At 47.9% G+C, this 107,573-nt stretch overlaps 2 protein-coding genes and 1 non-coding gene across 3 annotated transcripts; 1 reads left to right on the top strand and 2 right to left on the bottom strand.

Annotated features, from left to right (window-relative positions):
* Positions 1-13,264: 13,264 nt before the first annotated feature.
* Positions 13,265-72,420, bottom strand: LOC145339648 (NACHT, LRR and PYD domains-containing protein 3-like). Its single transcript, XM_080184163.1, has 13 exons — positions 72,372-72,420; positions 65,717-65,883; positions 63,461-63,632; positions 63,292-63,357; positions 60,652-62,389; positions 53,712-53,798; positions 50,141-50,206; positions 39,548-39,565; positions 36,653-36,731; positions 30,020-30,027; positions 27,518-27,688; positions 18,364-18,531; positions 13,265-13,394 (listed from the first exon to the last, which is right to left on the bottom strand). Exons 1-13 carry the CDS (start codon positions 72,418-72,420, stop codon positions 13,265-13,267), a joined length of 2,919 nt encoding a protein of 972 aa, XP_080040289.1.
* On the top strand, positions 43,253-43,414 carry LOC145339649 (U1 spliceosomal RNA). The gene has a single exon (XR_013886048.1). It is a non-coding gene; the product is annotated as a U1 spliceosomal RNA (small nuclear RNA).
* A 26,388-nt stretch (positions 72,421-98,808) lies between the features above and the next one.
* LOC145339647 (protein mono-ADP-ribosyltransferase TIPARP-like) lies at positions 98,809-106,621 on the bottom strand (the record flags this gene model as incomplete). Its single annotated transcript, XM_080184162.1, has 4 exons — positions 98,809-99,268; positions 101,658-101,924; positions 104,434-104,621; positions 106,453-106,621. Coding segments are annotated over 4 exons (1,084 nt in total), but the record flags the coding sequence as incomplete, so codon positions are not given.
* Between the last annotated feature and the right edge of the window lie 952 nt (positions 106,622-107,573).

Genomic DNA, 107,573 nt, shown 5'->3' with positions numbered 1-107,573 from the left:
GGTCCCGGGGGGGCAGTGTTCGCCGGGGCTGGCTCTCAATCCAGAGCCCTCCTTGTGTTTTTGGACAGGGCGCTGGGATTTGTGGGTGCGGAAAGGACGGCTCCCTTGACTGAGACTGTTCAGTGGGTCAAATGCAGTGGTTTTTAACTGCAAAGCTTTGGGAGAAGGCCGGATGACCAGAACACAAACGCAAGCGGGTTTCTAGACACTCGGAGCTCCGTCGGGAATCACAATTCAAAGTTTCAGCTCCAGCCGCGCTCACGCAAGGATGTTTCGGCCCTTGGAGGGAGTGCAGAGGAGGTTTACTAGGCTGATACCGGAGTTGAGGGGGTTGAGCTATGAGGAGAGGCTGAATAAACTGGGCTTGTACTCGTTAGAGTTTAGAAGAATGAGGGGAGATCTCATTGAGACGTATAAGATGATGAATGGGATGGATAGGATAGAGGTGGAGAGACTCTTCCTGCTCAAAAAGGACAGTAGGACTAGGGGGCACAGCCTCAAGATAAAGGGGGGCGGTTTAGAACGGAGTTGAGGGAGGAACTTCTTCACTCAAAGGGTGGTGAATCTCTGGAATTCTCTGCCCGTTGAAGTGGTGGAGGCTGCCTCGCTAAATATTTTTAAGACGTGGGTTGATGGGTTTTGATAAGAGAGGGGATTAAGGGTTATGGGGAGAGGGCGGGAATGTGGAACTGAGCCACGACAGATCAGCCATGATCTTATTGAATGGCGGGGCAGGCTCGAAGGGCTAGATGGCCGACTCCTGCTCCTATTTCTTATGTTAGGAACCATAGAAACCCTACTGTGCAGAAAGAGGCCCTTCGGCCCATCGAGTCCGCACCGAACACAATCCCATCCAGACCCTACCCCCCGCCATATCCCGACATATTATACCCGCTAATCCCTCTAACCCTGGACACTAAGGGGCAATTTGTTTTTTTTTTAGCACGGCCAATCCACCCAACCCGCACATCTCTGGACTGTGGGAAGGGAACCGGAGCACCCGGAGGAAACCCGCGCAGGCACGGGGAGGATGCGCAAACTCCGACACAGACGGTGACCCCCCGAGCCGGGAATCGAACCCGGGACCCTGGAGCTGGAAGCACAGCGCTAACCCACTGTGCTACGCGCCGCCCGTAATCAGCAATTGCAGTCGGGGACACAGGGTTTAATCCGGTCACGATTTAAGAACATAAGAACGTAAGAAATAGGAGCAGGAGTAGGCCATCTGGCCCTTCGAGCCTGCCCCGCCATTCAATAAGATCGTGGCTGATCTGTTGTGGCTCAGTTCCACATTCCCGTCCTCTCCCCATAACCCTTAATCCCCTCTCTTATCAAAAACCCATCAACCCGCGTCTTCAAAATATTTAGTGAGGCAGCCTCCACCACTTCAACGGGCAGAGAATTCCAGAGATTCACCACCCTTTGAGTGAAGAAGTTCCTCCTCAACTCCGTTCTAAACGCCCCCCCCCTTTATCTTGAGGCTGTGCCCCCTAGTCCCTACTGTCCTTTCTGAGCGGGAAGAGTCTCTCCACCTCTATCCTATCCATCCCATTCATCATCTTATACGTCTCAATGAGATCTCCCCTCATTCTTCTAAACTCATACGAGTACAAGCCTAGTTTATTCAGCCTCTCCTCATAGCTCAACCCCCTCAACTCCGGTATCAGCCTAGTAAACCTCCTCTGCACTCCCTCCAGGGCCAAAATATCCTTGCGTAAGTGCGGCGCCCAAAACTGCACACAGTACTCCAGCTGCGGCCTCACCAATGCCCTATACAGCTGCAGCAAAGACCTCCCTACTTTATATTCAATCCCCTCGCTATGAAGGCCAGCATCCCAATTCGCCTTCCTGACCACCTGCTGCACCTGCAGGCTGGGTTTTTGCGACTCATGCACAAGGACCCCGAGGTCCCTCTGCACCGTCACCTGCTGCAGTTTTTCGCCACGTAAGTAATAGTCCTTCCTACCATTATTCCTACCAAGTGGACCACCTCGCACTTGCCAACATTAAATTCCATTTGCCATTTCCTGGCCCATTCGCCCAGCCTATCTAGATCCTTCTGCAGACTCTCCACACCCTCCGCACAATTTGCCTTTCCCCCAATCTTGGTGTCATCAGCAAATTTCGACACCCTGCACTCGGTTCCCTCCTCCAGATCATCTATATAAATGGTAAATAGCTGAGGCCCCAGCACCGACCCCTTTAAAACTCCTTCTGTAACAGTACTGGCATCCCTGTCTTTGAAGTTACCTGTGCGATCGAGGCTATCCCAGTAGGATTCTTCTGTTAAAACGCCGGTATCGTAAACTACCGTTGTGTGTAATGATGTCCAACCAACACAAATAGGTAAGATTCGCAAAGTCTACAAAATAACAGCCACATTAAACTATCTGTCTTTACAAAAATGAGAGTTAAAGCATATAAGACAAGTACAAATCACTTATATTACTGCCAGGAACAGTAGAAGCTAAAGGAGATCAGTCAAGGGTTATTCTAGGTACAAAATCCATCAACCCTTTCCCTACTTCACACTGGGGTGAAAGGGTGGGGGTGGGGGCGATGGGGGGAGAGAGGAACTTGCTCTTTGTATCTGAGGTATAATGCAGCCTTTCTGAATAGGCCTCAATTCAAGGTCTGTGTGACGAGGTCTCAATTCAAGTTGTGTGTGACTAGGCCTCAATTCGAGGCCTGTGTGACTAGGCCTCAATTTGAGGCCTGCGTGACTAGGCCTCAATTCGAGGCCTGCGTGACTAGGCTTCAATTCGAGGCCTGCGTGACTAGGCCTCAATTCGAGGCCTGCGTGACTAGGCTTCAATTCGAGGCCTGCGTGACTAGGCCTCAATTCGAGGCCTGCGTGACTAGGCCTCAATTCGAGGCCTGCGTGACTAGGCCTCAATTCGAGGCCTGCGTGACTAGGCTTCAATTCGAGGCCTGCGTGACTGGGCCTCAGTTTCAAGACCTGCGTGACTGGGCCTCAGTTTCGAGGCCTGCGTGACTGGGCCTCAGTTTCGAGGCCTGCACAACTGGGCCTCAGTTTCGAGGCCTGCGCGACTGGGCCTCAATTTCGAGGCCCGCGCGACTAGGCCTCAATTTCGAGGCCCGCGTGATTAGACCTCAATTTCAAGGCCCGCGTGACTAGGCCTCAATTTCGAGGCCAGCGTGACTAGGCCTCAATTTCAAGGCCCACGTGACTAGGCCTCAAATTCGAGGCCCGCGTGACTAGGCCTCAATTTCGAGGCCTGCGTGACTAGGCCTCAATTTCGAGGCCTGCGTGACTAGGCCTCAATTCAAGGCCCGCGTGACTAGGCCTCAATTTCGAGGCCTGCATGACTAGGCCTCAATTCGAGGCCTGCGTGACTAGGCCTCAATTTCGAGGCCTGCGTGACTGGGGGCACTTTGCATTTGCTTAATTCCCGAACAGGGTTTAAGTGACTGAATCAATAAATCAGTAAAATGTGCAGCGGTCTCTCCAGGGTGGGATTGTGGATTTTCCTGCTCCCTTTTCTCACTGTTCTCATCCTGAGCTTTAAAACACACACAGCCAACGCCACTCAATAGAGAGAGCACTTCTGTCCAGATTCACGCTGAGATCGAGAAACAGAGCAGAGATCAGGACAGATTAGTGAGAGAGAGAGCGCTGCAGAGATTTTGAATAGGTCTAGACTTGGGGGAGAGTGAAAGAGATAGAGAGGGGGAAGTGACTGATAGAAGTTTCATCGCTGAGATTGAATGTATTGGGAGATTCTCAGTGGTTTGTAAAATGAGTCAGAAACATAAAAACATAAGAAATAGGAGCAGGAGTAGGCCATCTAGCCCCTCGAGCCTGCCCCGCCATTCAATAAGATCATGGCTGATCTGATAGTGGATCAGTTCCACATTCCCGCTTTCTCCCCTTAATTCCCCTGTCTATCAGAAACCTATCTACCCGTGACTTAAACATGTTTAACAAGGCAGCCTCCACTGGTCCAACGGGCAGAGAATTCCAGAGATTCACTACCCTCTGAGAGAGGAAGTTCCTCCTCAACTCTGTTCTAAATTAACTACCCTGTGTTTTGAGGCTGTGCCCTCTAGTTCTTGTTTCCATTCTAAGTGGAAATAACCTCGCTGCTTCTACCCTATCCATCCCCTTCATTATCTTATACGTCTCTATAAGATCTCCCCTCAGTCTTCTAAACTCCAACGAGTACAAGCCCAGTCTACTCAATCATAGTCCAACCCCCTGAACTCCGGTATCAGCCTAGTAAACCTCCTCTGCACTCCCTCCAAGGCCAAAATATCCTTGCGCAAGTGCGGCGCCCAAAACTGCACACAGTACTCCAGCTGCGGCCTCACCCAGTACCCTGTACAGTTGCAGCAAGACCTCCCTACTTTTATATTCAATCCCCCTCGCTATGAAGGCCAGCATCCCATTCGCCTTCCTGACCACCTGCTGCACCTGCAGGCTGGGTTTTTGCAACTCATGCACAAGGACGCCCAGGTCCCTCTGCACCGTAGGGGTGTTTTACTTGCAATTTGTGGTGTTTATTTGAATTCTGATTATCCGTGAGAGTTACTATCACCGTTTAAGGCAATGTGTTCTGTGGTCATTTTAGATAATCGCTGTGTTAATTTTATATGAAAATAGAATTTTTATTTGTCCTACCAAAGTCAGCAGATGTGATCATTAATGATATTTTCTGTGTTCATATTAATGGATATGTTGCTGGATTTCTGTTTTAAATAATATATTAGCTCTCAGTTGCTATTGATATTTGCAATGTTCAGTTGCAGAGCTAATTTCTGTCTTAATTTAATTTGTTTTTTTCATTTGGTAGGAATAATGATAGGAAGGATTATTACTTACGTGGCGAAAAACTGCAACAGGCGACGGTGCAGAGGGACCTCGGGGTCCTTGTGCATGAGTCGCAAAAACCCAGCCTGCAGGTGCAGCAGGTGGTCAGGAAGGCGAATGGGATGCTGGCCTTCATAGCGAGGGGGATTGAATATAAAAGTAGGGAGGTCTTGCTGCAGCTGTATAGGGCATTGGTGAGGCCGCAGCTGGAGTACTGTGTGCAGTTTCGGGCGCCGTACTTACGCAAGGATATTTTGGCCTTGGAGGGAGTGCAGAGGAGGTTTACTAGGCTGATACCGGAGTTGAGGGGATTGAGCTATGAGGAGAGGCTGAATAAACTAGGCTTGTACTCGTTAGAGTTTAGAAGAATGAGGGGAGATCTCATTGAGACGTATAAGATGATGAATGGGATGGATAGGATAGAGGTGGAGAGACTCTTCCCACTCAGAAAGGACAGTAGGACTAGGGGGCACAGCCTCAAGATAAAGGGGAGGCGGTTTAGAACGGAGTTGAGGAGGAACTTCTTCACTCAAAGGGTGGTGAATCTCTGGAATTCTCTGCCCGTTGAAGTGGTGGAGGCTGCCTCGCTAAATATTTTTAAGAAGCGGGTTGATGGGTTTTTGATAAGAGAAGGGATTAAGGGTTATGGGGAGAGGGCGGGAAAGTGGAACTGAGCCACGACAGATCAGCCATGATCTTATTGAATGGCGGGGCAGGCTCGAAGGGCTAGATGGCCTACTCCTGCTCCTATTTCTTATGTTTCTTATGTTTCTTAGTCTTCCCTCAATGTGGAATGCCACAAGCAATAGACAAGGGTCATGGGTGGAGAGGGGGGGGACTCGTAATGTTAAAACTGTGGCACGGGCTCGTTGGGCCGGAGGGCCTGTTTCCCGGGCTGTTTTTGTTCTTTGAAACCAGAGCACCCAGAGTAAACTCACGCAGACAAGGGGATAATTCTCTCTGGACCCTCACCAGTGGTGACCACAGCTGTACACGCAATCCTAAGTGTGGTCTACATTTTATATGCCATTTTTTTATATGTGTCTTTATACGCCTGGTTTGTGAACTGAAATCCCATTCACCTGATGAAGGAGCAGCGCTCCGAAAGCTCGTGGCCTTTGCTACCAAATAAACCTGTTGGACTTTAACCTGGTGTATTGAGGCTTCTAGGAATAACAGATGTGTCGAGTATAGGGCTAACGGGAGGACTTTGAATAGAGTGGAGGAGCAGAGGGATCTAGGTGTATGTGTACATAGATCCCTGAAAGTTGGGAATCAAGTAGATAAGGTTGTTAAGAAGGCGTACGGTGTCTTGGCGTTTATTGGTAGGGGGATTGAATTTAGGAGTCGCAGCGTCATGTTGCAACTGTACACAACTCTGGTGCGGCCGCACTTGGAGTATTGTGTGCAGTTCTGGTCCCCACATTACAGGAAGGATGTGGAGGCTTTGGAGAGGGTGCAGAGGAGGTTTACCAGGATGTTGCCTGGTATGGAGGGGAGGTCCTATGAGGAGAGACTGAGGGATTTGGGGTTGTTTTCGCTGGAAAGAAGGCGGCTAAGAGGGGATCTCATTGAAACATATAAGATGATTAGAGGTTTAGATAGGGTGGATGGTGATAGCCTGTTTCCTCGGATGGAGAAATCTAGCACGAGGGGGCATGGCTTTAAATTAAGGGGGGGTAGTTATAGGACGGATGTCAGGGGTAGGTTCTTTACCCAGAGGGTGGTGAGGGATTGGAATGCCCTGCCTGCTGCAGTTGTAAATGCGCCTAGTTTGGGGGCGTTTAAGAGATCTGTGGATAGGTTTATGGACGAAAAGGGATTGGTTTAGATTAGTGGGTCAATGTTTTTTTTTAAAAATAAGACTGGTCGGCGCAACATTGTGGGCCGAAGGGCCTGTTCCGCGCTGTAATGTTCTATGTTCTATGTTCTATGTACTGCGCTCTACACATTAGCCAGCAAAGGATTCCGTCTGCCGGTCGAAACCGCCTTATCGAGCTGTCCTGCTACCTTCAGGAGTGAGTGGACTGTCACTCTAAGATCCCCCCATTCACACACAGGGAGATCACATACCATACTCTGTGTGGAGTTTGCACATTCTCCCCGTGTCTGTGTGGGTTTCCTCCGGGCGCTCCGGTTTCCTCCCGCAGTCCAAAAATGTGCGGGTTAGGTTGATAGACCATGCTAAAAATCGCCCCTTAGAGTCCTGAGATGTGTAGGTTAGAGGGATTAACGGGTAAATGTGTAGGGATATGGGGAGATAGGGCCTGGGTGGGATTGCGGTCAATGCAGACTCGATGCTGAGGGGTTTCGATGATATTACAGAGAGGGGAGGGATTGTTATGGGAGATGAAAAGGCCCTAGTGTGTCGTATGGTCTCAATCTGATGTCTCTCTGCCTCAGAATGATTCAATACTCGGCTCGGAGTGTGGACATCACCAGAATCAAACACACGCCGCTGTTCTTAACATCCAACTCTGTAGCTGGGCCTGGTGTCCCCTTCACCACATCAGGGTGTGGGGGCTGAGTTTGGATCTCTCCATCACATTGGGACTCACCGGCAATGTCCAATTTCAGGAGAACTTTGTTCCAATGATGTTTAACCTTGGACTGCACCCGTTGTTTTAATGTCGACCTGGTCACTGACCATCACTGAGATTGACTTGAACATGTCAGTAAATGTCCCACTGTTTTATAAATAATCACTGGGACATTTGCAGCGTCTCTGCCTCTGGTTTGTGTCTCTGTTGGTTTGTTCACAGTTGGCGATGGGGTCAATGTTAAATGGACAGTTTAATGGGATTGGATAAACATTTGGATTTACAGAAGCGTTGGCCCAGGAGAGACAGCCCTCCGCCATCTTGCCGTTGCCAGGGGAGACGGCCCGCCACCATCTTGCCGTCACCAGGGGAGGCGGCTCCCCGCCATCTTGCCGTCGCCAGGAGAGGCGGCTCCCCGCCATCTTGCCGTCGCCAGGAGAGGCGGCCCCCCGCCATCTTGCCGTCACCAGGGGAGACAGCCCTCCGCCATCTTGCCGTCACCAGGGGAGACAGCCCACCGCCATCTTGCCGTCGCCAGGGGAGGCGACCCCCCGCCATCTTGCCGTCGCCAGGGGAGACAGCCCACCGCCATCTTGCCGTTGCCAGGGGAGGCGACCCCCCCCCCCGCCATCTTGCCGTCACTAGGGGAGGCGGCTCCCCGCCACCTTGCCGTCGCCAGGGGAGACAGCCCACCGCCATCTTGCCGTCACCAGGGGAGGCGACCCCCCCCCCCCGCCATCTTGTCACCAGGGGAGGCGACCCCCCCCCCGCCATCTTGCCGTCACCAGGGGAGGCGACCCCCCCCCCCCCCCCCCCCGCCATCTTGCCGTCACCAGGGGAGGCGACCACCCCCCCGCCATCTTGCCGTCGCCGGGGAGACGGCCCCCCGCCATCTTGCCGTCGCCGTTGCCAGGGGCTTCAGTGCAGCGGCGACGGACCACACGCGGGCCTCTGGGTGAAATCCCCTCCCGGGATGTAGATGTTAAACTTTTTTTTAAATATTGATGGTTTTTATTCCTAATCCGCTCCCAGAAGAGTTTCTGTTCCTGCTCGATTCGGAAACGTCACTTTTTTTTTTAAAAGTTGTGTTTTTTTTAAATCTGAGCCTGCGCGGTGCAGTCTGGGAGAACACAGCGCGCAGGCGCGGTCCCGCCCCGGACTCTGGATATAAATATGGATTGGATTTGATTTTGATTCGGTTCCTGGCGGGGTTTCCCACTCACTTACAAACGGTGGGGAGGGGCTCGCCGTGACGTCACGGCAACACGGCGGCGGCGCCCCCCCCCCCCGCGGGCCCCGGATATTCCGCCAACGAGCAGCGACTGGGCCGGAGGCGGCAAGAGGTGACACTGGGAGAGAGCGTTACAGCGGCCCCTGGTGGCCGGGAGGTGAAACAGCAGCAGCAACACCAGCTCTGCCCAAAGGCTTCCCCAGTTCCGCTGCTCAGAGGCACTGAGAACCTCTTCAAACATAAACTGCAGCTTCTCAAATTCTCCATCCATCCATCTCACCCTCCCTCCTTCTCTCCATCCATCCCTCTTCTACAAGAACCATTAATAGAACATAGAAAGACTACAGCACAAACAGGCCCTTCGGCCCACAAGTTGCACCGATGATATCCCTACCTACTAGGCTTACCTATAACCCTCAATCCTCTTAAAGCCCATATACTCATCAAGAAGTCTCTTAAAAGACCCCAGCGAGTTCGCCTCCACCACCACTGACGGCAGCCGATTCCACTCACTCCCCACCCTCTGAGTGAGAAACTTACCCCTGACATCTCCTCTGTACCCGCTCCCCAGCACCTTAAACCTGTGTCCTCTCGTAGCGACCATTTCAACCCGGCGAAATAGCCTCTGAGAATCCACCCTATCTATTCCTCTCAACATTTTATAAACCTCTATCAGGTCACCTCTCAACCTTCGTCTCTCCAGGGAGAAGAGTCCCAGCTCCCTCAACCTATCTTCATAAGGCATGCCTCCCAATCCAGGCAACATCCTTGTAAATCTCCTCTGCACCCTCTCAATAGCTTCTACATCCTTCCTATAGTGAGGCGACCAGAACTGCGCACAGTACTCCAAGTGGGGTCTGACAAGGGTCTTATAAAGTTGCAGCATTACCTCCCGACTCCTAAACTCAATCCCTCGATTGGTGAAGGCCAGTACACCATACACCTTCTTCACCACATCCTCCAACTGTGAGGCCAATTTAAGAGTCCCATGGACCCGGACCCCAAGATCCTTCTGATCCTCTACACTGTTAAGAGTCTTACCCTTGATAGTGTACTCCTTCATCCCATTGGTCCTGCCAAAATGGACCACTACACATTCATCCGCGTTGAAGTCCATCTGCCACTTCTCCGCCCAGTCCTGCATCCTATCTATGTCTCGCTGTGACTTCTGATATCCCTCCAGACCATCCACAACACCACCGACCTTCACGTCGTCAGCAAACTTACCAACCCATCCCTCCATTTCTTCATCCAGGTCATTTATGAAAATTACAAACAGCAAGGGTCCCAGGACAGATCCCTGTTGAGCACACCCGCTCATTCCCCCAGTCTGTATTCCAGCCTTTACCAAATCCACTCTGCTCCCAGATACTTTACACCATTAGATATTACAATTCAAACATTATCACCTCTCCAATTTAATATCTGTCCAAGGCGATCACAGACAGACTAAGGAAATGCGGCGTGCCTACTACAACACTCAGCAACTTTTACACATGCACCATGGAAAGCACTCTTTCTGGTTGTCTCAGTTTGTTATGACTCCTGCTCTCTGTCTGATGTCGCATTCCAACCGATTCAGGAACAGTTTCTTCCCAGCTGCCATCAAAACTTTTGAATGGACCTACCTTGCAATAGTACACCGTAGTGCGCCCGAGCTGTGACTGTAACATTACATTTTGCACTTTCTCCTTTCCTTCTCTATGAACATCATGCTCTGCGTGTCTTGCACACAAGAAACAATACACTATGTCGTCTGCAGAAGGATCTAGATAGGCTGGGCGAATGGGCCAGGAAATGGCAAATGGAATTTAATGTTGGCAAGTGCGAGGTGGTCCACTTTGGTAGGAAGAATGGTAGGAAGGACTATTACTTACGGGGCGAAAAACTGCAGCAGGCGACGGTGCAGAGGGACCTGGGCGTCCTTGTGCATGAGTCGCAAAAACCCAGCTTGCAGGTGCAGCAGGTGGTCAGGAAGGCGAATGGGATGCTGGCCTTCATAGCGAGGGGGATTGAATATAAAAGTAGGGAGGTCTTGCTGCAGCTGTATAGGGCATTGGTGAGGCCGCAGCTGGAGTACTGTGTGCAGTTTTGGTTGCCGTACTTACGCAAGGATATTTTGGCCTTGGAGGGAGTGCAGAGGAGGTTTACTAGGCTGATACCGGAGTTGAGGGGGTTGAGCTATGAGGAGAGGCTGAATAAACTAGGCTTGTACTCGTTAGAGTTTAGAAGAATGAGGGGAGATCTCATTGAGACGTATAAGATGATGAATGGGATGGATAGGATAGAGGTGGAGAGACTCTTCCCGCTCAGAAAGGACAGTAGGACTAGGGGGCACAGCCTCAAGATAAAGGGGAGGCGGTTTAGAACGGAGTTGAGGAGGAACTTCTTCACTCAAAGGGTGGTGAATCTCTGGAATTCTCTGCCCGTTGAAGTGGTGGAGGCTGCCTCGCTGAATATTTTTAAGACGCGGGTTGATGGGTTCTTGATAAGAGAGGGGATTAAGGGTTATGGGGAGAGGGTGGGAATGTGGAACTGAGCCACGACAGATCAGCCATGATCTTATTGAATGGCGGGGCAGGCTCGAAGGGCTAGATGGCCTACTCCTGCTCCTATTTCTTATGTTCTTATGTTCTTCTGTTCTTAATACACGTGACAATAATAAATCAAAAGATAAATCAAACGCTCACTGTTAACTACAGTATTTATACTAGTCCCCCGCTCTTTATCAGCTTCTGTATGTATTAGTTTCAGCATTCCAATGGTTCCCAATTAGAATGTGACAAACTAACCAACGAACATTTAATTTCAAATACCTACCGTGATACAGATGATAAAATTAGGAATATCCATTACAATTACAAAGCAGCAGCATTAACCCTTTCTCTTTCAAAACTCAATAACACAGATCATGTCACATACTGAGCAGTTAAAACTAACACACTAGACAACACAATAGAAGTTAGAAATAATAGATGATATGAATAGTTTGTTCTGAAGAAATGATACTAATTTGAAAGTGATTCATTCATAGTCTTTGAAGAATTTCCCTGATTCAATGTGATGTTTTTAATGGTATAGAATATCTCTCCACTTTTCAACGCTGACATCTGCAATGGATGAAAAACAACAACCTGACAAACCCCAAGTAATATCTATCACAGTAAAATAAACAGTTTGATAAATAATGGTCATATCTGACATCATGCATCTGTCCTGAGATCTTTGGGATAATCCTTAATAAATCATACATTCAGAAATTAAATAAAGCTGAGGTGAGTGTGCAGGGACAGAGTGAAATTGTGAATTCTAGCTTTCTGTGCTACAGCTCTGCGTCTGCTCAGTGAACACAAGAACATAAGAAATAGGAGCAGGAGCAGGCCAACTAGCCCTTCGAGCCTGCCCCGCCGTTCAATAAGATCATGGCTGATCGAGATATAAGGAACAAGGAAAGAGGAAACTGCATTTCTGAGGCTCCGATCCTGTGCAATGCTGCCCCAGTGTTCATTTATTGCTCTCATTCTGGGGAAGTCGGTTTCAGAGGAAATGTTATTACTTTTGTCCAAATTAAATTTAATTTGGTTACAGGAGAACTCATTAACCACATCGGTTTTGTGATGTGTGTATCTGTGGGTATATAGCTGTGGATTGTGTGTATTTAAGAGATTCTGTGTTTTTCTCTCTAAGTCTCTGTGCATCAGTACATGGGTAAGAATGAGCATGTGTCTGGGTGTGTGTGTTTGCGAGAGTGTGTATTTCTCTGTGCCTGTGGGTATGTGTGTGTTTGCGAGAGTGTGTGTTTCTCTGTGCCTGTGGGTATGTGTGTGTTTGTGAGTGTGTGGGTGTCAGTTTGGGCCTGTGTGTCTGGAAATAGGTGCAGACGTGTTATCTTGGAAACAGGAATTACAGAGTGCAGCACAGTTTACCCACTCCCATTGTGAATGGGATTAGTGTCTAATAACTGCACCAAATGTACACATTACAGTCTGAGATCATCCCCAAATACAATCTCCAGACAATATCTCCCATAGGGAATGAGGGAACAGAGTTCATGTACAGTGTCCGGTGATAAAAGGGTTAATTCACCAGCCGGGGTTCCTGCTGCAAACTCCAATCCCTGTCAATATTGTTCAATATTCACACTGCAGTAACCGGTTCCCAGATGCAGACGTGGGACTGACTGAACTTGTCTGGGGCTCACAAACAGCAGCGCCTGCAGTCGCTGTGAGCCGCCAGCAGATGGTGGCATTGCGTGACTTTAATCCCCAGATAGTGAAAGAGGTTTTGAGGAGAGGCTGGTGGAGCCTTTAATCCATTCACAGAGACAGAGAGGAAACTCTGACAAGATTGACCAATCTGTCCTCTGCTGGGTACTGTCAGAATCACACACACTGTTCCCTCTCTCTGGAGAATGATCTCTGCTGCTCCATTTTGAAAGGAGGGTGAAGACTCTGTTGCTGAGAACACTGACAACACATTGCTGCTTAAACAATGATTTGCAGCAATCTTTCCTTCAATGTGGAGACTAAAACTACAACAGTTTTCCAACTGGGAAACCAGGTAAGCAGGGAAATCACTGCCAGGCCGGAGGGGCTGATGGAATAGGGAGGGAGAGGGGCAGGAATGAAGGGTTTGGAAGGAGCTGTCGAAGATCTTCACAATTCAGGATTTCAGTGAAGCAGCATTGTTCACAGATTGAAGTGTTAGCACTCTCACTGTCAGTCCCCGTCTGGATCCCCGCAGCGACTTCAGCTGTCTCACTCCATTTGGACTGAACTGATTTCCCCACAGCCTGAAACAGATTTAAGATGAAACAGGAAATAAACAGACTGAACAACAGGGTAAATAACAGGAGACTGGAGTTAATGGGACAAATCTCCTGGTCTCTGGGTCACCAGAGACCCAGACACACAACTGAAGATGAGCATCGGGACCCTGTGGATGTCCTGACGCACTGATCTACCTGGGAATTGTCCCAGAGGTAGGAACTACTATTGGGGAAGTCCCCTGCTGCAGTCAGAGTCAGAGACTTGGGACAGATCCACAAAATTGACCTGGATAGTTACTCAGGTAATGTTAGACAGCTCACCACCTGGGCTAATACCTGAATAGCACAACCGGGTCCCCCAATCACTTCCCACTGATCCCCTGTACTACACCTCCCACAATCATAATAAGAACATAAACATAAGAACATAAGAAATAGGAGCAGGAGTCGGCCATCTAGCCCTTCGAGCCTGCCCCGCCATTCAATAAGATCATGGCTGATCTGTCGTGGCTCAGTTCCACATTCCTGCCCTCTCCCCATAACCCTTAATCCCCTCTCTTATCAAAAACCCATCAACCCGCTTCTTAAAAATATTTAGCGAGGCAGCCTCCACCACTTCAACGGGCAGAGAATTCCAGAGATTCACCACCCTTTGAGTGAAGAAGTTCCTCCTCAACTCCGTTCTAAACCGCCCCCCCTTTATCTTGAGGCTGTGCCCCCTAGTCCTACTGTCTTTTTTGAGCGGGAAGAGTCTCTCCACCTCTATCCTATCCAACCCATTCATCATCTTATACGTCTCAATGAGATCTCCCCTCATTCTTCTAAACTCTAACAAGTACAAGCCTAGTTTATTCAGCCTCTCCTCATAGCTCAACCCCCTCAACTCCAGTATCAGCCTAGTGAACCTCCTCTGCACTCCCTCCAAGGCCAAAATATCCTTGTGCAAGTGCAGCGACCAACACTGCACACAGTACTCCAACTGCGGCCTCACCAGTGCCCTATACAGCTGCAGCAAGACCTCCCTACTTTTATATTCAATCCCCCTCGCTATGAAGGCCAGCATCCCATTCGCCTTCCTGACCACCTGCTGCACCTGCAAGCTGGGTTTTTGCGACTCATGCACAAGGACCCCGAGGTCCCTCTGCACCGTCGCCTGCTGCAGTTTTTCGCCCCGTAAGTAATAGTCCTTCCTACCATTATTCCTACCAAAGTGGACAACTTCACACTTGCCAACGCTAAATTCCATTTGCCAGTTCCTCGCCCATTCGCTTAGCCTATCTAGATCCCTCTGCAGACTTTCCACACCTTCCGCACAATTTGCCGTTCCACCAATCTTTGTGTCATCAGCAAATTTCGACACCTTACACTCGGTTCCCTCCTCCAGATCATCTATATAAATGGTAAATAGCTGAGGCCCCAGCACCGACCCCTGGGGCACTCCACTAGTCACCAACCGCCAATCCGAATAGCACCCATTGACACCCACTCTCTGCCTCCTATTTGACAACTAATCCCCTCCCTGTCCACGCTAACACCCTACCCCCAACTCCATGTCCCCTAACCTTCTGTAACAACCTCTTGTGCGGCACCTTATCAAACGCCTTCTGAAAATCAAGAAACACCACATCCACCGGTTCCCCTCTGTCCGCCGCACTAGACACATCCTCATAGAATTCCAATAAATTCGTCAGACACGACTTCCCCTTAACGAAACCGTGCTGTGTCTGCTCTATCAAACAATTCTCCTCAAGATGCCTCGCTATTTTCTCCTTGATTACGGATTCAAGCATTTTACCTACAACAGACGTTAAACTAACCGGCCTATAATTCCCTGCCTTTTGCCTGCTACCCTTTTTAAACAGCGGCGTAACATTAGCCGTTTTCCAATCATCCGGCACTTCCCCGGAATCCAGCGAGGTTTGGAAAATAATCATCAAGGCATCCACTATCACCTCTGCCATTTCTTTCAGAACCCTCGGATGCATTCCATCCGGTCGTGGGGACTTGTCCACCATTGGTCCCTCTAGTCTGTCGAGCACTGCCTCTCTAGTAACAATAATGTCATTCAGGCCCTCCACTCCTACCATCTTTCCATCGTTAACACCCGGCAAACTATTCATGTCCTCCTCCGTGAAGACCGAAGTCAAAAACTTATTTAAGGCCTCAGCCATTTCCTCATCCCCCCACCACTAAATCCCCCCTCTCATCCTCTAAGGGTCCAACATTCACCCTAGCCAGCCTCCTCCTTTTTATATATTTATAAAAACTCTTACTATCCTTTTTTATATTTAGCGCTAGCCCAGCTTCATAGTTTATCCTTCCTTTCTTTGTCAACTTCTTCGTCATTCTTTGTTGATATTTACACCTCTCCCAATCCTCTTCTTGCCCACTACTCTTAGCCACTCTAAATGCATCAGCTTTTAATTGAATACTCTCCTTTATCTCCTTCGTTATCCACGGCTGATTATCTCTCCTCCTACGATCCTTTTTAACCATCGGAATAAATTTCTGCTGAGCACCAAGAAAGATCTCCTTAAAGATCCCCCACTGTTCCTCAGCAGACCTACCTCCCAATCTGCTCCCCCAATCAACATTCGCCAATTCCTCTCTCATCTTATCAGACTCCCCTCTGTTCAAACAAAGGACACAGGTCTGGGATCCTACTTTCTCCTCCTCCAACTGCATCAGAAACTCCACCTTACAATGATCACTCTTCCCAAGAGGATCCTTCACCGCAAGGTCCCTAATTCTACCCGCCTCATTACATAACACCAGATCCAAGCTAGCTCGCTCCCTCGTCGGCTCCAACACACACTGTTCAAGGAAACTATCCCGGCAGCATTCCAAGAACTCTTCCTCGAGCCCACCGCGTCCAACATGGGTCGACCAGTCAATATGTAGATTGAAATCCCCCATAATTATCGCCGTTCCATGCCTGCACGCCGCATTTATTTGCGCGTTAATAGCCCGCCCCATCTCCAGGTCATTATTTGGGGGCCTATAGATGACACCCACCAGTGTCTTCCTCCCCTTGCTGTTCCTAATCTCCACCCACAACAATTCCACATCCTGCTCTTTGGCACCTATATCTTCCCTTACTACCACCCTGATGCTATCCTTAATCAGCAGAGCTACGCACCCCCCTTTTTCCTCCCGCCTATCCTTCCTGAACACTTGATACCCCTGGACATTCAGCTCCCAGCCCCTGTCACCCTGCAGCCACATCTCTGTAATGGCCGCCAGATCATATCCATTTGTGCTGATCTGCGCCACCAGCTCATCCACTTTATTCCGAATGCTTCGTGCATTCAGATACAGTGCTTTCATCCCAGCCTTCACCTGGACCCTATTTGCCAGAACGCCACCAACCATACTCACGCCCCCTACTCCCTTTATTATTGGGACATCCTCGGCCTCTTCTTGTACCTGTACCCTCTCCTTTACTTTAGACCCTGTAATTTCACATACCCTCGCACCCCCCCCCCCAACACCCCACCCCCCACCACACCCACACCCCACCCACCCCCCACCACACCCACACCCCACCACCCCACCCCACCCCACCACACCCACACTTCACCACCACACCCCCCGACTCTGACGGAGCTCCCCGGGGTCACTGTGCTGTAAATACGGTGCGTGCTCTCTCTTCCCCGACTCTGCTCTGACGGAGCTCCCCGGGGTCACTGTGCTGTAAATAGGGTGTGTGCTCTCTCTTCCCCGACTCTGCTCTGACGGAGCTCCCCGGGGTCACTGTGCTGTAAATAGGGTGTGTGCTCTCTCTTCCCCGACTCTGCTCTGACGGAGCTCCCCGGGGTCACTGTGCTGTAAATAGGGTGTGTGCTCTCTCTTCCCCGACTCTGCTCTGATGGAGCTCCCCAGGGTCACTGTGCTGTAAATAGGGTGTGCTCTCTCTCTTCCCCGACTCTGCTCTGATGGAGCTCCCCGGGGTCACTGTGCTGTAAATAGGGTGTGTGCTCTCTCTTCCCCGACTCTGCTCTGATGGAGCTCCCCGGGGTCACTGTGCTGTAAATAGGGTGTGTGCTCTCTCTTCCCTGACTCTGCTCTGATGGAGCTCCCCGGGGTCACTGTGCTGTAAATAGGGTGTGCTCTCTCTCTTCCCCGACTCTGCTCTGATGGAGCTCCCCGGGGTCACTGTGCTGTAAATAGGGTGCGTGCTCTCTCTTCCCCGACTCTGCTCTGATGGAGCTCCCCGGGGTCACTGTGCTGTAAATAGGGTGTGTGCTCTCTCTTCCCCGACTCTGCTCTGACGGAGCTCCCCGGGGTCACTGTGCTGTAAATAGGGTGTGTGCTCTCTCTTCCCCAACTCTGCTCTGATGGAGCTCCCCGGGGTCACTGTGCTGTAAATAGGGTGCGTGCTCTCTCTTCCCCGACTCTGCTCTGACGGAGCTCCCCGGGGTCACTGTGCTGTAAATAGGGTGTGTGCTCTCTCTTCCCCAACTCTGCTCTGATGGAGCTCCCCGGGGTCACTGTGCTGTAAATAGGGTGTGTGCTCTCTCTTCCCCGACTCTGCTCTGATGGAGCTCCCCGGGGTCACTGTGCTGTAAATAGGGTGTGTGCTCTCTCTTCCCCGACTCTGCTCTGATGGAGCTCCCCGGGGTCACTGTGCTGTAAATAGGGTGTGTGCTCTCTCTTCCCCGACTCTGCTCTGATGGAGCTCCCCGGGGTCACTGTGCTGTAAATAGGGTGTGTGCTCTCTCTTCCCCGACTCTGCTCTGATGGAGCTCCCCGGGGTCACTGTGCTGTAAATAGGGTGTGTGCTCTCTCTTCCCCGACTCTGCTCTGACGGAGCTCCCAGTGTTGCAGTGTGATGATTCTGGGAGAAATATGCAGCAGTTTCAGGTTTGGGGGAATTTTCACACATACCGGCAATCTGCTTACCATTGCTGCTGCTTGGAAGATTCAGGCCCATTTATATTTTAAATCCATTTATATTTTAATTGTTACACTTAGAATTAACACAACCACTCACGAGATCCATTCCAAACTCCTGCAGTTCTGTATGAGGCGGCAGAGAGCAGGGACACATTGATCTGTGAAGGAGTTTGAATCCAGGTTCAGAGTCCTCAATGACCGTTTTCTACAGAGAGCGGAGACGAGATCCTCAGCACAAGAATCTGTGAGATCGTTCTTATCCAGACTGGAGACCAGAGAGAGAAATAACAGGAATCAGGCTCAATCCCCAGTGTTTTATATAATACTGTTAATAACAATAATAATGTATTGTAGGAGACATTCCAAAAACACAACTTGAAATACTATGAATGGTGAAAATTAAATATAAATAAACTGGAAATGCTCAGCAGGTTAAGGAAATATTTGTGAAGAGAGAAACAGGGGTAAAGTTTGAGCTTCCATTGGAACTGGCAGTGAATTGACAGGTTTGAAGGGACAGCGGTGGGTGGCTGGGGATGAAACAAAGAAAGGACAAACCGGAATTACAGGAGTGATTAAATGGTAAAAGTGATGATGGGACAGGAGTATAATCACAGGATCCCCATGTCCTTACTCGGAGTGGCTCGGGAGGGACATGGGATGGTCAGTGGTTTGGGAATGCAGTTTGTGGTGAGGGTGAAGATAATGGCTGTGATTTTCCCAGAAGCTCTGAATTCCCAACATGGGGATTGGAAATGGGTGGTGTGTCCGTGTGGGCAGGATAGGCAGAGTTATGAAGGTGATATTGTCAGAGGCGGACAGTTAACGGCTGGCAGGCATCTCTGGAACAGTGAGGGAGCTCTGCTTACTGAATGAGAGAAAGCAAAGCAAGGGTTGTTTCCCAATGACTAATTCCTCCTTGAAGGGGCTCCTCCCGGCTGCTCAGGTTCGGAGGGAGGTCAAGAACAAAGAACAACAGCACGGGAAACAGGCCCTTCGGCCCAACGAGCCCGTGCCGCCATCTTAACAATGTATTTTTCCTACATCTCCCTTGACCCGTGTCTATGCTTATGGTGTCCCTATTGGAAACCAGATTCAGGGGAGAATAATTTAGGAACAATTTGTCCCTGTTCCCTCAGGATGGGAGGAGGTTATTCCATCATTACAAGCCAGTCTGGATGGAGATTGTTGGGAAGTGAGCAGGTTTCAGACACGTGGTTATAGTATGGAAAAGGATCAATGTCATAAGAACATAAGAAATAGGAGCAGGAGTAGGCCATCTAGCCCTTCGAGCCTGCCCCGCCATTCAACAAGATCATGGCTGATCTGTCGTGGCTCAGTTCCACTTTCCCGCCCTCTCCCCATAACCCTTAATCCCCTCGCTTATCAGAAACCTATCAACCCGCGTCTTAAATATATTTAGCGAGGCAGCCTCCACCACTTCAACGGGCAGAGAATTCCAGAGATTCACCACCCTTTGAGTGAAGAAGTTGCTCCTCAACTATGTTCTAAACTGCACCGCCCCCCCCCCCCCCCCCCGCCCCCCGCCACCCCCCATCTTGAGGCTGTGCCCTCTAGTCCTACTGTCCTTTGAGCGGGAAGAACCTCTCCACCTGTATCCTATCCATCCCATTCATCATCTTATACGTCTCAATGAGATCTTCCCTCATTCTTCTAAACTCTAACGAGTACAAGCCTAGTTTATTCAGCCTCTCCTCATAGCTCAACCCCCTCAACTCCAGTATCAGCCTAGTAAACCTCCTCTGCACTCCCTCCAAGGCCAAAATATCCTTGCACAGGTGCGGTGACCAAAACTGCACACGGTACTCCAGCTGCGGCCTCACCAGTGCCCTGTACAGTTGCAGCAAGACCTCCCTACTTTTATATTCAATCCCCCTCGCTATAAAGGCCAGCATCCCATTCGCCTTCCTGACCACCTGCTGCACCTGTAGACTCGGTATTTGCGACTCATGCACAAGGACCCCCAGGTCCCTCTGCACCGTAGCATGCTGCAGCTTTTCGCCCTGTAAGTAGTAGTCCTTCCTACCAAAGTGGATAACCTCACACTTGCCAACATTTTATTCCATCTGCCAGATCCTCACCCACTTGCTCAGCCTATCTAGGCCCCTCTGCAGACTTTCCACACCCTCCGCACAATTTGCTGTTCCACTTATCTTTGTGTCCTCAGCAAATTTCAACACCTTACACTCAGTTCCCTCCTCCAGATCATCTATATAGATGGTAAATAGCTGAGGCCCCAACACTGATCCCTGGGGAACTCCACTAGTCACCAACCGCCAATCCGAATAGCACCCATTGACCCCCACTCTCTGCCTCCTATTTGACAGCCAATCCCCTATCCACGCTAACACCCTACCCCCAACTCCATGCCCACAACCTTCTGTAACAACCTCTTGTGCGGCACCTTATCAAACGCCTTCTGAAAATCAAGAAACACCACATCCACCGGTTCCCCTCTATCCACCGCACTAGACACATCCTCATAGAATTCCAATAAATTCGTCAGACACGACTTCCCCTTAACGAAACCGTGCTGCGTCTGCTCTATCAAACAATTCTTCTCAAGATGCCTCGCTATTTTCTCCTTGATTACGGATTCAAGCATTTTACCTACAACAGACGTTAAACTAACCGGCCTATAATTCCCTGCCTTTTGCCTGCTACCCTTTTTAAACAGCGGCGTAACATTAGCCGTTTTCCAATCATCCGGCACTTCCCCGGAATCCAGCGAGGTTTGGAAAATAATCTCAAAGGCATCCACTATCACCTCCGCCATTTCCTTCAGAACCCTTGGATTCATTCCATCCGGTCGTGGGGACTTGTCCACCATCAGTCCCTCTAGTCTGTCGAGCACTGCCTCTCTATTAACAATGATCTCATTCAGGCCCTCCACTCCTACTATCTTTCCATCGTTAACACCCAGCAAACTATTCACATCCTCTTCCGTGAAGACCGAAGCAAAAAACTTATTCAAGGCCTCAGTCATTTCCTCATCTCCCACCACTAAATCCCCCCTCTCATCCTCTAAGGGTCCAACATTCACCCTAGCCAGCCTCCTTTTTATATATTTATAAAAACTCTTACTATCCTTTTTTATATTTAGTGCTAGCCTAGATTCATAGTTTATCCTTCCTTTCTTTGTCAACTTCTTTGTCATTCTTTGTTGATGTTTAAACCTCTCCCAATCCTCTTCTCGCCCACTACTCTTAGCCACTCTAAACGCATCAGCTTTTAATTTAATACTCTCCTTTATCTCCTTCGTTATCCACGGCTGATTATCTTTCCTCCCACGAACCTTCTTTACCATCGGAATAAATTTCTGCTAAGCACCAAGAAAGATCTCCTTAAAGATCCCCCACTGTTCCTCAGCAGACCTACCTTCCAATCTGCTCCCCCAATCAACATTCGCCAATTCCTCTCTCATCTTATCAGACTCCCCTCTGTTCAAACAAAGGACACAGGTCTGGGATCCTACTTTCTCCTCCTCCAACTGCATCAGAAACTCCACCTTACAATGATCACTCTTCCCAAGAGGATCCTTCACCACAAAGTCCCTAATTCTACCTGCCTCATTACATAGCATAAGAAATAGGAGCAGGAGTAGGCCATCTAGCCCTTCGAGCCTGCCCCACCATTCAATAAGATCATGGCTGATCTGTCGTGGCTCAGTTCCACATTCCCGCCCTCTCCCCATAACCCTTAATCCCCTCTCTTATCAAAAACCCATCAACCCGCGTCTTAAAAATATTTAGCAAGGTAGCCTCCACCACTTCAACGGGCAGAGAATTCCAGAGATTCACCACCCTTTGAGTGAAGAAGTTCCTCCTCAACTCCGTTCTAAACCGCACCCCCCCCCCCCTTTATCTTGAGGCTGTGCCCCCTAGTCCTACTGTCCTTTCTGAGCGGGAAGAGTCTCTCCACCTCTATCCTATCCATCCCATTCATCATAACACCAGATCTAAGACAGCACGCTCCCTCGTCAGCTCCAACACACACTGTTCAAGGAAACTATCCCGTCAGCATTCCAAGAACTCATCCTCAAGCCCACCATGACCAACATGGGTCGACCAATCAATATGTAGATTGAAATCCCCCATAATTATCGCTGTACCATTCCTGCACGCAGCATTTATTTGTGCGTTTATAGCCCGCCCTACCTCCAGGTCATTATTTGGGGGCCTATAGACAACACCCACCAGCGTCTTCCTCCCCTTGCTGTTCCTAATCTCCACCCACAACAATTCCACATTCTGCTCTTTGGCACCTATATCTTCCCTTACTACCACCCTGATACTATCCTTAATCAGCGAGCTACTGCACCGTCTATCCTTCCTAAACACTTGATACCCCTGGACACTCAGCTCCCAGTCCCTGTCACCCTGCAACCACGTCTCTGTAATGGCCACCAGATCATATCCATTGTGCTGACCTGCGCCACCAGCTCATTCACTTTGTTCCGAATGCTTCATGCATTCAGATAAAGTGTCACATGTCCCGATGTGTTCTGACACGGTGAGTGCAGCACAGCCTGATATGTGAATAAGGATGAGAGTGAAATTGTAGAAAGAACATCTCCACCCAGACACTGGCAATGCAAAGGCAGCAGCATTGACTGTCAGAGACATGTCCGTTAGGCTGGTACCAGCACAGGCTTGAGCAGGGTTCACCAACATATTCACTGGGCAAACACATGGCAATGTTTTTCTCACTCAAGGGGCCAATGAGTAAATTTCAGAATGATCAAGTTTGGCACAGCAGAAATTTCAATTAAAAACTAAACTGAGATATGAAAAGAAACAACTTGCTGAGCACAATAATGAGGAATAAATAAAGATGATGATTAGAGTTTAATCCTCATCAATCACAAATTGTTTCTCTCCCACATTTGCTGCAGATTGGCTCAAAAACCAAAAAGAAACGGCCTGTGATTGGAGGATCAACTCCATGCAGATTCTTCCATTCAAACTGAACTGTGTGACTGAGATTCTGGAAACTCGCTCCGGTGGTCCACACTGAGGGGCTTCGAGGGTCACATTCACCCCTTGGTCCACACGTTGGACAGCCCTGGGCTAGAGCATGTGTTTGATGAGTGAGGAACAATTTGTGTGTTTGGAAAGACAACAAACATCATCAAGAAATGAGTGAAGAAGAGTGGAGACATCCAGGTCTTGCCCTCCTTACACCAATGGAAGATGAAGTGCTGGATCAGGAAGGCCTGGGGGCAGAGTGGGTAATTACTGCTGGTGAGATGGGTTGAGTGGGTGGCCTAATGAATGGGCACAGGAGAGAGTCTGGTGAGGACAAAACATAGAGCTTGTGTATCCATCACTGGTCACAGAGAGCAGTCTGAAGGACGTATTGGGATAAGAACAAAATAACTGGGAGCAGCAGAAGGCCATTCAGCCCCTTGAGCGTATTCCATCACAGCTGATCAAACTGTAGTTTCAACTCTTTTCCCTGTCTCTCCCCCGTAACCCTTGATTCACTTTTCAATCCAAAATCATTCTTAACTCAGCTTTGAATACATTCAATGACTCTGCCACCACTGGTCTCCAGGAAAGAGAATTCCACTGACCAACGACCATCAAAAAAATAAATTTCTCCTCATCTCAGTCTTAAGGGACTGACAATTACATTTTAAAATCTATCCCCTTGTTCTGGACAAGAAGAAACATCCTCTCAGCAACCACCCTGTCTCATCCCCTCAATGCGATCACCTTTTAATCTTCTGAACTTTCATAGATATTCCTCCAATCTGCTCATATTTTCTTCATAAAATAAACCTCTCCATCCCAGGAATCAGCCGAGTGAACTTTTTTCTGAACTGGTTCTAATACAATTCTATCCTTTTTTAAGTAAAGAGCTCAGCACTATACACATTACTCTAGTCGTGTTCTAATCAAAGTCATGTAAAACTGCAGCAAAACCTTCTTACTCTTACCCTCCATTCCTATTGCAATAAGAACATTAAGAAACAGGAGCAGGAGTCATCCATTCTGTCCTTCAAACCCACTCCATCATTCAATGTGACCATGGCTGATCCTCTGCTTCAACACCATTTCCAACATTATCCCTGCATTCCTTGATTCACCAGCATTCTAATGGAAAACAAATACCCCTCATCTCAGCCTAAATAACTGCCCCTTATTCTCAGACTGTGTCCCAGGTTTCAGACCCTCCAGCAAGGGGAAAACATCCTTTCTGCATCTGGCCTATTGAACTCCGTCAAGTAGTGTAGGTTTGAATGAGTTCAGCTATCATTCTTCTAAAGGCCTGAGAATAAAGTGATTTTGTTCTTCAAAGAACATAGAAAAACTACAGCACAAACAGGCCCTTCGGCCCACAAGTTGCACCAATGATATCCCTACCTACTAGGCTTACCTATAACCTTCAATTCCATTAAGTTCCACGTACTCATCCAGAAGTCTCTTAAAAGACCCTATCGAATTTGCCTCCACCACCACCGATGACAGCTGATTCCACTCACTCACCGCCCTCTGAGTAAAAAAACTTACCCCTGATATCTCCTCTGTACCTGCTCCCCAGCACCTTAAACCTGTGTCCTCTCATAGCACCATTCCAGCCCTTGGAAAAAGCCTCAGAATCCAACCGATCTATATCTCTCAACATCTTATACACTTCCATCAGGTCACCTCTCAACTTTCGTCTCAATAGGACAACATAGGATAACATTCAGAGGACAACCCATCTGTCCCTGGACCTATTTTAGTGTACCTTTTTTTCATGCCAAGTACATCTTTGCTTTGTCAGAGGACCAAAACTGTCCACAATACTCCAGGTTGGTCTCAGCAAGGCTGCATATAATTATAGGGAGACATCTTTTTCCTCAACTCAAATCATCTTAGAATAACGACTAACATTATATTTGTTATCTTAACTACTCTCATCTTAGCTTTCAGTGCCTCATGAACAAGATATCAAAGTATCTTTGGAGTTGTCTTAATGTCTGTTTATCCTACAAAATTAGATGACCTCACATTTTTCCACCTTGTTGTCCAGCTGGTAAACTTTTGGCTGCTCCCTGAGCCTCTCCACAGCTGCTTGAAACATCTTTGCATCCTCCTCACAATTCAGGTTTCCATATGATTTCTATTATTCACAAATTTGGAAATATTATATTTGATCCCCACATCCATATCATTGATAATAGATTCTGAATAACTGAGATCCAAACACTGATCCGTGTGGTATTCCACTAGTTAGAGGCTGTCAACTCCAGAGTAACCCAAGGCTGGAATTGAACCCGGGCCCATGGCTGTGATACAACAATGCTAACCACTGTGTTACCATGCCAGTCTTTCATAAATCCATGTTGGCCCTGTCTAATCCTGCCATTAATTTCAAAGTGTTCTGTTTTCACTTCCTTTATTATAGGATCTTCCATACTATCAATGTCAGACTAATAGATCTGCAGTTGCCCGGTTTCCCGTAACCCCACGTATTTACGCTGTTAAACTCCCTAACCTACACATCTTGGACATTAACGGGCAATTTAACATGGCCGATCCACCTAACCTGCACATTTTTCAGACTGCGGGAGGTAACTACAGCAGCCAGAGGAAACCTACACAGACACGGGGAGAACATGAAAACTCCACAGACAGTCCCCAAGGCTGGAATGAATCTGGGTCCCTGACGCTGTGAGGCAACAGTGCCAACTCTGGTGCCTCATATTCACTTAATCTAATACAATCCTTGAATTAGTAACAGTTGGAACACTTCTGCTGCTGTTTTTCAAATGAAAGGAACGTATTTTTGTTGGAAACGCCACAAATTTGCACATCATGTGTAACACAGCTTGTTTCGTGATTGGCACTGGAACCTGCTTCTCCAAGAAATTGCTTGAATACATTCTGTGAACTAATCTATTCAACTTTTGACAATCTCAGCAATTTGTACAGTAAATGGAAGAACCCATAGGAACATTAACCTACAGAGGGATCTGTGTGTACAAGTCTACAGATCCCTGAAAGGGGCAACACAGGTGGATGACGTGGTCAAGAAGGCAGATAGCACGCTTGTCTTCATTCACCACAGCATCAAGTATAAAAGTTGGCAAGTTATGTTACAACTCCATGAAACTTCAATCGACCACATTTGAGTATTGCTTGCAGTTCTGTTCGCCACATTACCAGAAGGATGTGGATGCCTTGGAGAGGATGAAAGAAGGTTTGCCAGAACGTTGCCTGGTCAAGGAGGGTTAAGTTATGAGAAGAGTTTGTATAAACATGGACTGTTTTCACTACAAAAGGGCGACTGAGAGGTGACCTGATAGAGGTATACACAATTATGAGAGGAAATGACATGGTGGATAGTCAGAGACTTTTTCCCCAGTGTGGAATGGTCAACTACAAGAAGGCACAGGATGAAGATGTGAGGGGCAAAGTTTAGAGAGATGTGTGGGATAAGTTTTCACACAGAGTGGTGAATGCCTTGAATGCACTGCTCATAGAGGTGGTGGAAGCAGGAACATTACCAATGTTCAAGGTGTATCTTAATAGACACATGAACAAGAGACGAACAGAGGAATAGAAACCGCATATGGACAGGAAGTACTGGATTAGGAGTCAGGCTTGGTGGGCCGAAGGGCTTGTTAATGTGTCGTGTTCTTCTTTGTATATGAAGGTTAAAATCACCCGTGATTATTGCAGTACGTTTTTACAAGGCCCCATTATTTTTCCTGTGTACTGTGTCAGAGATTCTGAATATTGTTAGGGGTGATTAAATGATTCCCACAAGTGATCTTTTAACTTTGCTAATTCTTATCTCTACCCAAACTGATTTTGCATCTCGATCATTGGAACTAAGTTCACCTCTCGCTACCGTACTGTCATCTGTTACTAACAACGAGACTCCACCACCATGTCCTGTCCTCCATTTACTGTCATCTATTCACTCTCCCCACTTTCACAAATCAATGGATGCTGTCCGGGGAGAGCTGTGCACATCTGAGGAGGAGGAGAGAACCTCAGAGGGTGTACCATAACATTATTCCCCGACACCCTCATCATAAGGATCTGTGGGACTGACATCCCATTGCTCAGGGATCAGAGAGAGAAGCAACAGGAGTCAGAGGAAAAGCAATTTTCCTTATTCATAACTGACGCCAATAGTAATGGGCAGTGTTTTTTATACAAATACCAGTGGTGAAAGTATATTGTTGAATATTCAGTTATTATAAACACAATCTCTCTCAGTCTGCTACTTACGACAGTTCCTGTATTTTACAGTTCGGATTCTTCACAGCCACAGACAGCCAGTTCACTCCTGAATCTCCCAGTTTAGTGTAACCCAGATGCAGATATACCAGTGAGCGATTTGTCTCGAGAGCAGAGGCCAGGTCCTTGGCACAAGAATCGGTGAGAACATTATCTTCCAGACTGGAGATCAGAGAGAAAAGTAACAGGAATCAGGGTAAATCCAGTGTTTTTAAGAATAAAATCATTAACAATAATAATGTACAGTGTGGGACATTCAAGAAAAAACAACCTCAGTTCATGCACAAGGCAAAATTATATTGATATTGTAAATCTGAAATATGAATAAATATGTTGGAAACTCTCAACAGGTCAGACAATATCTGTGAAGAAACAGATTTAGTTTCAGTTCAATTAGATAAAATTAGAACTCGGAAATAGCAGTGAATTAAATTGTTTTAAGTGACAGGGAGCTGGGGATGGGCGGGTGACAAGGAAATAACAAACTGGAAGTGCCGGAGTGATTAAATGACAAAAAGGATGATGGTGAAAGGGAAGAGCACAGGATTCCCATGTCCTTACCCTGAGTCATGATGTGGGTATGCCGGCGTTGGACTGGTGTAAACACAGTAAAAAGTCTGACAACACCAGGTTTTAGTCCAACCTATTTATTTGATAATATACTCGCAAGCTTTCGGGTTAGCCCCTTCGTCAGGTGAATGGAGAGTTCTGGCCTCAGACAGAGCATATGCTAACCCAAAAGCTTGCGAGTATATTATCAAATAAATAGGTTGGACTAAAACCTGGTGTTGTCAGACTTTTTACTGTGCTTACCCTGAGTCACAGGGAGGGACATGGGATGGTCAGTGGCTCAGGAATGGAGTGTGTGGTGGGGTTGAAGATGATGAGAGAGAAACCTTTTTCACACTGCCAGTGGTTCGGGTCTGGAATTACAACCAGGAAGTGTGGTGGATGTAGGCTGCATCGAAGCAGTCAAAAAGGAATTAGATGATGATTTGAATAGAAACAATGAGCGAGGATACGAGAAAAAGGCTGGAGAATGACACAAATTCCTAATGCTAATTTGGTGAGCTGGTACAGACAGGATGGACCAGATGTAAGGCTTGTTTTCATGTATTCCAGACAGATGTAAGGCTTGTTTTCATGTGTCCCAGACAGATAAGACAGCAGCTGTCCCTGCTGTTGTACACAAGTTTATGATAGTCCCAGCTAATTGTGTTCAGAAGTGTAGCTGACCCAGCTCGTATCTATGTTTGCGTCTTTAATATTCTGCCCAACATAGTAGAGCTTGCATGCCTTCGTATATATTTGTTATGTATTGTTTGTGTGTTATGTACTGAGATATTATATGCTATACAACCTATGAACATAAAATTGTTATACTGGCCCCGTTAATTTGTTTGCTGTTAACTTGTTGTGCCGGCTTGTATGTTAGCTAATGGCTAATCACACCACAGATGTGGGACAATTGCAGCCTTGGGATCACCGTGAAGAAACAACAAGGCAGCCATGTTCCTATGATGGAGGACAAGCCACAGCCTGAGAACCTGCTGAGAATAAGAAGATACGTACATGCTTCCGGGGGGGGGGGGGGTTTTAAAAAATATGTGCTATTAATGTGTGTGCGGAGAGAAGCCTGGGGAACTGCTGTTAGGTACCAGGTTTATCTCCCAAAAGCTTTTGAAAAACTGCTATACTTTGACTCACAACTGGTCTCAGAAGTATCTTTTACCTACAACAGTCAATGTTAAACTTACAGGCTGATATGTGAATAAGGATGAAAGAGAAATTGTGGAAAGAACATCTCCACTCAGACACTGGCAATGTCCAAACAGCAGCATCAATCTTCAGGAACATGTCAGCCTCTCTGTGAAGGGTTCCGGTCAGTCAGAGATGACTGCTGCACTGCCCACACTGAGTGACCATCCTGGTGGGCCCATGATGGGCAGTCTGGCAGCACCATAGGCTGGTGTGTGTCTTTGATGGGTGAGTAACAATGGAAATTTATGTGCTTGTAGAAGAGGGCACACAGCGTCAGAGAAGGAGCCAAGAGTGACAGTGTCTGGATTGGGTCATCCTTTTGCCAATGGAAGATGAAGTGCTGGAGCTGGGAGACCTGGAGGCTGGGTGGGCAATCGATGGTGAGATGGGTTGTGGATCCAGAGAGAGTGAGTGAGTGAGTGATGGGCACAGGAGAGGCTCTGCTGCTGAGTCCAAAACCTGGTGCTTGTGTGTCCTCCATTGGTCAGATGGAGCTCTGGGTTAGGAACAGTCTCCAGGACATGTTGGAATGTGCATTACCCTCTAACAATCTTCACTCTCTCACAAATCAACAGCTGTGGTGAGGGGAGATGGGTGTGCAGCTCTGAAGATGAGGAGTCATCAGAGGATGGACTGTCATATTATTCCCCATAACATTCGCCAGAGCAGATACTGTCTCACACGATTAGCAAAGGGGTTACAATCTGACAGCACAGGACAGCACACACAAACCCGAGCAGCTGATGGAGGCAGCAATAGCTGAGTTCACTCACACTCTTGAGGGGAGAGGGCAGAGCCAGGTTGTGGAAGGTGAAATGTGACTGGAGTCTTTAACAATGCAGCAGATACTGGAGCTGCAGTGTAAGGTATTTTAACATCCGGTGGAGTTTCCAAAGGCTGCGTGTATCCATACACAAAGGATGGAGGAGTCAATCCAGGCCAGCAGTGTTACCATGTCTCAGGTATGAGCACAAATAACATCCTCCACAGAGAGATTGGTGACCTTCATGGAGAGTCACATCCAGCCTATCACCCACAGCAAATACACATGAGCTGCATGTTCTCACCACCTCCAGGAGCTCTGTGGAACACGGGCTGTGGGAGGGGTGGGAAAATGTGCCTGGAGTCACTGTCAGGACTTCCCAGCTGAGCAGGGAGGGTCCAGTTTGCCCTGAATGGATAGAGGAGTGGCTGCCTGCAGCATTTGGGAGCTCCTCTCAGGATGCCCCTGGGTGTGGGCAGTGGGTCCTCTCCTGCTCCGACTGTGACACAAACACCTCACGAAGCTATGATCATGGAGACAACTCCAGCATTTGTGCAGAGGATTCAGAGTCGGCCGGATTCTTCCAGGACTCAGGAAATCCGAGGACAAAGGCCACGGTCATCGAAATTCCCAGAGCAGAGAGGTAAAGATGCTGCCTGTAGCTCAGTGGAAAGTGTAGGGATGGGGGTGGTTGTCATGGTGAGGTTGCTGCCTTGGGTTTCACAGGGTTATACTTTGTTGTTACTGGTCACTTTGTATCTTCAGTAAATTCAGAGATGGAACACCACTAAATAAATCCTTCACCATATTACTGGGTCTTTAACAGTTCACTGGGAATGTGAGATGGGAAATACAGTACTGAATGAGGTCAATACAATTCCAATGCCTTTGTTTCATGTAGTGATGGCTCCAGGGAAATTATAAAACATTCACACAAACAGTAACAGTGCTGGAGATGGTGGAAGATTTATTACACTGAATGGCTGTGTGAGTTAAGGTTCATGGAAAACATGTCTGTATTACTGAATCTCCATCCTCCCTGACACATATCCCATGTCCCTGGCCTGTGGTCCATGGGGTTCCTCATCATGAAGCATCTGGTCAACATTGTATTGCATCACACTTTGTTCAAAGCTTCTCCACTCTAACTCCAGGTTGTATAGAACACAGAACAACACCAGGGCATTGAGACCCTCGCTGGGTATATTGAAGGGTTCCATCAGATCTATCTTTAGAAACCCTCCGGCCTGCTCAATGGTCACTCCAGTTGCACTGTCGCACTCTAGTTGCACTGTTGTGTTTCTCCTCTGTAACTGAGTTTGGATTATACTCAGGCACAATTACTCAATCCTTCAGTGGGTCGAGCTGGTCTTCATTTTCTCATGGGATGGTGGTGTCATGGGGAATTCCAACACTCGTAGCCCATTCCCAATTACCCTTGAGAAGGGGGTGGTGAGCCATCTTCTTAAATTCTGCAGCCACCTGGTACAATGCCATTCGGAAAGGACATCCAGGATTATGATGCCACAGTAGTGATGCCAACGCATTACTTTCCAAGTCAGAATGTTGTGTGGTTTAGAAGGGAACCTGAAGCTGGTTGGTGTTCTAGTCTTCTGATATCCTTGCCCGTCTAGGTGATAATTAGTACATATTTGAAACAATTTGTCTCAGGAAATTTGGTGAGTTGCTACAGTCCACCTTGTATGTGGTACACACTGCTGGCAGTGTGTGTCAGTGATGGAGAGAGTCAATGTTTAATTTGGTGGATGGCCTGCTGATCCATTCAGCTCCTCTGCCACGGATGAGCTTCTTGAATATTTCTGAAGCTGCACTCATTCCAGTAAGATGAGCAGATTCCATCACACTGCTGACTTGTGCCTTGTTGACGGAGAACAAGCATTTGGGAGACAGGAGGCGAGTTGCTCATCTCTGAATTCCCAGACTGTGATCGACCCTTGGAGCCACAGTGTTTACAGTTCAGTGTCTGTTCAATGGTCCCAGTGCAGCCCCCACCACCCAGATGTTGATAGTCGAGGATTCTGCAATGGTGCTGCCATTCAACATAAACGGAATATGGTTAGATTACATTCTGTTTGAGATCGTCCTTGCCTGGCACACAACATCCTGCATGTGAAGCTTTACTTGCTGTTTATCAGGTTAAGCCTGAATGTTCTTTAGACGCTAGCTCTGTTGAAGAATCATCCAGATTCGAAGCGTTAGCTGCTCTCTCTCCACAGAAGCTGTCGAACACGCTGAGCCTTTCCAGCATTTTCTGTTTTGTTCAGGTCTCGCTGTTTGTTGATATAGGTTGCTTCAGTCTCTGAGGAATTGTGAACAGTACTGAGCATTGTACAAAGAACAAAGAACAAAAACAGCCTGGGAAACAGGCCCTTCAGCCCAACGAGCCCGTGCCGCCATTTTAATATTACCAGCGCCCCCCTCCACCCACAACCCTTATCTATGATTATGGCAATCCACATTGAGGGAAACGAACTTAGGGACAATTTATTACTTCCGATCAGCCTAATAGCACATCTTTGGGGTGTGGGAGGAAACCGGAGCACCCAGAGAAAACCCACACAAGCACGGGGAGAATGCGCAAACTCCCACAGACACCGGCCCAAATCCATGTGTCTGCACAGCAAACAGTGATAGTCACTGAGCTGTCGTCTTGCCCAGCATCTGGTCCAGTTTAAGCACACACTAATGACATGAAGCACTAGGCCAATCTCCAACATTCAAGAGCAGCCCCAAGTACGACCCATTGCGTGTATGCCCCTCGTTGGACAAGGTGGACCGACTTAAAACCTGTGAATTAAAAGAGAAAAAACATTATCATCCCATATCCCTTTCCATTACCAGGGTCGTCCCACTGTTTATGAACTTTATTTAAAACAATCTCCTATATCCTCCCATCTCCAACCCACTCATGTGCCTAAGTTACTCTTAAACAACTCCAGCATGCCTGCCTCCACCACCTTACTTGACAGAGCATTCCATACCCCCACTACCCTCTGTGTGAAAAACCTCCCTCTAATATCTGTGTTATATCTCTCCCCCCTCACCTTAAGCCCGTGGCCCCTCGTACTGTGTGTCGCTAACATAGGAAATAGCTTACCTCTGTTTACTCTAGCTATACCCTTTATAATCTTATATACCTCGATTAGATCCCCCCTCAGTCACCGTCTTTCAAGGGAAAACAGCCCCAATTTGCTCAATCTTGCCTCATAACCCAGTCCTTCCATACCAGGCAACATCCTGGTAAACCTCCTCTACACTCTCTCCAGAGTCTCCACATCCTTCCGGTAGTAAGGCGACCAGAACTGGATGCAGTACTCCAAATGCGGCCTAACCAACATTCTATACAACTGCAACATTAGACTCCAGCTCTTATATTCTATACCCCTTCCTATAAAGGCTAACATACCATACGCTTTCTTCACAACCTTCTCCACTTGTACTGCCACCTTCAAAGACTTGTGCAGTTGCACCCCCAGGTCTCGCTGCGTTTCTATACTCCTTATGGGCTTTCCCTTTATCATACAACTCCCCCCTACATTATTCTGGCCAAAATGCATCACCTCACATTTATCCAGATTAAACTCCATTTGCCATATATCTGCCCAATATACCAGCCTATCGATATCCCGTTGTGTTAGTGAGCATCCTCATTCTGTATAATGGAAGGAAGGACATTGATAAAGCAGTTGAAGGTGGTTGGGCTTCGGACATCACCCTGAGGAACTCCTTCAGTGATGATCATGAGGCACTGGAAGAATTCCACATTTTCTAATGATCAAGAGCAGGCTGATGGAGCAGTAAATCACCAGAATGGATTTGCCCTGCTTTGTTCCACATTGTCTGGTAGATCCAGTGTTGTAACTGTACTGGAACAGCTTGGCTAGAGGAATGGCTAGTTATGGAGCACAGTTTTTCAGTACCATTGCTGGGGTACTGCCAGGCTGACAGATTTTGCAGTACGCAGCACCTTCAGTCATTTCTTTACCTCACATGCAGTGAATCAAATTGATATCTGTAATGCTGGGACCTCAGGAGGAGGCTGAGGTTAATCATTCTACTCATCACTTCTGGCTGAAGATGGCTGCTAATGTTTCAGCCTCATCGTTTGTACTGATGGTCTGGGTTCCCTCATCAGTAACGATGGGATTCTTGTGGCTTGTTTATAGAAATCATAAAATTCCAAGAATGCAGGAGGCCATTTGGCCCATTGAGTCTACACCATTTTTTTGAAAGAATATCTTACCCAGGCCCTGTCTCTCAAACTCCACATATATGGCCCACTGATTCCCCTAACCTACACACCCTGAGAGTGCTAGAGACAACTTAGCATAGCCAATCATCAAACCTGCACATCTTTGGACTGTGGAAAGAAACCGGAGCACCCGGAGGAAACCCACACAGACAAGGGGAGAAGGTACAAACTCCACATGTACAGTCACCCAAAGCTGGAATTGAACCATGGTCCCTGGTGCTGTGAGGCAGCAGTGCTGACCACTGTGTCCCCTAATGCTAGTGGCATGTCCGACATTTGTTCCATGTCTAACACTATTTATGAGTGGATATGGCAGACTGCAGGTCTCTGATCTGATTCAGAGCTCGATCTATCATATGTTGCCTCCACTCTCCGGGCTGCACGTGGCCATGTGCTGGAGCTTCACCAGGTTCACATCTCGTTTTTAGTTACACCCAAGTCTAATTTGTTAATATATGTAAAGACAATTAGCCACAGTAACACTGTACTGATTGCTGGGAAAAGCCACTGTAAGCTTCCTCTAACTGAAAGAATAAAGTTCGCCCACTCCTGTCTGTCTCACAGATAACTTCATATCCATGCTGCCATAGTCTGTTTTATTTCATGGTCTTTAATTTTACTGCCAAGCTGGTTATTTGTCTATTAACAGTGGACAGTGTATCTAACAAATATTGATAGCTATGGTACTTGTAGTATCATTATGTGTTATTAAACACACTGCCCATTATTAATAGGGATATAATTCTGACTATTCTGTACTGTGATTATTACCATTGGCAGCTGAGCTGAGCCTTCAGCTCATTAATTCATGAGTACATAAGATACAGAAGCAGAATTAGGCCATTCAGCCCATCGGATCCGCTCCGCCATTCGATCATGGCTGATATGCTCCTCATCCCCATTTTCCTGCCATCTCCCCATAACCCTTCAACCCATTACCGATTAAAAATCTGTCTAAATCCTTTGTAAATTTACTCATTGTCCCAGCATCCACCGCACTTTGGGGTAGTGAATTCCACAGATTCAGAAGCCTTTGGGAGTAGTTTCCCCTCAACTCTGTTTTAAATTTGCTGCTCCTTATCCAAAGATGAGGACTTCTCATCCTAGAATGTCCCACCAGTGGAAGCTACTTTATCCGTACCTTTTATCAGCTTCTATATTTCAATTTGATCTCCCCTCATTCTTCTAAATCCCAGAGAGTATAAGACTAAACTGTTCAATCTCTCTTCAGACGACAAACCCTCTGGAATCAATCTAGTGAACCTCCTCTGAACTGCCTCCTATTCCACTACGTCCTTCCTCAAATACGGGGCCTAAAACTGTGCACAACACTCCAGATGCGGCCTCACCTTGTATAGTTGCAACAATACTTTCTTACTTTTATATTCTATAAATGCCAACATTCCATTCATTTTCTTTATCACCTGCTGTAGCTACATGCTAGTTTCCTGGGACTCATGAACGAGGACAACTATATTCCTCTGCACCGGAGCACCCTGAAGTCTCTCACCATTTAGATAATAAGTTGCCTTGCCATTTTTCCAACCAAAATGCATGACCTCACACTCATCCATGTTAAAGTCCATCTGCCACATTTTGTCCACTCTCCTAACTTATCTATATCCATTCTTATTTCTGCATTGCAACTTACTGTCCTGCCTCCTGGGGTGTAAGAGTTCCTGGGCTGTAAACTCTGGGAATCCCTTCCTAATCCTCTCCACCTCGATCTCTGCCTTAACTTTTAAAATGATCCTTCAGCTCTGTTTAACACACATTTGAGTGTGGATCCCTCAGGATAGAACTCATCAGATTCCAATGTCATTTGTTAACTGCCTCACTGATATACAGCAGTTTTATACTTTTAATCAAACTGAGAAGCTTACAGACTTAAACATCTACAATCGGAATGACAAATTAACTCGTTTGAACATGTGACCTCCCATCTATGGAATTTCTACGAGCATGTAATTGTCTTGTTTATCTTTTTTATTCTGATGAATGTTTTGAGAATAATTATAAATGAACATTTAAAGCTTTCACTCCTGGATCTCGCTGTTTATTGTAATTCAGGTTCAGACACATCACTGACTGGTTTGTACTGACTGTGGAGGTGAGAATATCTGTAGCTGTTACGCTCTGACCTGGAGATCAGAGAGGGAAAGATTACAGGAACCAGAGTAAATCCGTGGTGTTTAACAATAACACTAATACTGACAGGAATGATGTGTAGTGATTAGTAATGGCACTATTACTGACACTGAATAATTTGCAGTGTCAAACATCCAATTATTATAAACAATCTCACAAAGTTTGGCACTTATCTCAGTGCCTGTATTTTACAGTCTGGATTCCTCAGAGCCGCAGACAGAACCTTCACTCCTGAATCTACCATGTTATTGTGATCCAGGCTAAACACAAAGTGAGAAATACATTAAAATCAGCCGAATTTTCACCAGGAAAAGAACCTGGGCCTATTTTTATATCAGAAACTTAGCACCAGTGGGGAACGGATTCAAGTTACGATACTACACCTTAACCAATTGTCATTTCAGCTGAATGGAAAAGAAAAGTCATCTGTGGAAAATGATGAAAAAAATTGCTCTCACTGGTTTGCCTACTGGTGAAAATCACCTTTACATCTCTCAAAATATATATTTTTGTTCAATTGTTCTTGGATTTGGGTGTCACTGGTTAAACCAGCATTTGTTGCCCACTGCTAATGGCTCCTAGGGGATGTGAGTGTAATCAGAGATGGGTAATGAATGCCAGTCTAGCCAGCAATGTCCACACCCTGTGAACAAGTAATTTTTAAACATATCCCTCATTCTGGTCTCATTTCCTGATCATCAGAATTACTTTCCTGACGTGAGGGCTCGGGTAGTGCACTAGAAAGCTTTAGATTGGCTAGGAGGGAGTTGAAGAGTGAGCTAAGAAGGGCTAAAAGAGGACATGAGAAGACTTTGGCTGATAGGGTTAAGGAGAATCCTAAGGCGTCCTATAGGTATGTCAAGAACAGAAGGTTGGTTAGGGCAAGATTAGGGCCAGTTATAGACAGCAGAGGGAAGTTATGTGTGGAACCGGAGGAGATTGGAGAGGCATTGAACCAATATTTCTCTTCGGTGTTCACGCAGGGGGGACATGGATATAGCTGAGGAGGACACTGGGTTGCAGGGGAGTAGAATTGACAGTATTACAGTTGATAAGGAGGATGTGCTGGGCATTCTGGAGGGTCTGAAAATAGATAAGTCCCCTGGTCCGGATGGGATTTACCCCAGGATTCTCTGGGAGGCAAGAGAAGTGATTGCAGAACCTCTGGCTCTGATCTTCAGGTCGTCGTTGGCCTCTGGTATAGTACTGGAAGATTGGAGGTTAGCGAATGTTGTCCCATTGTTGAAGAAGGGGAACAGAGACTTCCCCAGGAATTATAGACCGGTGAGTCTCACTTCTGTTGTGGGCAAGGTTTTAGAAAAAATTATTAGGGATAGGATTTATAGTTATTTGGAGAATAATAAATTGATTGGAGATAGTCAGCATGGTTTTGTGGCGGGTAGGTCGTGCCTTACTAACCTTATTGAGTTTTTTGAGAAAGTGACCAAAGAGGTGGATGGGGGTAAGGCAGTGGACGTGGTGTATATGGATTTTAGTAAGGCGTTTGATAAGGTTCACCATGGTAGGCTTCTGCAGAAAATGCAGATGTATGGGATTGGGGGTGATCTAGGGAATTGGATCAGGAATTGGCTAGCGGGTAGGAGACAGAGGGTGGTGGTTGATGGTAAATATTCATCATGGAGTTCGGTTACGAGTGGTGTGCCTCAGGGATCTGTTTTGGGGCCACTGCTGTTTGTAATTTTTATTAATGATCTGGATGAGGGTATAGTTGGGTGGATTAGTAAATTTGCTGATGACACCAAAGTCGGAGGTGTGGTAGATAGTGAGGAAGGGTGTCATAGTTTGCAGGAAGACTTAGACAGGTTGCAGAGGTGGCGGATGGAGTTTAATGCGGAGAAGTGTGAGGTAATTCACTTTGGTAGGAATAACAGATGTGTTGAGTATAGGGCTAACGGGATGACTTTGAATAGTGTGGATGAGCAGAGGGATCTAGGTGTACGTGTACACAGATCCCTGAAAGTTGGGAATCAAGTAGATAAGGTTGTTAAGAAGGCATATGGTGTCTTGGCGTTTATTGGTAGGGGGATTGAATTTAGGAGTCGCAGCGTCATGTTGCAACTGTACACAACTCTGGTGCGGCCGCACTTGGAGTACTGTGTGCAGTTCTGGTCCCCACATTACAGGAAGGATGTGGAGGCTTTGGAGAGGGTGCAGAGGTGGTTTACCAGGATGTTGCCTGGTATGGAGGGGAGGTCCTATGAGGAGAGGCTGAGGGATTTGGGGTTGTTTTCGCTGGAAAGAAGGCGGCTAAGAGGGGATCTTATTGAAACATATAAGATGATTAGAGGTTTAGACAAGGTGGATAGTGATAGCCTTTTTCCTCTGATGGAGAAATCTAGCACGAGGGGGCATGGCTTTAAATTAAGGGGGGGTAGTTATAGGACGGATGTCAGGGGTAGGTTCTTTACCCAGAGGGTGGTGAGGGATTGGAATGCCCTGCCTGCTGCAGTTGTAAATGCGCCTAGTTTGGGGGCGCTTAAGAGATCCATGGATAGGTTTATGGATGAAAAGGGATTGGTTTAGGTTAGTGGGTCATTGTTTTTTAACTGGTCGGCGCAACATCGTGGGCCGAAGGGCCTGTTCTGCGCTGTAATGTTCTATGTTCTATGAATCTCTCTGACCCTGCCAAATTTCCAGAAATTCAAATCATTTCTATTGTTACATAAATCCAGGATTTTATGAGAATTGTACAATTTACTGACAGTTACATGATAAAGCTGTGATTCCCTGTACTACTTAACTCTTGACATTAGATTAATCTGTATATCTCAGGGTGAGTTAAATTGTGAAGCTGTGCTAACTTTTGCTGGAAGATACATCCCCTGGATTTTACACAATAAGGAAAGATTATTCTCCCATTGGAAAGCTGAAATATTTCTGCTTGAACAGTTGATGGGGGAAGGACTGTCTCCCACTTTATTCCACATTAAACAGGCTCCACACTTACTGCAGGTACGGCTAGTGTTCTATTTCCGGGAGTTCCCTCTTCCCAGTAGATCCTCACACAGGAAACGGATTATCCGAAAATCCTGTTTCATATCACTGACAGTTTGACTGGAGATTTTCCAGCAGCAAGTTTCCTCATTCGGGAAATTCTGGATTCCTCAGCTCAGATCTAAGCTCTGCAGTCCTGCCACATTGAGCTGTGAATGGTGGTGCACGATGAAACAGAGAAGGAGGAGGCTTCACAAACATCCCATCCTCATGACAGAGACTATCACATCAGTGCAAAAGATATGGCTCAAATATTTGTAACTAACTTCAGTGGTTGAACCATCCAGAGGTCCCCATCATCACAGATATGCCTTCAGCTAATACAATTTGCTCCAAATGGTGTCAAGAAATAGCTGACGGCACAGAATACTGCAAACATCATCGGTCTTGTCAATATTCCAGTAATTATACTGAAGATTACTGCTCCAGAACTTGCTCTGTTCCTAGCCAAGCTGTTCCAATAGAGCTACAACACTGACATTTACCCAAAATAGTAGGAAATTTCCCAGGTATGACCATACACAAAAAAGGAGAGAAGAAATCCAATCTGTCCATTTACCACCCCATCAGTCTACTCTCCATCATCAGCACAGTATGGAAGGCTTCACTGAGATTATCAAATGGCATTGAATTGGCAATGACCTGCTCACTGGCTCTGAGCTTGTGCTTACTCAGGGTCACTCAGTCCTTTACCTCATTACAGCCTTGATGCAAACATGGACAACACAGCTGAACTCAGGATGTGAGATGAGAGTGACTGTCCTTGACGTCAAGGCAGAATATGACCACATGTAGCAAAAAGGAGCCAGTGAAAAACTGAAATCAATGGAAATAAGAGAAAAACCTTTCTGCTAATTGGAGCAACACCAGCACAAAGGAAGATAGTTGTGGTTGTTGGACCATCTACAAGATGCAGTGCAGCAACTCACCATGGCTCATTATACAGCACCGTCCAGTCTTGTGATGATTTTTATCCCTGGAAGGACAAGGGCAGCAGATGAATGGAAACATCTCCACCTGGTTGTTCCCTTCCAAGATACACACCATCCTGACTTAAAAATATATCATTGTTCCTTCACAGTGACTTGATCAAAATCCTGGGATTCTCTTTCTCACAGCACTGTGGTTGCACCTAAACCATAGGAGTCCCTAAATACACTGCCAGAGATGTAATTGTGAACATAGTTGCTTTCCAAGCAGTTGATACAGGTTTAATTCCCAGATATCTCAGTTTGTTGGAGTGGATGAAGAGAGGGCCAGAAGGCAGTAACCCACAATCGAAAAGACTGGGTCAATCCAATTTAGTCAAGTCTGCGGTTCCAGACTGGAACAGTAGTGTTAAACTTAGCTGAGGATCGGACGGTCAACTGATCATTCAGCTACTCTGAGCCGGCCCGTGCTGAGTTCAAAAGGAAAATGGTAAATCTAATATCAACACAGGAAAAGTAAATTCATTGGTTGGTTAAAAAAAAAATGCTGTTTGTGACTGGCTTTATATTGCTGCGAATGGGAGGAAGCAACAGAAAGGGTCAGTGACGGTTCTGCTGTTGATGTTGTGTACACGGATATTCAAAAATCATCTGATGCAGTGACACAACAGACTTGTGGCATAAGCTCATTAAATAAATGGGAAAGTCGCAATGTGGATACAAAATTGGATGAATAAAGAGTAATGGATATTTTCCAGGCTGGAGGATGTCTGTAGTGGAGAACCCTAGCGGTCAGTATTGGGATCCTTGCTTTTCCCTGATATATATCAATGATCTCGGTGTTTACAGTCTTGAGGACAATTTCAAAGTTTGTTGATCACAGAAATCTTTGAAGCATCAGAAACTGAGAGGAGGGGAGCTTGGGACTGAGAAACAGACCATGGTGGAGCATGCAGATAGGAGGCAGATTAAGTTCAATGCAGAGACGTGTGAGGTGAGACTTTCAGGAAACATGAACATGAGGAAGCAATATAAAATAATCGGTAGAATTGTTAACGGATTGCAGGATCAGAGGGACTGGACGTATATTACATCGACCGTTGCCGTTAGCAGGGCAAATGTAGGTAGCAGTTAAAGAATACAGTATCTTGCGCTTTACTGTTATGAAATTGTTTGTGGGCATCAGATAATATTTCATGAGTTTAAGTTTAATTTGTGTTTCTATGCTTGTGAGCTCAGAAAGGGCCAAAACTTTAATTTCACTTCATGTTAAACAAAGCTGCCTGCCTGGTTTCACTGTAAACTGTCCCTGCATTTTAATTTAAGGTTTACGACAGTGTACGAGTTATAGAGGTTAAAAAAAGGTTGCTTATATTCAGAGGCCCACAATGAATGATAGAAACACTGAGTTTCAGTTGCAACCAGTTAACCCAAGAAGCAAGATGGTGTTCACAGAGGCTGCCAGTAAAGGCAGGGCAATGCAGGGATTCAGAAAGCAGAACCCAAAAGATAAATCACCGTCAGAAACCAAGAAGGAAGAGTAACAGGAAGATAGAAGTCAAAGTGACAAAAAACCTGAATCTCTACAAGCTACTGCTCCTGAAGTTAAAGAGACGAGCAGAGAGAGGCTCCCAGTTACAGACAGAGCTGTTAGGTGCAGACACGGTAAAGTTTGCTCACGAGAATCCAGATATCTGATGTAATCCTAAAGTTGGTGACACCTTCATACAGTATATGAGGCACTGGTGTCTGTTGGTATGGCTGAATATGAAGGAATAATGAAAAGAAACGTTGAAATACTGGAGGGAGATCCTTGGCGAAGCCATCTGAGAGGAAGCGTTGTTTGTGAAAAGATTCCAAAGGCTGCTTTGTTTTCTAGAGTGAAACTGAGAGACATTCGTGTGGAAGCAAGAGTCCCAGTCAGACTAGTTTTTTTTCCCCCCCACAGTGTGACAAACATTTGGGGGATTTGAAGAATCCACTGAATTTACTTCGAGTGGCAGTTTCAGAGAGTGGTGTATCTGACCACAGGTGGCTTGTTGGTTTACGTTGACTGTGTACTTACTGAAAACATTAGAGCATAAGATCTATTTTGTAACTTGTGTCATCCTTACAGACCTGTAGACATCTGTGAAGTTAGATAGGGTCCAGTACTGATGCATTGTAGTTATTTTAGCAAAGATTTTAGTGTATTGTTAAAAGTTAATTGACTACCTTGTTATTCTGTTCATCTATATTTCTAAAAAAAGAGTTATGATCTATTCAGCCAGTGTTCTGCTCTTAGACCTGACTGTCCAATAGTCAGCTGGGATCATAACATTGTCAATAGGGGCATAGAGTACAAGAGCAAGGAGGCTGTGCTGAATCTGTAAAATACATTAGTTAGATCTCACTTCAGCATGTCATACTTTAGGAAGGCTTAGAACATTGGAGAGAGTGCTGAAGAGGTTTACAAGATCAGTTACAGAGATGTGAAATTTCAGCCACGAGGTTCAATTGGAGGGGTTTTGGCTGTTCTTCTTGCAGGGAAGAATGTTAAGAGGAGATTCGATAGAAATGTTCGAGATAATAAGGGTGGTAGACAGAAAGGTAGCAAAAAAAAATGTTGCCGCTCGGACAAGGATCAAGAACAAGCTTTAAAGTGATCTGTGAAAGAAGCAAATGTGAAGTGAGGAAAGCCTGTTTGTTTTACACAGTGTCTGGTTCAGATCTGGAATTGAGGTGGAGGTGATATTACGAGGCTGCAGTCAGAACCATGGTGAATAAAAGCACATGTGTTGCTGTAACGTAACAGGGAGGTTTATTTTCACAAGTACTTATGCACACCATAAGGTTTAGTACTTACCCGGCAGGAAGAGTCAATGATCAGGCAGGCTGATCTCCCAGGATAAGGCTATCACAATGCACTCTGGGTGTGCTGACCCCCTGCGATGTCCCAATGCCAGATATTCGACTGCAGAATTTGTGGTAATGGGGGACTGTGTTTGCACTCTGCCCCATTTATTTCAGGCAATGTTGGCACCATCCCCAAAGGCAGCCAGCAGGATTTTCAAACACAGCAGCTCTGGAGGGAGCAGCAAGAGAGCTCTGTTTACTGAATGAGGGGCTGAAATGACAGAAAGCAGGGCAAGGGTTACGCCCCCAATCATTAATTCCTCCTGGAGGGACTCCTCCCGGATGCGCAGGCTCGGAGGGAGGTCCTGTTCCCTCAGGATGGGAGGAGGTTATCCCATCATTACAAGCCAGTCTGGATGGAGATTGCTGCGAGGTGAGGAGGTTTCAGACATGTGGATACAGTGTGGATCAATGTCCCGATGTGTTCTGACACGGTGAGTGCAGCACAGCCTGATATGTGAATAAGGATGAGAGTGAAATTGTAGAAAGAACATCTCCACCCAGACACTGGCAATGCAAAGGCAGCAGCATTGACTGTCAGAGACATGTCCGTTAGGCTGGCACCAGCATAGGCTAGAGCAGGGTTCACCAACATATTCACTGGGCAAACACATAGAACATAGAACATTACAGCGCGGAACAGGCCCTTCGGCCCACAATGTTGCGCCGACCAGTCTTATTTTTAAAAAAAAACATTGACCCACTAATCTAAACCAATCCCTTTTCGTCCATAAACCTATCCACCAATCTCTTAAACGCCCCCAAACTAGGCGCATTTACAACTGCAGCAGGCAGGGCATTCCAGTCCCTCACCACCCTCTGGGTAAAGAACCTGCCCCTGACATCCGTCCTATAACTACCCCCCCTTAATTTAAAGCCATGCCCCCTCGTGCTAGATTTCTCCATCCGAGGAAACAGGCTATCACCATCCACCCTATCTAAACCTCTAATCATCTTATATGTTTCTATAAGATCCCCTCTTAGCCGCCTTCTTTCCAGTGAAAACAACCCCAAATCCCTCAGTCTCTCCTCATAGGACCTCCCCTCCATACCAGGCAACATCCTGGTAAACCTCCTCTGCACCCTCTCCAAAGCCTCCACATCCTTCCTGTAATGTGGGGACCAGAACTGCACACAGTACTCCAAGTGCGGCCGCACCAGAGTTGTGTACAGTTGCAACATGACGCTGCGACTCCTAAATTCAATCCCCCTACCAATAAACACCAAGACACCGTACGCCTTCTTAACAACCTTATCTACTTGATTCCCAACTTTCAGGGATCTATGTACACATACACCTAGATCCCTCTGCTCCTCCACTCTATTCAAAGTCCTCCCGTTAGCCCTATACTCAACACATCTGTTATTCCTACCGAAATGGATTACCTCACACTTCTCCGCATTAAACTCCATCCGCCACCTCGCGGCCCAGCTCTGCAACCTATCCAAGTCACCCTGCAAACTTCGACACCCTTCCTCACAATCTACCACACCTCCGACTTTGGTGTCATCAGCAAACTTACTAATCCACCCAACTATACCTTCATCCAGATCATTAATAAAGATTACAAACAGCAGTGGCCCCAAAACAGATCCCTGAGGCACACCACTCGTAACCGAACTCCATGATGAATAATTACCATGAACCACCACCCTCTGTCTCTATCTGCTAACCAATTCCTGATCCAAGTACCTAAATTACCATGGCAATGTTTTTCTCACTCAAGGGGCCAATGAGTAAATTTCAGAATGATCAAGTTTGGCACAGCAGAAATTTCAATTAAAAACTAAACTGAGATATGAAAAGAAACAACTTGCTGAGCACAATAATGAGGAATAAATAAAGGTGATGATTAGAGTTTAATCCTCATCAATCACAAATTGTTTCTCTCCCACATTTGCTGCAGATTGGCTCAAAAACCAAAAAGAAATGCTCCTTGCAGATTCTTTCATTCAAACTGAACTGTGTGACTGAGATTTTGGAAACTCGCTCCGGGGGCCGCATTGAGGGTCACAGTCACCTCTTGGTCCACACGTTGGACAGCTCTGGGCTACTGCATGTGTTTGATGAGTGAGGAATAATTTATGTGTTTGGAAAGAGAACAAACACCATCAGGGAATGAGTGAAGAAGAGTGGAGACATCCAGGTCTTGCCCTCCTTACACCAATGGAAGATGAAGTGCTGGATCAGGAAGGCCTGGGGGCAGAGTGGGTAATTACTGTTGGTGAGATGGGTTGAGTGGGTGGCCTAATGAATGGGCACAGGAGAGTGTCTGGTGAGGACAAAAAACATAGAACTTGTGCATCCATCACTGGTCACAGAGAGCAGTCTGAAGGACGTATTGGGATAAGAACAAAATAACTGAGTGGCAGAAAGCCATCACGGTGGTTCTAATTGTAGTCACAATTATTTTCCTGCTCGCTCCTCTGTAACCCTTGATACACCTCTCACTGTTCCACTCACTCGCAACCATCAAAGAAATAAATTTCTCCTCATCTCAGTCTTAAGAGACTGACAATTACATTTTAAAATTCATCCCCTTGTTCTAGTCTCGCTGACAAGAAGAAACAGCCTCTCAGCAACCACCCTGTCTCATCCCCTCGGGATATTATTCATCTCAGTGTGATCACCTTTTAATCTTCTGAACTTTATAGACGTGGTTCCAATCTGCTCAAATTTTCCTCGATGAATAAACATCTCTATCAGTCAAGTAGACTTTCTCTGAACTTGTTCTAATACAATTCTATCCTTTCTTCTGTAAAGAGCCTAACACTATACACATTTCTCCAGTTGCGTTCTAACGAAGGCTGTGTAAAACTGCAGCAAAACTTCCCTACTCTTACATTCCATTCCTATTGCAATAAAAAACATGAAGAAACAGGAGCAGAAATCAGCCATTCAGTCCTTCAAAACCCGCACCAACATTCAATGTGATCATGGCTGATCTTTTACTTCAACACCATTTCCAGCATTATCTCTACATTTCTTGACGTTTTTAATCAGTAGAAATATATCCAGCTCAGTCTTGCACAAACTGAATGACTGTTCCCCAAAGCTCTCTGGGGGAAAAAATTCCAAACATTCACCAGCATTCTAATGGGAAACAAATACCCCTCATCTCAGCCTAAGTAACTGCCCCTTATTCTCAGACTGTGTCCCAGGTTTCAGACCCTCCAGCAAGGGGAAACATCCTTTTTGCATCTGGCCTATTGAACCCCGTCAAGTAGTGTAGGTTTGAATAAGTTCAGCTATCATTCTTCTAAAGGCCTGAGAATAAAAGTGTTTTTGTTCCTGAGGACAACCCACCTGTCCCTGGATCCGTTGTAATGAATGTTCTTTACATACCTAGTACATCTTTCTTTCAGTCAGGGGACCAAAACTGTATGAAAAATTCCAGGTGTAGTCTTTCAAAGGCTGCATATAATTGCAGGAAGACATTTTTCCTCAACTCAAATCCTTTTAGAATAATGGCTAAAATACTATTTGTTATCTTAACTGCTCTCGCTTTCAGTGCCTCATGAACAAGATACCAAAATAACTTTGGAGTTGCCTTAATTTCTGTTTTTTTCTGGAAAATTAGATAACCTCACATTTTTACGCACTGTAGTTTACCTGGCAAACTTTTGGCCACTCCCTGAGCCTCTCCACATCCCCTTGAAACATCTTTGCATCCTCCTCAATTCAGATTTCCACCTGGTTTTCCATTCATTGCAAATTTGGAAATATTATAGGTTTGATCCCCACATCCAGATCATTGATATAGATTCTGAATAGCTGAGACCCAAACACTGTACTCCACTAGTTAGGGGCTGTCAACCCAAAAATAACCCATTTATTTCAACTCCTTGTTTCTGTCCACTAACCAGTTCTCAATCCATACTGGTGTATTCCACCCAATCCCACGTGCTCCAATTTTCTTTAATAACCTCTCGTGTGTGAATCATCCAACTATAGAATCCCCAGTGTAGGAAGAGGTCATTCGGCCCATTGAGATAATCTGAGATTATTTTACCAAGGTCCGTTCCCCACAACATCACAAATTTACTAGGGCTAATCCACCTAACCTACACATCTTTGGACACTACGGGCAATTTTACGATGGCCAATCCAGCTATCCAGCACATCTTTAGAGTGTGGGTGGGAACCAGAGAAAAAACAGGCAGACGTGGGAAGAACGTACAAACTCCACACCGACAGACACCCAAGGCTGGAACTGACTCAGGGTCCCTGGCAGTGTGATACAGCTGTGCTGACTGCTGTGTCATATTTTGGCCTTGGAGGGAGTGCAGAGGAGGTTTACTAGGCTGATACCAGAGTTGAGGGGGTTGAGCTTTGAGGAGAGGCTGAATAAACTAGGCTTGTACTCGTTAGAGTTTAGAAGAATGAGGGGAGATCTCATTGAGACATATAAGATGATGAATGGGATGGATAGGATAGAGGTGGAGAGACTCTTCCCGCTCAGAAAGGATAGTAGGACTAGGGGGCACAGCCTCAAGATAAAGGGGGGGGGGGGGCGGTTTAGAACGGAGTTGAGGAGGAACTTCTTCACTCAAAGGGTGGTGAATCTCTGGAATTCTCTGCCTGTTGAAGTGGTGGAGGCTACCTCGCTAAATATTTTTAAGACGCGGGTTGATGGGTTTTTGATAAGAGAGGGGATTAAGGGTTATGGGGAGAGGGCGGGAATGTGGAACTGAGCCACGACAGATCAGCCATGATCTTATTGAATGGCGGGGCAGGCTCGAAGGGCTAGATGGCCTACTCCTGCTCCTATTTCTTATGTTCTTATGTTCTTATGTTCGCCTTTCATAAATCCATGTTGGCCCTGTCTAATCCTACCATTAATTCCTCAGTGTTCTGTTATCGCTTTCTTTACTATAGATCACTGAAGTATCAATGTCAGACTAACAGATCTCCAGCTGCTTGTTTTCCCGTAACCCCACATATTTACGCTGTTAAGCCCCCTAAGCGACACACCTTGGACGCTAAGGGGCAATTTAGCATGGCCAAATCCACCTAACCTGCACATTTTGTGGACTGTGGGAGGAAACAGGAGCACCCAGAGGAAACCCACACAGAAACAAGGAGAACGTGCAAACTCCACACAGACTTCGTCCAAAACTGGAATGAATCCGGGTCCCGATGCTATGCGGCAGCAGTGCTAACCATGGTGCCACATCTTCAATTAATCCAATACAAATTAGCAACAGCTGGAATAGCATTTGCTGCTGTTTTTCAGATGAAATGTATTTTTATTGAAATGCCACACATTTGCACATCACGGTGTCTCAAAACAGCTTGTTTTGTTTTTGGCACTGGAGTGTGCTTCTGCAGGAAGGTTCTTGAATACATTCTATGAACTGATCTTCCATTCAACTTTTGACAATCTAATTCTTGCAAAAGACCTAATTCACAAACGAATTATACAGTAAACGGGAGAACCCATCAGAGCATTGATTTACAGATGGATCTGTGTGTACAAGTGCACAGATCCCTGAAAGGGGCGACACGGGTGGATGAGGTGGTCAAGAAGGCACACAGCATGCTTGTCTTCATCGACCACAGCATCGAGTATACAAGTTGGCAGTTATGTAACAGCCAGATGAAACTTTAATAAGGCCACATTCGTAATATTGCTCGCAGTTCTGTTCACCACACTCTCAGAAGGATGTGGATGTTTTGGAAAGGGTGCAAAGAAGGTTTACCAGAATATTGCCTGATCAAGGAGGGTTAAGGTATGAGAAGAGGCTGGATAATCACAGACTGCTTTCACTACAAGTAGGGAGACTGAGAGGTGACCTGATAGAGATATAGGCAATTTTGAGCAGCATCGACATGGTGGATAGTCAGAGACTTTTTCTCAGTGTGGAATGGTCAACTACAAGAGGGCACAGAATGAAGATGTGAGGGGCAAAGTTTGGGGAGATGTGTGGGATAAGTTTTCACACAGAGGGTATTAGGTGCCTGGAATGCACTGCCAATGGAGGTGGTAGAAGCAGGCACGTTACTAATGTTCAAGGTGTATCTTAATAGACACATGAACAAGAGGCAGAGGAATAGAAACAGCGTATGGGCAATAAGTACTGGGTTCTGAATAAGGATTAGGAGTCAGGCTGCTTGGGCCGAAGGGCCTGTTACTGTGTTGTGTGGTTCTTTGTTCTTCTTTGTATATGAAGATTAAAATCACCCGTGATTACTGTAGTATGTTTTTACAAGACCCCATTATTTTTCCTGTCAGAGATTCTGAATATTGTTAGCGGCGATTAAATGATTCCCACAAGTGACCTTTTAACTTTGCTAATTCCTGTCTCTATCCAAACTGATTTTGCATCTTGATCACTGGAACTAAGTTCACCTCTCGCTACCGTACTGTCATCTGTTACTAACAGCGAGACTCCACCACCATGTCCTGTCCCCCATTTACTGTCATCTATTCACTCTTCCCCCCTTTCACAAATCAATGGATGCCGTGTCCGGGGAGAGCTGTGCACATCTGAGGAGAAGGAGAGAACCTCAGAGGGTGAACCATAACATTATTCCCCTACACCCTCAACATAAGGATCTGTGGGACTGACATCCCATTGCTCAGGGATCAGAGAGAGAAGCAACAAGAGTCAGAGGAAAAGCAATTTTCCTTATTCATAACTGACACCAATAGTAACGGGCAGTGTTTTTATACAAATACCAGCAATCAAATTATATTGCTGAATACTCAGTTATTATAAACACAATCTCTCACAGTCTACTCCTTACACCCATTTCCGCATTTTACAGTCTGGATTCACCCCTGAATCTCCCAGTTTATTGTCACCCAGATTCAGATCTATCCGAGTGGTCTGTACTGAGAGCAGAGGCCAGGTCCTCGGCACAAGAATCTGAGAGATCATTACCATTCAGACTGGAGATCAGACAGAGAAAAATAACAGGCATCAGGATAAATTTCCACTGTTTTTAAGAATAAGATCATTAACAATAATAATGAATGTAGTGCTGTACAAGAAACTCAACTTCAGTTGATACAGAAGGCAAAATACTATTGATGCTGTAAATCTGAAATATGTATAAATACGTTGGAAAGTCTCATCCAGGTCAGGCAATATCTGTGAAGAAACAGATTTAGTTTCAGTTCAATTAGCTAAAATTAGAACTTGGAAATAGCAGTGAATTAAATTGTTTTAAGTGACAGGGAGCTGGGGATGGGCGGGTGACAAGGAAATAACAAAACGGAAGTGCCAGAGTGGTTAAATGACAAAAAGGATGATGGTGAAAGGGCAGAGCACAGGATTCCCATGTCCTTACCCTGAGTCACAGGGAGAGACATGGGATGGTCAGTGGCTCAGGAATGGAGTGTGTGGTGGGATTGGAGATGATGAGAGAGGGACCTTTCTCATGCTGCCAGTGGTTCGGGTCTGGAATTACAGCCGGAAAGTGTGGTGGAGGGAGGCTGCATCGAAGCAGTCAAGAAGGAATTAGATGATTATGTGAATAGAAATGAGCGAGGATACAAGAAAAAGGCTGGAGAATGACACACATTCCTAATGCTAATTCGGTGAGCTGGTGCAGACACGATGGGCCAAATGGCCTCATTGTGCACTGTAACAATTCTGCAAAAATAATGGTTGGAAATGTATCGATATTTCAACTGGAAGTTGGTGATGTTGCAGCGTGGACAGTGTTAGTAGCCAGAGACCTCAATGAAATGTTAATACTGATAGGCAAAGGGATCTGGGTGTAGAGGTACTCAGGGGTTCCTCATCATGAAGCATCTGATCAACACTGTATTGCATCACACTTTGTTCAGAACTTCTCCGCTCTAACCCCAGGTTGTCTAGCGTACAGCACAACACCAGGACATTTGGGACCCTCGCTGAGTATATTGAATAGTTCCATCACACTGCTGACTTGTGCCTTGGAGATGGTGGACAAACATTTGGGAGACGGGAGGTGAGTTCCTCATCTCTGAATTCCCAGGCTGTGATCTATCCTTGGAGCCACAGTGTTTACAGTTCAGTGTCTGTTAAATGGTCCCAGTGTGCCCCCATCACTCAGGATGTTAATGGTTGAGGATTCAGCGATGGTGCTGCCATTCAATGTAAAGGGAATACGGTTAGATTCCCTTCTGTTGGAAATGGTCCTTGCCTGGCATTTGTGCAGTGAAACATTACTTGCCATTTATCAGGTTAAGGTGAACGTTCTTTAGACATTTAGACGCTAGCTCTGCTGAAGAGTCACCCAAATTTGAAGGTTAGCAGTTCTTTCTCCACAGAAGCTGTCAGGCATGCTGGGATTTTCCAGTATTTTCTGTTTTGTTCAGGTCTTGCTGTTTATGGACACGGACTGCTTCAGTCTGAGGAATTGTGAGCAGTACTGAGCATTGCACAATTAGTGGGCATCCTCACTTCTGACCTTATAATGGCAGGAAGGTCATTGATAAAGCAATTGAAGGTGGTTGGGCTTCTGAGGAACTTCTGCAGTGATGTTCATGAAGCACTGGAAGGATGACACTTCTCTGATGATCAAGAGCAGACTGATGGAGTAGTAATTCACCAGAATGGATTTGTCCTGCTTTGTTCCACATTGTCCGGTAGATCCAGTGTTGTAGCTGTACTGGAACAGCTTGGCTACAAGAATGGCTAGTTATGGAGCACAATTCTTCAGTACCATTGCTGGGGTACTGCCAGGCTGACAGATTTTGCAGTACGCAGTGCCTTCAGTCATTTCTTTACCTCACTTGCAGTGAATCAAATTGTCATCTGTAATGCGGAGCCTCATGAGGAGGCCGAGATTAATCATTCTACTCAGCAGCTCTGGCTGAAGGTGGCACTGATGCTCTGGGTTCCCCCATCAGTAATGATGGAATTCTTGTGGCACGTTTATAGAATCATACAATTCCCAGTGTAGGAGGCCCTTTGGCCCATTGAGTCTTCACCAATTCTTTGAAAGAATATCATACCCAGGCTCCATCTCTGGAACTCCACATATATGGCCCACTAATCTCCCTAACCTACATACCCCGTGACACTGAGGGACAACTTAGCATAGCTAATCAACCGAACGTGCACATCTTTGGACTGTGGGAGAAAATTGGAGTACCCAGAGGAAACCCACACAGACATGGAGAATGTGCAAACTGTACACATAAAGGCACCCAAGGCCGGAACTGAACCCTGGTCCTTCGTGCTGTGAGGCAGCAGTGCTATCCACTGTGCCACCGTGACACCTAATGTAACTAGCATGTGTAACATTTGTTCCATGTCTAACACTATTTATGACTGGATATGGCAAGACTGCAGATCTCTGATCTGATCCATTGGTTTTGTATGATTGAGCTCGGTCTATCATATGCTGCATCCGCTCTGTGGTCTGGTGGCTGTGTGCTGGAGCATCACCAGGTTCACATCTCATTTTTAGATAAACCCAAGTCTAATTTGTTAGTGTATGTAAAGAAAATTAGTCGTAGTAACACAGTACTGGTTGCTGGGGAAAGCTACTGTCAGCTTCCTATAAATGAAAAGGTACAGTTCACCTCTCTTGCCTGTTTCCTGTCACTCAGATAACTTCATATCCAGGCTGCCTTTGCCTCCTTTATTTCGTGGTCTCCAAATTTGCTCCCAAGCTTATTGTGCGTTTATTAATAGCGGACAGTGATTTTAATAACACAAATACTGATAGCAATGGTATATTTGGTATCATTATTTATGTTCTTAAAAGCAATGTCCATTATTAATAGGGACATGATTCAGACTATTCTGCACTGTGATTATTGCCATTGCCAGCTGAGCTGTAAGCTCTGGAATTCTCTTCATAACCCTCCCCACCTCCATCTCTGCATTCTCTTTTAATATGCTCCTTAAGCATCTTAATACAAATTTGAGAGTGGATCCCTCGGGACAAAACTCATCAGAATTCCATGTAGTTAGTAATCTGCCTTACCAATATACAGCAGTTTCTATGTTTAATCAAACTGAGAAACAGACATAAACATCTATAATATGAATGACAAATTAAACTAAATTGAACATGTGACCAGCCATATCTGGTAATTCTATAAACATTTAATTGTTTTGACCATCTTTTTTATTCACATGAATGGTTTTGAGAATAATTATAAATGATTAGTTAAATCTTTCACTCCTGAATCTCTCAGTTTATTGTAACTCAGGTTCAGACACATCACTGACTGGTTTGTACTGAGAGCAGAGGTGAGAATATCTGAGGCTCCGAACTGGAGATCAGAGAGAGAAAGATTTCAGGAATCAGAGTGAATCCGTGATGTTTAACACGAATACTGACAGGAATGATGTGGAATGGTTATTAATGACACTATTACTGACACTGATAATAATTTACAGTGTTAGACATCCACTGATTATTAACACAATCTCACACAGTCTGATACTTACTCCAGTTTCTGTATTTTACATTCTGGATTCCTCAGAGCCTCAGACAATAGTTTCACTCCTGAATCTCCCACTTTATTGTCACACAGACTAAATGGAGAAAGTGAGAAACACGTTAAATTCAGGTTAATATTCAGCAGGAAAAATAGCTGGATCTACTTGTGTCAGAAACTTAGCACCAGTGGTGCACTGATTCCAGTTACAATACTATATCTCACCCAAGTTGATCTTTCTTTACACCCTAGCTAAGAATGTAACACTGCATTCTGGACTCTTTCCTTTCCTTCCCTATGTAAAGTAGCTGTGGCACTAATAAATGTGACAATAATAAATCAAATAATATCAAACCCTTTCTGTTGAATGAAAAAGGCAATAAGTCAGCATTGAAAAACGATGAACAATTTACTCTCACTGGTTTGCCTACCGGTGGAAACCACTTTTACACCTCTCAAAATGTATATTTTGTTTAATTGTCCATGGGATATGGGTGTCGCTGGCTAGACCAGCATTTATTTCCCACTGCTAAAGGCCTGGAGGTGGTGATGGCCACATCTCGTGAACAAGTAATTTTTAAACATGTCCCACAATTGGTCTCATGTCCTGATCATTAGGTATACATGGGGAGGTAGTAAATTGGATTAGACACTGGCTCAATGGAAGAAGCCAGAGAGTGGTTGTGGAGGATTGCTTCTGAGTGGAGGCCTGTGACTAGTGGTGTGCAGCAGGGATCGGTGTTGGGTCCATTGTTGTTTGTCATCTATATCAATGATCTGGATGATAATGTGGTAAATTGGATCAGCAAATTTGCTGATGATACAAAGACTGGAGGTGTAGTGGACAGTGAGGAAGGTTTTCAAAGCTTGCAGAAGGATTTGGACCAACTAGAAAAATGGGCTGAAAAATGGCAAATGGAATTTAACGCAGACAAGTGAGGTATTGCACTTTGGAAGGACAAACCAAAGTAGAACATACAGGGTAAATGGTAGGACTCTGAGGAGTGCAGTTGAACAGAGGGATCTGGGAATACAGGTACAGAATTCCCTAAAAATGACGTCACAGGTGGATAGGGTCGTAAAGAGTGCTTTTGGCACATTGGCCTTTATAAATCGGAGTATCGAGTATAAAAGTTGGAGTGTTATGGTGAGGCCGAACTTAGAGTACCGTGTACAGTTTTGGTCACCTAGTTACAGGAAGGATGTAAATAGAAGGTTCACAAGGATGTTGCCGGGACTTGAGAAGCTGAGTTACAGAGAGAGATCGAATAGGTTAGGACTTTAGTCCCTGGAGCGTAGAAGAATGAGGGGAGATTTGTTAGAGGTATGTAAGATTTTGATAGGTATAGACAAGAGTGAATACAAGCAGGCTTTTTCCACTGAGGCTAGAGGAGAAAAAAAACCAGAGGGCATGGATGAAGGGTGAAAGGAGAAAAGTTTAAAGGGAATATTGCGGGGGGGGGGCTTCTTCATGCAGAGAGTGGTGGAAGTGTGGAATGAGCTGCCGGATAAAGTGGTAAATGCGGGGTCACTTTTAACATTTAAGAAAAACCTTGGATGGGTTCATGGATGAGAGGGGTGTGGAGGGATATAGTCCAAGTGCACGTCAGTGGGACTAGGCAAAAAAATGGTTCAGCACAGACAAGAAAGGCCAAAAGGCCTGTTTCTGAGCTGTAATTTTTCTATGGTTCTATCAGAATTACCCTCCTGAATCTCACTGACCCTGCTACATTTCTGCTGTTTACATAAATCCAGGAATTTATGAGAATTATACAATTTACTAGGAGTTAAATGATAGAGCTGTGCGAGTGGATCCCTCGGGATTCCCTGTACTTCTTAACCATTGACATCATATTGTGTGAATAATATCTCAGGGTGAGTTAAAGTGTGAAACTGTGCTAACTGTTGCTTTAAAATCCATCCCCTAGATTTTATACAACAAGGAAAGATTATTCTCCCATTAGGTGTAAAAATTTCTATTTGATTAGTTAGAGGGGAGGGGTGTCTCCCGCTACATTCCACAGTAAACAGGCTCTACATTTTCAGTAGCTATGGTTAGTGTTCTATCTCCAGGAATTACCTGGAGTTCCCTCTTCCCAGTAGATCCTCACACAGGAAAAGGATTATCCGAAAATCCTGTTTCACATCACTGACAGTTTGACTGGAGATTTTCCAGCAGCAGGTTGCCTCACTCAGGAAATTCTGGTTTCCTTGGCTCAGATATAAGCTCTGCAGTCCTGCCACATTTAACTGTGAATGACAGTGTACAATGAAATAGAAGGAGGAGGCTCCACAAATATCCCGTCCTCATGATGGAGACAACTAACATATCAGCGCAAAAGATATGGCTCAAATATTAGTGACCAACTTCAATGGCTGAACCATCCAGAGGTCCCCAGCATCACAGATATGTCATCAGCTAATTCGATTCACTCCACATCAAGAAATAGCTAAAGGTAATGGATACTGCAAAGACCACAGATCCTGACAATATTCCAGTACGGAAGATTACTGCTCCACAAGTTGTTCTGTTCCTAGCCAAGCTGTTCCAGTAAAGCTACAACACTGATGTTTACCCAAAATAGTGGGAAATTGCCTGGGTATGATCATAAAGAAAAAGGAGAGAACAAATCCAATCTGTCCATTTACCATCCCCTCAGTCTATTCTCCATCATCAGCAAAATAATGGAAGGCTAACAATTAGCACTTAATTAGCAATGACCTGCTCGCTGACTGAGCTTGTGCTTACTCAGGGTCACTCAAGCCCCTACCTCATTACAGCCTTGATGCAAACACGGGACAACACAGCTGAACTCAGGATGTGAGATGAGAGTGACTGTCCTTGACATCAAGGCAGAATATAACCACATGTAGCAAAAAGGAGCCAGTGAAAAACTGAAATCAATGGAAATAAGAGAAAAACCTTTCTGCCAATTGGAGCAACATCAGCACAAAGGAAGATAGTTGTGGTTGTTGGACCATCTACAAGATGCAGTGCAACAATTCCCAACGGCCTGTTACACAGCACCTTCCAAACTTGAGGGCGGCATATAAATGGAAACATCACCACCTGGAAAAACACACACATCATCCTGACTTAGAAATATATCGCCGTTCCTTCACAGTGACTGGGTCACATATCCTGGGACTCTCTTTCTCACAGCGCAGTGGGCGCACCTACACCACAGGAGTCCCTAAATGCAATGATGGTGATATAATAATGAGCATAGCTGCTTTCCAAGCAATTGATATGCGTTTAATTCCCAGCTATCTCACTTTGGTGGAGTGGATGAAGAGAGGGCCAGGAGACAGGAAACACAACCTAAAAGAGTGGGTCAACTCATTTTCTTCAAGTCTGTAGCTCCAGACTGGAGTAGTATTAAACTTAGCTGAGGGTTGGAGGGGAGTTGATCATTTAACTACTCTGAGCCGGCCCACGTTTAGTTCAAAAAGGAAATGGTAAATTTAAAAGTGACAGAGGAAAACTAAATTCATTGGTTGGTTAAAAAAAATGCCATCTGCGACTGGATTTATACTGTTGTGAATTGGAAGGTGAAACAGAAATGTCAATGACGGTTCTGTTGATGCAGTGTATACTGATATTCAAAAATTATCTGATGCAATCTGAGTCACACGAGAAAGCAAGATAAAATAATCAGTAGAATTGACAAGAGTGCAGGAGCAAAGGGACTGGACGTAGATGTACATTGATCATTGCCGTTAGCAGGGTAAGGGTAGGTAGCAGTTAATAAAGAATACAGCATCTTGGGCCTTACTATTATGAAATAGTTTATGTTTGTGGGCATTGCACAATAATTCATAAGTTTAATTTGTGTTTCTGTGCTTGTGTGCTCAGAAAGGGCTACAACTTTAATTTCACTTCATGTTAATCAAAGCTGCCTGCCTGGTTTCACTTTAAAGAACAAAGAACAAAGAACAACACAGCACGGGAAACAGGCCCTTCGGCCCAACGAGCCCGCGCCGCCGTCCCACTGTCTCAGTGACCTATTCATGATTTTAGTCTACGCCTAATGTGCGAGGATCAGGGAGGTCCAATATAGGGACAATTTAGTACCCAATCAATCAGCCTAAAAGCACATCTTTGGGATGTGGGAGGAAACCGGAGTACCCGGAGGAAACCCACACAACCACGATGCAAACTCCCACAGACACAGGCCCAAATCCATGTGTCCGCACAGCAACAGAGATAGTCTCTGAGCTGTCATGTTGCCCTCGAGATGGTCCAGTTTAAGCACACTAACGACATGAAGCAATAGGCAACTCCCGAAGCAACGTCCAAGAGCAGCCCACTACAACCTGCCGCATGCATGCCCCTTGCTGGACTTAAATGCCTGTGGAGACAAAAAAATTCATTATTAAACAGGCAAAGACTGTAACATCCCTGAGGCAAAAACGTAATCCCAAGCCTACAATGTTTAGTAAGGCCTGCTATATCCCCCTATATGTAGCCCGCTCATGTGGCTGTCTAAGTGACTCTTAAACAACCCTAGCGTGCCTGCTTCCACCACCTTAGTCGGCAGTGCATTCCACACCCCCACTACCCTTTGCGTGAAAAACTGCCCTCTAATATTTGTCTTATACCTAGCCCCCCTCACCCTAAGCCCGTGGCCCCTCGTTCTATCCATTTCTAATAGCGGAAAAAGCTTACCACCATTTACTCTATCTATCCCCTTCATAATCTTATAAACCTCTATTAGATCCCCCCTCAGCCGACGTCTCTCAAGGGAAAACAGCCCAAGTTCATTCAATCTTTCCTCGTAAGACAGCCCTTCCATACCAGGCAGCATCCTGGTAAATCTCCTCTGCACTCTCTCCAGGATCTCTACATCCTTCCGGTAGTACGGCGACCAGAACTGGACGCAGTACTCCAAGTGAGGCCTAACCAACGTTCTATACAACTGCAACATCAGACTCCTACTCTTATATTCTATACCCCTTCCTATGAAGGCTAACATACCTACGCTTTCCTCATCACATTCTGCACCTGCACCGACACCTTCAGGGACTTGTGCATTTGCACCCCCAGGTCTCTCTGCGTATCTATACTCCGGATCGTTCTACCTTTTATCGTATAACTCCCCTCCACATTATTCCGGCCAAAGTGCATCACCTCGCATTTCTCCGGATTAAATTCCATTTGCCATCTATCTGCCCAATCTACCAGCCTGTCTATGTCCTGTTGCATTGCCAGGCACTGCTCCTCAGTACCCACCAATCCAACCATCTTAGTGTCATCAGCAAATTTGCTGATCACACCACCTACCCCCTCTTCCAAGTCATTAATATATACCACAAATAGAAGAGGTCCTAGTACCGAGCCCTGCGGCACACCACTGGTGACAGACCTCCAATTGGAAAAGGAGCCTTCCACTACTACCCGCTGTCTCCTCCTCCCAAGCCAGTTCTCCACCCATCTACATACCTGGCCTTGTATCCCATGAGCCTTCACCTTTTCTATCAGCCTACCGTGAGGGACCTTGTCAAATGCCTTACTGAAATCCATACAGACGACATCAATGGCTTGTCCTTCGTCAACCGTTTTTGTCACCTCTTCAAAAAATTCCACTAGATTCGTAAGGCACGACCTCCCTGTAACGAAGCCATGCTGCGTATCCCTGATCAGATTGCAGCGCTCCAGATGTTCATACATCCTATCCTTGAGGATCCTCTCCATTAGCTTGCCTATAACTGAAGTCAAGCTCACCGGCCTATAATTCCCTGGGTTATCCCTCTGACCCTTTTTAAACAACGGTACTATATTTGCAATGCGGCAATCCTCTGGGACCTCACCTGTGTCCAAAGAAGAGACAAAGATTTGCGTCAGAGGTCCAGCAATTTCATCCCTCACCTCCCTTAGCAGCCTGGGATAGATGCCATCAGGCCCCGGAGATTTATCCGTCTTTATACTGTCTAAAAGTCCCAACACCTCTTCCCTCGTGATGACTATTTCCCTCAACGGATCCTCAAACTCAAGCACAGCACCAGACATCAGGCCCCTCTCCTGCGTGAATACCGACGCAAAGTATTCATTCAAGATCTCCCCCATTCCCCCAGGCTCCAAGCATAGTTCCCCTCCTCTGTCCCTGAGAGGACCAATCTTCCCTCTAACCATCCTTTTGTTTCTAACATAGGGACATAACCTGTCCCTGCATTTTAATGTTTGACGTTGTAAGAGTTACAGAGGTTAAAAAAATGGTTGTTTATGTTCAGAGGCCCACAATGAATGATACAAGCATTGAGTTTCAGTTGCAACCAGTTAATCCAAGAAGCAAGATGGTGTTCAGAGGCTGCCAGTAGAGGCAGGGCAATGCAAGGATTCAGAAAGTAACCCTGAGGATGTCACCAGTGATCACGTGACTTATAAAGGGACATTGTCCCAATATAACACACACCTACTGTAATACATAACAGAGGTAGAGCTCAGTAAAATAATCCTAATAATAATTAAACACAAACTGTAAGCTGTACCAAACAAGAGAAACTAATTTCTGTACAGCATCGTACATAATCAGATGGTTATTGTTGGGAGAGGGAAAGATCCTTTTTCAGATTTTGGAGGGAGGTCTTTACAGCTCTAATTATTTAAAATTCATCACAATAACGTTTTTATTTATTCAAGAAACGTGGTTTTGTCAACATTTATTGTCCATGCTTATTTGCCCACGAGAATCTGCCTTCTTGAAATGATGTAGTTTTATCAGAGAATCAGATTTATTACAGGTTCAGAATGAGGCCAATCAGCCCATCATGTCTGCAGCTGCTCTGAAATGAGCATTATTACTTTGCGCTATTCTCCTACACTTTCTCTGTGACCACTGAACATTGTTCTAATAAAACAGAGGCATGTTCATTTGAGGAAGTCAAGAGAGAAACAAAGGAAATGGCTTCTCAACAATGAAAATATTCGCTGAGACCAAACAAACAGTTACCTCAACTCCTGACACTTGTGCAGAATGGGTCCCAGCCGCTTGAGCCCTTCACACTGAATGGAGCATTGCCGTAGATCAAGGTGTTTTATTGTATCACAGAGTCCAATGATGTGAGACAGGACTGCACAGTCAATCGGGGTCAGTCCCAATCTGCTAAATGAAAGTGCCTCCGCAGATCCCACTGTGTTCTGAGCCAGTGCTTTATTCTGAGACTCAAACAGGTAGTGGAATGTGTTCAGGAGCTTCCTCTTCCCAGTTTCAGTCTGTGTGCCTCCAATCTGCCCTTCAACCTTCTCCTTCACCCAGTCAATCACTCGGCAGGTTGTTTGATGAAGAAATGGACCCAGAAACTCCTGCAGGGGTCGAGCTGACTGTGGGGAGGAGAGACCAGCAACAAAACGGAGAAATATCTCAAATCGCCCATCTTCCTCGCTGTGGGCTTCACTGAGGAGTTTCCCGATATCCCGGGGATCTGGAGTCAGGAATTGTGTGAGTGCAGATACAAACTCTTGGATGGTGAGATGTGGGAATGTATAAACCACACTCTGGGCAGAATCATCTCTCTCCAAAAGTTCCATCAGGAACCCAGACAGGAACTGGGAAGGTTGTAGATTGTACTCAATCAAATCTCCATTTCTAAACACAATCTTCTTCTTGGAGACTCCTGTGTAGGCCATCTCACCAAGCTTCAGTAACATATCACGGGGGTTTTCAATCTCTCGGCCATGGTTTTTCAGAATGTTGTAAATATAGTAGGAATATAGTTGGGTGATGGTCTTGGGAACTCGGTGCTGTTTCCTGTCTCTTTGTGTAAAGAAGGGACCCAGTGACAGACCGAGGATCCAGCAGTAGGAAGGGTTGTAACACATGGTGTACAGGATCTCGTTCTCCTCCACGTGTTTGAAAACAGCTGCTGCCACCGCCTGATCTTCAAAAAACTTGTTGAAATATTCCTTCCGTTCATCACCAACAAATCCCAGGATTTCAGCCCAGACACTGATCTTAGCCTTTTCTAATAAATGTAAGGCAGTGGGGCGGCTGGTCACTAGCACTGAACATCCTGGGAGCAGCTTGTGCTGTATTAAACTGTACACAATGTCAGACACTTCACACCAGCATTCAGGATCGGTGCACATGAACTGAGGTTCTGTCTTCCTCCGATTGTCGGCAAAATCAATCCTGTCCTTGAATTCATCCAAACCATCAAATATAAACAGCAATCCCTCTGGGTTCTTCCAGAGCGCTCTCAGAATATTCCCAAAGTAAGGATGCTGATCCAATATCAGATTCCTCAGGTTTATTCTACAGTTAATAGTGTTCAAATCCCGGAATTTAAAACTGAAGACAAATTGAAAGTTTGGGTATATTTTCCCAGTGGCCCAGTCATAAACAATCTTTTGTACCATTGTTGTTTTTCCAATTCCTGGGACTCCGCTCACTGCTGCTGAATTCCCAGATTTGGATTTTCTCTGGGAAAAGCTGCTCTGGAACAATTGATCAGTTCGGATTTTTTCCAGTTCTCTCCGGAGATGTTTCTCTCTCCACTCTTCATGGTGTTGGCCTCTTGCCAGTAATTCATGTTCGACAAGTGTCCGATCTCGAACATTGGAAATAACCGTTAGCTCAGTGTATCGATCAACCAGCTGGAAAATCTTAACCTTCTCCTTTATGAGGATAGTGTTCACACTCAGTGTTTCAGTTTGTAGCCGGAGTGTCTCCTTGTGTTTCTGTTGGAGATCTTCAATCAGAACAGAGAGAAAATGTTTTTTATTGTTATTTGCGTTAATAAGTAACTTTGCCGAAAACAGATTTAATTCGTTAAAAAGTTAATGGAAATCTTATTTGAAAGTGAACAAAAGCCAAAAAAATTTTCATATCCTCACTTGATTCTATATTTACTGAATACAGATCTCTACGCAGGTAATATTTTCTCTCTAATTGTGAATACTATCCAAGCTGCCGTGTATTGTAGACAGTACAAATCCCCACGGGATCCTGATTGCACAACAGTGGAGATTCCAGTCGTTCAACGTTTGAATTCTTCAGCGATGTTTCCCCAGCTGAGTTCTGGATATTGTTCGGAGTTGGGGCACAGATAGCATTCAGCCGCTGAGCAATCAAAGAAGATTTTTTACTATTTTTTAACCTGTGATGATGTGCACACTCAGAGCAAGAAAATTGTATGCCTCAGGCAACCATATGGAAATGCACCGCCGCCCCGGGACCCAGCCAGGCGGGCACCGCGCTCCGGTGCATCAGGCTCTGGCCAGGGTTTTAAGTGTATCAGCATCCTGCCAGGTATGTCCAGGGTTTCACAGTGAATCAGGATTCTGCCCGGTGTGTACAGGGTTTTAAACTGTATCAGGGTCCTGCCAAGCGTATATGCAGTTTTGTGAATTTAATGAAGTGAAGCAATATCCCTATAATTACAAGAAATGTCAGAAATCACATGGATTGAATCTTACATCCATGCTGAATTCACAAGAATTGATGAGTTCTAAACAAGTTTTAGCCCTGCTCCTAGATCCTTTCAACTTCTGTATCTCAAATTCTGATAACCTCTAGGCAAAGATGTATTTTCAAACACGCAGATTCTCACAAGTAAAATGAATTGTCCGAAATCTCCATTTCCTCCCTTACCTTTCAGGTGGCTGGGTATTTCCGATAATTCTTGCCCAACTTTCATATAATTAATTGGATCAGGACCTGTCGAAAAGAATTAATTTCCATGAAATCAGGTCTGTGTAATATTACAGTAAAGTTTGCAGTGTTTGGGTCTGAAACTGAATTCAGTGTGATGTTACCATACCACGTTCCTGTATTTCTCTCAGGATTGTGCCCAACTTCCGTAAGCTGTGATGCATTTTCACAAAGGATTTCCACATCACCTTTCGAGCCTGAGATCCTTTTTCCATAACCAGATTGAGGAGAAGTTTGGAGCTGCCCGCCCTGTTTCCCTTCTCCACGAGCTCACTGACTTTCTGTAAAGAATAATAATGAAGAAATTGATGAGTGGTGTGAAAGATAAACACTGTGAAAGAGAAGGAAAGGATTTGCTTAGGGATGGGATTTCCCAGCTGTTTTGAGGAAGGAAGCAGCGACTGGTTTTGGTGCAATGTCATTCTGAATATTGATGAATATTCTCCACACATCTTGATTCCATCATTCCTTCAAATGAACGTGGATAAACTAAATTCAATGACTAGAATACCGCTCTCAAAGTTTGAGCACAGTAATCCCATATTGTAGCCATCTCAGAAATTACCACAGATGAATTGATACATTGTTGATTTCTCCATCAGGAGAATAGACCAAAGGTAACAATTCAATCATTTTCACATCATTAACTGAAATATCTGAAACCATTATTGTGCATGTTTACAGTTAGTGTGAAATGTCACTAACCATGTTCACAAAGTTTTAACATTCATCATCAGTTTACATTCAGAGTTTACAACATACAAAGTGGGGAGAAATCAGACCGTGAATCGAATACAAAGCAGGGTATGCAGAAATGTCTTCAGGAGACGAGGAAAGTCGAGAGGCAGAAGGGACAGTCAGACGTCTGAAGTCTCAGCTGAGAGTGGTGGTCTGAATGAGGTAGTGCACATGGAAAGGTGCATGGCCCGCAAAGGGAAGCTTGAAACAGCTGTCAAAAAGTTTTTTTTTAATTTTTCTATTCTGCAAAGGTTTTCTGAAAAAGTAGCTCAGGCCAATTGTGATGGTACTGAATTAAGGTTAAAAAAAATTCAAATAAGGGAAAGAATTCACTTAATAGAATTGTTATAAATGCTCCTTGGTTCATGGAAGGACCCTGGCAGCAATGACTACCTCTTCCAGCTATGATCAGCGATGGAAGGTGAACCTACTAATTGCTGGGACCTCCCTGGCATGGCTGAACAAAAGGCAATCTGGCCTTGAAGGGAAGCTCAGCATGAAGGTGCCATCTCCTTTTCCCTGCAGTAACAGCAGAGAGCACTTCCAACACTGACATTACTGAGCCTGCAGATCCATTGATTAAGCTATTAGCTCTGGGAGGTGAATCACTGTTCTCAGTTGGATAGGAGTCCGAGCAGTGACTCCTTAATTGGCTGCTGTTAATAAAATGATGCCCAGGGCCCTGTGGTCTACCCAATTAGGGCTGGCTCATGTTTTGACCCCCAGCAGCGAGACATTGTTCGCTTTTAGAAATTTCATTCCAACATCTCATAAGCAAGTGGCCAATTGTACAAGAAGATCCTTTGTAAGACTGTAAGCTTTGATCATGCCAAAGTAAGTTATCTAGATTTATTTCAGATAATAAGATATCAGTAATTTGACCAGCGAATTTTTCAGGATGTTTGGGGGAAGGAAGTTTTTATGGCTGGGATTTTACAGGCTATTTGGAGATGGGCTGCCAGGCGGGACGGTGGCAAAATGGCAGAGGAAGGCATTTGATGGCATTCCAGACGGTGGCCTCAAAATCGATTCTCAGGGAAGGCCTCTTTTTTGGACACTATTTGGCACACGGATGGGCCTATCCCCCAGGGCAATAGATATGCCAAGGCATCGGTGCTGTCTGCCCTCAAAGAAACCCGGTCTTTCTGGGGTCTGGTCTCTCTCTGGGCTCCAGACCTAACTTGTCTGAATTTCAGGGCTCATGGCCATTGGTCTGCACTCACCCGCCAGATGCAGCTGACAGCATTCCGGCTGAGCTACTGACTGTCTGACTGGGCTGACAGCTTTGGGTAGAAGCTGCCACCTTTAATATGGACAGCAGATTCCTGGATCCCACTACCTGCTGAAGCAAAGTTCCTGTCAGTGGGATCTTGCCACTTCCAAAATAATTCTATCCTTTTTATAGTTCCAAAAGCTCTAAAACACCGAAGTTTGTCTCATTCCAAACATGGGACTGCTGTCGACCTACCAATTGGTATGATTAGTCAATAATTCAATTTTCAATACATCATGCAAATAATAAAATGTAAGATGTAGTAGACAGACTGAGGCATTTTTTCCACATTATTTGTTTCTATTCTGTAGGTTTTGGGATGTGTGAAGAGATGGAATTCAATCTACATCTCACCTGATTTTCTTGTCCACTGAGATGGTCCTCGCTGATTAACATGTGAGCCAAACCTTCCACCCCTTCTTCAATCGCCTGTTCCAGTCTATCCTGGTAACATTTGGTTAATTGGAACAACAGGTAATCATCACAATTTGTGAAGAACTCAGTGAGTGTCGAGTTTGGATCTGTGAAAGCAAAGAAATACCAACACATTACCAATTTTCTACCCAGACGGCTACATTGCCTCTCATTCCGAATCCTCCTGTGAACCAGCTTATTAAAGCGGTGTTTATTTGCATTGCTACAACACCTGGGGGAACACGTCCTGCACATGCTCAGATGTCGTATCACAGCCTGTGATATCAGAGTGAGTGACATCCCTGGGAGATCCTGTATCAAACACTTTAATTCCAAGTTAACCTGCAGAATCCCAATGCAGGCACTGTCCCAGCTCAACGCTGCATTAAGAACATAAGAACATAAGAAATAGGAGCAGGAGTAGGCCATCTAGCCCTTCGAGCCTGCCCCGCCATTCAATAAGATCATGGCTGATCTGTCGTGGCTCAGTTCCACTTTCCCGCCCTCTCCCCATAACCCTTAATCCCCTCTCTTATCAAATACCCATCAACCCGCTTCTTAAAAATATTTAGCGAGGCAGCCTCCACCACTTCAACGGGCAGAGAATTCCAGAGATTCACCACCCTTTGAGTGAAGAAGTTCCTCCTCAACTCCATTCTAAACCGCCCCCCCTTTATCTTGAGGCTGTGCCCCCTAGTCCTACTGTCTTTTTTGAGCGGGAAGAGTCTCTCCACCTCTATCCTATCCATCCCATTCATCATCTTATACGTCTCAATGAGATCTCCCCTCATTCTTCTAAACTCTAACGAGTACAAGCCTAGTTTATTCAGCCTCTCCTCATAGCTCAACCCCCTCAACTCCGGTATCAGCCTAGTAAACCTCCTCTGCACTCCCTCCAAGGCCAAAATATCCTTGCGCAGGTGCGGCGCCCAAAACTGCACACAGTACTCCAGCTGCGGCCTCACCAATGCCCTATACAGCTGCAGCAAGACCTCCCTACTTTTATATTCAATCCCCCTGGCTATGAAGGCCAGCATCCCATTCGCCTTCCTGACCACCTGCTGCACCTGCAGGCTGGGTTTTTGCGACTCATGCACAAGGACCCCGATGTCCCTCTGCACCGTCGCCTGCTGCAGTTTTTCGCCACGTAAGTAATAGTCCTTCCTACCATTCTTCCTACCAAAGTGGACCACCTCACACTTGCCAACATTAAATTCAGAACTGGTAATTGGTATACAAGTGAAAAACTAAGAGTTTTATTAGTATTTCCAAATGGTTTCCTGACAGCCGCTTCCCCACTCACCTTTGCACTCTCCCCCCACCCCCTCACTTTAACCACCATCCTGACCATTTCATTCAAACTTTTTCTCACATTTCTCTGCCACTCTCCATGCAGGTCCTTACTGCTGGGTCACTTCCATAGAGGGGAAGAGAGGAGAATGGCAGAACCAGAAGTGTGAAAAGGCAGGTACAACACATGCGCTACTTTCCATCAATCTATATAATCAATTTATTAAAAATGTACAATTTGTCACACAACCTAGCTTCAGTTTATGGGCTGCAGATAGATTTCGATGTTTGTCTTAGCACTGCTGCCTCACAGCGCCGGGTTCAATTCAGGCCTTGGGAAACTATCTGGTGGCATTTGCATGTTCTCCCTGTGTCTGTGTGGGTTTCCTCTGGTTTTCTCCCCCAATCCAAAAGATGTGCAGGTTAGATGATTGGACATGATAAATTATCCCATGGTGTCCAAATATGTATAGATTAGGTGGATTAGCCATGGTAAACGTGCAAGGCAATGGTGGTGTGGGCCTGGGAAAGATGCTCTTTTGGAGAGTCGGTGCAGACTCGATGGGATGAAGGCCTCATTCTGCGCTCTGGGGATTCAGCGGTTTCTACGGTTGTTTAATTTCAGTATTCCTGAAATTTTTTGCTTTTCCGAAAAGGTCAAGGGCTATTTTAATCCTATCCATTTGAAAAGTCGCTGCCCCCGAGTTAACAGATCCGGCTATCCAGGACAGGTGGGGAAACCATCATCTCCAATTAACTGACAGAACTTCCAAATAGTGATATATATCATTGTTTCTTTTGTGCTACAGGGCCACAATCATGTGGTAAATTAGTACTCATTAGTTCCTATTCCAATTGGATGGTTAATGCTGTTTATCATCTCAAATCTGGATATTTCTCATTGTCCAGTCGCATCAGTGGACATCCTTCACACTGTTCTATTCACCTTATGAGTGAGTGAGCTGTTGATGGTAGATTCAGACCATGGTGGCTGTCCCCTCCCTTCTCCCTGACCTCACTTCAACAACTCATGAACACTGGCCTGAATTTTATGTTGAGCATGTGGGAATGTGCCTGACTCAGACGCGTGTGAAATCATGGGAGAAGACATTGGGCACACCTTTCAATATTATTGCAATATTTCAGTGGCAGGCACACCTCTGACTCTCGCCACAAACCAAGCTGTCAATTTAGCCCATTAAGGGGCCAATTAATTGCAATTTTACACAGCTCATCTGCCTTTATATTTACTGGGCAAGCTGGTTGGCCAGGCAGCCATTGTGTTTTGGCTATAACCTGGGTCTAGGGAGGGCTGAACTGTTAGGGCTGAAATAAAATGAACAAAATGTGGCTGGGGATAGAGAGAGGTCTGAGTATGATTGTGCTGCTATTGGGCGTAGATTTGACATTCATATTTATTTTTCACAGGGCAGTAGCTTTCAAGTGAACTGCTAGGACAGGGAAAACATGAATAGGGATTACAGGATGGCTGGTCCCAAGATGAAGAAAAAATCTTCTTTGGAAACCAGGGAATAGAACAAAAGAAAGAAAGTTCCAGGAAGACTGTACTCTCAAAGGAAGAAAGAAACATAGAATTCCTACAGTGCAGGAGATCATTCAGTCCATTGAGTCTGCACACCCCCTCCCCGCAACACTCCCCGTCCGACAGAACATTCAACTACACCCCCACACCCCTGTGTATCCTTAGAGGAAAATTTAGTATGGCCAGTGCACCTAACATGCACATCTGCGGAGTGTGGGAGGATCCGGAGGAAACCCATGCAGACAGGACAGATTGTGCAGTCTCCACACAGATATCCAAGGCTGGAATCGATTCCTTGGTCCTTGACCACTGTGATGCAGTAGTGTTAACTACTGTGCCACTGAACTTTCCTTAACAACACTGAACATGACCTTGTTCAGATTCCAGTGGGAATCTGAACAAGGTCATGTTCAGTGTTGTTGAAGAAAGGAGCAGTGAAAGTCCCAAGAGGTACAAATAACTGCAAGAAGCAGATTTTAAATTCATTTTTTCAAGAAGCCAGACCTCAGATGTAACCAGAAGTCGGTGACCACTTATTGAGGTTATCAGCAATTGTGTTCTGTTGACATGGCTACATGCCACAGAGTCTCCACGACCAGTGAAGCTTGAATCTATGTGGTGATCCAGGGCAGATGGACACAATAAAGAGAGGCTGAAATCCTGGCTGTGTATCCTTGGTGAAGACATTCAATAGGGATTGAATTGGAGAAGATTCCAAAGCATACCCTTCAACAGCAAAGATTAGAATCATTCATATGGAAATCAGCTCCAAATGAGGCAATGGCCCAGTTTTATTATTGCTAGACTATTAATCCAGCTGATATTCCAGGGACTGGGTTCAAATCCCACCATGGTAGCTGGCGAAATTTGAAGTAAAAAAAATCTGGAATTAAGAATCTACAGGTGACCATGGAAACATTGTTGATTGTCAGGAAATGTCCTTTAGGGAAGGAAGTCTGCAGTCTTTACATGGTCTGGCCTACATGTGACTCCAGAGCCATAGCAATGTGGTTGGCTCTCAATTGCCCTCTGAAATGTCTAAGCAACTCACTCAGTAAGGGAAACCAGGAATGAACAATAAATGCTGGCCAGCCAATGATGCCAATGTCTCACGAATGAATAAAAAAAGTTGGCTCAGCGTGATCAGCATTGAGAATGAAGGATTGATAAAAGAAAATCCACAGAGGTTGCTTGGGAGACATCTGTCACTTGGCTACAGAGAGTGGTTGATCTGCCCACAGTTGGCCAACTGATTTACATGTATTGTTAACTTATCAAGAACATTAAAGCATCAAATCGATTTCAGAACATGTTACCTTGTAAATGTTTATATTCCTGGAAAGGTAGTTTATTATAGTTCTTCTTTCCTTATTTAATAAACATTTTATTATATTGTTGAAACTTCATCAGTGAGATCAGACAGCGTGTAGCCCAGGAAGGATGGAGTCAGTGAGATCAGGCAGCATGTAACAGTGTGTGACAGTGTTAGAGGGCACAATCTCAAAATAAGGCGGGGAGGGCACTTTAGAACAGAGTTGAGGAGGAACTTCTTCACTCAAAAGGGTGGTGAATCTCTAGAATTCTCTACCCATCGAAGTGGTGGAGGCTACCTCATTGAATATATTTAAGTCACAGGTAGATAGATTTCTGATCAATACGGAAATTAAGGGTTATGGGGAGAAAGCGGGAAAGTGGGACTGATCCACTTCAGATCAGCCATGATCTTACTGAATGGCGGGGCAGGCTTGGAGGGCTAGATGGCCTACACCTGTTCCCATTTCTTGTGTAACCCGGGGAGGATGGAGTCAGTGAGATCAGACAGCGTGTAACCCGGGGAGAACGGAGTCAGTGAGATCAGACAGCGTGTAATCCGGGGAGGATGGAATCAGTGAGATCAGACAGCCTGTAACCTGGGGAGGATGGATGTATTAGCAAGAGGCAACACGGTTTTGTGAAGGGAAGGTCATGTCTCACTAACTCATCAGGTTTTTTGAGGAAGTGATGAAGATGATTGATGAGGGTAGGGCAGTGGATATTGTTTACGTGGACTTTGTTTAGGTAAGATCTTTGACAAGATTCCTCATGGCAGACTGGTGCAGATGGGGAAGTTGCATGGGATCAGAGGTGAACAGGCAAGGTGGATGCAAAACTGGCTAGGTCAAAGAATACAAAGGGTAGCAGTGGAAATGTATGATTCTGAATGGAGGCCTGTGACAAGTGGCACTCCTTGGAATCAGTGTTTGGAACTTTGCTGTTCATAATATAGATAAATAACTTGGAGGAAAATGTAACGGATTGATTAGTAAAGTTGCTGACACACAAATGTTGATGGATTTGCAGATAGCAATGGGGATCATCAAAGGATGCAGCAGGATATAGATCAGTTGGAGGCTTGGGCAAAGAGATGGCAGATAGAGTTTAATCCGGACATATGTGAGGTAATGCATTTTGGAATGTCTAATACAGATAGGAAATATACAATAAATAACAGAACCCTTAGAAGTATTGAAAGGCAGAGGGATTTGGGTGTGCAGGTACACAAGTCACTGAAAGTGGCAACACAGGTGGAGAAGATAGTCAAGAAGGCGTTTGACATGCTTGCCTTCATCGGCCGGGGCACCGAGTTTAAAAATTAGCAAGTCATGTTGCAGCTTTATAGAATCTTAGTGAGGCCACACTGGGAACATAGCGTTCAATTCTGGTCGCCACACTTCCAGAAGGATGTGGAGGCTTTGGAGAGGATACAGAAAAGATTTAAGAGGATGTTGCCCTGGTATGGAGAATATTAGCTACAAAGAGAGTTTGGAGAAACTTGGTTTGTTCTCACTGGAACGATGGAGGTTGAGGGGCAACCTGATAGAAGTCTACAAGATTATGAGGGGCATGGACAGAAAGGATAGTCAGAAGCGTTCTCCCAGGGTGGAAATGTTAATTAATAGGGGGCATAGGTTTAAGGTGCGAAGAGCAAGATTTAAAGGAGATGTACTAGGCAAGTTTTTTTTTTGCATACAAGGTGGTGGCTGTCTGGAACTCACTGCCGGGTGAAGTAGCCAAAGTAGATACGATAGTGAGTTTTAAGGGGCATTTGGACAAATACATAAATAGGATGGGAATAGAGGGATAGGGTGCCCGGAAGGTCTGGGGATTTTAGTTAAGTCGGGCAGCATGATCAGAACAGGCTTAAAGGATTGAAGGACCTATTCCTGTGCTGTAATTTTCTTTGTTCTTTGATGGAGTCAGTGACATCAGATCATGTGTAACCTGGGGAGGATGGAGTCAGTGGCTCTGTTTAGTCATTGCCATCCAAAGTAAACATCCAAACAGTACATAAATAATAAAAGTTAGGATCAATTAAGTCAGGTACGATCCCGAGATTTGACTCGTCCAGTGGTATCAGCTGGAATCTTAACTCACTGTTTTTCAAACTGCGCTGTAATTTGTCGGGGTGTATTTTACTATCCCACACAGCAGGAGGATCAGAGCAGGCGAGGGGTGGACCATGGAAAGGTCCGTTGATCTTGGGGTTTTGTCACTGTCTGGATTCACCTTATAGCCCCCCATGCCAGCAATCTATTGGACAGTACCAGAACTCATGAGCTCCTGACATCTGTGGCTAGGATGAACCTCCAGATGGTCACTCAATTCCTCTTGCTGCTCTGCCCCTGTTCTGTTTTAACTTTGCATTTGAGCCGTTGATTTTTGCTAAAAATCTGCAACTCTGCCCTGTAAGAAATTACGATTTGTATTATTTTCTGAACCTACCCATATCTATTTTCACTCTTGAAGATGTTGGATCTGATCCTTCAGCCATGGTGCTGTTAGACGATTCCAAATTCTGATTGTCTATAATAAATACAATTTTTCATGTAAAATTACACCGAGAAACTCTTCATAACAGCCATACATTTCACTTGTGATATTTCAGGAAATTTATTTGCGACGTGAAGTCACTGCGAATTCTGTTCAATGCTCGAAATATAAAAAGCAGGTGCTGGAAAATCCCAGCAAGTCTGGCAGCATCTGAAAGAAAGAAAACAGAGTAAACATGTTGAGTCCAAGATGACTCTTGGTTCAAACCCCAATGTTATCTCTGTTTTTCTCTCCCCGATCCTGCCACAGGTACTGAATTTTTCCAGCATTTCCTGTTTTTTTTTCCAGATCCCAGAACCCGGTGTGTTTCATTTTCACTCGACATGTGTATTCTGATTTGAAACGCTTCCAGACAAGCCGAGGCAATCTGCAAATGTTCTTTCTCCTTTGGGCTTGACTTACTTTCAGCAGAATCACAGATAGAGACCGCTGACATTCCCTGTCAGTCCTCAATAACCAGTTATTAATAATTATAATTTAAATTATGCTCAGTTGCAGACAAGATGCTGAGTTGTTTCAGCTCAATGTAGGCAGTTCCCAATACCAGCTATCTATAGGACAATTCCAGTACTCAGGAGCTCCCTCACCTGTGACATGATGTCCCTCCGGATGGTCACTCACTTCCCTCTTTCTACCCAGCCACCAGAAATATTTAACTCAATTCTGTCTTCCTTGTGTCTGCGTTAATGTGTCTCTCTCCAGCTCACTGTTTTTCCTCTTCTCCCTTACCCACCATCTGCCTCAGTGTCAGTTCACCCTGGCCCCTCTCTCCTTTCTGATTAACATATCTGATTGGCAAATTCTGGAGATAGATAGAGGCAATCTTTTACCAGGAGTTTCTGAAAGTCTGGGTCACAGTCACCTTATTCCACATCTTTCTCCTGTCTGAAGTAGTGGCTGTCGTTCGGGAGTCACTGCTCAGGAATCTTCACCAATACCGTTTCAGGTGTCTGGCAGAGAGGAAGGCTGTTGCTGCCAGGTTCCAGGGTCTGGGAAGTGCTGCGTGGTGGCAGAGTGGATGGCATCTCATGAGCTAGCTGAGTATGCAGCAGTGGAGGCTCAGCTCATGACCAATGTCATCTATGACCTTCGGGTCTGGACACAACGGTTCGATGTCACACATGCAGTGGGATCCTGTCTAAGCACACACCTGCTCAGATGGAATTTCACCTTGGCCCTAAGCCCAACCCCACTTCCTGGATCTGGCACCCCATAGTTTGAGCTGCCTTGTGGAAATGCCCTCTGTGCCCTTTACCACAACATGAAGGGTTTCCTGTATAGGCTGCTGCTGCACACCTTCCACCTCTGTGTTCTCACCTCAGACATTCCTTGGGGCGCCTTGCCGCCATCTGGCAGCCGAAGTTCCCAATGGAGGTCCTGCAATGAAGGGATCGTCTTCCAATCCTCTGGGGACCTGGGGTGGAGACTCACGCAGGCAACTGTAAATTGTACCGGTTCACGGGCTCCCAAGTATTCTGCTCTTTTTGCGGTCTTGTGGAATCTGTAGGGCCCGTTTACGTTCACTGTCTTCGGCTGTACTCCCTTCTCGTCCACTTTGGCAGGAATAATGGTAGGAAGGACTATTACTTACGTGGAGAAAAACTGCAGCAGGCGACAGTGCAGAGGGACCTCGGGGTCCTTGTGCATGAGTCGCAAAAACCCAGCCTGCAGGTGCAGCAGGTGGTCAGGAAGGCGAATGGGATGCTGGCCTTCATAGCCAGGGGGATTGAATATAAAAGTAGGGAGGTCTTGCTGCAGCTGTATAGGGCATTGGTGAGGCCGCAGCTGGAGTACTGTGTGCAGTTTTAGGCGCCGTACTTACACAAGGATATTTTGGCCTTGGAGGGAGTGCAGAGGAGGTTTACTAGGCTGATACCGGAGTTGAGGGGGTTGAGCTATGAGGAGAGGCTGAATAAACTGGGCTTGTACTCGTTAGAGTTTAGAACAATGAGGGGAGATCTCATTGAGACGTATAAGATGATGAATGGGATGGATAGGATAGAGGTGGAGAGACTCTTCCCGCTCAGAAAGGACAGTAGGACTAGGGGGCACAGCCTCAACATAAAGGGGGGGGCGGTTTAGAACGGAGTTGAGGAGGAACTTCTTCACTCAAAGGGTGGTGAATCTCTGGAATTCTCTGCCCGTTGAGGTGGTGGAGGCTGCCTCGCTAAATATTTTTAAGACGCGGGTTGATGGGTTTTTGATAAGCGAGGGGATTAAGGGTTATGGGGAGAGGGCGGGAATGTGGAACTGAGCCACGACAGATCAGCCATGATCTTATTGAATGGCGGGGCAGGCTCGAAGGGCTGGATGGCCTACTCCTGCTCCTATTTCTTATGTTCTTATGTTCGTTACCTAAAAAACATTTTATTGATGTTCTGTTTGCACTTCAGTCCCACGCTCCTGATTTACAGACACCTGGTGCAGAACAGTGGGGGTGGGGAAGGCAGAGGACCTCCTTGTGAACCTGCTCCTGGGCCTGGCTAGATTTGATGTAGAGATGCTGGTGTTGGACTGGGGTAAACACAGTAAGAAGTCTCACAACACCAGGTTATAGTCCAGCCAGTTTATTTAATAGTAATCCCACAAACTTTTGGAAATGGTGTTCCTTTGTCAGGTGTGTGGAAAGCTCCGATCAGTGAAGAGCATATAAAGTCACACACAGTTTACAGAATACTGATTAGAACACAAGTCTTTACAGCTAACCTGCTATTCAAGTCTTAAAGATGCAGACAAGCGCAGCGCAGAGTCGCTGAGCAGAGACTGATAGCCAAGCTCCGCACACGAGGACGGTCTCAGCAGGGACCTTGGGTTCATGTCACACTATCTGTAACCCCCATGACTTGCCTGGGCTGGTAAAATCTCACTTACTGTCATGTCTGGAGACAATACACATCTCTTTAACCTATGCTAATGCTATCTCCACTCATTGTCTGCATCTTTAAGACTTGAATAACAGGTTAGCTGTAAAGACTTGCATTCTAATCAGTATTCTGTAAACAGTGTGTGCCTTTATATGCCCTTCACTGATCAGAACCTTCCACACACTTGACGAAGGAACACCGTTTCCGAAAGCTTGCGGGATTAGTATCAAATAAACTGGTTGGACTCTAACCTGGTGTTGTGAAACTTCTACCTGGCTAGATTTGCCATAATTAGGCCCAGACACAAGACAACAAGAGGGTAGTCCCACCCAACTGTCTGTCTCTCTACTGCAGTTATATACACAGCCAGGGAGAGGGAGCATGCGAAGTCCACAGGCATCACTGAAACCCAGCAGGGGCTGGCATCCATTATCAATCCCTTAAAACATCAAATCAAAACGTGATTAAAGTTTTCTTTACACTTTGCTTTATTTTGTTTGGGGCGACTCCCAGCTTTTTAAGGGGCCACTGCTTTTATTTGTTCCTCAGTTTATCCGATTTGTTTGGTTTGCCAATACGATGCCTTCACCTGTGCACTTGTTGGAAGGAAATTGAGAGCACAAATAATTCACCAAATGGTTTCTGTCCCCAGCTGTTACTCAGGGTCACCCAACTGATTTTACACTTTGATCTTCAAGAACTAAGGGTCATCTCACAACACTACTAATGCCCTCTCTAATATACACTAATTGCCCCCACCACTGGCTGCCTGTTTTTTATTGTTGCTGCTTCCCCACTTTGTATCTCAGATTCTATCTTTCCTGTGTCTGCATTAATGTGTCTCTCTCCAGCTCACTGTTTTTCTTCTCCCTTACCACTGCCTGTCTCAGTGTTGGTTCGCCCTGGCCTCTCTCTCCTTTCTGATTAACATATCTGATAGACAGAGGCAATCTCCAGAATCTGCCTCACATGTACTAATCCCCTTCGCCTGGCCCCCACCCAGCCAGTTTCTCGCCATCGGTTGGTGTTCACAACTCTGCCTCTGATGCTGAGATCAGTCAGATTGTTACCCTGGCAACAGAGGAAACCACTCAGCAAAAATAACTGAAAACGGAAATATCAAAACCACCATCGCGCACACACACAGTTCAGTTAAGAGGAAGATTAACCCGGAACAGTCAAACAGTTCTGTTTAACATTGAAACTGCAATTCCAATATTGCATGTTTTACATAGCAAAATGTAACACTGTAGGAGGCTTGTGAAATTCAGGCCTAGTGTTTGAGACACAAACTGCTCCAACTTCATCATACATCACAGCTTTACACTGGATAATTTGTGCTTGGTGCTCGGACTCTCCATATCTCACTCAGCATTTCCCATCTCACATTATAATCTTTTAGTACTTGCTACAGGACCAGAGTGAATGGAACTTCCTCTTACCTTCCTCTCCAGAAAATACTCAGAAGCTCTTTGAATGTGAAGGGTTCTCTCTGGTTGGCACTCACAATACTGTGCTGGTTCACCTCATAGTTCTTCAGGCCACAATCCCTGCTGAATTGCAACTGTGGATTTTCACAATTAATCCAGCGTTTCCCTGGAGATTTGATTTTGCCTGGAGAGAAAGTGAGTCAAATGCTGCCAGTGTCAATCAAAATGACAATTTAGCCCGTATATCCGACATCAAAAGATGCTGAAAGGGAAGCAGAAGTGTTGGAAATGTTTCAGTTACAGTATTACCATTCGACATATTAACGAAGTTCACAAACTATCTGATCTCATAGGCTCCATCCCCCTCGTGTTACATACTGTCTGATCTCACTGACCCCATCCTCCCCGGAATACACGCTGTCTGATCTCACTGACCCCATCCTCCCCGGGTTACACGCTGTCTGATCTCACTGGCTCCGTCTTCCCCAGGTTACACGCTGCCTGATCTCACTGTCTCCATCCTCCCCGGGTTACACACTGTCTGATCGCACTGACTCCATCCTCCCCAGGTGATGCACTGTCTGATCTTAGTTGTAATGAAAGTGGAAATTCCCTATTTTTAAACAAGCTCTTTACAATACAGGCAAAATGCTATTTTCCTTCTTAACTCCTCATAGGATCCCTACTGTGCAGGAGGCCATTTAGCCTATCAAGTCTGCATCAATCACAATCCCACCAGGCCCTCTCCTTGTAACCCCATGTATTTACCCTGCTGATCCCCTGGACACGAAGGGGCAATTTAGCCTGACTAATCAACAGAACCTGCACATCTTTGGAGTGAGGGAAGGAACTGGAGCACTCGGAGGAAACCCATGCAGACCTGAGGAGAAAGTACAAATTCCACACAGACAGTCACACAAGCTGGGAATGGAACCTGGTTCCTTGGTGTTACGAGACAGCAGTGTTATAACCATTGTACCACCAGTATCTGAGGTCATCACTGCAGATTAGAGAGCAGTTTCCTCAATGGTCAACCGATTGAATGCGACTGGGCCGGATGGGGTACCAGACAAGCACTCAGATCCTGCTCAGATCAGCTGGCAGGGGTATTCACAGACATCTTCAACATCTCCTTACAACAATCTGAGGTCCCTATCTGCTTAAAGAAAACGACCATTATCCCAATACCAAAGAAAAGCCAAGCGGCATTCCTTAATGACTATTATCCAGTGGCTCTGACATCCATCATCATGAAGTGTTTCAAAATGCGAGTCATGGCACTAATCAATTCCAGTCTCCCGACTGCGTCGATGACAACAGTTCACCTACCACCACAACCGGTCCAGAGCAAACACCATCTCCCTGGCCCTACACTAGGTAATGAATACACCTATGTCAGACTCCTATTTATTGACTACAGCTTAGTCTCCAACACCATTATTCATAGAAATCACAGAAAACCTACATCATAGAAAGAGGCCATTCAGCCCATCAAGTCCGCACTGACCACAATCCTACCCAGGCACCAACCCTACATATTTTACCCACTAATCCTTCTAACCTACGCACCCCAGGACACTAAAGGAGCAATTTAGCATGGCCAATTAACCTAACGTGCACATCTTTGGACTGTGGAAGGAAACCCGAGCACCCGAGGAAACCCACGCAAACAGGGGGAGAACGTGCAAACTCCACACAGACAGTGACCTGAACTGGGAATCGATTCCAGGTCCCTGGAGCCGTGAAACCGCAGTGCTAACCACTGTGCTACCGTGCCGCACTAAAAAACTCATTTCCAAACTTAGTTGCCTGCGCCTCGGCTCCTCCTGAGGTCCAAGAGACCGCAATCAGTAAGGATAGGCAACAACATCACCTCCACAATCTTCATCAACACCAGTGCCCCAGAAAACCGTGTTCTCAGCCCCCTACTACATTCCTAATACACCTGTGTGGCCAAATTCCCCTCCAACTCGATTTTCAAGTTTGCTGATGACACCACCACAGTGGGTTGGGTCTCAAACAATGACAAGACTGAGTACAGGAATGAGATAGAAAATCTGGTGAACTGGTGCAACAACAATAATCTCTCCCCCAATGTCAACAAAACAAAGGAGATTATCATCGACTTCAGGAAGCATACAGGAGAACGTGCTGCTGTCTACAGCAACCGGGGCAAAGTAGAAAGGATCCTGAGGTTCAATTTTTCAGATGTCCAGATAAGCAACAACCTGTCCTGGTTCCCTTCTGCTGACACTATAGTTAAGAAAGGCCACCAACACCTCGTCAGAAGACAAAAGGAAATTTGACATATCAGCTACAACTCTCAGCAACTTATATAATTGCACCACAGAAAGCATTCTTTCTGGTTGTATTAAAGCTTGGTTTGACTCCTGCTCTGCCTAAGGCCTCAAGAAACATCAAAATGTCATGAATAAAGCTGAATCCATCACGCAAACCAGCCTCCTAACCATTGACTCTGCTTACACTTCCTTCTGTCTCAGCAAAGCAGCCAGCGCAATTATGTACCCCAATGCACCCCGGACATTCTCTCTTCCACTTTCTTCCCTTGGGAAAAAGGTACAAAAGACTGAGATCACGTACCAACTGACTCAAGAACAGCTTCTTCCCTGCTGCCATGACTTTTGAATGGACATTGCATTAAATTGATCTTTCGCTACACCCAAGCTATGCCTGTAACACACCATTCTGCACTCTTTCATTTCCTTCTCTATGAACAGCATGCTTTGTCTGTATGGTGCACAAAAATCAAAACTTTTCACTGTATGCTAATACACGTGACAATAATAAATCAAATCAATGTTACCCCTTGCTGGATATGCCAGCTAACTTTTAGTCATTCATACAATAAAACACCTGGATCTCCCTGTACTGCACTCACCTGCAGTCTGTCTCCTTTTAGAGAACCTACTTGAAGTTCATGACTCACACTTGCCCACATTAAATTCCCCTTGTCAAGTTTTCACCTAGTCCATACACTTCTGTCTGTCCATACACTTCTGCAGCATCACAATATCCTTATCACAACAGGCCCTTCCAGCAAACTTGGTATCATCGGCAAATTTGGAAACCTTACATTCTGTTCCTTGTGCCAGGTCACAATTGTCAGCCAAGAACTGATCCCTTCGGTGCTGCACTAGAAATACCTTTCCAGTCTGAAAAGGAGCCATTTATTACAACTCTGATTTCTGCGTGATAATTTTCAATCCGTGCTAACACACATCCTCCAATTCCACGATCTTTACAGTGATGCACCATCCTGTTATGCATCAGCTTGTCAAATGCTTGTACAGGGCCCAGACTGAAATAGCAGAGAGAGATCTGGTGCTGTGTTTATTCATACAAGCACTTGATTGTAGTCACTTAGATGGTGTAGCACAGTGTTTATACACACAAGATTGTAATAATTGATCTTTCTATGAAATATAGAAATGGGTGGCACGGTAGCACAGTGGGTTAGCACTGCTGCTTCACAGCTCCAGGGACCTAGGTTCGATTCCCGCTCGGGTCACTGTCTGTGAGGAGTTTGCACATTCTCCTTGTGTCTGCGTGGGTTTCCTCCCACAGTCCAAACATGTGCGGGTTAAAGTTGATTGGCCATGCTAAATATTGCACCTTAGGGTCCTGAGCTGTGTAGGTTAGAGGGATTAGTGGGTAAAATATGGAGGGATATAGGGTGGGATTGTGGTCAGTGCAGACTCAATGGGCCAAATGGCCTCTTCCCGCACTGTAAGGTTTCTATAGACTCATCCAAAACTTTTTTTACAAAAAATGTACTTTATTCATAAAAATCTCAAATCATTGCAAATCTAAATGTCTTTGAACTGCAAACAGTGCAGAATTAAACCTTTTTACAGTTCTATACAAATTACAGTCATAACACTTCAAACCTTAAAACTATATACATGCCTCAAAAATTACTGTGTGCCGTTAGTGCTCAGATTGGCACACAGTTGCGCAGGTCGAGGGTATTCTGCAGTTCCCGGGCCCTCAGTCTGCCACCGTTAAAAGGCCTTACAGTGTGGCCTTTCCCGAACCACCATTTTTTGCCCAAAAATATACATTTTACTCATAAAAACCTCAAATTGCAAACCTACATGTCTTTGAATTGCAAACAGCGCAGAATTAAACCTCTTTACAGTTCTATACAAAATTACAGTCACAACATTTCAAAACTATATCACCCAATTGCTTCGGGGCAGGAGGAGGCGGCCATTTGGTAATACCCCAGTATTTACCCTGCTAATCCCCCTGACCCTGAGCAGTAACTGATCCTGCCCAGTGTCCCTATGCTGCTGATGTTTGGAGAGTGTGAGGAAAGGCTCCCCCCGCAGACACGGGGACAATGTACAGACTCCACACAGACTTTTTTTTTAAACCAAAAATATACTTTATTCACAAAAAAAACTCGATTAATCTATTTCAAATATACAGGGCTTTGAATAGCAAACACAACGTGGAATCAAAATTTTTTTTTTTTTTACAGATCTGTACAAACTACAGTGACTACATTACAAAACTTAAAAAACTATATCCATGCCTCAATATTTACAGATTTGTTCTGATTACAATGATTACATTTCAATACCTAAACCTTTCTACATGCCTCAATTAATTACTGTGTGCCGTTAGTGCTCAGATTGGCACACAGCTCCGCAGGTCGAGGGTATTCTGCAGTTCCTGGGCCCTCGGTCTGCCTCCGTTAAAAGGCCTTACAGTGTGGCCTTTCCCCACTGTGCCTTTGCGGCGGCTGCCCCAAGCTTCAGCCCGTCCCTTAGCACGGAGTCCTGGGCCTTGGAATGTGCCAGTGTGCAACACTCGGTCGAGGACAGTTCTTTCTGCTGGAAGGTCAGCAAGATTCGGGCGGACCAAAGTGCGTCCTTCACCGAGTTGATGACCTTCCAGCAGCAGTTGATATTTGTCTCGGTGTGCGTCCCCGGAAACAGCCCGTAGAGCACAGAGTCCTGTGTCACCGAGCTGTTGGGGACAAACCTCGACAAATACCACTGCATCTCGCTCCAGACCTTCTTTGCAAAGGCACATTCCACAAGGAGGTGTGCGACCGTCTCATCCGCCCCGCAGCCACTTCGAGGGCAGCGTGCGGTGATGTTGAGACCTCGAGCGTGCATGAAGGATCTGACAGGGAGTGCCCTTCTCACCACCAGCCAAGCCAGATCTTGGTGCCTGTCAGTCAGTTCTGGTGATGAGGCGTTCTGCCAGATGACACTGACAGTCCGCTCAGGGAACCATCCGACAGGATCCGCCGTCTCCTTTTCTCTCAGGGCCCCAAGGACGTCACGCGCTGACCACTGCTTAATCGCCGTGCGGTCAAAGGAGCGTTTCCGGAAAAAATTCCTCCACGAAGGACAGGTGCTGCGGGATGGTCCAACTACTCGGAGCATTCCGCGGCAGTGTGGCCAGACCCATCCTCCGCAACACTGGGGACAGGTAGAGCCTCAAAACAAAGTGGCACTTGCTGTTAGTGTGCCTAGGATCTACGCACAGCTTGATGCAGCCGCACACAAAGGTAGCCATCAGGATGAGGGCGGCGTCGGGAACGTCTTTCCCTCCGTTCTCTGGAGATTTGTACATCGCTTCCCTCCGGACGCGATCCATCTTTGATCTCCAGATAAACTTGAAGATGGCCCGCGTCACTGCTGCAGCGCAGGATTTGGGGATAGGCCACACCTGCGCCACGTACAATAACCTGGACAGTATCTCGCACCGGATCACCAGGTTTTTCCCTGTTATGGAGAGCGAGCGTTGCTCCCACAAGCCCAGTTTCTGCCTGGCTTTGGCGATGTGCTCCTCCCAGTTTTTGACGCAAGCCCCTGCCGCTCCAAACCATATCCCCAGCACCTTCAGGTAATCTGCCCTGACGGTGAAGGGGACAAAGGATTTGTCGGTCCAGTTCCCAAAGAACATGGCCTCGCTCTTACCCTGGTTGACTTTGGCTCCCGAGGCCAGCTCGAACTGCTCGCAGACCTGGAGGAGCCTGCGGACAGACGAGGGGTCCGAGCAGAAGACAGCCACGTCATCCATGTACAGGGAGGCTTTGACCTGCGTGCCTCCGCTGCCTGGGATTGTCACCCCTTTGATGCCTGGGTCGCCACACTGACTTTTTTTTAACCAAAAATATACTTTATTCATAAAAAAAACTCGATCAATCTATTTCAAATATACAGGGCTTTGAATAGCAAACACAACGTGGAATCAAAACACTTTTACAGATCTGTACAAATTACAAAGACTACATTTCAAAACTTAAAAAACTATATCCATGCCTCAATATTTACAGATTTATTCTGATTACAATGATTACATTTCAATACCTAAACCTTTCTACATGCCTCAATTAATTACTGTGTGCCGTTAGTGCTCAGATTGGCACACAGCTCCGCAGGTTGAGGGTATTCTGCAGTTCCCAGGCCCTCGGTCTGCCTCCGTTAAAAGGCCTTACAGTGTGGCCTTTCCCCACTGTGCCTTTGCGGCGGCTGCCCCAAGCTTCAGCCCGTCCCTTAGCACGGAGTCCTGGGCCTTGGAATGTGCCAGTGTGCAACACTCGGTCGAGGACAGTTCTTTCAGCTGGAAGATCAGCAAGGTTCGGGCGGACCAAAGTGCGTCCTTCACCGAGTTGATGACCTTCCAGCAGCGGTTGATATTTGTCTCGGTGTGCGTCCCCGGAAACAGCCCGTAGAGCACAGAGTCCTGCGTCACCGAGCTGTTGGGGACAAACCTCGACAAATACCACTGCATCTCACTCCAGACCTTCTTTGCAAAGGCACATTCCACAAGGAGGTGTGCAACCGTCTCATCCGCCCCGCAGCCACTTCGAGGGCAGCGTGCGGTGACGTTGAGACCTTGAGCGTGCATGAAGGATCTGACAGGGAGTGCCCTTCTCACCACCAGCCAAGCCAGATCTTGGTGCTTGTTTGTCAGTTCTGGTGATGAGGCGTTCTGCCAGATGACACTGACAGTCCGCTCAGGGAACCTTCCGACAGGATCCGCCGTCTCCTTTTCTCTCAGGGCCCCAAGGACGTCACGCACTGACCACTGCTTAATCGCCGTGCGGTCAAAGGAGTGTTTCCGGAAAAAATTCCTCCACGAAGGACAGGTGCTGCGGTACAGTCCAACTACTCGGAGCGTTCCGCAGCAATGTGGCCAGACCCATCCTCCGCAACACTGGGGACAGGTAGAACCTCAAAACAAAGTGGCACTTGCTGTTAGTGTGCCGAGAATCTACGCACAGCTTGACGCAGCCGCACACAAAGGTAGCCATCAGGATGAGGGCAGCGTTGGGAACGTTTTTCTCCGTTCTCTGCTCCACAGACTCCACACTGACTTTTTTTTAAACCAAAAATATACTTTATTCATAAAAAAAACTCGATTAATCTATTTCAAATATACAGGGCTTTGAGCAGCAAACACAACGTGGAGTCAAAACACTTTTACAGATCTGTACAAACTACAATGTACAAACATTTCAAAACTTAAAAAAGTATATCCATGCCTCAATATTTACAGATTTGTTCTGATTACAATGATTACATTTCAATACCTAAACCTTTCTACATGCCTCAATTAATTACTGTGTGTCATTAGTGCTCATATTGGCACACAGCTCCGCAGGTTGAGGGTATTCTGCAGTTCCCAGGCCCTCGGTCTGCCTCTGTTAAAAGGCCTTACAGTGTGGCCTTTCCCCACTGTGCCTTTGCGGCAGCTGCCCCAAGCTTCAGCGCGTCCCTCAGCACGTAGTCCTGGGCCTTGGAATGTGCCAGTGTGCAACACTCGGTCGAGGACAGTTTTTTCTGCTGGAAGGTCAACAAGATTCGGGCGGACCAAAGTGCGTCCTTCACCAAGTTGACACTGAGCCCAAGGCCGCCAATTGAAGCCAGGGCCTCCCGGACACTATAACAGCGCAGCACCAACCACTGAGACCCCACCGTGCCGCCTCACAGTGTAACTGACCATCCCCCCGGCTCTGTTAATATTATACAGAGACACGCTGTATTTACACAGTAAATCACCATTTTAATCCTGGAGCTGAATATCGAAAGCTGAAACTTTTTCTCGGCCGTTAATTCCTTACCGTTATTCACAAATCGCTGCGCTGACAAACGACACCGCGCCGGCACACAACCCTCTCGGAGTCGACTCCGCGCAGGCGCACTCCGGCCGGTGGCTGACGGCCGCTGCTTTCCTGCTCGCCTATTGGTCAGCTCCCGATCACGTGCGGTGTGTGGGTTGGGGGGGGCGGCGGCCGCGGACGTCAGACACCCCGCGCGCAGACACCGTTTAATGGCCGGCCCACCTGATCGCGAGCCGGTTTCGCTGAGTGGGCGGGACCTCACGGTGTCTCCGGCCGCTTGCTTTCCTGCACGCCGATTGGTCAGCTCCCGATCACGTGCCGTGATGGGGCGGCGTAGACGTCAGACGCCCCGCGCGCGAAAAACCGTTCAACGGCCGCCACCCACCCCCCGACCGCGAGCCGGTTTCGCTGAGTGGGCGGGACCTCACGGCAGCCCCACTCTCCATGGGTGGATTCTGCTGTCCGTCAAGTGACCACAGCCAATAGGAACCCGCTCCAGCAGAGTGATTGACAGGCAGTGTGGGTGGAGCCGGGCAGATTGTGATGAAGCAGCGACTCGCTGTGGATTCACTGCCATTGGGGACACAGTCGCTGAACAGAGACTGATAGCCAAGTTCCGCACATATGAGGACGGTCTCAACAGGGATCTTGGGTTCATGTCGCACTATCTGTAACCGTCGTGACTTGCCTGGGTTTGCAAAACCTCACTTACTGTACTGTCTGGAGACAATACACATCTCTTTAACCTGTGATCAGTGCTCCTTCCACTCACATTGTCCGTCACTTCAGGTCTTGAACAGCAGGTTAGGTGTAAGGATTCGCATTCTAATCAGTAATCTCTAAACTGTCTGTGCTTTATATGCTCTGTCTGAGGCCAGAACTCTCCATTCACCTGACGAAGAGGGTGTCCCTCGAAAGCTTGTGAGTATATTATCAAATAAATAGGTTGGACTAAAACCTGGTGTTGTCAGACTTTTTATTGGGGACAATCCCAGACAGAGTAAAAAGTCTGACAACAACAGGTTTTAGTCCAACCTATTTATTTGATAATAGACTCACAAGCTTTCAAGGCTTCCCTCTTCGTCAGGTGAATGGAGAGTTCTGGCCTCAGACAGAGCATATAAAGCACAGACAGTTTACAGATTACTGATTAGAATGCGAATCCTTACAACTAACCTGCTGTTCAAGACCTGAAGTGACGGACAATGTGAGTGGAAGGAGCACTGATCACAGGTTAAAGAGATGTGTATTGTCTCCAGACAGCACAGTGAGTGAGGTTTTGCAAACCCAGGCAAGTCACAGACCACCTCGCACTTGCCAACATTAAATTCCATTTGCCATTTCCTGGCCCATTCGCCCAGCCTATCTAGATCCTTCTGTAGACTCTCCACACCCTCCGCACAATTTGCCTTTCCACCAATTTTGGTGTCATCAGCAAATTTCGACAACAGTCCACTTACTTTCTCCTCAAAAGCCAAACCCCTCAACTCTGGAATCAACCTTATGAATCTCCTCTGCACCCCCTCCAGTGCCAATATATCCTTTCTTAAGTAAGGAAACCAAACCTGTACACAGTAACTCCAGGCATGGCCTCACCAGCACCTTATACAGCTGCAACATAACCTCGCTGTTTTCAAACTCTATCCATTTATCAATGAAGGACAAAATTCCATTTGCCTTCTTAATTAGCTGCTGCACCTACAAACAAACTCCTTGAGATTCCTGCACAAGGACACCCAGGTCCCTCTGCACAGCAGCATGCTGCAATTTTTTATCATTCAAATAATCATCCATTTTGCTGTTACTCGTACCAAAATGGATGACCTCAGATTTACCAACATTGTACTCCATCTGCCAGACACTCGCCCACTCACAGACTATCAGTATCTCTTTGTAGACTTCAGCGCCCTCTGCACACTTTGCTCTGCTACTCATCTTAGTGTCATCTGCCAATTTTGATACACTACACTTGGTCTCCAATTTCAAACCGTCCGTGTCAATCGTAAACAATCGCAGTCCCTGCACTGATCCCTGAGGCACACCACTAGTCACTGACCACCAATCAGAAAGACACCCATTTACCCCCACTCTTTGCTTTCTGTTAGTTAGAACACCCAGGCACACAGGAACTCTGTACTGAGATACACGCAGTACCGGGTTTCGGCCAGGTGACTATAAGACTTCAGAATTAATAGCAATTAACAGCTGGATTAAGTGAAAAGATGCAATGGTCACACATTTTTGGAAAAAAATGACAGATGATATGATTTGTAATTTGAAGCTGTGTATGGTTGAGTATTAAGGACAAAACTGAATCTTGCTCTACCCAATTTCCACAGTCTTTAATTTTCACTATCCCAGATTTTCACAATCTCTTAGAAATAGGATTCCAATCCTTCAGATTCTCAGAAGTGAAAGACTTATAATCTCATAAGAACATAAGAAATAGGAGCAGGAGTAGGCCATCTAGCCCCTCGAGCCTGCCCCGCCATTCAATAAGATCATGGCTGATCTGTCGTGGCTCAGTTCCACTTTCCCGCCCTCTCCCCATAACCCTTAATCCCCTCGCTTATCAAAAACCCATCAACCCGCGTCTTAAAAATATTTAGCGAGGCAGCCTCCACCACTTCAACGGGCAGAGAATTCCAGAGATTCACCACCCTTTGAGTGAAGAAGTTCCTCCTCAACTCCGTTCTAAACCGCCCCCCCCTTTATCTTGAGGCTGTGCCCCCTAGTCCTACTGTCCTTTCTGAGCGGGAAGAGTCTCTCCACCTCTATCCTATCCATCCCATTCATCATCTTATATGTCTCAATGAGATCTCCCCTCATTCTTCTAAACTCTAACGAGTACAAGCCTAGTTTATTCAGCCTCTCCTCATAGCTCAACCCCCTCAACTCCGGTATCAGCCTAGTAAACCTCCTCTGCACTCCCCCCAAGGCCAAAATATCCTTGCGTAAGTGCGGCGCCCAAAACTGCACACAGTACTCCAGCTGCGGCCTCACCAATGCCCTATACAGCTGCAGTAAGACCTCCCTACTTTTATATTCAATCCCCCTCGCTATGAAGGCCATTTCCATTTCCTCTCTTACCTTTCAGGTTACTGGGTAATTCAGATAAACCACGTGCGATGCCCATGTAATCAAACGAATCAGCACCTCTTTAAATAAATGAACTTCCATGAAAACAGCTCTGTGTAATATTACAGTGATATCGACAGTGTTTAAATGTGAAATTGAATTCACTGTGATTTTACCGTACCACGTTCCTGTATTTCTTTCAATATTTTGTTCGGCTTTGGGACTCCGTGACGCATTCTCACAACGGATTCCCGCATCACCCTTCGAGCCCGAGATCCTTTTCCCATCACCAGATTGAGGAGAAGTTTGGAGCTGTCCGCCCGGTTTCCCTTCTCCACGAGCTCAGTGACTTTCTATGAAGAATAACGAGACGCAGAGTGAATGATAAAGACCGAGAATGAGAAGGAAACCGGTTTCAAATGTTCTTTCTGTCCTTGCAGAATCTTTATTTCTCTTCTGATTTTCTCGCTGGGTCTGCACCCTCCCTGCCAGGGTTGGAAACAGTAGTCTCTGTCTGATATGAAGCTGCCATCCCGTTAACAGGTCCACAGAGGCAACTCCATTTGTTATATGTGGTGTGGTCCTGCAGTCAAACAAATATCGTGCCCGTTTGCTCTTCATGGCTGCCAAGATTGGGGGAAAGGCAAATTGCACGGAGGGTGTGGAGAGTCTGCAGAAGGATCTAGATAGGCTGGGCGAATGGGCCAGGAAATGGCAAATGGAATTTAATGTTGGCAAGTGCGAGGTGGTCCACTTTGGTAGGAAGAATGGTAGGAAGGATTATTACTTACGTGGCGAAAAACTGCAGCAGGCGACGGTGCAGAGGGACCTCAGGGTCCTTGTGCATGAGTCGCAAAAACCCAGCTTGCAGGTGCAGCAGGTGGTCAGGAAGGCGAATGGGATGCTGGCCTTCATAGCGAGGGGGATTGAATATAAAAGTAGGGAGGTCTTGCTGCAGCTGTATAGGGCATTGGTGAGGCCGCAGCTGGAGTACTGTGTGCAGTTTTGGGCGCCGCACCTGCGCAAGGATATTTTGGCCCTGGAGGGAGTGCAGAGGAGGTTTACTAGGCTGATACCGGAGTTGAGGGGGTTGAGCTATGAGGAGAGGCTGAATAAACTAGGCTTGTACTCGTTAGAGTTTAGAAGAATGAGGGGAGATCTCATTGAGACGTATAAGATGATGAATGGGATGGATAGGATAGAGGTGGAGAGACTCTTCCCGCTCAGAAAGGACAGTAGGACTAGGGGGCACAGCCTCAAGATAAAGGGGAGGGGCGGTTTAGAACGGAGTTGAGGAGGAACTTCTTCACTCAAAGGGTGGTGAATCTCTGGAATTCTCTGCCCGTTGAAGTGGTGGAGGCTGCCTCGCTAAATATTTTTAAGAAGCGGGTTGATGGGTTCTTGATAGGAGAGGGGATTAAGGGTTATGGGGAGAGGGCGGGAATGTGGAACTGTTCCACTTCAGATCAGCCATGATCTTATTGAATGGCGGGGCAGGCTCGAAGGGCTAGATGGCCTACTCCTGCTCCTATTTCTTATGTTCTTATCAATTGTTTCCCTCATGCCATTTCTGAAGGTTTGCACCCCCGTTCTGCCAATCTGTTTGACAGCGGGCTGGGTCGGGTGATTTGGGCACGATTAGAGAGCTAACATTCTGAAAATCGCTGCTGGTAATGGCCATACTATTACTGGAAACCAGGGCTTCTGCTGTCCCATGCGTACAACAGCTTGATCGCAATATATTGATTGTAGACTGGGATAAGTCGCGGAACTCGTGCAGTGCATCTCCAACCGTCTGAAGTGTGTATGTACCATGATTAAAAACATGGAACCCATAAAGGGCCCTACAACGTTCCTATCTACTTGTACCCATGGCCTGCCAGATCATTCCCATGGGTATAGAGAGGCTGAGGGAGGACGTTTTTGATTTTCTTAGCACAAGTCACACTGCTTCCCCAAGTCCGTAATGACTGACTCAAGGCTGGCCAGCAGACGTAGCCCCTGGCCTGCATTTACATCTCTGATACTCCAAGGTGGCCATTATGTAGTTCCATTAATATTGGATGTCACCTTGGGGGGGGGGCAGAACAACACTCGAGACCCTCAACAGTCCCATCCTCAACGCTGCTAGTCTTTCTTACCTAGGTCCAGGGTGCATTTCTTCACAGGGTCATCATTGGAATCCTCCGTGTCGCATCAAATACTGTAGATTGATCTTTCTATCTTTCGGTTACGAGCGGTGTGCCTCAGGGATCTGTTTTGGGGCCACTGCTGTTTGTAATTTTTATTAATGATCTGGATGAGGGTATAGTTGGGTGGATTAGTAAGTTTGCTGATGACACCAAAGTCGGAGGTGTGGTAGATTGTGAGGAAGGGTGTCATAGTTTGCAGGGTGACTTAGACAGGTTGCAGAGCTGGGCCGAGAGGTGGCGGATGGAGTTTAATGCGGAGAAGTGTGAGGTAATTCATTTCGGTAGGAATAACAGATGTGTTGAGTATAGGGCTAACGGGAGGACTTTGAATAGTGTGGATGAACAGAGGGATCTAGGTGTATGTGTACATAGATCCCTGAAGGTTGGGAATCAAGTAGATAAGGTTGTTAAGAAGGCATACGGTGTCTTGGCGTTTATTGGTAGGGGGATTGAATTTAGGAGTCGCAGCGTCATGTTGCAACTGTACACAACTCTGGTGCGGCCGCACTTGGAGTATTGTGTGCAGTTCTGGTCCCCACATTACAGGAAGGATGTGGAGGCTTTGGAGAGGGTGCAGAGGAGGTTTACCAGGATGTTGCCTGGTATGGAGGGGAGGTCCTATGAGGAGAGACTGAGGGATTTGGGGTTGTTTTCGTTAGAAAGAAGGCGGCTAAGAGGGGACCTTATTGAAACATATAAGATGATTAGAGGTTTAGACAGGGTGGATAGTGATAGCCTTTTTCCTCGGATGGAGAAAGCTAGCACGAGGGGGCACAGCTTTAAATTAAGGGGGGGTAGTTATAGGACTGATGTCAGGGGTAGGTTCTTTACCCAGAGGGTGGTGAGGGACTGGAATGCCCTGCCTGCTGCGGTTGTAAATGCGCCTAGTTTGGGGGCGTTTAAGAGATCCGTGGATAGGTTTATGGACGAAATGGGATTGGTTTAGATTAGTGGGTCAGTGTTGTTTTTTTTTTAAAAGCTGGTCGGCGCAACATCGTGGGCCGAAGGGCCTGTTCTGCGCTGTAATGTTCTATGTTCTATGTTCTATGTCCAGGCTCTAATCTGCCTTACAGAGACTGGCAAACTCTCCAAATGATTCAGTGTCATCACGAGCTGATGCAGTGCTGGTGAAGGAGACAGGCTTGTGGGCAATGGAAGGCGACTCAGAGTATTGGCAATCTGGATTCCAGACTGATGCTCCCCGGGCGGGGCGAGTGCAGCCGAGCTCCTGCCCCCGTGTGTAGCGAGCGCACCTTGCTGTGGAGTATCCAAAAGGACCTCCAGATCCCAACCTCTGGGATTTCCCTCTGCTCATACCTGGGTCTGGTGTTGACTTAAAGATAGAACATAAGAACATAAGAAATAGGAGCAGGAGTCGGCCATCTGGCCCTTCGAGCCTGCCCCGCCATTCAATAAGATCATGGCTGATCTGCCGTGGCTCAGTTCCACATTCCCGCCCTCTCCCCATAACCCTTAATCCCCTCTCTTATCAAAAACCCATCAACCCGCGTCTTAAAAATATTTAGCGAGGCAGCCTCCACCACTTCAACGGGCAGAGAATTCCAGAGATTCACCACCCTTTGAGTGAAGAAGTTCCTCCTCAACTCCGTTCTAAACCGCCCCCCCTTTATCTTGAGGCTGTGCCCCCTAGTCCTACTGTCCTTTCTGAGCGGGAAGAGTCTCTCCACCTCTATCCTATCCATCCCATTCATCATCTTATATGTCTCAATGAGATCTCCCCTCATTCTTCTAAACTCTAACGAGTACAAGCCTAGTTTATTCAGCCTCTCCTCATAGCTCAATCCCCTCAACTCCGGTATCAGCCTAGTAAACCTCCTCTGCACTCCCTCCAAGGCCAAAATATCCTTGCGTAAGTGCGGCGCCCAAAACTGCACACAGTACTCCAGCTGCGGCCTCACCAATGCCCTATACAGCTGCAGCAAGACCTCCCTACTTTTATATTCAATCCCCCTCGCTATGAAGGCCAGCATCCCATTCGCCTTCCTGACCACCTGCTGCACCTGCAAGCTGGGTTTTTGCGACTCATGCACAAGGACCCCGAGGTCCCTCTGCACCGTCGCCTGCTGCAGTTTTTCGCCCCGTAAGTAATAGTCCTTCCTACCATTATTCCTACCAAAGTGGACCACCTCGCACTTGCCAACATTAAATTCCATTTGCCATTTCCTGGCCCATTCGCCCAGCCTATCTAGATCCTTCTGCAGACTCTCCACACCCTCCGCACAATTTGCCGTTCCCCCAATCTTGGTGTCATCAGCAAATTTCGACACCCTACACTCGGTTCCCTCCTCCAGATCATCTATATAAATGGTAAGTAGCTGAGGCCCCAGCACCGACCCCTGGGGCACTCCACTAGTCACCATCCGCCAATCCGAATAGCACCCATTGACCCCCACTCTCTGCCTCCTGTTTGACAACCAATCCTCTATCCACGCTAACACCCTACCCCCAACTCCATGTCCCTCGACCTTCTGCAATAACCTCTTGCGAGGCACCTTGTCAAACGCCTTCTGAAAATCAAGAAAGACCACCACAGGGGATTCGGTCCGCCTTGTTGTCCAACAAGGGGCCTACACGCGATGGGTTGTGCGAGGGCTGCTCTTGGATGTTTCAAGATTAGCCGAGTGCTTCACGTCATTAGTGTACCCTTAAACTGGACCATCTGACGGGCAAGACGACAGCTCAGTGACTATCACCGTTTGCTGTGCAGACACATGGATTTGGGCCGGTGTCTGTGGGGAGTTTGCGCATTCTCCCCGTGCTTGCGTGGGTTTTCTCCGGGCGCACCGGTTTCCTCCCACATCCCAGAAACGTGCTCTTAGGCTGATTGGTGTAACAAATTGTCCCTAAATTAGACTCCTCTCAATCTGGTTTCCAATGCGGAATGCCAATAGCGTAGGCAAGGGTCGTGGGTGCAAGAGGGGACTCACAATGTTAAAATGGCGGCGTGGGCTCGTTGGGCCGAAGGGCCTGTTTCCCGTGCTGTGTTGTTCTTTGTTCTCATTCATTCAACGCCTCACCTATCTCTTCTGACTCCGTGTCCAAGTTCCCACTACTATCCTTGACTGGCCCTAACCTCACCCTGGTCATTCTTTCATTTCTCGCTTAAGAGTAAAAAGCCTTGGGGTTTTCTTTTTACCTTCTCATGCCCCCTCCTAGCTCTCCTAACCCCTTTCTTTAACTCATTCCTTGCTGGGGCCTCAGCTATTTACCATTTATATAGATGATCTGGAGGAGGGAACCGAGTGTAGGGTGTCGAAATTTGCTGATGACACCAAGATTGGGGGAATGGCAAATTGTGCGGAGGGTGTGGAGAGTCTGCAGAAGGATCTAGATAGGCTGGGCGAATGGGCCAGGAAATGGCAAATGGAATTTAATGTTGGCAAGTGTGAGGTGGTCCACTTTGGTAGGAAGAATGGTAGGAAGGATTATTACTTACGGGGCGAAAAACTGCAGCAGGCGACGGTGCAGAGGGACCTGGGCGTCTTTGTGCATGAGTCGCAAAAACCCAGCTTGCAGGTGCAGCAGGTGGTCAGGAAGGCGAATGGGATGCTGGCCTTTATAGCGAGGGGGGATTGAATATAAAAGTAGGGAGGTCTTGCTGCAACTGTATAGGGCATTGGTGAGGCCGCAGCTGGAGTACTGTGTGCAGTTTTGGGCGCCGCACTTACGCAAGGATATTTTGGCCTTGGAGGGAGTGCAGAGGAGGTTTACTAGGCTGATACCGGAGTTGAGGAGGTTGAGCTATGAGGAGAGGCTGAATAAACTGGGCTTGTACTCATTAGAGTTTAGAAGAATGAGAGGAGATCTCATTGAGACGTATAAGATGATGAATGGGATGGATAGGATAGAGGTGGAGAGACTCTTCCCGCTCAAAAAAGACAATAGGACTAGGGGGCACAGCCTCAAGATAAAAGGGGGGCGGTTTAGAACGGAGTTGAGGAGGAACTTCTTCACTCAAAGGGTGGTGAATCTCTGGAATTCTCTGCCCGTTGAAGTGGTGGAGGCTGCCTCGCTAAATATTTTTAAGACGCGGGTTGATGGGTTTTTGATAAGAGAGGGGATTAAGGGTTATGGGGAGAGGGTGGGAATGTGGAACTGAGCCACGACAGATCAGCCATGATCTTATTGAATGGTGGGGCAGGCTCGAAGGGCCAGATGGCCTACTCCTGCTCCTATTTCTTATGTAACATCCCAGAGAGTAAACCAAAAAAGGTTAAATGTTATTCTGCTCTAAGAAAATACCTTGGTCACGCACTGACAGTATTTTCGATAATCCCCATTTCTCCCTTCTGCATTTTTTTTTGAGGAATATTTTGTGTCAAATTCTATGCCGTCCTGGAATTTTGTGAGAACGTTTCAGTGATGCCTGCCGCAATATATGGGGTCGCGCGCGGTAGCACAGTGGGTTAGCGCTGCTCCAGGGTTCGATTCCCGGCCTCGGGTCACTGTCTGTGCGGACTTTGCACATTCTCCTCGTGTCTGCGTGGGTTTCCTCCCACAGTCCAAAGACGTGCGGGGTTAGGTTGATTTGCCACGGTAAGAAATTGCCCCTTAGTGTCCAGGGATGTGTAGGTTATCCACCACACTGACCGCCCACCCCACATATCCACCACACTGTCCATCCACCCCACATATCCACCACACTGTCCATCCACCCCACATATCCACCACACTGTCCACCCACCCCACATATCCACCACACTGACCGCTCACCCCACATATCCACCACACTGACCGCCCACCCCACATATCCACCACACTGACCGCCCACCCCACATATCCACCACACTGTCCACCCACCCCACATATCCACCACACTGTCCGCCCACCCCACATATCCACCACACTGTCCGCCCACTCCACATATCCACCACACTGTCCACCCACCCCACATATCCACCACACTGTCCACCCACTCCACATATCCACCACACTGTCCACCCACCCCACATATCCACCACACTGTCCACCCACCCCACATATCCACCACACTGTCCACCCACCCCACATATCCACCACACTGTCCGCCCACCCCACATATCCACCACACTGTCCACCCACCCCACATATCCACCACACTGTCCATCCACTCCACATATCCACCACACTGTCCGTCCACTCCACATATCCACCACACTGTCCACCCACTCCACATATCCACCACACTGTCCATCCACCCCACATATCCACCACACTGTCCATCCACCCCACATATCCACCACACTGTCCATCCACTCCACATATCCACCACACTGTCCACCCACCCCACATATCCACCACATTGTCCACCCACCCCACATATCCACCACACTGTCCACCCACCCCACATATCCACCACACTGTCCATCCACCCCACATATCCACCACACTGTCCATCCACTCCACATATCCACCACACTGTCCACCCACCCCACATATCCACCACATTGTCCACCCACCCCACATATCCACCACACTGTCCACCCACCCCACATATCCACCACATTGTCCACCCACCCCACATATCCACCACACTGTCCACCCACCCCACATATCCACCACACTGTCCATCCACTCCACATATCCACCACACTGTCCACCCACTCCACATATCCACCACACTGTCCACCCACCCCACATATCCACCACACTGTCCGCCCACCCCACATATCCACCACACTGTCCACCCACCCCACATATCCACCACACTGTCCGCCCACTCCACATATCCACCACACTGTCCGTCCACCCCACATATCCACCACACTGTCCACCCACTCCACATATCCACCACATTGTCCGTCCACTCCACATATCCACCACATTGTCCGTCCACTCCACATATCCACCACACTGTCCGCCCACTCCACATATCCACCACATTGTCCGTCCACTCCACATATCGACCGCCACCAGCCCGCAGCGCTCGTCCGCCATCTAGCGCCCATCGGCGGTATAGCGGCTCGGGCCATTGAATGGAACCCACCAGGAGCCCAAGGGGATGGGGGCTGGGCCGGGGGGGGATCTAAGGGAAGGTCTCAGTCCCTAACCATAGTAAACTGTTCAAACAGGGACGGGCAGAATGGCCACGAGGCTTCAGCGCTCTCTGTAATTGCAAAGGGAAGTGGCACGGTGGGTTAGCACTGCTGTCTCACAGCGCCAGGGACCCGGGTTCGATTCCCCGGGGGGGGGGCATGGTGACACAGTGGGTTAGCACTGCTGTCTCACAGCGCCAGGGACCCGGGTTCGATTCCCGGGGGGGGCACGGTGACACAGTGGGTTAGCACTGCTGTCTCACAGCGCCAGGGACCCGGGTTCGATTCCCGGGGGGGGCACGGTGACACAGTGGGTTAGCACTGCTGTCTCACAGCGCCAGGGACCCGGGTTCGATTCCCGGGGGGGGGTCACGGTGACACAGTGGGTTAGCACTGCTGTCTCACAGCGCCAGGGACCCGGGTTCTAGGACTAGGGGGCACAGCCTCAAGATAAAGGGGGGGCGGTTTAGAACGGAGTTGAGGAGGAACTTCTTCACTCAAAGGGTGGTGAATCTCTGGAATTCTCTGCCCGTTGAAGTGGTGGAGGCTGCCTCGCTAAATATTTTTAAGAAGCGGGTTGATGGGTTTTTGATAAGAGAGGGGATTAAGGGTTATGGGGAGAGGGCGGGAATGTGGAACTGAGCCACGACAGATCAGCCATGATCTTATTGAATGGCGGGGCAGGCTCGAAGGGCTAGATGGCCTACTCCTGCTCCTATTTCTTATGTTCTTATGTTCTTATGTTCGATTCCCGGGGGGGGGACACGGTGACACAGTGGGTTAGCACTGCTGCCTCACAGCGCCAGGGACCCGGGTTCGATTCCCGGGGGGGGGGCACGGTGACACAGTGGGTTAGCACTGCTGCCTCACAGCGCCAGGGACCCGGGTTCGATTCCCGGGGGGGGGGCACGGTGACACAGTGGGTTAGCACTGCTGTCTCACAGCGCCAGGGACCCGGGTTCGATTCCCCAGCCTTGGGTCACTGTCTGTGCGGAGTCTGCACATTCTCCCCATGTCTGCATGGGTTTCCTCCGGGTGCTCCGGTTTCCTCCCACAGTACAAAGATGTGCTGGTTCGGGTGCATTGGGCCATGTCTGGGACCCAGTTCAGTCTCTGGCCAATGTTAACCCTCAGAATGTCAATATTAGGGGAGAGGATTCAGCGATGGTCACACCATGTCTGGATCACACTCGGAGCACAGTTCCCGTCTCCCTATCCCCCTCGGTTAGACCCACACTCGGAGCACAGTTCCCGTCTCCCTATCCCCTCGGTCAGACACACACTCGGAGCACAGTTCCCGTCTCCCTGTCCCCTCGGTCAGACCCACACTCGGAGCACAGTTCCCGTCTCCCTATCCCCTCGGTCAGACCCACACTCGGAGCACAGTTCTTGTCTCCCTATCCCCTCGGTTAGACCCACACTCGGAGCACAGTTCCCCGTCTCCCTATCCCCCTCGGTTAGGCCCACACTCGGAGCACCAAGCACAGTTCCCGTCTCCCTATCCCCCTCGGTTAGACCCACACTCGGAGCACAGTTCCCGTCTCCCTATCCCCCTCGGTTAGACCCACACTCGGAGCACAGTTCCCGTCTCCCTATCCCCTCGGTTAGACCCACACTCGGAGCACAGTTCCCGTCTCCCTATCCCCCTCGGTTAGACCCACACTCGGAGCACAGTTCCCGTCTCCCTATCCCCCTCGGTTAGACCCACACTCGGAGCACAGTTCCCGTCTCCCTATCCCCTCGGTTAGACCCACACTCGGAGCACAGTTCCCGTCTCCCTATCCCCTCGGTTAGACCCACACTCGGAGCACAGTTCCCGTCTCCCTATCCCCCTCGGTCAGACCCACACTCGGAGCACAGTTCCCGTCTCCCTATCCCCCTCGGTCAGACCCACACTCGGAGCTCAGTTCCCGTCTCCCTATCCCCTCGGTTAGGCCCACACTCGGAGCACAGTTCCCGTCTCCCTATCCCCCTCGGTCAGACCCACACTCGGAGCACCGTGCACAGTTCCCGTCTCCCTATCCCCCTCGGTTAGACCCACACTCGGAGCACAGTTCCTGTCTCCCTATCCCCCTCGGTTAGACCCACACTCGGAGCACCGTTCAGGTCTCCCTATCCCCTCGGTTAGACCCACACTCGGAGCACCGAGCACAGCTCCCCTCCGTACCTGAGGAAACAGGGTGGAAATTGGAGAAAAATAGCCTTTATTGTATAAATAGTTCAGTCGTCACGTATCAAAACATTTAAAATATATAAATTTAAATCTCAAATATATTAAATAATCCAGAGAATCTGTAGAAATCAACTGGTTGCCCTTAGGACAAGATGGAAGGTCAGAGTTCACGTAGGCCTCAGGCCTCGCAGTATTGGTCACACAAGAGCCAGCCTTGCAAGGGTGGAAGATGACAGTTGAAGTAGGCCTCAGGCCTCTACATCGGCATGGACCGAGGGATTTGCCAAGGGGAGGCAGCCATTTTGGTTCGCCAAAGGGGAGGCGGCCATTTTGTTTGCCAAGAGGAGGTGGCCATTTTGTTCGCCTCTGGGGGAAACGGTGGCCATTTGGGTTTGCCAAGTCAGTGCCCGCCACCCCCCCAATCCCACCGCAGCCCCGACAGGCCGAGGGTCACTCGAAGGTGATGGAGTCGACAGCCTGGTACTGGATCAGCCAGTAGGGGTAGCACTGGGCGCTGTCGAAGAGGACGTAGATGGTGGGGTGGTCCAGGGAGTTGACGCAGGAGTCAAAGCGGCCTCCGGCCGGCCAGGCGGGGGCCAGGGGCGGCGGCGCGGGGGCGTCACGGCAGCCCAGGGCGCTGCGGCCCGTCAGCACCTTGGCCAGGAACATGTGGCGGAGGGGGGCCTGGCGGGGGCCGGCGGGCAGGGCGAAGCCGTGGGAGTAACCCGCCGTGGTGGCAAAGCAGCTCCCGCGACCGTAGGCGGAGCCATTGCGGCCGCTCAGCCCCGGGTCAAAGTTGCGTAGGCAGATGGAGCTTGCCGACTCCGCAGACGTCCCGTGGAAGAGGTGACGGTCACAGCATCCCGAGGGGCACTCCTCCCACAGCCTCTCGTAGAGGTGGGCACGGCATCTTCGGTGGTGGGTGGGGGGGGGGGGGGGGGGGGGGCGAAGAGAGAGAAAAATCAGTGACCGTTCGACCGCACGCCAACCCCATTCCTCCCTCACGCCCATTACAACCTTTAAACCCCGGCAGGTAGGCCCCAAATGAAGCCTGGGCCTTGCCTGGCGATGCGAAGGGGTTTCTATGTACCGCCCACATTCCAAAGGCAACTCCCCATTTCCCCATCAGACCGGAGGCCTGAGATCTTAAATTTCATTAATATTAAATTGTCCCTTCGTGTCCAAAGATGTGTAGGTTAGGGTGGATTGGCCATGCTAAATTGTCCCTTAGTGTCCAAAGATGTGTAGGTTAGGGTGGATTGGCCGTGCTAAATTGTCCCTTAGGGTCCAAAGATGTGTAGGTTAGGGTGGATTGGCCATGCTAAATTGCCCCTTACTGTCCAAAGATGTGTAGGTTAGGGTGGATTGGCCATGCTAAATTGTCCCTTAGTGTCCAAAGATGTACAGGTTAGGGTGGATTGGCCGTGCTAAATTGCCCCTTAGTGTCCAAAGATGTGTAGATTAGGGGGAATTGGCCATGCTAAATTGTCCCTTAGTGTCAGGGCAGATTAGTGGGGTAAATGCATGGGGTTATGGGGATAGGGACTGGGTGGGACTGTGGTTGGTGCAGAGTCAATGGGCCAAATGGCCGCCTCTTGTTCTGTAGCATTCTACATTCAATCCTCTGTTATCTGTCAACGATATTAACAATTTTGATGAGAGTATAGGAGACATGGTTAGTAAGTTTGCAGATGACCCCAAGATTGGTGGCAGAGTGGACAGTGAAGAAAGTTATCTCCGATTGCAATGGGATCTTGATCAATTGGGCCAGTGGGCTGGCGAATGGCAGATGCAGTTTAATTTAGATAAATGCGAGGTGATGCATTTTGGTCGATGGAACCAGGGGCAGGACTTTACTCAGTTAATGGTAGGGCCCCTATTCGGGGTTACACTGAGGGAGAACTTAGCACGGCCCAATGCACCCAAACCAGCACGTCTTTCAGACTGAGGGAGGAAACCAGAGCACCCGGAGGAAACCCACGCAGACACGGGGAGAATGTGCAGACTCCACACAGACGTGGGCCTGCTCCCATCCTGTAAATCCCCTGACTAGGCCGCAATCGAGGCCCGCGCCAACTCCCAGCCCCAGCTAGGCCACAATTGAGGCCCGTGCCGATTCCCAGGCCCAGCTAGGCCGCAATCGACCTGCACCAACACTCAGCCCCAGCTAGGCCGCAATCGAGGCCCGCACCAACTCCCAGCCCCAGCTAGGCCGCAATCGAGGCCCGCACCAACTCCCAGCCCCAGCTAGGCTGCAATCGAGGCCTGCGCCAACTCCCAGGCCCAGCTAGCCCGCAATCAACCTGCGCCGGCTCCCAGGCCCAGCTAGCCCACAATCGAGGCCTGCGCCAACTCCCAGGCCCAGCTAGGCCGCAGTCGAGGCCCACGCCAACTCCCAGGCCCAGCTAGCCCGCAATCGACCTGCGCCGGCTCCCAGGTCCAGCTAGGCCGCAATCAACCTGCACCAACTCCCAGGCCCAGCTAGGCCGCAATCGAGGCCTTCGCCGACTCCCACGCCCAGCTAGGCCGCGACCGAGGCCCGCGTTGACTCCCAGCCCCAGTTAGGCCGCAATCGAGGCCCGCACTGACTTCCAGCCCCAGCTAGGCCACAATCGAGGCCCACACCGACTCCCAGCCCCAGCTAGGCCGCAGTCGAGGCCCACACCAACTCCCAGCCCCAGCTAGGCCGCGGTCGAGGCCCGCGCCAACTCCCAGCCCCAGCAAGGCCACAATCGAGGCCTGCGCCAACTCCCAGGTCCAGCTAGGCCACAATCGAGGCCTGCGTCAACTCCCTGGCCCAGCTAGGCCGCAATCGAGGCCTGCGCCAACTCCCAGGTCCAGCTAGGCCACAATCGAGGCCTGCGTCAACTCCCTGGCCCAGCTAGGCCACAATCGAGGCCTGCGCCAACTCCCAGGTCCAGCTAGGCCACAATCGAGGCCTGCGTCAACTCCCTGGCCCAGCTAGGCCACAATCGAGGCCTGCGCCAACTCCCAGGTCCAGCTAGGCCGCAATCGAGGCCTGCGCCAACACTCAGCCCCAGCTAGGCCATAATCGACCTGCACTGACTCCCAGCCCCAGCAAGGCCGCAATCGAGGCCCACGCCAACTCCCAGGCCCAGCTAGGCCGCAATCGAGGCCTGCGCCCAGGAGGTTAAGGGTTGCAGAATCTAAGGGAGTAGCAGGGGTGGGAATGGGAGCCAGGGGCTTCAACCATCCTCCCCTTCGCCCCCTCTGAAGGCAGGACTACCCCCCCCCGCCCCCCACAACCCCCACCCCCTCAGTCGGAAATTCCTGCTCACTTGGCGTATTTTTCCCAGAGGGCCGTGTTCTGGATTCGGTAGATGTTGACGATGATAAACTTGGACTCGGAGATGGTCTGGTGAAACGTCCAGTACACCATCTGGTACTCCGCGTCCGTCAGCGAGAGGGGGACCCACGCCACCCCCTGGCTCTGGGGATAGGCCGCCCACGAGGCAGGCAACTCGACCCCTGGGGCGGCAGCGTCCCCCCCGGGGCTAGCCGTGTGGTGGAGGGGCTCCCGAGGGAAGTCGGCGGAGGGGAGAGTCCTGGAGAGAGAGAGATTCACCATTAGGTACGTCGGTTAGACCCACACTTGGAGCACAGTTCCTGTCTCCCTATCCCCTCGGTTAGACCCACACTCGGAGCACAGTTCCCGTCTCCCTATCCCCCTCGGTTAGACCCACACTCGGAGCACAGTTCCCGTCCCCCTATCCCCCTCGGTTAGACCCACACTCGGAGCACAGTTCCCGTCTCCCTATCCCCTCGGTTAGACCCACACTCGGAGCACAGTTCCCGTCTCCCTATCCCCTCGGTTAGACCCACACTCGGAGCACAGTTCCCGTCTCCCTATCCCCCTCGATTAGACCCACACTCGGAGCACAGTTCCCATCTCCCTGTCCCCCTCGGTTAGACCCACACTCGGAGCACAGTTCCCGTCTCCCTATCCCCCTCGGTTAGACCCACACTCGGAGCACAGTTCCCGTCTCCCTATCCCCCTCGATTAGGCCCACACTCGGAGCACAGTTCCCGTCTCCCTATCCCCCTCGGTTAGACCCACACTCGGAGCACAGTTCCCGTCTCCCTATCCCCTCGGTTAGACCCACACTCGGAGCACCGTGCACAGTTCCCGTCTCCCTATCCCCTCGGTTAGACCCACACTCGGAGCACCGTGCACAGTTCCCGTCTCCCTATCCCCTCGGTTAGACCCACACTCGGAGCACAGTTCCCGTCTCCCTATCCCCCTCGGTTAGACCCACACTCGGAGCACAGTTCCCGTCTCCCTATCCCCCTCGGTTAGACCCACACTCGGAGCACAGTTCCCGTCTCCCTATCCCCTCGGTTAGACCCACACTCGGAGCACCGTGCACAGTTCCCGTCTCCCTATCCCCTCGGTTAGACCCACACTCGGAGCACAGTTCCCGTCTCCCTATCCCCCTCGGTCAGACCCACACTCGGAGCACAGTTCCCGTCTCCCTATCCCCCTCGGTCAGACCCACACTCGGAGCACAGTTCCCGTCTCCCTATCCCCCTCGGTCAGACCCACACTCGGAGCACAGTTCCCGTCTCCCTATCCCCCTCGGTCAGACCCACACTCGGAGCACAGTTCCCGTCTCCCTATCCCCTCGGTCAGACCCACACTCGGAGCACAGTTCCCGTCTCCCTATCCCCCTCGGTCAGACCCACACTCGGAGCACAGTTCCCGTCTCCCTATCCCCTCGGTTAGACCCACACTCGGAGCACAGTTCCCGTCTCCCTATCCCCTCGGTCAGACCCACACTCGGAGCACAGTTCCCGTCTCCCTATCCCCTCGGTTAGACCCACACTCGGAGCACAGTTCCCGTCTCCCTATCCCCTCGGTTAGACCCACACTCGGAGCACAGTTCCCGTCTCCCTATCCCCTCGGTCAGACCCACATTCAGAGCACCGTGCACAGTTCCCGTCTCCCTATCCCCCTCGGTTAGGCCCACACTCGGAGCACAGTTCCCGTCTCCCTATCCCCTCGGTTAGACCCACACTCGGAGCACAGTTCCCGTCTCCCTATCCCCTCGGTCAGACCCACACTCGGAGCACAGTTCCCGTCTCCCTAACCCCTCGGTCAGACCCACACTCGGAGCACAGTTCCCGTCTCCCTATCCCCTCGGTCAGACCCACACTCGGAGCACAGTTCCCGTCTCCCTAACCCCTCGGTCAGACCCACACTCGGAGCACAGTTCCCGTCTCCCTAACCCCTCGGTCAGACCCACACTCGGAGCACAGTTCCCGTCTCCCTATCCCCCTCGGTTAGACACACACTCGGAGCACAGTTCCCATCTCCCTATCCCCCTCGGTCAGACCCACACTCGGAGCACAGTTCCCGTCTCCCTATCCCCCTCGGTTAGACCCACACTCGGAGCACAGTTCCCGTCTCCCTATCCCCCTCGGTTAGACCCACACTCGGAGCACAGTTCCCGTCTCCCTATCCCCCTCGGTTAGACCCACACTCGGAGCACAGTTCCCGTCTCCCTATCCCCTCGGTTAGACCCACACTCGGAGCACAGTTCCCGTCTCCCTATCCCCCTCGGTCAGACCCACACTCGGAGCACAGTTCCCGTCTCCCTATCCCCCTCGGTTAGACCCACACTCGGAGCACAGTTCCCGTCTCCCTATCCCCCTCGGTTAGACCCACACTCGGAGCACAGTTCCCGTCTCCCTATCCCCCTCGGTTAGGCCCACACTCGGAGCACAGTTCCCGTCTCCCTATCCCCTCGATTAGACCCACACTCGGAGCACAGTTCCCGTCTCCCTATCCCCCTCGGTCAGACCCACACTCGGAGCACAGTTCCAGTCTCCCTATCCCCTCGGTTAGACCCACACTCGGAGCACAGTTCCCGTCTCCCTATCCCCCTCGGTTAGACCCACACTCGGAGCACAGTTCCCGTCTCCCTAACCCCTCGGTTAGACCCACACTCGGAGCACAGTTCCCGTCTCCCTATCCCCCTCGGTTAGGCCCACACTCGGAGCACAGTTCCCGTCTCCCTATCCCCTCGGTTAGGCCCACCCTCGGTAGGGACCCACCTCAGGTAGGGAACCATTTCCAGGGGCGAGCGGAACATGGGGCGCCGACAGATTTTGCGATACCCGCCATTGGTCAGATCGGTCTCGCTCAGGGACACCCAGTTGATGACAAACTCGGTGACGTCCAACACAAAACGGAAACGCTTGTCTCCGCGCTTATAGGATTCTTCGATCTCCGAGGCGAGGGGCTGAGGGGAGGCGAGGGGGAGGGACAGAGGCACACGCAGATTAGCAAAAGAAACCCACGTCAAGCGCGCGCAAATTCGGGACACAAAGCAGCCATTCATCCCCTCCACCTACCACTATCCCATTTCCGTTCGTTCTCTTCCCCCCCTCCTCCTCGCCATTAACCCTCGACCTCCGTCTCCCCCTCCCCATCCATCAGAAAGGATGGAGTGGGGCCTAATTCCTTAGTAGGCCCAGTTTGAAGCCTACTCCCTGTGTATCACTACTCACAGGGATGGAGTGGGGCCTAATTCCTTAGTAGGCCCAGTTTGAAGCCTACTCCCTGTGTATCACTACTCACAGGGATGGAGTAGTAGGCCCAGTTTGAAGCCTACCCCCTGTGTATCACTACTCACAGGGATGGAGTGGGGCCTAATCCCTTAGTAGGCCCAGATTGAAGCCTACTCCCCGTGTATCACTACTCACAGGGACAGAGTGGGGCCTAATTCCTTAGTAGGCCCAGATTGAAGCCTACTCCCTGTGTATCACTACTCACAGGGATGGAGTAGTAGGCCCAGTTTGAAGCCTACTCCCCGTGTATCACTACTCACAGGGACGGAGTGGGGCCTAATTCCTTAGTAGGCCCAGATTGAAGCCTCTTCCCTGTGTATCACTACTCACAGGGATGGAGTGGAGCCTAATTCCTTAGTAGGCCCAGATTGAAGCCTACTCCCTGTGTATCACTACTCACAGGGATGGAGTAGTAGGCCCAGTTTGAAGCCTACTCCCCGTGTATCACTACTCACAGGGACAGAGTGGGGCCTAATTCCTTAGTAGGCCCAGATTGAAGCCTACTCCCTGTGTATCACTACTCACAGGGATGGAGTAGTAGGCCCAGTTTGAAGCCTACTCCCTGTGTATCACTACTCACAGGGACGGAGTGGGGCCTAATTCCTTAGTAGGCCCAGTTTGAAGCCTGAGCCTTGAGGGGCACTGACAGGGTAACACACAGGTCTCAGGCTACAATCTGGGCCTACAATGCAGTCAGGCCCCCCATTCCGACGTGAGCAGCAACACACAGGGGGCAGGCTTCACTCCGGGCCTACTAAGGAATTCAGCTCCCCGTCCTACACTGCATGTCAGAAGCAGCAGGAAGGAGCAGCACACAGCCTTCAATCCGGGCCTCAGGAGTTAGGCCCCACCCCATGAGTAGCAACACACAGGAAGCAGGCTTCAATCCAGGCCTAAGGAGTTAGGCGCCAGCCCACATAAATAGAGATACATAGGTTGCAGGCTTCAGTGGGGCCTACAAGGGAGCCAGGCCCCAACCCACCCTGAATGAGGGCTGCCACACAGGCTACAGGCTTCAATTCAGGCCTACCAGGCTCAGGCTCGACCCAAATGAGGAGCGACCTGCAGGCTTCAAATTGGGCCTACTAGGGAGTTAGGCCACACTCCCACAAGGAGCAATACACAGGGTGCAGGCTTCGGTTCAGGCCTACGAGAGAGCTAGGCTCTACCCCACCCTGCATGAGGAGTGACACACAGGCTTAAATTTGGGCCTACTAGGGACTTAGGCCCACAGCTCACCCTGCACATGGAGCGACATGCAGGCTTCAATTCAGGCCTACTGAGTGACTCAAAGGCGTCAATTTGGGCCCAAGAAGTTAGGCCAGAGGCCACCCCCGCGTGTGGGACAACAGGCAGGCTTGATCTCGGGCCTACTAGGGAGTTAGGCCGCCCTGAATGAGGAGCGAGGCACAGGCCACAGGCTTCAATTCCGGCCTAGCGCCGAGTTAGCCACCCTCCAACTCCCACACCGCAGCACCAGGCCCCACCCGCTCGCTGCCTCACCTCCGCGTACTCCGTCCAATGTCGCGCGAGCTGACGGTAGACCCGCCACTTGGTGAAGAACTCCGGGCTTCTCTCAGGGCCCTCGGGGGTGGTCAGGCGCCTCCATCTTTCATAGTCCAGGGATTCCACACGGGAGCCGTTCAAATGGAGGATGCAGGCCTTAGACAGGCTGAGAGAGAGGGGGACAGAGAAAAAAGGGGCCATTACTGAGTGACTGTGTGACTCTCTCCCTCCCCCCATCCTCCAACACCCACTCTCTCCCTCCCCCCCTCCTCCAACACCCACTCTCTCCCTCCCCCCTCCTCCTCCTCCAACACCCACTCTCTCCCTCCCCCCCTCCTCCTCCAACACCCACTCTCTCCCTCCTCCTCCTCCGACACCCACTCTCTCCCTCCCCCCCTCCCCCAACACCCACTCTCTCCCTCCCCCCCTCCTCCAACACCCACTCTCTCCCTCCCCCCCTCCTCCAACACGCGCGCGCCCACTCTCTCCCTCCCCCCCTCCTCCAACACCCACTCTCTCCCTCCCCCCTCCTCCAACACCCACTCTCTCCCTCCCCCCCTCCTCCTCCAACACCCACTCTCTCCCTCCCCCCTCCTCCTCCTCCAACACCCACTCTCTCCCTCCCCCCCTCCTCCTCCAACACCCACTCTCTCCCTCCTCCCCCCCTCCTCCTCCAACACCCACTCTCTCCCTCCTCCCCCCCTCCTCCTCCAACACCCACTCTCTCCCTCCCCCCCTCCTCCTCCAACACCCACTCTCTCCCTCCCCCCCTCATCCTCCTCCAACACCCACTCTCTCCCTCCCCCCCTCATCCTCCTCCAACACCCACTCTCTCCCTCCCCCCCTCCTCCTCCTCCAACACCCACTCTCTCCCTCCCCCCCTCCTCCTCCTCCAACACCCACTCTCTCCCTCCCCCCCTCCTCCTCCTCCAACACCCACTCTCTCCCTCCCCCCTCCTCCTCCTCCAACACCCACTCTCTCCCTCCCCCCCTCCTCCTCCTCCAACACCCACTCTCTCCCTCCCCCCCTCCTCCTCCTCCAACACCCACTCTCTCCCTCCCCCCCTCCTCCTCCTCCAACACCCACTCTCTCCCTCCCCCCCTCCTCCTCCTCCAAC

The sequence above is a fragment of the Carcharhinus amblyrhynchos genome, unplaced genomic scaffold (genome assembly GCF_965287045.1).
Source record: "Carcharhinus amblyrhynchos unplaced genomic scaffold, sCarAmb.v2.hapA scaffold_586, whole genome shotgun sequence".
Taxonomy (NCBI): domain Eukaryota; kingdom Metazoa; phylum Chordata; class Chondrichthyes; order Carcharhiniformes; family Carcharhinidae; genus Carcharhinus; species Carcharhinus amblyrhynchos.
The sequence above is the reverse complement of the archived record's forward strand: the minus strand, read 5'-3'. Positions and strand labels throughout refer to the sequence as shown.

Excerpts from the sequence above, each read along its gene's own strand:
- LOC145339648 (XM_080184163.1), bottom strand. The coding sequence starts at position 72,420 with ATGGCTGAAGGATCAGATCCAACATCTTCAAGAGTGAAAATAGATATG. Across the intron at positions 65,884-72,371 it reads AAGAGTGAAAATAGATATGG|ATCCAAACTCGACACTCACT; the intron begins GTAGGTTCAGAA and ends TTGCTTTCACAG. Across the intron at positions 63,633-65,716 it reads TCAGTGGACAAGAAAATCAG|AAAGTCAGTGAGCTCGTGGA; the intron begins GTGAGATGTAGA and ends TATTCTTTACAG.